Here is a 130970-nt window from a genome sequence, read left to right on the forward strand (position 1 = left end):
CAATATTAAAAACAATATTTAAATATTATCCTCAGTTTTACCAATGACTGAATAAAAACAACAAAAAAATAAATATAAATCCAATATCAAAATAAATATGATTAAAAAATCATGCACCTGGGGATAGGTTGATTGGTAACATTAAATTGGCCCTAGTGTGTGAATGTGAGTGTGAATGTTGTCTGTCTATTTGTGTAGGCCCTGCAATGAGGTGGCGACTTATCCAGGGTGTACACCGCCTTCCGCCCGAATGCAGCTGAGATAGGCTCCAGCAACTCCCGCGACCCCAAAAGGGACAAGCAGTAGAAAATGGATAAATGGAAGATTAAAAACGATTTTAAAAGGGTCAAACCAATCGAAACAATAAATAGAAATCCAAATTATGTCTGCAAGACTCATCCTTTGGCTAAAGTGTATGCAGTACTGCATCATTTCCGATTTTTTTTATTTTTATTAATGCACCAAGCAGATATAACAAATGAAGACTAAAGAGAACTGTAAGCCTACTAACTGAACAAATGAATGAAATTCCCTCCTTGGTGAACAGGCATCCTTTATTTCAACACTAGGCCTACTCAGTGGCCTGGTGGTTAGACTAGAGTGTCCGCCCTGAGATCGCTAGGTTGTGAGTTCAATCCCCGACCGAGTCATACCAAAGACTGTAAAATGCCTCCCTGCTTGGCACTCGGCTTCAAGGGTTGAAATTGGGGGTTAAATTACCAAAAAATATTTTTGGGCACGGCCACCTCTGCTGCCCACTGCAGCTCCCCTCACCTCCCAGGATTTGAAAAAGGGGATGTTAGGGGTGTAACGGTACACAAAAATTTCAGTTCGGTACGTACCTCGGTTTAGAGGTCACGGTTTGGTTCATTTCCGGTACAGTAAGAAAACACCAAAATATAATTTCTTTGGTTATTTATTTACCAAATTTGCAAAATCTTCCACCAAATATATTTTTCTTAGTGGAATATTTGATGTGAAGTAATGGGAACCTTGGACAGGTCAATAATTCATAATAACATTGATTTTGATTCGATATTATGTTTTGAGCAATGATAGTTTGAAAGAAAAAAAACAGCTTTGTTTTATTAGTAGACATTTCAACTTTTTCTGAATTACATTTAACCCTAATTTAGTATTTTTAGAATGTGCCGTGGGCCTTTAAAACATTAGGTGTGGGCCGCAAATGGCCTCCGGGACAAACTTTTGACAACCCTGATATAGATATTAAAAAATTCAATCTGATAAATCAATGGATAAAAAGCAGAGCTTGGAAACGCATGCGCGTTTATCATAACTCTCTCGCGCTCTGCCCCTCCCTCACGAATGCTGCTGCTGCGCGCACAACGTGTTTTGTTTTTAACCCCTTCTTAACCCTGAACGTACATTGTTTATACACGCAACCATAACTCAAAATGCCGCACATTTGAGGCATTTAAGAAACTCTGCCCTGACATGTCCGGTTAAAAGAGGACGTATGGTCAGTCTATCCTAGCCCGGTTGCAGCTAGCATGCTTGCAAAAGAGGACATGTCCGGTCCTCTTTTGCAGGGCTGTCCGGGCAGGGTTTCTTAATTGCCTCAAATGTCTGGCATTTTGAGTATTGTTTACTCTACTTAATATGTACGTCTGGAAACTCGTTCGGTTAACCTTCGCAACAAACCGAAACCCCCGTAACGAAACGGTTCAATACAAATACACGTACCGTTACACTCCTAGTCAAATGCAAATGACAAATTTCACCACACCTAGTGTGTGTGTGACCATCATTAGTACTTTAACTTAACTTTAACTTTTAACTTACTGGTAACTTAATTACTGTGCTTTCTAAAATCACAGAATGTTCAGACACTTTGGCCATAGTATCAATACATTTGTGGCTTAAAGAAGTGTTGTTGTCAATCTGCTTCATCGTAACAGAACATTCCAAGGAATGAAGGCTCAGATAGAGTCCCAGTGTGTCTTTTTTTCACACCAAATGCAGCACATTACTACAGCAAGTTCACGCTCCGACAGGCCTCACTATTATATAGCTCACACAACCTTTATCCCCCCCAACACACTGGGTGTGTTGGGGAAGTTTGCTAGAAGTCGTAGCCAGACCCTTACCAATCCATGGCTGACAGATGTGTTGCAGTAGCTGGTTACTTTCTGCTGCAATGCAGTTAACCTTCTCTTATAGTGTAACAAGCTTTTATTCTTTTGTTTCATACTTCAGATTCAAGCTAGCTTAGCGCCGAGGTTGATATAGCTTGTCCTCTACTTCTTACTCCTTGTGTGTCTGCAGTAACCCAGTTAGCACATAACATTAAAAGAATGTTAGCTAATATTCATCATTTGGTTAGTTAGAACCAAACAAACTATCATTTAGAAAACATTAGTATTATTGCCGCATTTTAGAACCATCTATTGCTTTATTTTACATACGCAAAAAATTGATGTCTCGCCTCGACTACTGTAACGTATTATTTTCGGGTCTCCCCATGTCTAGCATTAAAAGATTACAGTTGGTACAAAATGCGGCTGCTAGACTTTTGACAAGAACAAGAAAGTCTGATCACATTACGCCTGTACTGGCTCACCTGCACTGGCTTCCTGTGCACTTAAGATGTGACTTTAAGGTTTTACTACTTACGTATAAAATACTACACGGTCTAGCTCCATCCTATCTTGCCGATTGTATTGTACCATATGTCCCGGCAAGAAATCTGCGTTCAAAGGACTCCGGCTTGTTAGTGATTCCCAAAGCCCAAAAAAAGTCTGCGGGCTATAGAGCGTTTTCCGTTCGGGCTCCAGTACTCTAGAACGCCCTCCCGGTAACAGTTCGAGATGCCACCTCAGTAGAAGCATTTAAGTCTCACCTTAAAACTCATTTGTATACTCTAGCCTTTAAATAGACTCCCTTTTTAGACCAGTTGATCTGCCGTTTCTTTTCTTTTTCTTCTATGTCCCACTCTCCCTTGTGGAGGGGGTCCGGTCCGATCCGGTGGCCATGTACTGCTTGCCTGTGTATCGGCTGGGGACATCTCTGCGATGCTGATCCGCCTCCGCTTGGGATGGTTTCCTGCTGGCTCCGGTGTGAACGGGACTCTCGCTGCTGTGTTGGATCCGCTTTGGACTGGACTCTCGCGACTGTGTTGGATCCATTGTGGATTGAACTTTCACAGTATCATGTTAGACCCGCTCGACATCCATTGCTTTCCTCCTCTCTAAGGTTCTCATAGTCATCATTGTCACCGACGTCCCACTGGGTCATTATTGTCACCGATGTCCCACTGGGTGTGAGTTTTCCTTGCCCTTATGTGGGCCTACCGAGGATGTCGTGGTGGTTTGTGCAGCCCTTTGAGACACTAGTGATTTAGGGCTATATAAGTAAACATTGATTGATTGATTGATTGATGTTTGGATATTTATCCATAGATTCATGAATCGCCCACATTCGAACTGTGATGCATCTGAGAATCGATTATTATTCGTACCTCTACCTAAAAAACATAATAGCACGTTTGACTATTTTCTGTCGCACTAAATCAGCCATGTACAGAGTTTTTTGGGACGTTCATTTATGGTGATATTACTGTAGTATTAATTAAATTTTTTCATGCAATTTACAGCATATATTCTAAATCGCTTGCGATAGAGTCTGTTTTCTCCTCATCCACCGCGTATGAAGGTTGCAGGTGGAGCGCATATTTTTCTATAAATAGTTTATAAGGCAAAAGCAAGAAAAAGCTTCCGTGGATGTGACAATTTTGACTTCCGACTTCGCAACTGTAACGCTCATAACTCAGCTGTGAAATCGTTCGCAGCGCCGGCTTCCAACTTTCAATATTATTGGATGGCACCATTACACTGTGGGGTGTCGTAATGTTTTCACATCATTGTAAGTAAAGGTGGTTAGTTTCAAAAGAGAGTGTTTGAATACTATTATATCCACCAAAACAACTGCTTACTAATACTTTCATTTTAATTGACAGGACAAGAGCGAAATGCATTTCTCTTAAGGAAATGCTCTCTGCCTAAAATGTCATTTTGTTTTGGGAGCTGAGCGGAGTGTCTTCTTTGACTCCTGAAATTCATCACCTTTGAGTCGACACGTACGACCACAAGTTTTTAGATTAAAGCCAGTTAAGTACATGAGAGAGCAAATACTGAAACTGTACACAGTGGTGGCAGTGAATGGCTTTTGGGATCAACTGCTTAGCCTCCAAGCACCCATTGGCTTTCGTGTTAGAGGTCAACAATGCAACACATGCATGAACGTTCAAACAATGAATTGTTTCTTTGTCAACATTGAGCCACACTCATGGCATTTTATCGTGTGTGTAGTTTCATGTAATCATGTTAGTGTAGAGACGTGGTGTCCAACTCTAGGAGGAAGTGGCACGATCATCCGTAATGTCCTCATGCCTCACAGTATCAGTTCCTCTCTGTCCTTGCACACAAGCATTGCCATCCTGCAGTAAGAACATTACATTCACAGTGCACAGATACCAACAACTCAATGGGGATGAAAACCCTGATTACACAGAGTGGTAAATAAAAACCCCATGCCATGGTTTGGGATTCATCCAACGCTTTTTGGCACTAACCTAATCTATAATCCCAGATTAAAAAGAAACCATCAGATTACATTTTTGCATCTGTGTAAATGTGTTAAAAAGATAAATGCCTGAACTAAAACTATAGCTCAGCAGTGTGATCTCTGAATTGTGTGCTGTTACAGGTCTACCGATTAACAAACATGAGAGAGGTACTCTCCTTAGAAATGAACTGCACTTTTTTTTTTGCAAATTTGCCTATCTTTCACAATCATTATGAGAAACAAGAACACGTCTTTTTTTTTTTTAATACTGTAACGGGTTGAGTTAAGGGGAGATGTTAATGTTAATGTGTCAACTTTCACGTACTTAGTTTCATGTACTGTTCTGTGACACTGAAGTTTACAGAGTGCCAGTGATGGCAACATGTTCAGAGTTGCATGCTGGGGGTTACCTGTGATTGGGTGAGGAATAGGAGGGAGAGTTATGTTATGCTGGGATGCGGAAGTGAAGGAGTCGGAGGTTTAGAGTGGGAGAGACAGACGCACGAGAGATAAGTTTACAGCAATACTAGAGAGATATATAAATGTGCCTTTGGCGGTGGTTACGCCCCACAGTAGCCTGTTACGTGTCTAACAATAAAGACAGCAAGGGTACTACGCCTCTCGACTGGTTTCTGTGGAAACGCTACACTGGTGTCAGAAGAAAAAAAGACAGTGAGAAGAGAAAAGAGACGCTACACACCACCGTTACACACGTGGGGACACAGAAGGACGGAGGATGCAGCGTCCACACTCCGGTGAGAAATGGAGTACGGAAAAAAAGTGAAGCGGGAGGAGGGAGCCGGGGTGCCGGAGCAATACGGCGCTGTCGGAGGCTGGGATGCGGCTGAGAGAGAGAGGGTGAGGAGAACGACTGCTCAGATGGCCGCTGATGCCGGGTTCAGCTCCTTCGCCCGTCTCGGAGCTGGACGTGCCGCAGGTGGAGAGCCAGCCGCTGTCAGGACGGAGAATGTCGCCCCGCCCTCAGTGAAACCCCCAGGTATGATGGCAAGGCTGACTGGGAAGCTTTACACGCCCAGTTCGAACTGTTAGCCCGGGCCGGCAGGTGGTCCACAGAAATGAAAGCTCTTCAGCTAGCTATGTGCCTCACCGGGGATGCTCTGTCAAGCCTGCTGCTGCTGAGCCCAGAAGACAGGAGTGACTATGATGCTTTAGTGGGAGCATTAAAGAGGAGGTTTGGACAATGTTCAGCGGCTAGCTTACTTCACTCCGAGCTGTGCAGCCGACAGAGACGGGCCGGGGAGCAATTAAGAGATCTCGCCAACGACATTGAAGGGCTGGTCCACCGCACCTACGCCCACATGCCCCCCGCCATACAGAGCGAATTAGCTCGTGACCATTTCCTGCAGGCGCCGTCACCGGGCGACCTGCGTATCCAAACGCTGCTGGCTCACCCCAAGTCCCTCCTGGAGGCTTTGGAGCTGGCTTCGGAGAGAGATACTGGCTGCTGGCCCCCCACATCTCCACGCTGGACCATGCACTGAGGGTCAGGGCCGCGAACGTACCTGAAAGGGACGACACAGCGCCTGCCTGGGCGGAGGAACTGACGCAGCTGGTGCGGGCTGCTTCGCTACGGGGAGAACAGCGCCCATGGGGGCGCGCAAGGGTCTGCTGGGCGTGCGGAAAACCTGGCCATCTGGCCCGGCAGTGCCCCAACGCCCCTAAAGACCAGGGAAACGACGCGGGGAACGCATAGCCGGGACAGCGTCCCAACCCCGAACGGGCGGGGATACAACACTGGAGGATACAGGGGGCCAACAGGTGCAGGTCGTGATGCTGAGCCGGACTGGGACGGGGAACTGTTGGTACGCCCCAGTGACAGTCGGGGAGACATGCTGTTTTACACTGGTGGACACAGGTTCGTCAGCCACCCTGGTAAGACCTGATGTGGTGGGAAGAGGAACCACAGTCTGGCCCACCTTAGTGAAGCTCCAGACGGTCACCGGGGACCGGGCCCCCATGGTGGGGGAGGCGGTGGAGACTGTGGGGGTGGGGAGAGAGATGGTTCGCTGCCCAGTGTGGGTCGCGGACCTGGAGGACTGCATACTAGGGTTGGATGTTCTTGAACTGATGGACTGTGTCATTAACACCAGGAGGGGAATGCTTACATTCCCAGACGGACATGTCGTACTGATGTCAAGACAACCATCCCGGCTGAACTACAACACTGCTCACGCGGTCGCGGTGCGGACGACAGAGGTGACATCAAGCATGGCTGCAGGCCCTGTCTTCCTCCGTGAGCCGATCACACCGCCCCCCTCCTCACCCGCCACAAAACCACATCGACTCACCACAATTCCAGCCCTCGACTGCTACCCCCCCTACAGGCCGCCCGAGCTGCCTTCCACCCCGCCCACCGCAGATCCCCACAGTCGCCCAACACCTGCCACACCGCCTGACAGTGGAGAGAGAGTCGCGGCCGTGAGAGAGGTGTGGCAGAAGAACTGTGACGGACTGACTCACATCGAGCAGGGGTTGCTGTGGCAGCTCCTGCTGGAGTATAAAGACTGTTTCTCACTATCGGAGGATGACGTGGGCCAAACTGATCTAATCTGGCACGACATTGACACAGGGGATGCCCCGGCCATTAGAATGAGGCCCCGACGCCTTCCCCTGGCCCGACAGGCGGCAGCAGACAAAGCAGTACAGGACATGCAGCGAGCAGGACTCATCGAACCCTCCACCAGCCCTTGGGCAGCCCCAGTAGTCATGGTGCCTAAAAAGTCCAAAGAGGACTGGCGGTTTTGTGTGGACTTCAGACCACTCAACAACGTAACAAAAAAAGACTCTTACTCCCTCCCACGAATCGACGAGGCCCTGGATGCAGTGGCTGGGTCTTCCTGGTTCACCTCACTAAATCTGCGCAGCGGATACTGGCAGGTCCCCCTCACCCCCGCGGCCAGGCCCAAGACCGCCTTCATCACCAACGGGGGATTGTGGCAGTTCAAGGTCCTTCCATTTGGCCTCTTTAACGCACCCGCTACATTCGAGAGACTAATGGACATGGTGCTGGCTGGGATCCCCCGCCAGGAGTGTGTTGTTTATCTAGACGACATCCTGGTCCACGGGGTATTGTTTGAGTCAGGCCTCAGAGGCCTTAGGCGCGTGCTGGAGAGAGTGGCAGCAGCAGAACTGAGGCTGCACCCCCAGAAGTGCTGCTTTATGAGACGGGAGGTCAGGTTCCTGGGTCACAGGCTGGGGGATGGCGGCGTCAGCACCATGGAAGAGAAAGTGCAGACTGTGCAGACTGTGCAGGACTGGCCCACCCCCAGCTCTATCTCCGAACTGAAGAGCTTCACAGGGCTGACCTCCTACTACAGGAGGTTCGTGAGGGGTTTCTCCAGCATAGCTGCGCCCCTACAGCGGCCGAAAGAAAAGTTTGTCTGGACAGAGGAGTGCCAGACAGCGTTCACCTCACTTAAGAAGGCCCTCCTGGAGGGCCCGATTCTTGTCCCCTCTGACCCCACCCTGCCCTTTGTGCTCGACACGGACGCCAGCAACGTCGGCACGGGGACCGTGCTGTCCCAGGTGACCCCCGAAGGGGAAAGAGTGGTTGCGTACTATAGTGGGACATTCAATAAGCACGAACGTCGTTACTGCGTCACCAGGCGGGAACTCCTTGCCGTGGTCAGTGCTATCAAACATTTCAAATATTACCTCGGGGGCCTCCACTTCACGGTTAGGACCGACCACGCAGCCTTACAGTGGCTCATGTCCTTCAGGGAGCCGGAGGGCCAGCTGGCACGCTGGATCGAACTGCTACAGTCGTACGACTTCACCATGGTCTACAGGCCGGGGAAACAACATGGGAACGCGGACGCACTTTCACGCCGACCCTGCGCCGCCGACGACTGCCGCTACTGTGAGAAAAAGGAGACACGAGAAAGCGAGCAGCAGCAAGACGAGGTGAAATGTGCGGCGGTGGGACTAACAGCTGTGGACACAGCAGAGTGGAGGCTCAAACAGGAAGAGGACAATGACATCAGACCGGTGCTCACATGGACGACAGCTCAACGTCGACCCCCATGGGGTGAGGTTGGGCTTTGCTCCAGGGCCACGAAGGGGCTCTGGAATATGTTCTCAAACCTGCGTGTGTGTGACGGGGTGCTTCAGAGGGAGTGGAGGGAGGCTGCTACAGGAGAGACACTGTGGCAGGTGGTCGTACCCAGGGCCCTACGTGAAACAGTGTTACAGGCAGTGCACGGAGCTCCGGGCTCTGGTCACTTCGGGGTTGGCAAAACACTCCGCCGCCTACGTCAGGGGTTTTACTGGGGGCAGCATGGGCGGGACGTGAAGGACTATTGCCGCCGCTGTGACAGCTGCACGGCGCGTAAAGGCCCCACCGACAGATCGCACGCCCAGCTTCAACAGTTCCCAGCGGGCTGCCCCATGGAGAGAGTGGGGATCGACGTTCTCGGACCGTTTCCCCGCTCGGAGAGTGGTAACCGTTACATCCTCACAGCCATGGATTACTTCACTAAGTGGCCAGAAGCATACTGCCTGCCGGACCAAGAGGCAGGAACCATAGTGGATGCGCTGGTGGAGAGGATGTTTAACAGACTTGGGGTCCCCGAAGTCATCCACACAGACCAGGGCAGGAACTTCGAGTCCCGCGTATTTACGGCCATGTGTGAACAACTGGGGTCCCACAAGACACGCACTACACCCCTCCACCCGCAGAGCGACGGACTGGTCGAAAGATTCAACCGCACGTTGGCGCAGCAGCTGGCCATAGTGACAGCCAAACACCAACATGACTGGGACACTCATGTCCCCCTGGTGTTGATGGCGTATCGGTCCGCCGCCCAAGACTCCACCTCCTGCTCCCCGGCCCTTCTAATGCTCGGCAGGGAGATCAGGACCCCGGCTGAGCTGATGGTGGGCAAGCCGCACGACAGCCCAGCGGACCCCCCGGGGCCCAAATATGCCAGGAAGCTGCAGGACCGCCTAGAATCTGCTCACGAGTTCGCCAGGGAGCAGTTAAGGAGCGCAGGAGTTAGACAAAAGAGGAACTATGACGTGCATGCCAAAGGGCGACATTTTAGTACTGGAGAACTGGTCTGGGTGTTCAGCCCATTGAGACAGAAGGGCAGGTGCCCGAAGCTGGACAGCAAGTGGGTGGGACCCTGCAGGGTCCTGGAGAGACTAGGTGAGGTTGTGTATAGAGTACAGCTGCCACCAAGAGGTAGAAAAGTTGCCATACACCGTGAGAGACTGGCCCCCCTACCGGGGCACGGCCTTGCCCCCGGGACAAGGGGGCGGAACGCGAGAGAGCTTGGACACTACCCACACACCCACCAATGGACTGTAACTGTAACCAATAATGAATGTAACTGTCGCAAGAAACCTGATTGCCCTCTCAACGGAAGGTGCTTACAGACATCAGTCGTTTACCAAGCAAAGGTAATACGCAAGGACATTAACACATCCGACACGTACGTAGGATTAACCGAAGGAGCGTTCAAAACAAGATGGAATAATCACAACGCCTCCTTTAGAAACCAGACTTTGCAGAATTCTACAGAACTCAGCAAACACATTTGGAACCTCAAAGACAATAATGTTGAATATTCAATAACATGGCAAATTCTTGCATCCAGCACACCTTACAACAGTGGTAATAAAAGATGCAACCTATGCTTAAAAGAGAAACTGTTTATTATATATCATCCAGATCTATCATCTCTCAACAAGCGCAGTGAAATCATTTCAACATGCCGCCATAGACGGAAACACCTCCTAGGTAACACATGAGCCAATCACCACACCCTACGCCTGCTTGTACCCACCCACTCTGTGCTCTATATAAACCATTGTATGTGAATGCTTCCATTAAAATCTCCTGATGATTGAGGGAACCCCTCATGAAACAGATCTGTAGAGATGAAGTAGTCTTGTGATTTTTTCCCACGCCTACATATACATATATATATATATATATATATATATATATATATATATATATATATATATATATATATATATATATATAGTAAATGGTAAAATGTGTAGGGGAACTGCACATAAAGCACACTATAAAGCATCCAAAAACCTACATCAACATCTTATATAAGGTTGATTGGCAACACTAAATTGGCCCTAATGTGTGAATGTGAGTGTGAATGTTGTCTGTCTATCTGTGTTGGCCCTGCGATGAGGTGGCGACTTGTCCAGGGTGTACGCCGCCTTCCGCCCGATTGTAGCTGAGATAGGCACCAGCGCACCCCGCGACCCCAAAGGGAATAAGCGGTAGATAATGGATGGATGGAACATCTTATATACACATATCAAGTATATACGGTATGCATTGTACATTCACAATTTACATGATTTGGTCATTTTTAGTATACAATAGTGTATTAATTTCACAGATTCATCACATTTGCTTTTCCCTTCAACAACAATTCTACTACTCAAGGCAGACTTCAAGAGAAAAAACAAAGACTATCACAGGAATGGTAACACTAACTGTGAGAAGTTTTACCACGGTTTATCATCATACAGTATATTGTTACATTCCTAGTTACGCAGTATAAATGATATACAATATACTTTTGCCATACGATAGTGCTTTGAGAAACACTCGCTGTCATCAATATGCATTATGATAATGCATATTGATGACAATATTTGGCAGCAACAAGCGAATGAGCATACATTCAATGGAATGTAGCATCCTCGCTAGCAGCTAACATCCCTCCACAGTGCAAAGCCATTTCTAAGTCAGCACTCAGTGCCTCCGTGGCGGCAAATAAGCTATATTTCTTACACGGGGGAATCACATTGCAGGAATTTTAATGAATTTATTTCTAAATTATGGTGAAAAATAAGTATTTGGTCACTTCAAACAAGGAAGATCTCTGGCTCTCAGACCTGTAACTTCATCTTTAAGAAGCTCTTCTTTCCTCCACTCATTACCTATATTAATGGAACCTGTTTGAACTCGTTATCTGTATAAAAGACACCTGTCCACAGCCTCAAACAGTCAGACTCCAAACTCCACTATGGCCAAGACCAAAGAGCTGTCGAAGGACATCAGGAAAAGAATTGTAGACCTGCCCCAGACTGGGAAGAGTGAATCTACAATAGGCAAAGCAGCTTGGTGTGAAAAAATCAACTGTTGGAGCAATTATCAGAAAATGGAAGACATACAAGACCTCTGATAATCTCCCTCGACCTGGGGCTCCACGCAAGATCTCATCCCGCGGGGTCAAAATGATCATGAGAACGGTGAGCAAAAATCCCAGAACCACACAGGGGCACCTGGTGAATGACCTGCAGAGAGCTGGGACCAAAGTGACAAAGGTTACCATCAGTAACACACTACGCCGACAGGGAATCAAATCCTGCAGTGCCAGACGTGTCCCCCTGCTTAAGCCAGTGCATGTCCAGGCCCGTCTGAAGTTTGCCACACAGCACATGGATGATACAGCAGAGGATTGGAAGAATGTCATGTGGTCAGATGGAACCGAAATAGAACTTTTTGGTATGAACTCAACTCGTCGTGTTTGGAAGAAGAAGAATACTGAGTTGCATCCCAAGAGCACCATACCTACTGTGAAGCATGGGGGTGGAAACATCATGCTTTGGGGCTGTTTTTCTGCTAAGGGGATAGGACGACTGATCTGTGTTAAGGAAAGAATGAATGGGGCCATGTATCGTGAGATTTTGAGCCAAAACCTCCTTCCCTCAGTGAGAGCTTTGAAGATGAAACGTGGCTGGGTCTTCCAGCATGACAATGATCCCAAACACACCGCCCGGGTAACGGAGGAGTGGCTCCGTAAGAAGCATTTGAAAGTCTTGGAGTGGCCTAGCCAGTCTCCAGACCCCAACCCCATAGAAAATCTGTGGAGGGAGTTGAAAGTCTGTGTTGCTCGGCGTCAGCCCCAAAACATCACTGCTCTCGAGAAGATCTGCATTGAGCAATGGGCCAAAATACCAGCTACTGTGTGTGCAAACCTGGTAAAGACCTATAGTAATCGTTTGACCTCTGTTATTGCCAACAAAGGTTATATTACAAAGTATTGAGTTGAATTTGTTATTGACGTAATTTACAAATAAATTCATTAAAATTCCTACAATGTGATTTTTTTTTTTTTTTCACATTCTGTCTCTCACAGTTGAAGTGTACCTATGATGAAAATTACAGACCTCTGTCATCATTTTAAGTGGGAGAACTTACACAATCGGTGGCTGACTAAATACTTTTTTGCCCCACTGTATTTGTGTGTGTGTATATATATATATATATATAAGGAAGCTCACCTCGACTTGGTAATTTGAAAAGTAGCTCGCCTGCTGAAAAACTAATACAGTAAGACATGTTCAACCTGTAACAGGTCTACACTCTTGAATGTAAACAAAAATGGGTGGACAAGCTACATTCACAATCCTATTATATTGTGTTTATTAGTTATGGTGGACAAGTACCACCAAATATATAAGTGCCCTTCCAAATGGAAATATGACAAACCGACATGGTCAATACGACGACAAAGTGACAGTAAAAAAAAAAAAAAAATGTACAGTACCAAGTAAACTGTAATAAATTAAGCTATGCTTGTTCAGTATTCCGGTCCTAACAAAGTACTAAATTAAAAAATGCACTGTACTGTGTAAGAAAAATACTGGTAGTTTTCTTTCCATGCAAACGCTGTCCAGGCGTTGCTGGTAAGCAGAGCCGGTGCACGCTGAGTGAGTCAACACAGAGAAGAGGCAGAGAGAGAAAAAAGAAGACAGAGAATGATAGAAGCGGCAACTTTACTCGTTGATAAAGAGGGTGCAAGAAGCTCAAAATGGAAATATTTTGGCAACAATCAACATCTTGGAACTGAAAGTGTTTGACCATAGAGGTTCCCTGTGTTACTTATCTGTAAAAAGAGTTCTCATTCAAAAGGTATTTCTTTCTGGCTTAGATAGATACTAATTCAATCTGGAGCACATGGAGCTGTAGCAACAATGTTTTTTTCCACTCCATAAGTAGGCCTGTGATTCCTCTGAGAGCCTGCTAGTCCTTGTGGGAGTTTTTGAGGCAGATAGGGAGGATGAAGCCATCTCTGGAGAATCTGCCGGCCAGCTGAGAGAGCAGTTGTAGTGAAGTTGAAGGAGTCCAAACGTTGAGTGCTCCACACTATCATCTTTCATTCCCAACAATGATCATTGGTCTTTGCTTTAAGAGCATAACCATTTACTGGCATAGTCATTTATTGTCGGGATTATTTTAGGTTTCAGGAAGTCTTTATACAGGCACCTTGAATTTGGGCTGCACGATTTTGAGAAAAAAGCTAATCACATTTTTTCTCTCCAAAATTGCAATTGTTAATTGATTTGCGATTTTTATATGTTATACAAACATGTTGATTAAATTGCAAAATAACGATTGAAGGAAGCCATGTTACTTTTAGACTGTCAATCAAAGTCACGGTGCCACACATTTAGTAAATTATTGCATGTTGTTTTAATAATTAAAACAATATGCAAAAATTTACTTTTTCTAAAAAGTTTGCTTTATGCAGGTACTCAGAGCTTTTGTTTACATTATGGCTCTTAAACTGAATAAAAACTACTAAAAACGATAATGTAATCAAAATAATTAGGGCTGTCAAAAATGTTTAATATTTAATCGCGATTAATCACATTTTGTCCATAGTTAACTCGAAATTAATCACAATATCACAGAAAAATATATATTTTTTGTCATTACCAAATGAACCCTAGACAATATTTGTAATTTTTTTAACAACATGACAGGACAATCAAGTTGCTTAAATATGTGTTTTTATGCTTTTTGAAACAGCTCAACACAAAAAGGATACAAACACGTTTTTAAAAGAGAATTTAAAAAAACACTTGCAGCGCTTTGGTGTCTTGCTAGATTTTCTATTTTGTATTCCTATTTTATGAGCACTTGCATTTAAAGTAACTTATCTACACTTCTATGTTTATATAGCAGGTTCCCACATTAATAACACAAAATGTTGGTTGTTACGATCATGCTTTGATTTTCAAAGATGCTATGTCATATTTTCTCTACATGATTAAATGTTTCTGATATTCTGTATTTTACATGTTTTACAGGTTAGTAGTACTAGTAGTTTATTTTGGACAAGTTACAAACCAAGCAAAATAAAAAATATGAAAAAAGAAAATCATCTTGATAACATTAAAGTAAAGTGCAAAAATATAAACAAATATTTCACAATGCAAACACATAAAAGAATAGACCACAGCAATGGTAATATTGTGTAGTGAACTGTAATCACGACTCTCGTCGTTATTTGGGATGTCTGTTGTGGTCCTTCGTGGTTTGATTACCCGCCCTATTTTGCCACTGATTGACCTAATCTCAAACAATCATGACTCATCATAGTAAACAACCAACCAATCATGGATGTTCTTATACGCGCAAACACGTCTTGGAAAGAAGAAGGGGAAGGGTTTAGTAGCCCATGCGAGGGAGTGAGGAGTGGGGAAGAACAAGGAACACAAGAAATAAGCGGCGTTTTGTCATTTTAACGTGAAATAAATTATATCGATATTACGATATTTTTTTATTTCATATCTTGTTTAAAAATATATCGCTATATCTTACAAACTCGATATATCGCCCAGCCCTAGGTCAAAGTGTCCCAACTTGTCGGATTATATTCTCAGCCGTCTACTTTCCAGGTGAGAGGTATGATTTATGATCCACAATAAACTTACAGTAGCAGGGATGCGAGAAAACAGCAGACCACACGATGATGTAAACATAGGGACAAACGGAAATTATTACATTGCCACTGTAAATAGTTTGTCCGCGTTAGCACTTATAATAACAACATTACTAATACTTGGCTAATATTTAAGTCACAAATTGTAAATTGTGTATCGTTGGCGCTTTTTGAATGGTTATTTATCAGATTTTGTGGGCGGAATAGTGGAGCACCCATTTGGTCCGCTTTAAGGAAACTTTTATTTACGTTTATTTAATATTTAGAATGCATTTAAAAAAATCCATCCGTCATCATGATTATGAGCGATTGCCAAAATGAAAAAAAAGTGAAATTCTTCTTTAAGACGTTCAAACAAATCCAACATCTAGCGGTCACTTCCACTTAATCACACATGCAAAAGAGATGATTAAAAAAAGAGTTGGAATAAACAAATGGTTGGGGGAATGCCTTCTGGATTAATCTTTTGTTTTCCTTAGTGATTAAGTTGTACAACATTAGGAAGATAACGTCTTCTCTTAGGTAGTATGACAAGGACTTTTTGGCAATTTTCTTTAAAAGGTCAATCTAAAGACTCCTAATAGATGCAAGCCTCTTCATCTCGTAAGAAAACATTGCAGGAAAGGTTCATATCTTGCATCAAAGACATGCAACAGCTGTTTTTGCTAAATTGCATTTATAGCTGAAATTTTAATAACTATCAGTAACTAAACTCTTTGGCTGTGAAGCTCTGATATAACCTAATATCATCACAATGAAGAGGCCTACATATGAGCAAAATCAAATCCCCCATTTTAATACTGACCAAATCCTCAATTTTGCTTCCTTCAAAAGAAAATAAATACTTGTACTAACTAGGGTTACACAATAAATATCATACCAATAATTATCAGGCCGATAAATATGAAATCACAGATAAATCAGATAATATCAAAAAACAGCTCTGATAACCGATTGAAAAAATAAACCTCCGCTGTACTTTGCTGTAGGTGGGTTAAGGGCAGCAACTCAAATGCCCCTTTTTTTCCTCGAGGTCCCGTTTTGTAAGCCTGGCGTAAACTCCCCTGGAGCTCATTGTAAACAACCATGGCATCGATCATAAGGGACTTTTTCACATTGTCAGAGGAAGACTTCTTGCGTATTTGCGACAAATGTTCTCCAAACTTTCTGCGAGGAGGAAACTTTTACATATCAAATCTTATCAGCCAAGTAAAAAATCAGCATTGCTAAAACAGTCACTACGTTTCCATGCACTAAATTAGTCGGATTTCTTAAATACTTGTTTTCGTTGTATCTTCCAATCTATGTGTGAAGTCCCAGTGTCCATGCAGTCTGTCTAATGTGACTGTTTGTCATATGCTGTGTGCCCTACAATTGGGGGTGCTTTTTTCCTTTTAATGCAGATGAATGTATTTTTTTTATGGTTGACCTATGACGTCACCCGAGGCATCTGCAGCCCTTTTACAAGTTACCAGCCTAGCTGTGTTGTACCTTAATATTGGTACAGATTACAAATATTATGTCGTTAATGGCTTTGCTGATTTTAAAAGCAGACAGCATCAACAAATGATCTTGGATTTCGCTATGAACATGATGCTACTACAGAGAATGTATCGGAGCGGATGCAGCTCCAAGGCAAAGAAAGACCGGCGGGAGAGTTTTTTCTAAGGAATTTTCAAACTGAGAATCATGGAAACAAATCTTTTGAATGTTTCATAGTTCATTCATAAGGCTTTGTGAAATGATTGAAGGACTTTTAAATGCAAAGGAAAATACTGTTCGTTCCCTGAGTGATACTGTTTTCCAGATGAAGTTTGAAGTTTAAGATTGACGGCAGGATGAGGGTTGCAATTGCTCTGCACTATCTTGCCAGTTGTGTGGAATACAGAGGTATTGTTAATCAGTTTGGAGTGCAAAAATGCAGGGTGAAGAGGTTTGTGTCCGTTTTATTATTTGCCTTGTAACATATATACCTGCTATATTCTCTTCCATCTCTCCATCAACATCAGTTGTGTGCCACCGGTTACAGGGATGAGGATGCAAATTAATCAGATCAAGCTGATGTACAAGGTATGAACAACACAACAAACAACACAACAAATGTGTTTAATAAACTGAAGAAATTCTAACCAAGTAATTATACGGAAAGCACAAAAATGCAAGCAGGATCTGCACGGCTTGCTACTGCTGCCAGCACACACAGCGTTAGCAGTTTAGTCTCTACTACCGGTGCGACCACTGGACCGATATAGAAACTAGCTAACCTTCACAGTTGCAAAAGATGATTGATGATTTGCGAGTAAAGGTGATGTAAAAATATGAAAATTTCTTAGCAGTTATTGTGACCATGATGATCATGTTATAATTATACTGGCAGAATTGTTGAATCTTTAAGTGCTCCTTGTAACCTCCATTTGAAAAAGCACAGGATTTCAACAAAAACTGGAAACAATTACCGTGTTGATATTTTACTCGTTTTATATCACACTAAGACTTAAAAGTAGACACTAGCGGCATTAATATCAAATAATTAGAACTCATGATCAAATTTTTAATTAATTACAACTAATAGCCATGAGTAATTATAATTACAAAAAAGAAACACCACCAAAAGTTTTGTTACTGTCCGCTATCTGCTCTAAAATCCAAAAGTTGTAGACACTTGCGTCGAAAATTGTTTATGTTAAAGATCAATTTAAGTTCCAAGAAATCATTGCACGTTAAGAGCGTTTGTGAACAGTTGAGAGCAATCTATAGCGCTAATTTATGTTTGTAAATGGGAGATGATGAGAGATTATCATCACACATCAACATCTCTAACCTATAAATTGTGCCTCTTTGATAAGTCATCATTGCAAATAAAAATATATTGTTAATTGTATTATCCTGGATAAATAATGGTTAAATAAATATATAGATATATGTAACCTACAAAGTAATTTTTACATAGTAAATTACCCAGAAGGCTTATTGCTGTAGACAAGAACAAGAAGTAGGTCTGATCGACGTGGAAAGACGACAATTGTGTCATTTGAGCAATTAAGAGATGACATATTGTTACATGTTGCTGTTCCTGCTTCGTCTACGCAAGAAAAAAAACAAAGTTTTGATTATACAGTTGACGTCCGCGTTTAAGCGGTGCTCTAAGACAAATTTGAATTGCCAATGTAACACAGGTTGGTCAAAATGTGTTAAAAAAAGAAAGTGGAGGTCAAAATTGCAAGGTATTTCATAATTCATGAAGATTGGGGCAATCGTGAGATCATGAATTCCTGGTGGCACTGTATACTTGTACTGTAGATGTGAATATAAACATTACTTCATGTCACTGTGGGGTGACTAATAACATTAATAATGACTTAAATCTGTTTAAGCACTTTATTTTCTTATATCCTGCTATTGTGAACATTTAAAGAAGTCAGCTATTGCCATGAATTACACATTCAGTATTTGCTCTTCCTTTAGTGACAAATTAGGGTCACTAAAGGAATCAATCTCGTTACCCTGCGTAATGACAATAAAACTGATTCTAATTCTGAAATCAAAGTGACTTATACCCATCGTAATATTTTATTAGAGCGTATCCAAACACGAATTGGTATGTCAGACTTAGCCCTGTCTTGGTTTAACTCTTATCTTACTGACAGGGTGGAGTGCGTCTCCCATAACAATGTGACCTCGGACTATGTTAAGGTAACGTGTGGAGTTCCCCAGGGTTCGGTCCTTGGCCCTGCACTCTTCAGCATCTACATGCTGCCGCTGGGTGACGTTATACGCAAATACGGTATTAGCTTTCACTGTTATGCTGATAACACCCAACTCTACATGCCCCTAAAGCTGACCAACACGCCGGACTGTAGTCAGTTGGAAGCGTGTCTTAATGAAATTAAACAATGGATGTCCGCTAATTTTTTGCAACTTATCTCCAAAAAAACGGAAATGCTGATTATCGGTCCTGCTAGACACCGACCTCTATTTAATAATACAACTTTAACATTTGACAACCAAATAATAAAACAAGGTGACACGGTAAAAAATCTGGGTATTATCTTCGACCCAACTCTCTCCTTTGAGTCACACATTAAAAGCGTTACAAAAACGGCCTTCTTTCATCTCCGTAATATCGCTAAAATTCGCTCCATTTTGTCCACTAAAGACGCCGAGATCATTATCCATGCGTTTGTTACGCCTCGTCTCGATTACTGTAACGTATTATTTTCGGGTCTCCCCATGTCTAGCATTAAAAGATTACAGCTGGTACAAAAGGCGGCTGCTAGACTTTTGACAAGAACAAGAAAGTTTGATCATATTACGCCTATACTGGCTCACCTGCACTGGCTTCCTGTGCACTTAAGATGTGACTTTAAGGTTTTACTACTTACGTATAAAATACTACACGGTTTAGTTCCATCCTATCTTGCCGATTGTATTGTACCATATGTCCCGGCAAGAAATCTGCGTTCAAAAGACTCCGGCTTATTAGTGATTCCTAAAGTCCAAAAAAAGTCTGCGGGCTATAGAGCGTTTTCCGTTCGGGCTCCAGTACTCTGGAATGCCCTCCCGGTGACAGTTCGAGATGCTACCTCAGTAGAAGCATTTAAGTCTCACCTTAAAACTCATCTGTATACTCTAGCCTTCAAATAGACCTCTTTTTTTGACTACCAAAACCAGTCCAACTGTAATAGTTATTAACACATGTAAATAAGAGTGAGACACTCCATCCATCCATTTTGTACTGCTGACATAATGTTTTAATTCATGCAGTACAATGTGTACTTTTACTAGCTTGGAAATTTTGACCGCGCCCAATATGTGGGATGTCATAATGTTTGATTGAGCGCTTTTCCGGAGTAGTTGAATTTAAGGGGTCTACAACACAGAGCCAAGATTTTACACAATGTGTTCTGAGAGGCCAAGATGGGAGATAGACATCAGCTTGTTGAGGGGGGTTCCTGAGGACTTTTACCGACTCGGAATTTCTGATAACCTTTTGGCAAAACTCCATAAAACCAGTGTTATCAAAAGTGCTATTGAAATGTGAGGGAATTCTGAGAAGAAGAAAAAAACTCTTGTTGGTTGGCCTTTTGGAAACATTCCTTGTACTTACAATCAGTGGTCACATCATGAACTGTCTATAAATAGAGACCAAATACAAGAAATATAGTCCATGGCCCAATTATTAAACATGTTTATCAGATATTAACTGAAACGCCAGGGCAGATCTAGCTATACCAATTCACTCCAGTCCTGTTGTTGGCTGAAATGTTCATTAAAAAAGGATTGTTGCCACACCCAGCAATTTCTTTTCACCACAGCTACATTTAGATCTAATGGGTCACCATCCTACCAGTCAAGCAGACTGTAACAAAATGAAAATAAATATTTGATGTAGATCGATATCATTTGATCTGCACCAAATGGGTATTTCTTCCATTGCCCGGACACCACTCCCACAGAGTTGTCTATGATTCTGCTAAACAAGTAATAATATAATGGGCCAAATAATGGTGTTATACCAACAAAGTAGTGATGCACTGAAATTTCAGCCACCTAAGATCTTCTTTCAAAAACCGAAAAATGCAACAAAGGGTCAAACATTGCCAAAATACATTTATCACCAAAACGACAATGCCGAAACCGGATGGCGTAAACAGGAAGGACGTGCTTGCCTAGATTGGAGAGAAGCATACCTGTCAACCTTCCCATTTTTGCCAGGAAAATCCTGGTTCCTTTTACCTTCTTCCTAGTCCAGTTTTTTCTCTGGATGTTGCGGTCTATCAATAAAAATGTCCTATCTTGTATTGCCACTACTGCAGCAATCTGGTCGCTCGACTCAAGCCTCGACGACACTCTGGGTTGGGCTTGTGAATGGAGAACGTGAGTTGCATGTTACGTTGCTCAATCAAATCAACAACGCAAGAAAAATGGATCGACATGAAGACAACGGAAAAGACATCCAAAACATTGTGAAAGTATCCTGACAAAAAAGTGACTTATTTTATTTGCCTAAAGAAGAACAGCTGCTCACAAATCCTTATGCCTTCCTGTAACATTGAGTAAGAAATTACATGAGCCAGCTGGAAAAATGTCTCAACTATAAGCTCTGTAAAGGAGCCCAGAATAGTTTTTATCTCCATTTACACATTTAGTTCCTCACTACAAAACCTTATAACAAATAGCATGGATCGTTTAGAAGCTGGCGACATCCTCTTATTATACAAGGGATGTGGGTTCAAGTCCCATCCAGTCCATGAATTATTAATTCATTTATTTTTAATATTCAAAAAGGATTTGTGATGAAAATCCTTCATTTTTCACAATTTTTCTGGGAAATTTCATATATTTTGAAATGCAAATGTTGACAGCTATGGAGTGGAGTGAACATGTCTGTGGTGAGTACATACGTCAATGTTAGGGCTCTATGAGTTTCAAGGTAACAGAATTGCAAAGGGAATCATGGAACTGGCAAATAAAAACCGAATCCACTGTTAAACGTGGAATATTGTTGAAATTGACATAATTGTGACTGGAAGGCTGGCATTGTTTTCACCACTCATTCACCCCTGAAACGCTTTAATGTCCCCTCCAAACTAAACCATGTACAAAACAAACACTTGAAAGACAGACTAAGCCTCCAAACAAACGATAAAGTTCATGCTAGGCAGGAAAACGCATACACACACACAACATATCTCATCTGCTCGTGTTTTCGATGCAAGATCCCTGACAGACTGACGGCACTCTTTTTTTTTTTTTTAACACAACTTCAAATCATTCCATGTCAAAAACAAAGCAGCTGTCCAGAACTCTAAAAAACAGCAGTGTACTTCCAGCCTTCACAACAGAGACTGGCATATACTCTTGCGTCAAGTAAGAGTATATGCTGTCTTGCTCTTTCCCATGCGTACCCTCCCACAGACCTTGACTTGCACCTCCCAAAAATTCTAGCTGCATGTCAACAGCGACGCGGACCACAGATCTGGGATTGGCCAGCTTTTGCCAAGAAGGGCCCCTGAGCTTGGGAGAGTAAACGTTGTGCTTGAAATGCACAAATTATTTTATGAAACTTAATTTCTCGGTGCACTCTAAAAATACAATAATTACTGAATGTGTTGTAATGTCCTATTCTTTTAACATACAAACAACACAATTTCGACTTGTTCCCTTGGCAGATCAATGCGGTGGTATCATAAGAATAAACATACAATCTATTAAATTGCTAACATGTTAAGAATTAATCAATCGTACAATTCTATACATTGATTGCTAAAACTGCCATATTATACCAATGTGCAGCTTTTTCAACATCATACCAAAATGCTTCTTTTCTTTTTGAGGAAGTTAGATTTGGTGTTTTGTTGTTTGTTTTAATTGTTGCTATTTTAACTGTTGTTTTTTTATCTACATAAACAACGTTAATTGCTTTTTTTTTTAAGTACATTGGCTTTCCTTTCTTTTAAATGGACAACATTTCAATAGTAAATGTAAATTTGTAACAGATGAATGAGTAGCAGAGTTACGGTATAAATAAATTATTTTGAATGATTTGGTCATCTTTGTTGTTCATAAGCACATGCCTAAAATAACTTAAACTGCATTTAGAAGTCGATGGAAAATCAGAGCCATTTAATCAGCGTATGCTTTGTAATCCAACTGGTCAAATAATCATTAAGATAGTCAATGACAAACAAGTTGTTAATTGCAGCCCTATTGTGTGTGATTAAAAAAAGAAAACATTTTTACATATTTACAATTAATTTGACATCGTTATTTGCAAAATAAATAAAAAACACATTTAAAAAAAGCTGTCTATTGATTTTAGTACTACGTCTAAAAGTTTTTTGAGGCCTGTTCGGCCCAACTAATGGATAAAAACCGGGCCGCTGCTTAGTGGTTTAAGACCGCTACTGTAAGGTCATTAAATGGAATCATATGGCAAACATTCAGCAAATGTGCGCTGAATATAATATGTGGTGACAGAGATATTTCTGAAAGAATGACACTTTAACAATTAGCAAACCTTTTGCCACTTTCTTAACAGGTCTGTTAGTGGGCTGCCTGCCTTGAGGAGGGCAGTTTACATGAGGATGCGGTATTTAACACACAAGCCATTGGCATAACAGTGACCCACATGTCGCAGTCAAACAGCCTGTTGGTCGTGGAAGGGCTCCCCCCTGGCTCCTGTCTAATTGCCAGCTACATTAGTCTCTGTGGAAAAGAAGTACACACTATGAGGACTGACTCCTTGGAATGTTTAAAGAGTGGCCTCCACCGCAATAATGGTGGCACTTTTGTGTCAAAGAGTTGCTTGTTTTCTCCTCCTCTGGCATAAAAGCGAATTTGTCTTGCCAGCCAGATCTATTTATATTCACAAGAACATTCCTCGGCATTAGCACACTCGCATGATTGATATAGTCAAATGATAGATTGGTTAAACTGTGCTGGGGCTCCTATATCAGACGAAACAAAATCACCCATGAGTTCAAGCATAAAATCACAAGAGAAATTAGCCAATGTCTGATGTGTCACAGTCTGGCTCGATGACTAAATGTCTCCTAATCACAAAAGAGCTGAGTGAGGGGTTTGCGTTTTAACGTCAGAGGGATGCTTCACTGTAACCTTCAACCTAGATGAGAATGTGAGCTAGTCAGGTGGTGAATAACGAGGTAGGTGTTGTGAAAGCAGAAAGGGTCGCCTACTATGAAAATGGTCTTATCATTGTTCCCTGGAGTTGAGTCATGGCCTGGCATGTCTTGCATAAGACCCACCACCTTGATATACAGCCTCATTAGAGAGGATCCTAAAACAGGTTCTCTTGCTACGTAGATGTTCCCTACAGTAGAAGACACACCTAAGAGCAGTGAGTCATAGGTGCAACAAAAGTCATTAATAGGCTGTAAATATGACTTTAACACAGTGTTAGCTGGACCTATGACACTTATCTTATGACTATTGATGCGCCAAATTTTTGGCCACCGATTTTGGTTTACAGCGTTGATTTCCTTGTCGGTTTTTGTCGAGAATTTTTATTCCGGTGCATCCCTAGTTAAAGTGGTTCCCATTGCAAATGTTTTAAAATGTGGATTGACTGCAGAGAAAATAATGCAAGACAACTTTATGTTGTAGGCATCGCAGACAAGTATCGTCTATTGTCAAGTATTTATCATGGCTGGTTTGGCTTTTTTGTCTTGTTGACCATATCTTTGTTGCTTCCCCCTCCGGAAATGTGTACATTTATCACACCTTATTAGATGAAGCCATGTTTTTTTTTTCTCTAAAAGACCTGGAGCACTATGACAAGCCATGTGTATACCAACTCTCTGGTATTTAATTAGGGCATGTGAATTATTGAGTCTAAAGTAGGTCTAGAGGACTGTAAGGCAGTGTAGCCATCATTAACTATTCACCACAACAACATTATGTTACTTCCAAACATTTGCATGTGTGACCATACTGTACACACACAATAACCGACTTGCCAAAAGTATCCAGCCATCTGCTTGCACCTCAGGCCTTGGCTCACAAACAAATGCCAGTAAGATTGATGGGTTTTGGATTCTGACCGTTATAAACAAAAAACAGAAACTAAATATAGCTATAGAAAACAAAATGTTTTTTAAATGTTCTTTAGTGGAATGTTTTTGAGATGTTACTGAGACTCAAGTGTACATGTTTATTACAGAGATGGGAGAATCATCCATCCTACTGTTTACCATCTCTCATTTTGGGTTTTGTGGTTCTTGGTTGGTACAACCAAAAACATACATTTATGAAAAACATACATTTATGAAAAACATAGTACTACACAAGTCTGTTTAATAAATGACTGTCGTCGAACGCATTCAGAATACTCAGTGCCAAAAACTAAAGGAAAGACAGTACAAATGGTAAATGGGTTAAATGGGTTGTACTTGTATAGCGCTTTTCTACCCCTTTTTTAAGGAGCCCAAAGCGCTTTGATAGTAATAATAATGGATTAGATTTATATCGCGCTTTTCTATTGTTATATACTCAAAGCGCTCACAGAGAAGTGGGAACCCATCATTCATTCACACCTGGTGGTGGTAAGCTACATCAGTAGCCACAGCTGCCCTGGGGTAGACTGACGGAAGCGTGGCTGCCAGTTTGCGCCTACAGCCCCTCCGACCACCACCATTCATTCACCGGTGTGAGCGGCACCGGGGGCAAAGGGTGAAGTGTCCTGCCCAAGGACACAACGGCAGCGACTTTGATGTCCATAGGTGGGAAGCGAACCTGCAACCCTCAGGTTTCTGGCACGGCCGCTCTACCCACTACTCCATATTTCCACATTCGCCCATTTACACACACATTCACACACTTACGGTGAGAGCTGCCATGCAAGGCGCTCACCAGGACCCATCAGGAGCACGGGTGAAGTGTCTTGTCCAAGGACACAACGGACATGACTAGGATGGTAGAAGGTGGGGATTGAACCAGTAACCCTCAGATTGCTGGCACAGCCACTCTACCAACTTCGCCACGCCGTCCCCAAGCCATAGTTTTTAATGATGGTCCTCCTGGTTTGACTAAACAGTTTATGGGAAAAAGATAGGTCGTCTTATATTTGAGATCTAAAGATGTACAATACATAACAGTTAATTTTAAGACAGCAGAATTAAACGTCTGTAAAGGACAAGAGACCGCATTGGTCCGTGTTCTTTTGTGGTTTATATGCCTAAATATAACTACAAAGACCTGGTTGTGCGAATAAAATAACATTTTAAGTCTGTAATAAATATTGTTATTGTTGGTCAAATCCACTGTTGTTGATTTTCATAATAGAAACTATTAGTTTAGTTGTTGTTGTGCAAGAAAGCCATTTGCTTTATTCGACACAGATAACCTTATTATAGCGTCTTTGGTGATATTTGTTAGCATCAAGAAAATATCCTTAATAGTATTAATAAACTAGATGAATATGAGTATGAATCTTGATGTTGCTAGCAAAAATTGTTGAAAAACAGAGACATATATAGTTGAATAAGGAGACAAAATATTAACTTCACACCCAAAAAAACAACTGCAGACATCAATTGTAGACTAACATTTGTTACAGGAAATCAACTGCAAACAAATGTACCCCTTTTCTCATTAGCGTCACGATCACAGTAGCATGGCACTCGTTAAAGGGGGACATTATCATAATTTCAGAAGGGTTAAAACCAATAAAAATCAGTTGCCAGTGGCTTATTTTATTTTTCGAAGTTTTTTTCAAAATTTTACCCATCATGGAATATACCGAAAAAAGGCTTTAAAGTGCCTGATTTTTGCTATCTGTAAATCCACCCGTCCATTTTCCTGGGACGTCACATAGTGACGCCAATACAAACAAACATGGCGGATAGAACAGCAAGATATAGCGACATTAGCTCGGATTCAGACTCGGATTTCAGCGGCTTAAGCGATTCAACAGATTACGCATGTATTGAAACGGATGGTTGGAGTGTGGAGGCAGATAGCGAAAACGAAATTTAAGAAGAAACTGAAGCTATTGAGCGAATAGCTATTGAAGCTATTCGGCGATCACCTTCTGACCAACGATTGCATCTTTTGACCACTGGAGCAACCTAACTCCGTCGATTGGTAAGTGTTTGTTTGGCATTAAATGTAGGTGGAGGGAAAGGCTGTATACAAATATAGCTACAACTGTACATACAGCTAGCCTAAATAGCATGTTAGCATCGATTAGCTGGCAGTCATGCTGTGACCAAATATGTCTGATTAGCACATAAGTCAATAACATCAACAAAACTCACCTTTGTGATTTTGTTGACTTTATCGTTGCAAATGCATCTGCTTTGAGTGTCGCAGGATATCCACACATCTCTGCGCCATCTCTGTCGATAGCATCGCTATCATCGGTAAAATGTGCAGAACAAACGAGGGACTTTCGCATCTTTTGACCACTGGTGTACTTGAATCCGTCGATTGGTATGTGTTTGTTTGGCATTAAATGTGGGTGAAGGGAAAGGCTGGATGCAAATATAGCTACAAATGAGGCATAACAATGCAATATGTACATACAGCTAGCCTAAATAGTATGTTAGCATCGATTAGCATGCCGTGACCATTGATATGTCTGATTAGCACACTCCACGTAAGTCAACTTGAATCTGTCCCTGATCGTGTTGTTACACCCTCCGTTAACACACCGACGAGGCATGATGTCTCCAAGGTACGGAAAACAGTCAAAAAAAATGAAAATAACAGATCTGATTTGATTGTGTGTGTAGTGTGTTTGAGAAAATGGCGGATTGCTTCCCATTGTTACGTCATGGGTGAAAGGTCTTCGCTCCGACAGCGAACAATTGAAAGGCGTTCAAATCACCAAATTCACCCTTTTAGAGTTCGAAAATCGGTTAAAAAAACATATGGTCTTTTTTCTGCAACATCAAGGTATATATTTACGCTTACATAGTTCTGGTGATAATGTTCCCCTTTAAGTCAATCAAATACGTTACTTAGCGATGCACAAATAAGTCCAACTTTGTCTTTCACGGCTTAATGTTTGATTTGTGAACACCTCAAATGTGTCTCCAATCTTTTCTTCTCTAAATACCATAATTTTCAAATGAAGTTAGGTTGTAGCAAGCAATATCATTGGCCTTTAAACCTTTCAAAATACGCCCTAAGCTGCACTGATTCAGGTAAACAAACAGTAGCCTACTGGGACTGTAGACCACGCTTGAAACCCAGAAGTTGCCCGGATGTGCCTTTACGCAACCCATCCATAGTTTATATCGTAAGTTTAATGTCTGAGCTGTGGCCAAGGGTGTAACAAATACATCCATGTTCTCCGGGTGTGGCTGCCATATGGAAGTAAATGTTTTTGGCAACTTGTATTTCAATCTGTGCGTGTGTAATTCAAATTCGAGTGCATGCGTACTAATTTGTGCGTCTTTATATCAATCCAGTGTGTGTATTCATATCCACGTACATGTGTTTTAAATCCATGTACGTGGGTTTTACATCTGCGTATGTGTGTTTTGAGTTGACTGTCTGTCCCTAATCAGAAAGAACCTTCTTTAGGCGGTCTACTTACATGTGACTTTTGCGACATTTCCGCCATGTAAAATTTGGGCGAGCGCATGCAGATTTGTGAGCGTGTATTGCAACTAGGGCTGGGCGATATGGCCTTTTTTTTTTTTAATACCGCGATATTTTTAGGCCATATCGCGATATACGATATATTTCCCTGTATTTTGCCTTAGCCTTGAATAAACACTGGATACATATAATCACAGCAGTATGGTGGTTCTATGTGTCTACATTAAAACATTCTTGTTCATACTGCACTAATATATGCTACTTTTAAACTTTCATGCAGAGAAGGAAATCACAACTAAGTCAATTTACCAAAATTATATTTATTAAAGTTATTAGCAGGTGACTTTTCAAATGATGCTACATATTAACAGTAATGCTACTTTTGGTAGCAATGCTTGTGTCCCACACATGACATATTAAAGTTGTCTATTCGACATATTCCCGCTTGAAGCCGAACCACCGCCAGACAATGGACCCCGTGCTGTTTTTCTTGGGAATTAATTCTTCCTTCATTTGTTACGAGATTCGCACCTTCTTTCTCTCCCAACAACCCGCTAGCATCACAGCTAATGTTAGCCACGCCGCTACCTCTCTGCTGGGCGAGGGTGTATATGTATGTGACGTATGACGTGACCGTATGTGACGTATGTAAGAATGTGCGCCTGCTTGTCTGTGAGAAGGAGACACAGGAAAGAGCGAGGACTGCCTGTAGTGTAATGCCTGGAGCTAAAAACACCTGCGTGAGAACGTCTACTCAAATATTACTATATAGTCATTTTCTATATCGCACAAACACAAACCCGCGATATATTGCGAATATCGATACATCGCCCAGCCCTAACTGCAAAGTGTGCGCGTGCACCCAGAAGTGCGTGTGTGTAATACAATTTGCGTGTGCGTATCTGAGGTGTGCCTACATTTAACTAACCACAGAAGACACCATGCAATTTAAACCAAATGGAAACAACTTATAGCTAAGGTGTGCGAAAGAGAGGTTTGAATTGCGTAATGTCTTCTGTGGTTGGTAAAATGTAGTCACAGCGGATTGATGGCTTGGTCTGGAATTGGTTATTTCGATCAATCAATCACAGTTACTCAAAATACGGAAAGCTGCAAAAAACAAAGTTTATTATTATGAAAAAAAAATTTGAGTAACGCATGAGGAATATATGCGAGAGAAATGTCATGTGAGAAAGGGTTAAATTGATTGACTGTCGCGCTCAAAGCGTGAAGCTTGGCAGCTCTGAGCAAGTGTTCGAGCGTGGTCCTTCATAGTTGACTTCAACGCAGAATAACATGATCAATGGCTGCAAGGCGCCGACTAACAGTAAGTATAAGGAAAGGCAAATTGGAATTATAGACGGACCACCGAAAACACTACGCAATTTAAACCAATCAGGGACAACGCAAGGCGTCTCTCTTTCACACACCTCAGCTGTACTCCGTTTCTCCATCCATCTATGCATTTCCTACCGCTTGTTGTTTTAAATTGAGTGGTGTCTTCCCTGGTTGGCTAAACGTTGGCACACCTCAGATACGCACACGCTGCTGAATGCGCGCTCACACGTATTACACGCTCACAAATCTGGATGCGCTCCCTCAAAATCGTACTTAGCAGAAGTGTCACAAAAGTCACGCAAAAAAAGGACAGCCAAAAGAGGGTTCCTGCTTTTCCCAGATCACAGATACGCACTCGCAGATTGTGCCGCACACCTTGTATTACACGTTAACGAATGTGGATGCGCTCGCTAAAATTTTACAGGGCAGAAGTGGCGCAAAATTCACATGTAGGTAGACAGCCTATCAAGTGTTCGTTCTGATTAGGGAGAGATAGACAACTTAAAACACATATACAAGGATCTAAAACACACATACGCAGATTACAATAAATACACTCGGATTGATATAGAGACACAAATTATTACACACGCAGTCAAATTGGATTTCACATGCACAGAATGAAATATACGTTTCCACATAGTTTTGCTACAATAATACTTCCATATTGCCACAACGCTAAATAAGGAGTCACAGAGAAGACTTGATATTGATCTCGCAACAATAAACAGAAGATGTACTGTACATTCTTTAGCCCCGACACAAGGCTTAGTTTTCAATATAACACAAAATTAATCCCACATAATAAATATCCCCCCCCCCTCCCCCCACCAGTCCACGTAAACCAACAATGACAACGCCTGCACAAAACACTCAAAGCCACAACCTGACACACAGTTAGCCACCCACAATTTACATAATTGTTACATATTACATATTTCCCCAAGTTCCCAAAGTTATATACAAGACATGCACAAACGGGCACACGATTGATGGTTAGAACTACTGAAGAAGCCGCAGCGTACTCACTATACCACGCATCTAACTCGAGTTATTGTCTGTTTGTCCCAGTTCTCCTCAGGCCAATGGTAGTCAATCCACAAAAGGTCATAAATAAAGACACAATCCACATGGTGGCTTCGTAACAAAACAATCTGGCTAACAGGTGGTTCAGGTGGCGTCTAACATCAGTCTCCGCTTCTGCCACATTCAATGTTTATAAAATACATACTTCCATTTTCATTTGTCCACAACATTTCATACTAAAATGTTTTGTCAGGCTGGGTCATTAGGAAATTAGATTAGCCGCTAAAGTCGGCTGTGAAAAGTCGGCGCCATTGCAGCCTTACCACTTGGTTTGAGGGACCACAAGATGAGTTAGGGTAAAGTGTTGTTTTCTTATGCTTTCCACGGTCTGAATCAAGGAATTATAGGGCAAATAGACATGACCTATTAACCCTGGCTAAGGGTGAGAAGAGTGTACCACTGCAGTCGAACTGCAACAGAACACGTCATCTTCTCAAGTATGGCCCGTCACCAACCCCTCCTTTCACCACCTATGGAGGCAACTCATTCCAAGTTGCACAAAGGCTGAATTGAGCTGAAAGGACTAAATAGCAGCACAGCTCCTGGCCATGGCGGCTCAAACCAGCTGAATGGTCCTCATTGTGTCCTAGTGGTCACAGGGGGCTCGTAGAACTGGGTTGTTTCCTAAGAGGCCATTTGGCAGGGCTATGTTCTTATCCAAGCAACACAGGAACAGGCATTTCCACTTGGTTCAGAGGAGGTCTCGTTATGAACTTAAGAAAGCCGGCCCATAAAGCTAGTGACAAACTCCATGCATTCAGGCAAAAGGGCCTCACTTCTTCACATTCACATTGACCTACATAAGTGAAAACATTCTATGTTCAGCCAAAGATGTTAGCAACACAATGCTGCTGGTGACAATTAAATCAAATGCAACAGCCAGGGTCTAAAAACATCCATTCTGAAACACTGTTCAATGTCAAATGTTAAGATTCTTAACTGTATTAGCCACCCGGGCTGGGCGATATATCAATATAAACGATATATCGCAGGTTTGTCTCTGTGCGATATAGAAAATTACTATATCATAATATTCGATTATATGTTCTCCCACAGTTGCTTTTAGCTGCGTGCATTACATTACTGGCGTTTCTCACTCCTTCTCGTCTCCTCACAGAGACGGAAAACAAGCCCGTCTTCTTACATACGTCACGTCTCGTGAGTTTAGCGTCATACGCTCTCGCCGATCAGAGAGGTAGCAGCATGGCTAACGTTAGCTGGGGCAGGTTGAGCGGAGCGGAGCTTGTGACATTACAAGAGAGAGATGGTGTGAAACTGATTACAAATGAAGGAAGAACAATAAATTCCCAAAATAAAAAGCAGGGGGTCCATCATCTGGCGGTGGTTTGGCTTCATGTGGGAAGATATTCAGCAGACAACAGCAATATGCAAAGTATGCAGCAGAAGTGTTACTACAAAAAGGTAGCAACACTATTAATTTGTTCTTTCATTTAAAAAGTCACCCACAAGAGAATGAAGAGTATTTAATAAATACACTTTTGCTAAATTGACTTGGTTGTGATTTCCCTCTCTGTATGAAAGTTTAAAAGTAGCATATATTAATGCAGTATGAAGAACAATGTTTTAATGTAGACACATAGAATCATCATACTGCTGTGATAATATACATTAAGTATTCATTCAAAGCCAAGGCAAAATATTGTAATATATATCGTAATATGGCATAAAAATATCGCAATATTAATAAAAGGCAATATATCGCCCAGCTCTATTAGCCACTGTGCAATACAAAAACAATAAAATTGTTTAGTTAATAACAAATGACAACATAGAGACTAGCCAGGCAACCTGCAGTGAGAACTAACTACTGAAATACTTGGTCTCAAATTGAAATTCTAACTCTATTGCAGTGTTTCTTACATCTCTGTCATCCAAAATTTTGGGACACACTAGAGCAGCGCTTCTCAATTATTTTCTGTCATAAACCCCAAGGAGGACAGCATTTTTTCTAAGATCCCCCCTGAATTGATTTTTTATTTATCTGTATAATGCTCTGTGTGAGTTACATTTTTATATAATTCTCTTATTATCAAAAGAGAAACATAAAATAGCAGCAATACCATCTGCAGCAACTTGTAACAATTTGTAACATTAAACAATACTGCTTAGTCTGTGTGATTTTCTATACATAGAAAAAGGTCCAAAATATTCACTGGGCTGTGCATTTTTATAAAACTAACATAAGAAATAACATTGTTTTAAAAATGTAAACATTGGTAACTTGCAGTTTTCTCAGCATATTTATTTTCAAAAAGAGTGATGATTTTTTGTGTGCAAAATTTGCATCAATATTGCTTGTATTATACTTAATCAGAAGGGATTAAAAGTGCACATTTGAATTTTACTTTTTACATGAAAGGATGGACAATTCGAAAAGCCTTGAATGAAAAAAGGCCTACTGCAATGAGATTTTCTTATTTAAACAGGGATAGCAGGTCCATTGTATGTGTCATACTTGATCATTTCGCGATATTGCCATATTTTTGCAGAAAGTATTTAGTAGAGAACATCGACGATAAAGTTTGCAACTTTTGGTCGCTAATAAAAAAGCCTTGCCTTTACCGGAAGTATGTGCGCGTGACGTCACTGGTGTGAAGGCTCCTCACATCCTCACATTGTTTATAATGTGAGCCACCAGCAGTAAGAGCAAATCGAACCGAGAAAGCAACAATTTCCCCATTAATTTGAGCGAGGATGAAAGATTTGTGGATGAGGATATTGATAGTGAAGGACTAGAAAAAATCCCCACAAAAATAAAATGAAATAAAAAGCGGCGGCTCCGGGCGGCGGCAGTGTGAGCGTTTCAGATGTAATTAGACACATTTACTAGGATAAATCTGGAAGATCCCTTATCTGCTTATTGTTTTAATAGTGTTTTAGTGAGATTGTAATGACATACCTCAAAGTTGGATGGCTGCTGTGAACACGCCAGTGTCTCAGTGAGAAGCCGAGGAGCCAAGCTCGCAGCTGCCTTTTTTGACAGCTACTGCAGGAGGACGCATAATCCACTGATGTCTCCGGTAAGATATATATCACAGTTTTCCCATCCAAAAACATGCTGGTTGACGTAGAGAAACATGTTCGCTTGACCGCTGTGTTAAAGCTTCACAACAAACAAAGAAACACTGGCTGTGTCTCTGTGCTAAAGACAGCTGCAATACACCGCTTTCCACCAACAGCATTGTTATTTATAGTCTCCATTATTAATTGAACAAATTGCAAAAGATTCAGCAACACAGATGTCCAAATTGCTGTGTAATTATGCGATAAAAAGAGACGACTTTTAGCCATAAGTGGTGCTGAGCTAAAATGTCCCCTCCAACCAATAACGTCACAAACACACGTCATCATTCACGTCATCATTCCGCGACGTTTTATACAAGAAACTCCGCGGGATATTTAAAATTGTAATTTAGTAAACTAAACCGGCCGTATTGGCATGTGTTGCAATGTTAAGATTTCGTCATTGATATATAAACTATCAGACTGCGTGGTCGGTAGTAGTGGGTTTCAGTAGGCCTTTAAACTAGGGCTGGGCAGATAAACAGATATCAATATATATTGTGATAAACACGCAATTGATCTCAATGCGTTTGATAAAACATACGTCACTATCCATTCTCAACCGCTAGTCCTTCTCAAGGTCGCAGGTGTGGCTGGAGCCTATCCTAGCTGCATTCGGGCGGAAGTTGGAGTGCACACTAGGCAAGTCGCCACCTCATCGCAAGGCCAACACAGATGGAAAGAAAACTTTCCCAGCCCAACATTAACCTTTTAAATTGTCAACTACTGTACTTCAGTCTGAACATTTTTAATCAAACAAATATAGCCTTTACTAATTATTTCAAACTTATTTGACAGCGTTTGTCTGTTTTATTACACAATCAACTGCAATGCACTTTACCGTTTTGATTGATTGAAACTTATTAGTACAAACCCCGTTTCCATATGAGTTGGGAAATTGTGTTGGATGTAAATATAAACCAAATACAATGATTTGCAAATAATTTTCAACCCATATACAATTAAGTGCACTACAAAGACAACATATTTGATGTTCAAACTGATAAACATTTTTTTTTTTTTGCAAATAATCATTAACTTTAGAATTTGATGCCAGCAAGACGTGACAAAGAAGTTGGGAAAGGTGGCAATAAATACTGATAAAGTTGAGGAATGCTCATCAAACACTTATATGGAACATCCCACAGGTGTGCAGGCTAATTAAGAACAGTTGGGTGCCATGATTGGGTGTAAAACCAGCTTCCATGAAATGCTAAGTAATTCACAAACAAGGATGGGGTGAGGGTCACCTCTTTGTAAGCAAATTGTCGAACAGTTTTAGAACATTTCTCAACAAGCTATTGCAAGGAATTTAGGGCTTTTACCATCTACGGTCCGTAAAATCCTCAAAAGGTTCAGAGAATCTGGAGAAATCACTGCACGTAAGCCATGATATTACGGAATTTTGATCCCTCAAGCGGTACTGCATCAAAAACCGACATCAGTGTGTAAAGGATATCATCACATGGGCTCAGGAATACTTTGGAAAACCACTGTCAGTAACTACAATTGGTCGCTACATCTGTAAGTGCATGTTAAAACTCTACTATGCAAAGCCAAACCCATTTATCAACAAAATCCTGAAACACCGCCGGCTTGCCTGGGCCTGAGCTCACCTAAGATGGACTGATGCAAACTGGAAAAGTGTTCTGTGGTCTGACAAGTCCACATTTCAAATTGTTTTTGGTAATATTCGACATTGTGTCATTCGGACTAAAGGAGAAGTGAACCATCCAGACTGTTATCGACGCAAAATTTCAAAAGCGAGCATCTGCGATGGTATGGGTGTGCATTAGTGCCCAAGGCATGGGTAACTTACACATCTGTGAAGGCACCATTAATACTGAAAGGTCCATACAAGTTTTGGAGCAACATATGTTGTCATCCAAGCAACGTTATCATGGACGCCCCTGCTTATTTCAGCAAGACAAGTGTTACAACAGCGTGGCTTCGTAAAAAGAGAGTGCGGGTACTTTCCTGGCCCGCCTGCAATCCAGACCTGTCTCCCATCGAAAATGTGTTGCGCATTATCAAGCGTAAAATACGACAGCAGGGACACCGGAATGTTGAACGACTGAAGGTCTACATAAAACAAAAATGGGAAAGAATTCCAATTTTAAAGCTTCAACAATTAGTTTCCTAAGTTCCCAAACATTTATTGAGTTTTGTTAAAAGAAAAGGTGATGTAACACAGTGGTGAACATGTCCTTTGCCAACTACTTTGGCACGTGTTGCAGCAATGAAATTATAAGTTAATTATTGTTTGCAAAAAAGAAATAAAGTTTATGAGTTTGAACATCAAATATCTTGTCTTTGTAGTGCATTCAATTGAATATGAGTTGAAAAGTATTTGCAAATCATTGTATTCCAAAGACATGCACCTGGGGATAGGTTGATTGGCAACACTAAAATTGGCCCTAGTGTGTGAATGTGAGTGTGAATGTTGTCTGTCTATCTGTGTTGGCCCTGCGATGAGGTGGCGACTTGTCCAGGGTGTACCCCGCCTTCCGCCCGATTGTAGCTGAGATAGGCGCCAGCGCCCCCCGCGACCCCGAACGGGAATAAGCGGCAGAAAATGGGTGGATGGGGTGTATTCCGTTTATATTTACATCTAACACAATTTCCCAACTCATATGTAAACAGGGTTTGTAGATTGCACAGTACAGTACAGATTCCGTACAATTGACCACTAAATGGTAACACCCAAATAAGTTTTTTAACTTGTTTAAGTCGGGTTCCACGTTAATCATTTCATTCAATTCCATTTGCCAAATGCAAAAAAAATCTTCAACAATGACAACAAGAAAAGTAGATGATTCTGCGTGTATTTAATGGCTGCAGGTAGAGGGCTGGGCGATATGGCCTTTTTTTAAATTTTGCAATATTTTTAGGCCATATCGCGATATAGGATATACATTACGATATTTTGCCATGGCCTTGAATGAACACTTGATGCATATAATCACAGCAGTAGGATTATTATATGTGTATACATTATGGGTGTAACGGTACACAAAAATTTTGGTTCGCTACGTACCTCGGTTCAGAGGCCACGGTTCGGTTCATTTTCGGTACAGAAAGAAAACAACAAAATATATATTTTTTGATTATTCATTTAACAAATTTGCTAAATCTTCCACCAAAAATATTTTTCTTAGTGAAATATTTGATGTGAAGTAATCGGAAACTTGGATAGGTCAATAATTCATAATAACATTGATTTTGATTCAATATTATGTTTTGAGCAATGACAGTTTGAAAGAAAAAAAAACAGCTTTGTTTTATTAGTCAACGTTGCAACTTTTTCTAAATTACATTTAGCCTTTAAGCTTTTTTATTTCACATTTGTTTATGTTTTTTTTTATTTTAATAGTATTTTTAGAATGTGCCTTGGGCCTTTAAAACATTGGCTGTGGGCCGCAAATGGCCTCCGGGGCACATTTTGACACTCCTGCTATAGATAATAAAAAATAAAATCTGATAAATCTATGGATAAAAAGCAGAGCCTGGCGATGCATGCGCATTTATCATAACTCTCTCGCTCTCTCTGTCTCCACCCCTTCCTCACAAATGTTGCTGCGTGCAGCACTTTTTTTGTTTGTTTTTAACCTCCTCTTAACCCTAAACATACATTGAAAATACACGCAACCCGAATTTAAAATGCCGGATATTCGAGGCATTTAAGAAATTCCACCTGGACAGCTCCGCGAAGAGGACATCTCTGGTGAAAAGAGGAGGTGTGGTCAGTCTATCATAGCCCGATGCTAGCATGCCGTGTGTTGTTGTTTTTTTGATTGACTGAAACTTTTCTTAGTAGATTGCACACAGTATAGTACATATTCCGTACAATTGACCACTAAATGGTAACACCCGAATAAGTTTTTCAACTTGTTTAAGTCGGGGTCCACGTAAATCAATTCATGGTGCCCCGGTGTGCATTGTTTACAAAACGTGCGGTGTGCTACTTAATATGTCCGTGTCGTTCGGTACACCTCCGAACAGAACCGAAACCCCCGTACCGAAACTGTTCAATACAAATACACGTACCGTTACACCCCTAGTATACATTAAAACATTCTTCTTCATACTGCATTCATACATACTACTTTTAAACTTTCATGCAGAGAGGGAAATCACAACTAAGTCAATTGACCAAAAGTGTATTTATTAAAGTTATTAAGCAATGGCACAAACATTCAAGTCATTTCCAAAACATAAAGTGCAAGATCGTCAGAGACATTTTAAATGTCAAATAAAAATGAGCTGCATAATAGGAAATCAAATAGTATTCGTCCTTCACTATGTGGTACGTTACAACGATCGTTATGAAATTCTCTTCATTCTCTAGCGAGTGACTTTTCAAATGATGCTACATATTAGCAGTAATGCTACTTTTTATAGCAACGCATTTGCCCCACACTTGACAAATTACGGTTGTCTGTTCGACATTTCCACTTGAAGCCAAACCACCACCAGACGATGGACTCCTGCTGTTTTTATTAGGAATTATTAAGTCTTCCTTCATTTGTTACCAGATCCGCACCTTCTTTCTCTCCTATTACCACTCGTACGGCTACGTTAACAACTAACGTAGCCCAGTCTGCTACCTCTCTGCTGGGCGAGGGCGGACACGTATGTGACGTATGACGTGACGTATGTAAGAATATGCGCCTGCTTGTCTTTGAGAATGAGAGACAGGAAAGAGTGAGGAGAGCCTGAAGTGTATAGCCCGCAATTAAAAGCAACTGCGTGAGAACGTATACTCGAATTTTACGATATAGTCATTTTCTATATCGCACAGAGACAAACCCGCGATATATCGTATATATCGCCCAGCCCAGCTACAGGGAGCCCTTTTTGCACTGCACATTCCTTCAAATCTGGGCTTCAAAGTTGATATCAGTACTCTTAACTCTTGCTCAATGTTAAGATGAAATCTGTACTTTGTTTTTATTACAGCAACCGCAAAAAAAAACATCTCACAGAGATAGGATGTTGCAAAGGATAGTAGAATGACATAAAACACAAGAATGTTGCAAAAGATAGTAGAATGACATAAAACACACATTGGTCTTTTTTCATTTCCTACTGTAGTGACAGTGGATCTAAAACTATGTATGCTTCCTCGTACTTCCAGGTCTTTTTATTCTGGTTATCGTTTTTTGTTTTCCGTTCTACTGACGATAACCCCTATTTTTTTCCATTCCTGTGACAAACTTCTCCTTCTCTTCAACCCATTAGAAAACATGTTAATAGTAATTCATAATAAACCAGATTTGTTTTTAAAAGGACGTAAAACACTGTTATACCCTTTTTAAAGAAACTTTTTAAGCAAAATTACAGAGTAACAATATAAACATTACAACATAAACAGATTAAAAGGTCATATAGAAAAAAAATTACATCTGGCAGATTTCGAGCAAGGAAACACTAACATGACATGACCAAATGACAAATGTCTGTCAAACGTTTGCAGCATTTTCAGAAATGCTAGTTTTACCAGTATTAAATGGAAGTTTAGGTCTTTGATGATGTAGTGATTTGAAGCACATTTTCTGTGAGCGCACACTACGTTGTTTTGTTTTAACTTACTTTGTACACCAAACACCCAGTGAGTGTGGACTGTTGGGTGGTTGTGTTTAAAGTGGGTGTGCAAGTTTGTCGTATTCAAGCACTTCCTGCAAACCGGCTCCTCGGTTAAGGCTCATCTTGTTCCAAAGTTTTATTTAAATAATTTTAATATTCCCACACTGGTGCAGTAGCATTTGGTTTTGTGATCATTTTGTCCATGTTCACTACTACATGTGTTGGTCACAGGCTAACTTGATGCACTGTGTGATGCTAGCAGGCCGACGGCCCCGCATCCCGCACAAAGAGTCAAAGACACCTAATGAAGAACAAGAGCATTCACCCCCTTTTTACCCCATTCAGCTATGGTACAAACGCACGCAGAAGCTGAAACCAATGAAAAACGTGAATGCTCTTGAAGCAATACAAACGCATATACATGGCAATTTAGCAACGCTGGAAAACTTACCGACTTAATTTTCATTTATTGTTCGGTTAATTGACTTATCGAATATCGGCCCAGGCCTAGTGTCTGATTCCAAATTGCATTTGTTTGCAAATTTGACAGTGTTTATTGAATACCTAAAACAACCTGCACAACGCCAAAAACAAACAAATTACTACAGAAATACCTACATAGGGAAGTTAAAACACAGGCCTGACTATACCATTATTTGGGTAGACATAAGTGCTTATACAGCCCAGACTGTTCTATTTGACTCTGAATGACATCAGGCATGTGTCAGACAGGGTTTACACTGCAGTTGCTTCAGCATGTATATCAAACGTTCATCCACATTTAGAAAAAGCCTGACAACAACAGAAATGGAATAGGGAAGAAGACAAAACAACGAATATGTGCCTCTTGCAATAGCCAGCTACAGTACATGCCAAGAAGAAAGAGCAGAATTGTCCTCCATTGTTGTCCTTTGTACTCTCTAATGAGTTAATTAGTGGGTCTACAGTTATACAGTGTCACATTGTAATGATGTCACGCAATAAATTGCAAACAGAGCTGACAACAGATAGCCATGGTTAAAAATCACAATATCAACCCACTAACAGAAGTGGACAGAGCATAATAACTGGAAATGTCTCAAGATAGCTTAAAAAAAAACATGAAACGCAGCGCTTAAGCGCCTGACTGTTACAGGCAGGACTGTAAAGCCTATTTGTGTTAAGAGGCAATGCAATGATGCGGATCAATACTGGCGGCCTCCAGTTTAAAATAAGCAAATTGAAACAATTGGACTCACTCTCAGCTGGAAGAATGTGGCTCAGGTGCCTGAAGCAGTGTGTGTGTGTGCGTGTGTGTGTGTGTGTGTGTGTGTGTGTGTGTGTGTGTGTGTGTGTGTGTGTGTGTGTGTGCGTGTGTGTGCAACACTAACAGCTGCTTGGGGGAGGGGTTGACATGTACTATGCTTCAGATGTATAACATAGTTTATTACAATGCATGCACTCATAAAAAAAATGGAATGACCTGTGGAAAATGTAATTTTATGTTATTACATTGTCATGTGGTGGATGTTTGTAGGTTTAACCAAATGACTTCCGTTTTGTCCCATAAACCTCAGGACCTTTTGAGAAATGCGTAAATCGCCAAAACCCAGTTCCATAATGGCACTGGTGCCAACTTAAGCAGTAGTACCCAGACTGAAAAAAGAAGAAACTATCAGCGCTTCATTTCAGTGCTATATAAATGCAGAGTGCTTGGCGGTGATGTTGCACACGTAACGGCTTGAAAGTAATGTAGCATCCTGAAAAAATCAGACAAGAGTTTTACGCTCTTTTTTGATTTATCATTGAACTTAATGCCCTCATAACAGCTAGTAAGTCTGCAGCGCTAGGTTAGCCACTAGCCACAACAAAGCATTTCCTCATTATGCAAGGTTGCAAGCAAGGTTGCATTCACAAACTCCTGAAATTATGACCATCAAAATCACAAGTCACTTTGTTCACATTCTCTACGTTCTATATTGCTACAATGCTTATAACAATTTGTTGTGGATTTTATTATCTAATTTTGAATGCATCATTTAATGTACATAATAATTGTTTGTTCAACCTGAATGTCACAAAATACAATAAGAATAAAAAAAATTTAGAGCGATTTTATTTTATTTTTTTACAAAATTATTCATTTATAAGTATCAGTTTAGAGACCATTTTTAAAGTACAGATTTGGTACACGTATCATTAAATTATACAAGGATAACCATCCCTAACCCAAACTGGGATTGTGACGTAAACTATCATGATATTTAACTGTGGGATATCATGACCAATGTCTTCTTACCACATAATTCATTACTGCTATAATGTTCTTAAATGTTCTTCTTTAATGAGTCAATCACTGTTTTACATGTCATCATAGGATCTCTCCTCGTGCAAGTGCCTGAAAATTGGGCCAGGTTGCAGTCACAAAAGAAGAAAAACACGGACATAGGCCGGCTAGTGCGGTGAAGTTAAACAATAAAATGTACAATCAAGTGTGGATTCACTTAGGCTTTGAAACCAGCAGGGCTATTCTAGTGGCCAAGTTCAGTTCAAAGCTTGGGGGACAAACATTTGTGCAGCAAATTCCTAGAACTACTGAGTGCTCCTGTTGTATAGAGTAACTTTGACATTTTAACCTTGCTAGGAGACATAACGCATTGGGGTCCAAACTTGTGATTTACATAACTTAGGCGTTCCTCAAGGCACCCCGTTAAGTGTTCTTCGTTTTGGCAGTTACAATTGTTTTTCGTAATGTGATTTATATAACTAAGGTGTTGCTGTAGTTTGATGCAGTCAGTAGTCATTTCTTCAACTTCTTTAGTTATACTACTGGTATTCCTCAAGATCCTATTTTAGGTCCTCTCTTTTTCATCATTTGGCCAATTTCACTGGTGGCCTGCGTGTTCAGTTTAAGAACGTTTCTTTTGCAGCTTATTCTTAAAAACCCTACAGTGCTGTCAGAGAGATGATCTTTGACTAGCTTTTTCACAGAAAGTCACTCCTTTACCTCTGAGAAAATAATGTGACCAAAATCAAGTATCTACTGTAGAGGACGCTGGCTCTCCGAGATATGCAAAATAATTTTACCTTTACATTTATTCTCGTCGGCCAACTTTTTTGGCTGTCTTTGACACTTACATGTCCCATATAATGTACCACACTATTATTTATTTTAGGAGATCATTTACTAACATTATTATCATTGAAATTTATGTTGCGACATCTGATTATATCCGTCTTTTCTCGCTGGGTACTGATAAATACTAACAGTGTTTGTAATCATCCAAATATGATTAGCAGCAAAGTGGACAGCTGTCAACGTTAGGGCTCGGAGTGCGAACGTAGGCAACAACAAGTAAGCTAGCTAGATGGTTAACTAACTGGCAAGCTTGTTATGATTCCCGTGTTCGTCCTCCCGTCCTGTTACTCAGTGTGGCATTTCGCAAGAGTAACAGCGAGTACCTGCAGCTGAGGAGAGTTCAACAAATTTTGTGTGGTTTGTATTTTTTTAGATATTTAATTGTAAAAAATGCATAAGATATATTTTGAAGAAAAAAATTATGTTTAAAAGCGCAGAATTCACATGCCTGCATTTGTCATTGTTTTTGCACTATTGCTGTTTGTACTACCGTAAAGATTTGCTGCCAAATAAACTATGAGATTGGTTGAATGGCAACACTATATTGGCCCTAGTGCGTGAATGTTGTCTGTCTATCAGTGTTGGCCCTGCAATGAGGTGGCGACTTGTCCAGGGTGTACGCCGCCTTCCGCCCGAATGCAGCTGATATAGGCTCCAGCACGCCCCGCGACCATAAAAGGGACAAGCGGTAGAAAATGGATGGATGGATGGATGGATTGATTTCTTTTTTATTAGTTTCTGTTTAACCTTTAGCACAGCATCGCCATATCGAGATATTATCGTTATCGTGAAGCATTTGTGACATATTGTATTGTGAAGGCACCCAGCCAATCCATGCTGTAGCCATAAATCTGCACATCATGCATATGCAAGCTATCATTGCAGCAATAAAAGGTTTACACTGCTCTGTTCCTAAGATCCCACCACTCATAAAGACTTTATATGTACAAGGGTGCCCAATGTGGGGCCCGGGGTCCAAATTTGGCCTGCCGGCCTTTTTCGTTTGGCTTCCCAAATTCAATAGGTTGTATTCACCGCACGTCACGCCCGGCTAATTAACAATGTGGTGGGCCAGCGAGGGTCTGTTGTCAAAGCGTTTTGAGTGGCATTTTGCCTGTCTCAAAGAAAAATACCCAAAGCTTGAGGTATTTTAGGCTGTTGGAACCGTTCAAATCGCGAAAAGGATAAACGTTTTTTTCCAGAGATGTCAAGATTTTACGAAAACCGATGAGAAAAGTGCCACGCACAAGTTTGCTGTGATCACTTTGTTTGATATACTTTTAACATTTAGTATTTCCCAATTAAGTAGTATCTTGATATTATTTGTATTTTATCTTGTTTGAGAGTTCTTGAAACGCATTTTTGCTACAAGTGTTTCTTAAAGCACCAACTCTGCGAGCCTAAAAAAAAGAAAGTAAATGTAAGCAAAACCTAAAAGAGTTCAGCTTTTACCAAAGTCAGCAGTCATAAATGAAGCTTTTAAGCACATACACAACATGGACATCTATAATTATATTTTGATAAAGACGAGGAAAAACATGCGTACTTGTAACAAGGCAACAAACATGGCTGTAAACGCAAAGTTATAATATCGAAATGCAACATTACCCGTCGTGTAGAATGATGTTTGGAGCACCAGATAGTTCAACATGTCTGGGAACTCCAACAGATAAACCTTGACATCACTCGACAAATCTTTTTTAACCCTAAAGTATATGGATCTATTTGATTTTTTGCAAGTATCTGCTTTTAGTAGTAAGATCTAGGCCCCTTGCGTACTCAGATAGTTCGCACTATTTTCGCTGCACAGTAGCGGTGTTAGTTCGGTGGCCCACCACTTCATTTACTTCTGTTCAAAGGTCACGTGACTGAATACAACCAATACATATTCACACTGACCTCTTTCAAACTCACACAACCATTGATAGCATGTTCGCAAGGTTAGCCTAGTTGCTGTTTATCCATAAGAACTTTATTATTTACATTTGATCGCTGCTTATGGCACAGGGGTGAGCCCAGACAAGCTGTGCTTCTTCCAACTCCTTTTGGACGCTTAATCATTTGAGCAAAACTGTGGACTTGTGAAGTTTTAACATCCATCCATCTTCTTCCGCTTATCCGAGGTCGGGTCGCGGGGGCAACAGCCTAAACAGGGAAACCCAGACTTCCCTCTCCCCAGCCACTTCGTCTAGCTCTTCCCGGGGGATCCCGAGGCGTTCCCATGCCAGTCGGGAGACATAGTCTTCCCAACGTGTCCTGGGTCTTCCCCGTGGCCTCCTACCGGTTGGACGTGCCCTAAACACCTCCCTAGGGAGGCGTTCGGGTGGCATCCTGACCTTTAACATGTTACAAAATAAATCAATTGATTGGCTAATTGATTTTTTTATATTTAGGGTATTTGTGTTTTACACTTAAAATTGCTGTGTTGGCTCGTGGCCCTGAGACACATGTTTACTTTGGCCTAGGGTTGTACCGTATACCGGTATTAGTATAGTACCGCGATAATCATATTTGGTGCTATACCGCCTCTGAAAAGTACCGGTCCGCCACCATATTTCCCCGCGCTCCTGTCGTCCCCAGGTCATGACATTTCTGGTTTACAAGCAGAGAAGCGTGTTCTGCAGTACTTACAAGCAGACAGTGTGTAAACAGAAAAAGGAGAACGGATGTATTTTGGCTTAAAAACTAACGATAAAGGTGAAGTTATAACACTGAAACACTGGAAGAGATGCTTTAAGACATGGCTAGCTGGCTTGCGGCTAAAGTCCAGCCCCAGTCGGCAGTGTTTCAGCTACTTCATTAATCCTCGCCTCCATGGTGACAAATAAAGTAAGTTTCTTACAAGTATCATCCTTGCAGGACAAGGAATAGATAAACATGTTTCACTACACACCGCAGCTCACCGGCATCAAAATGTAAACAAATGCCATTGGAGAATCTACACCTAACATCCACTGTAATGATACCAAGTACAGTAGCGTATCTAGTCGATACTACTATGATTACATCAATATTTTTTGGCATCAAAACATCTTCTTTCATTTTTTTTAAATGTACATTATGTTTATAAACTCAGGAAATAAGTCCCTGGACACATGAGGACTTTGAATATGACCAATGTATGATCCTGTAACAACTTGGTATTGGATTGACACCCAAATTTGTAGTATCATCCAAAACTAATGTAAAGTATCAAACAACAGAAGAATAAGTGATTATTACATTTTAACAGAAGTGTAGACAGAACATGTTAAAACATAAAGTAAACAGATATTAACAGTAAATGAACAAGCAGATTAATATTTCAATTTCCACCACTTGTCCTTAATCATTTTGACAAAATAATAGAATGGAAAATGACAATGTGTTACAATATGTCAGCAGACAAAAATTAGGAGTCTTTGTTTTCTTACTTTCTACTAAAAGACAAATTGTTGTGTACGTTCACTATTTCATTTAAGGACAAACTTGCTATAAGAAACATATGTTTAATGTACCGGAAGATTCTTTGTTAAAATAAAGCCAATAATGCAATTTTTTGTGGTCCCCTTTATTTAGAAAAATACCTAAAAGTATCGAAATAATTTTGGTACCAATCAAAAATATTGTTATCAGGACAACTAGGGCTGGGCGATATATTGATACACTCGATATATCGCGGGTTTGTCTCTGTGCAACAGAGAAAATGACTATATCGTGATATTCGAGTATACGTTCTCACGCAGTTGCTTTTAGCTACGGGCATTACATTACAGTCTCTTCTCACTCTTTGTTGTCTCTCCTTTTCACAGAGACATAAAACAAGCGCACCTTCTTACATACATCACATACGTATACGCCCTTGCGGTGCAGAGAGGTGGCGGCATGGGTAACGTTAGCTGTGGTGCGAGTGGTAATACGAAAGAAAGAAGGTGCGAATCTGGTTACAAATGAAGGAAGAATTAATTCCAGTGCATCGTCTAGCGGTGGTTTGGCTTCAAGTGGGAATATGTCGAACAGACAACTGTAATTTGCCAACAGTGGGGAAAAAGCGTTGCTACAAAAAAGTAATATGTAGCATCATTTGAAAAGTCACCTGCTAGAGAATGAAGAGTGCTTACTCCGCATGTCAACATCTCTGTTCAATGTCACACCGACAAAATGCCGAGGCAGAAATTTCCACATCGACACCGTATGAAAAAATTAGTCGACAACAGAAGGCGATAACGTCCGCAGGAACCTACCACATAGCAAAGGACATACACTATTTGATTTCCTATTATGCAACCCATTTTTATTTGACAGTTATTGAAATATATTTTGTGACATCATGCACAAAAGTGCACATAATTTGCTTTAAACTATTGTAGCGGCGTTCTGTACAAAAAGCGCACTTTAATTAAGTGTTGTTTTGATATGTCATCTTTGTAACATCATGCACAAAAGTGCACTCATGATTTGTTTTAAAATGTCTCTGACAATCTTGCAATTTCTGTTTTGAAATGACATGAATGTTTGTGCCACTGCTTAATAACTGTTTAATAAATACAGTTTTGATCAATTGACTTAATTGTGGTTTCCCTCTGCATGAAAGTTTAAAATGAGCATATATCAGGGGTCGGCAACCCGCGGCTCTGGGGCTGCTTGCAGCTCTTTGATCACTGTGATGTGGCTCATCTGCATACTTGCCGACCCTCCCATTTTTCCCGGGAGGTTTCCAGATTTCAGTGCCTCCCCCAAAAATCTCCCCAGGATAACATTCTCAGATTTTCACTCGGACAACAATATTGAGGGCGTGCCGTGATAGCAATGCCTCAAACGTCCTCTCGGCCATGCTGTCGCGTCTGCTTTTATACTATGCCATCTGAGTACCAGCCGGTCATATCCAGTGTGCGGCTGCTGACACAACGCGTCAGCGACTGCAAGGCATAATTGTTCAACAGCCATACAGGTTACACTGAGGGTTATGATATAAACAAATTTAACACTCTTACTAATATGCGCCACACTGTGAACCCACACCAAACAAGAATGACAAACACATTTCGGGAGAACAGCCGCACTGTAAGACAACATAAGCACAACAGAAAAAATACCCAAAATCCCATTCATCCCTAACTATTCCGGGCTACATTATACACCCCCACTACCACCCCCCTCTGCCCCCTCTCCGTGCGTCAGTTGAGGAGGGCGGGGTGAGGGGGCGGGGTTTGGTGCTAGCGGGGGTGGATAATGTAGCCCGGAAGAGTTAGGGATGCATGGGATTCTGGGTATCAGTTCTGTTGTGTTTAAATTTTGTTACAGTGCGGATGTTCTACCAAAATGGGTTTGTCATTCTTGTTTGGTGTGGGTTCACAGTGTGGTGCATATCCGTAAGAGTGTTAAAGTTGTTTGTATCACAACTTTCAGTGTAACCTGTATGGCTGTTGAATAATTATGCCTTGCAGTCACTTATGTGTGTCTGTAAAAGCCTCGTATGACATGTGAATGGGCTGGGAAGCTGTTAGTTACGGTAGTAGAGGGCGCCATACGCATTGCCATCATACTACGCCATTATTTTTGTTGTTAGGGTGCAAATCAGCAGACCTGTGAGTGAACAGTTGCTCTGGAATACGGGAGTCTCTTGGTAAAATTGGGACGGATGGCAAATGTGGTGTTGTCAAGCGGCATTCAAATAAAACTCGCGGGCTGCACTAGGATATCATATTTACATATTAAGGCTCGGGCCGCGTGTCTGAGACCCCTGGTTAATATATAGCACAGCAAAAAAAACTTTGCACGCTGGGTTATTTCATTTTAAATTTCAAAAGAGTCTTGTGGCTCCCATTGTTTTCTTTATTTTGTGAAACGGGTCAAAATGGCTCTTTAAGTGGTAAAGGTTGCCGACCCCTGGCATATATTAATGCAAGATGAACAAGAATGTTTTAATGTAGACTAGAGATGTCCAATAATGGCTTTTTTACCGATATCTGATATTCCGATATAGACCAACTCTTAATTACTGATTCTGATATCAACCAATACCGATATATACAGTTTGTGGAATTAACACATTAATATGCCTAATTTTGTTGTGATACCCCGCTGGATGCATTAAACAATGTAACTTTACCATGAATTGATTAACGTGGACCCCAACTTAAACAAGTTGATAAACTTATTCGGGTGTTACCACTTAGTGGTCAACTGTACGGAATGTCTCCTGTACTGTGCAATCTTCTAATACAAGTTTCATTCAATCAATCAAAAACAATGTTTTTCAAAATAAGAGAACAACTTCAATTCCAGTTATGGAAAAAAGTGCCAACATGGCACTGCCATATTTATTATTGAAGTCACCCTCCATCCATCCATCTTCTTCCGCTTATCCGAGGTCGGGTCGCGGGGGCAGCAGCCTAAGCAGGGAAGCCCAGACTTCCCTCTCCCCAGCCACTTCGTCTAGCTCTTCCCGGGGGATCCCGAGGCGTTCCCAGGCCAGCCGGGAGACATAGTCTTCCCAACGTGTCATCGGATTTGCGGCCTCATGTTTTGGACACTCGGGTAAAGAGAGGGGTGGAGCTTTCTACCGATCACCACCTGGTGGTGAGTTGGCTGCGATGGTGGGGGAGGATGCCGGACAGACCTGGCAGGCCCAAACGCATTGTGAGGGTTTGCTGGGAACGTCTGGCAGAGTCTCCTGTCAGAGAAAGTTTCAATTCCCACCTCCGGAGGAACTTTGAACATGTCACGAGGGAGGTGCTGGACATTGAGTCCGAGTGGACCATGTTCCGCACCTCTATTGTCGAGGCGGCTGATCGGAGCTGTGGCCGCAAGGTAGTTGGTGCTTGTCGTGGCGGTAATCCTAGAACCCGCTGGTGGACACCAGCGGTGAGGGATGCCGTCAAGCTGAAGAAGGAGTCCTATAGGGTTCTTTTGGTTCATAGAACTCCAGAGGCAGTGGACAGGTACCGACAGGCCAAGCGGTGTGCAGCTTCAGCGGTCACAGAGGCAAAAACTCGGACATGGGAAGAGTTTGGGGAAGCCATGGAAAATGACTTCCGGATGGCTTCGAAGCGATTCTGGACCACAATCCGCCGCCTCAGGAAGGGGAAGCAGTGCACTGTCAACACCGTGTATGGTGCGGATGGTGTTCTGCTGACCTCGACTGCGGATGTTGTGGATAGGTGGAAGGAATACTTTGAAGACCTCCTCAATCCCACCAACACGTCTTCCTGTGAGGAAGCAGTGCCTGGGGAATCTGTGGTGGACTCTCCTATTTCTGGTTGCAGAGGTAGTTAAAAAAACTCCTCGGTGGCAAGGCCCCAGGGGTGGATGAGATCCGCCCAGAGTTCCTTAAGGCTCTGGATGCTGTGGGGCTGTCTTGGTTGACAAGACTCTATAGCATCGCGTGGACATCAGGGGCGGTACCTCTGGATTGGCAGACCGGGGTGGTGGTCCCTCTCATTAAGAAGGGGGACCGGAGGGTGTGTTCCAACTATCGTGGGATCACACTCCTCAGCCTTCCCGGTAAGGTTTATTCAGGTGTACTGGAGAGGAGGCTATGCCGGATAGTCGAACCTCGGATTCAGGAGGAACAGTGTGGTTTTCGTCCTGGTCGTGGAACTGTGGACCAGCTCTATACTCTCGGCAGGGTTCTTGAGGGTGCATGGGAGTTTGCCCAACCAGTCTACATGTGCTTTGTGGACTTGGAGAAGGCATTCGACCGTGTCCCTCGGGAAGTCCTGTGGGGAGTGCTCAGAGAGTATCGGGTATCGGACTGTCTTATTATGGCAGTCCGATCCCTGTACGATCAGTGTCAGAGCTTGGTCCGCATTGCTGGCAGTAAGTCGGACACGTTTCCAGTGAGGGTTGGACTCCGCCAAGGTTGCCCTTTGTCACCGATTCCGTTCATAACTTTTATGGACAGAATTTCTAGGCGCAGTCAAGGCATTGAGGGGTTCCGGTTTGGTGGCCGCGGGATTAGGTCTCTGCTTTTTGCAGACGATGTGGTCCTGTTGGCTTCATCTGGCCGGGATCTTCAGCTCTCACTGGATCGGTTCGCAGCCGAGTGTGAAGCGGCCGGAATGAGAATCAGCACCTCCAAATCCGAGTCCATGGTTCTCTCCCGGAAAAGGGTGGAGTGCCATCTCCGGGTTGGGGAGGAGACGCTGCCCCAAGTGGAGAAGTTCAAGTACCTAGGAGTCTTGTTCACGAGTGGGCGAAGAGTGGATCGTGAGATCGACATGCGGATCGGTGCGGCGTCTTCAGTAATGCGGACCTTATACCGATCTGTTGTGGTGAAGAAGGAGCTGAGCCGGAAGGCAAAGCTCTCAATTTACCGGTCGATCTACATTCCCATCCTCACCTATGGTCATGAGCTTTGGGTCATGACCGAAAGGATAAGATCACGGGTACAAGCGGCCGAAATGAGTTTCCTCCGCCGTGTGGCGGGGCTCTCCCTTAGAGATAGGGTGAGAAGCTCTGTCATCCGGGAGGAACTCAAAGTAAAGCCGCTGCTCCTCCACATCGAGAGGAGCCAGATGAGGTGGTTCGGGCATCTGGTCAGGATGCCACCCGAACGCCTCCCGAGGGAGGTGTTTAGGGGACGTCCAACCGGTAGGAGGCCACGGGTATTGAAGTCACAAAGTGCATTATTTTTTTTAACATGCCTCAAAACAGCAGCTTGGAATTTGGGACTTGGTCTTCCTGAGATAATCCTAATACCAACTACAACTATGGGAAATACTATATTTTGACTTTCACGAAGTGCATTATTTTTTTATTTTTTTTAAACATGCCTCAAAACAACAGCTACAAAAACAATGAAGGCAGGTAGCGGGGGGTGTATATTGTGGGGTCCCGGAAGAGTTAGTGCTGCGAGTGGTTCTGGGTATTTGTTGTGTTTAGTTCATGTTGTGTTGCGGTGCTGATGTTCTCACAAAATGTGTTTGTCATTCTTGTTTGGTGTGGGTTAGCATTTGTGGCGAATATTTGTAACAGTGTTATAGTTGTTTATACGGCCACCCTCAGTGTGACCTGTATGGCTGTTGATCAAGTATGCCTTGCATTCACTTATGTGCGTGTAAAAGCCGCATAAATTATGTGACTTGACCGGCAAGCCGTTTGTTAGGAGGAAAAGCGGACGTGTCGACAGGTTGTAGAGAACGCTAAAGGCAGTGCTTATAGGGCAGGGGTCTCAAACTCAATTTACCTGGGGGCCACTGGATGCAGAAACTGGGTGAGGCTGGGCCGCAAGAAAATATTTCTTAAAAAAAATCTAACATGCACTTTTTAGTGAAGTCACCTTCTTTGAATGGCTTTCCTGTTCTAGCAACCATCTCACTCACCATGTAGCTAGCTTTGACTGCTACATCGTTCTTTTCGGTTGCTTTCTTGAAGAAATCTTGTTGCCTCAGTAGACTTGTTTTGAAATTTGCAACCCACGGGGGCCTGCCGTGGAGTTTACAGTTACGGTAGCACAATTAGCCCCGAACGTGCTAACATCACAACCAACGTGTTACACGTCCGATTCGCCCAGCGACTCTCTGTCGGAGAATCAGCGCTGGGGTCCAGTGCACCACAGTCTTGTATTGTCGCTCGGTCCTTCGGCGGGGTGTTTCGGAAGCTACCAGACCGCTCGTCTTCCCCACCCGGACTGTTTACAGCGGCGCCGGAGGCGGGAACGAGCAGGCGGGCGAGCGAGGGAGGGAGGGAGGAAGAGCACGTGCGGGTTAAGTGTAAAAGCGGCAAAACGTTTCTCCGCATGCATCACGCAAGTGACGTCAATGCATACTTGCCAACCTTGAGACCTCCAAATTTGGGAGATGGGTAGTGTGTGTGTGTGGGGGGGTGGGGGGGGGGGGGTTGGGGGGTGGCGGGGTGTATATTGTAGCCCGGAAAAGTTAGGGCTGCAAAGGATTATGGATATTTGTTCTGTTGTGTTTATGTTTTGTTAAGGTGCAGATGTTCTCCCGAAATATGTTTGTCATTCTTGTTTGGTGTGGGTTCACAGTGTGGCGCATATTTGTAACAGTGTTAAATGTGTTTATACGGCCACCCTCAGTGTGACCTGTATGGCTGTTGACAAAGTATGTCTTGCAATCACTCACGTGTGTCTGTAGAAGCCACATACACCATGTGACTGGGCCGGCACGATGTTTGTATGGAGAAAAAGCGGGTGCGACGACAGGTTGTAGAGGATGCTGAAACGGCACGCTCTCAATATTGTCGAGAGCCATATACCACACCGTGATTGGTAGATTCCTTCAGCTCCGCACACAACACTGTCAAGCGCCATTCATTTAAAACATGCGGGCTGCACTAACATTAAACTTTCATATTAAAGTGGGGGCCGCGTGTCTGAGACCCCTGTTATAGGGCAAGCTCCCAATAATGTTGTCCGGGTGGAAATACCAATAATTTCCGATATTACATTTTTAAAGCATTTATCGGCCGATAATATCGGACATCTCTAATGTAGACACATAGAATTATCACACCGCTGTGATTATATGCATCAAGTGTTCATTTAAAGGCCTACTGAAATAAGATGTTCTTATTCAAACAGGGATAGCAGGTCCATTCTATGTGTCATACTTGATCATTTGGCGATATTGCCATATTTTTGCTGAAAGGATTTAGTAGAGAACATAGACGATAAAGTTCGCAACTTTTGGTGCTGATAAAAAAGCCTTGCCTTTACCGGAAGTCGCAGACGATGACATCCCAAGGGTGAGGGCTCCTCAAGTCCTCACATTGTTTGTAATGGGAGCCTCCAGCCGCAAGAGTTATTTGGACCGAGAAAACGACAATTCCCCTATTAATTTGAGCGAGGATGAAAGATTTGTGGATGATGATATTGATAGCGAAGGACTAGAAAGAAAAATAAAATAAAAAATAAAGTTACAAAAAAAAAGGCGATTGCATTGGGACGGATTAAGATGTTTTTACAGACATTTACTAGGATAATTCTGGGAAATCCCTTATCTTTCTATTGTGTTGCTAGTGTTTTAGTGAGATTAAATAGTACCTGATAGTCGGAGGGGTGTGTCCACGGGTGTCTTGAGGCCAGTCTCTGAGGGAAGTCGACGGCAGCTGCATGGACGGCGCAAGCTCAGCTGATCTCCGGTAAGAAGCGAGATTTTACCACAATTTTCTCACCGAAACCTGCCGGTTGACAAATGGTCCGGAACCATGTTTGCTTGACCGCTCTGATCCATAGTAAAGCTTCACCTCCGGGAATTTTAAACAAGGAATCACCGTGAATTTTAAACAAGGAATCACCGTGTGTTTGTGTGGTAAAGGCTAAAGCTTCCCAACTCCATCTTTCTACTTTGACTCCTCCATTATTAATTGAACAAATTGCAAAAGATTCAGCAACACAGATGTTTAATTGCGCGATGAAAAGAGACGACATTTAGCCGCAAATGGTGCTGCGCTAATATGTCCTGACACTCCGTGACGTCACGTGCATGCGTCATCATTCCGCGATGTTTTCAACAAGAAACTCTGCGGGAAATTTAAAATTGCAATTTAGTAAACTAAACTGCCCGTATTGGCATGTGTTGCAATGTTGCAATGTTAATATTTCGTCATTAATATATAAACTATCAGACTGCATGGTTTGGTAGTAGTGGGTTTCAGTAGGCCTTTAAGGCTAAGGCAAAATATCGAGATATATATTGTGTATCATGACATGGCCTAAAAATAACGAGATATTAAAAAAAGGCCATATCGCCCAGCCCTAGAGGCAACACTACTTTGGCCCATGGAGGCAAAAGGTTTAAGCACCTCTGCTTTATAACATGACATCCCAACCCATGGTTGCCCTACACAAGTCCCCATCAGTCCCTCGTCTGACGTACAGTTTTAGTGCAATAAAAACAGCAGTGACCTGAAACCAGGTATGACAACGCGTCACTTCCTACAAGAAGCCTGGCTTGTTATTAAGTACACCATAAGTTATTATTCTTATTAAGTACACCATAAGTTATTATTGTTATTAAGTACACCGTAAGAAAGCTCCGCAAGATGACAAGGGAGTCAAGCCCCGACAAGAGGGCCCTTGCTTATGACCATTTCTGTCACACACACAGCAAGATCCATAAGTACATATAATTTAGTTTTTAGACACAAAGGTTTACAGTGAGAATATAAAATAATAATAAGATTGTCAAAGCAGCCTGCTAGCTTGTTTGCCTCCTACATCCTGTTGTGGCTGACAATAAGCTAGGTGCTGCCGCGTGCTGCCATTGACTGAACTGCCAACTACAGCAGGAAACAATGAGCGTCATATTGAATTAAATACACATATATATGTATATATCCATCCATTTTCTACCACTTGTCCCTGTAATGCCCATACTCCCCTCCATTCGCGGTGTTTACCTTCAGACAGCTCCAGGTCCAACTCAGCCAGTTGGTCTCGAACCTCCTTCGGCAGGGCTGACAAATCCACGCCGCGCTCCGCCATGACTTGGCCGGGGGAAAAACAAAAAAGACACCCACGGGCAGGCGTGTTAAAGAAGACGCGGCGCTGACGTGAGGGGGAAGCTACAAAAGAGGGGGGAAAGGTGCCCTCCCTCAAGACACGAAGCGAGCATGGGAGCGAGAGACACAGTCCGTCTGCACCGCCGGCCGCTCCGCCATAATGGGAGAGACCCAGCCGCGGCAACGGCCGGTCACGTGACTGCCTTTACCTCGCCTGAACGCTGTGTGAGAGCGGCCGAGGAGCAATAAACTGTGGCGCCCCCTAGAGGCGAAGATGCGGATGTACATTCAAAACAACTCTGAAAAGACAATTTCTGTAGAACTTGTGTGTTGATGCCTCAATTCTGCAGCTAACTTAACTTTTTTAACTGTATTTATAACAAATGTGGAATTTTTATGAGAATAAGCCAGCATTTGTGGGTGTTTTTAGTCAGATGCAAAAATATTGTTTTATTGCTTGATATTGAAGCTGCAGTATAGGTTGATTGGCAACTCTAAATTCGTGTGTGAACGTTGTCTGTCTATCTGTGTTGGCCCTGTGATGAGGTGGCAACTTGTCCAGGGTGTACACTGCCTTCCGTCCGAATGCAGCTGAGATAGGCTCCAGCACCCCCTGTGACCCCGAAAGGGACAAGCGGTAGAAAATGGATGGATGGAGTGAGAATGTGAGTGTGAATGTTGTCTGTCTATCTGTGCTGGCCCTGTGATGAGGTGGCAATTGGTCCAGGGTGTACGATGCCTTCCGTCCGAATGCAGCTGAGATAGACTCCAGCGCCCCCCGTGACCCCGAAAGGGACAAGCGGTAGGAAATGGATGGATGGATGGATGGATGGATGGGGTGTGAATGTGAGTGTGAATGTTGTCTGTCTATCTGTGTTGGCCCTGTGATGAGGTGGCAACTTGTCCAGGGTGTACGCTGCCTTCCGTCCGAATGCAGCTGAGATAGACTCCAGCACCCCCCGTGACCCCGAAAGGGACAAGCGGTAGGAAACGGATGGATGAATGGATGGATGGGGTGAGAATGTGAGTGTGAATGTTGTCTGTCTATCTGTGTTGGCCCTGTGATGCGGTGGAAACTTGTCCAGGGTGTACGACGCCTTCCGTCCAAATGCAGCTGAGATAGGCTCCAGCACCCCCCATGACCCCGAAAGGGACAAGCGGTAGAAAATGGATGGATGGGGTGTGAATGTGATTGTGAATGTTGTCTATCTGTGTTGGCCCTGTGACGAGGTAGCAACTTGTCCAACTTGTTTACCCCGCCTTCCGTCCGAATGCAGCTGAGATAGGCTCCAGCACCATCCACCCCAACCCCCCCCCCCCTCCCCCGCAATCCCGAAAGGGACAAGCGGTAGAAAAAATTAATGGATGGATGGAATGAAATTGAGTTAAATGAATGTGTCTGCCAATATGGAGTAAAAAAAAAGAATCTGTATAGAACTTGTGTGTGTAAATGCCAGCTAACTTAAAAACAAAAATTACACTCTATTTATAACAAAAATAAGATTTTTATTAGAGTAAGCCAGCGTTGGTGGGTGTTATTAGTCAGATGCAAAAATGTTGTTTTATTGCTTGAAATGAAATTGAATTAAATGAACGTGTCTACCAATATGGAGGATTATATAATGTATCCAAGATGAAATACTCCTCTAAACTGGACTTTAAGACAAAATGAATGTGATTATACAAACTATGTTTTCATGGGCAATAGCTATTGCTGCTTCAGCTACAAATACGGAATTGATTGATTGATTGATTGATTCTTTTATTAGTAGATTGCACAGTACAGTACATATTCCGTACAATTGACCACTAAATGGTAACACCCGAATAAGTTTTTCAACTTGTTTAAGTCGAGGTCCACTTTAATCAATTCATGGTAAAGAAAGAAAGAAAGAACGGTAAGATGCACTCACAATACTTTATTTATTTTGTTAAAAGCAAATGGGACCAAAAAGTATTTAATAACCATCCATCCATCCATCTTCTTCCGCTTATCCGAGGTGGGGTCGCGGGGGCAGCAGCCTAAGTAAGGAAGCCCAGACTTCCCTCTCCCCAGCCACTTCGTCCAGCTCTTCCCGGGGATCCCGAGGCATTCCCAGGCCAGCCGGGAGACATAGTCTTGCCAACGTGTCCTGGGTCTTCCCCGTGGCCTCCTTCCGGTCGGACATGGCCTAAAAACCTCCCTACATCCTAAAATTTGAAGTGCTCCCCCTCCGGTCAACATATGAAATAACAAGGGTGTGTAAAGATTTAAAGTGCTCCCCTTCTGGCCAACATATGTAATAACAAGTGTGTGTGAGAAATTGAAATGCGCACCATCCATTTTGTACCGCTTATTCCCTTTGGGATCGGGGGGATGGGGGGGGCGGGGGTGGGGGATGCTCGTGCCTATCTCAGCTACAATCGGGCGGAAGGCGGAGTACACCCTGGACAAGTCACCATTTCATCGCAGGGCCAACACAGATAGACAGACAACATTCACACTCACATTCAAACACTAGGGCCAATTTAGTGTTGCCAATCAACCTATCCCCAGGTGCATGTCTTCCCTTTGGCCAAAATGAATAGAAAAAATAATAAATATGCATATAGAAATATACTGTAATAACTTGAAGTAAATAAAGTGTGAATAAAACAATTCCAAAAGACATAAATTAACTAAAAACAGCAATTTTCTCACAATGTGTAAACTTTTTTCTTGTAAAATTGGGAACAATTTCTCATATTATTTCTGTTTCTGTAAAATTGCAATATTTTATCGTAAAATTATTAATTTTTAATGCAAAATGGTGAAATTTGTTATATAAAATTTTGACTTTAATCACAATATTGCCATTTTGTTTTTGTTGTTCTTAAAAAACGGTGACATTTTTTGAGAAAAATTATGACTTTTGTCATAATTTTGCCAAGTAAAATTCCGATAATTATTACAATATTGCCAACATTTTAAAGTTCTCTTATAGAATTCTGACTTTTGTCGAGTAAATTGTACGACTCTTCTAATAAAATTACCAAAATTTTAAGCTTTTCTTGAAAAATAGCGACTTTTATTGAGTAAAATTCCAACATTTATCATACTGCACAAATGTTCAGTTTTTCTTGTAAAATTTTGACTTTGCTTTGAGTAAAATTACGACTTTTATTATGATGCAGCCAAAATTCTAAATTTTTATTGAAAAATTGTGACCTTTTTGTTGTGAAATTCCTACTCATTTTTCACAACAAGCTTTTTGTATTTGTATATTATGTATATGTTATTAATGTTGTACATACAAATTTTTATATATCTAGAAAGGGTGTCTTAAAGAGGTATTTTTCGGAGGTCTCAAGAATGTAACCAATACAAAAATGTGTGTGTGTGTGTAATACGTTTCAATATTTTAATATACTTTAGAATTATTTATTTTCTTGTATGTATGATGTAGTTCTGCTTGTAAAAAGGCTTTGATAAATATATGAATATTTAAAGACTAAAGCTTTGTGTTAATAGTGTTGTCAAATGATTATTTTTCTCAAATCAGATTAACTGCCCTGCGATGAGGTGGCGACTTGTCCAGGGTGTACCCCGCCTCCTGCCCGATTGTAGCTGAGATAGGCACCAGCGCCCCCCGCGACCCTAAAGGGAATAAACGGTAGAAAATGGATGGATGGAAATCAGATTAACTGCACTTTTGAATTTGGATTAATTGCGACGAATCACAATGAATACTTGTGGTTTATGGTTTGAGTTTATTTGGAACCTGCATAGAGTTACAACATGATGCATCACAAGTTCCAGAGCATATTTATTCGTACCCCGTTTCCATTTCATGGCAATTACTAACACATTTACTCACTTCCTGTTCTCAATTTGTACACCAATCACTCCATAAATAATACAAGTCTAAAAAAAAAATTGTAAAGGAAAGTTAAAGTTAAAGTACCACTGATTGTCACACACACACTAGGTGTGGTGAAATTTGTCCTCTGCATTTGACCCATCCCCTTGTACACCTCCTGGGAGGTAAGGGGAGCAGTGAGCAGCAGCGGTGGCCGCGCTCGGGAATCATTTGGTGATTTATCTACCAATTCCAACCCTTGATGCTGTGTGCCGAGCAGGGAGGTAATGGGTCCCATTTTTTGTAGTCTTTGGTATGACTCGGCTGGGGTTTGAACTCACGACCTCCCATCTCAAGGCGGACACTAACCACAAGGTCGTGACTCACTTAATGAATAAGCCGATTTTTGATAAATTCAAAATGTTTATCATGTTTCGTCTTGGATCATATTAGTACTTTGTTTGACTTATTTGCTTTATCCATTCCATCATGAAATTCCTCATACTGATATGCTAAAAGAACTATTTCTTACTTCAAATTCCCCCCCCAAAAAGGACCACAATATTTTAACACATTGTCATTTTCTTGCCTGGAATGTAAGTCATTTATTTGGTCAAAACTTGGAAACAATTTTAACATAGTTATAGTATTTATTTTAAAGGAGCATGTGGGCTAAAAATTAATTTTGTGAATAATCTGCGTTTATACATGATTCTATATTGATCTTTTTGTGTGACTAGTCATGAGTTAATGCAGTTGGCAGCTCGAGTTATCATTAGTAGTAACATTTCAACTTGTTCTCTTCACATTGTGCCTTTTTACTGTATTTTCCTCAATTTTTTTGCAGGTTTTTGTTTTGATTGTATTCATTTAACTTTATCCCGATATATATGTACATATATAAATTCATATATATACATACATATATATGTGTGTATATCTATATATATATATGTGTGTATATATATATATATATATATATACATTATATACATTATATATATATATATATATATATATACATATATATATATATATATATATATATATATATATAAAATCACCAAGGGGTGCAAGTGACCCCTGAACTGCAATTTAAACAAGACTGGCTTGAGCAGAAATATTAGTTTAAAAAAAGTATTAGTAGAAAAAGTGTTTAAAGTTAGAAGTAACACAAGCTATCAAATAGGTAGAAAATACTCTTGCATTGATAAAGGAAAACAACAGAAGGATATATGTATTTTATTAAAGATGAAAAAAAATGTTGATGGAAACGTGTAAATAACTTAAAAATGAAAATGGTTAAAATAGGGAGATATGAGTGATAAGCAAATACTGGAGTAAAAATCTGACAAACTTATTTCATAAGTGCTAAATGTATGAAACCAATCAGAACTCAACAATAAATAAAATACATCATATTGCCAAAAGTATTTGGCCAGTCATGTTAAAAGAGGAAGGGGCCCGCTCCAAAATGCTCCCACAAGGTTGGGAGAATGGAATTGTCCAAAATGTTTTGGTATCCTGGAGCATTCAGAGTTAATTTCACTGGAACTAAGGGGCCAAGCCCAACCCTTTAAACAACCCCAAACCATAATTCCTCCTCCACCAAATTTCGCACTCAGCACAATGCAGTCCAAAATTTAGCGTTCTCCTGGCAACCTCAAAACCCAGACTGGTCCATCAGATTGCCAGATGATAAAGCGTGATTCATCACTCCAGAGAAGGCGTCTCCACTGCTCTAGAGGCCAGTGGCGACGTGTTTTACACCACTGCATCTGACGCTTTGCATTGGACTTGATGTATGGCTTAGATGCAGCTGGTCAGCCATGGAAACCCATTCCATGAAGCTCTCTGCGTACTGTACGTGGGCTAATTGGAAGGTCCCATGAAGTTTGGAGCTCTGTAGCAACTGACTGTGCAGAATGTCTTTGCACTATGCGCTTCAGCATCCACTGACCCCTCTGTCAGTTTACGTAGCCTACCACTTCGTGGCTGAGTTGCTATTGTTCCCAAACTCTTCCATTTTCTTATAATAAAGCAGACAGTTGACTTTGGCATATTTAGAAGCGAGGACATTTCACGACTGGATTTGTTGCACAGGTGGCATCCTATGACAGTTCCACACTGGAAATCACTGATAGCAGACCATTCTTTCACAAATGTTAGTAGAAACAGTCTCCATGTCTAAGTGCTTGATTTTATACACCTGATTAGGACACCTGATTCTCATCTTTTGGATGGGTGGCCAAATACTTTTGGCAATATAGTGTACGTTGCTTATTATTGTTGAAATTGGCAGTTTCCAATGGTGTTTACTTTGTGTTCATGTAAGTGTAAAAAAGGAATGAAAATATTGTAGAGTTCCAAACTGTTTTACATAGTTAACATTTTTTGCCGTTATCTATGTACCTCAAAATTCACAAACATCTGTCTTACTTTATTCAAATTCTACTACAATATATGCATTTGAGAACTTTGTTGACAATGTTAAAGATCAATGACAAAAAATAAGTGTATTGCGCATACAGACAGTTCATTTTATTAAAACTGCAGCACTTGTATGTGTTCATATTATTCCACTTACACATGCATGAAAAAGTAAATATATTCATATGATACAGATATTTACAGTACAAATACATTTTCTAAGATCATCAGTCCACAATGGGAGTGTAAAAAAAGAACATGCGCAACCGTAACATTGTTGCAGTCTTCAAACAAATTGCTCCTTTCACTACAACGACAGGTCAAATTAGTATGCTGGAGACTGTAAAGATAAAGGTTATTGGTAATAAGTTGGACCAAAAGACCAAATTAATATCGATCATTTGGAACAACACTAAGAAATTGATCAAGTGTTGTGTAGCAAGTTGTCAAGACAAAAAGGTAATGAAGATGAGAACATTAATACAAGCTCATTTGGTATCAGCGAAAGAGTAAAGGCTAAAAGCAGGTCCGTGAAAGGGACTATAGGCGAAGCGGTTCAGTCAAAGGTGAAAAAGAGTTGAACGTATTCCCTTGTTTACAGTAGACAAAAGGAAATTGAAACAGACTTTCAGAACAAAATGAAAGGCATAACAGTGAACAAACACAACCAAATTCTCGCAATGTTTTAGTGCATAAATACATGCTTTTAAATTACTGGACAGATATTGTTTTGAATACACCAGCCAAAAGAGATTAAAAAATATACACAAGACATTTATATCGTAGAAAAAAGTCCTCTAAGATGTTGTCGCCCTGTTTCTCAACCAGCAGAAAGACCAGCGTTTTTTATTTTTTAACATGTTCTCCAATAAACCTCATTTTTTGTCTTTACTTCATTGTCTCAGCAATGCAATGTTGTTTTCTTCGGATATCGATGTTTATGCGGGGAAATAGGAGGCACTGATGTGGTTTTAAGGCAAGAAACTGCTGACAAGTGCAATTTCAAGCAGTGATAGTGTTGTAGATTGTTCACCAAAAACATTTACTATCTTCCCCACAACAAACAGTGAGCAATCTTTGTATATCTGGAAAGATGCGGTTTCATATTCATCTTGTCAATATGGCTTGGTATTGGTTTGGTTAAAGATGTAGCATTTATCATATTTCCAAGCAGCAGCAAATGTGCGACTGTCCTGAGAAGACAGAGGCACGAGTAATGTCAATAGTAAAGTCAGAAACGCCCTTAACCGTCAGGAAAAACTTTTTTCAAGATGGTATTTTGGTTCTTTGTACTAATTAAGTGTTGCCATTTTGAAGGAAAACCATAGCTGCACGAGGACATGAAATCTACCAGATTAAAAAAAAATGACACGCTAACAGTCAGAAGTACATCAATTGGGCAATCAGTGCGCAAGTTGCGATCAGCACTTTCTAAATCTGCATTACTGCATATTTGGAGCCAAGTATGCTTATAAAATATTGAGTGCATGTTGAGGCACTATTTCTGGGTGACAACGCTTGAAGAAGTGTTTGATATCAGATTTTGTAGAAGAAAACAATCGTTAGGAAAGTGCGGCAGTCCGGTATACAGTCTAATTGACAGGGGGTGTGGAGACACAAGTAAGGATAGGGACATGGGGGAAAACCACCAAGACAAAGAGGGAAGGGTTGGAGTCCAGCCCCTGTAGTCTATGGCAACATGAACAGGAAGCTCTCTCAAAAGTCTCAGTCCATTTCCAGAAGGCTGCTACTCTGAGATCCAGGCCAAAACGTGATGGCTCCTATAGGTAAGGAGGGATGGGAAGACGCTGCTTTCTTTTCTTTTTTAACCCCCTGGGTGACGTGTCCAGCAAGTCCGTTTGCTCGCATTGCCTATCATCTGGCAGCTGAGTGCGAATGTGCAGCCATGATGATGTGGGAGGCTCCGCTCTCCACCCTTTGCTGCTGACCCAGTCCGGCCAGCACGGACATGGCCATGGCTTCAGCCGCCGCTCTGGAGCTTAAGCCATTGTAGCCCGCGGAGGGGCTGGGCGCCAACGAGCTGTGCTGGATCACCGGCGCAGGGGATCCTGTCGTCTCTGAGGTATCTTTCATGCTCTCTTCAACAGCTACTAAAAGGAAAAGATGCACAAATGTACATAAAGTGGCTACCAATAAAACCATCCCTAAAAAAAAAAAAACGTCCCTCTAGGAATTCGATCGCACAAATTCTACCAATTCCCGCAAATTATGCACAGCCTCGCAATTTTGTACAATGCACGCAACTTCCCCACACATTTATGCCAATCAATGTTGTCTTTGAGCGGTACTCAAACCTGTAAATACATTTTCCTATCAGAAGTTGTGTTTCTTATGTAGGCGAAGCAGGGACACCAAGGTGTAATATAACAACTCCTCAAACAGCACAGTTGTCATCCTCATGTGTATCTCAGACCTACTTCTAGTTCCTTGTCAAAAGCGCTAAGTAGGGCTGGGCAACGATTAAAAAGTTTAATCGAAGTTAATCGCACTATTACACTGATTAATCGCGATAAAATGCATTGTATACGCAAAGCCCAATAATGAATTCAAAAGTAGTGTGTAGTGCACCTTTATTGGAATATTCCCCCACATGAACAAAAGCGCCAAAACATTTGTTGTGCAAACACAATTTAAATCAGTCCTTGTTAAACAGTAGCCGTTAAATAGCATATTTTATGAAAATCAACTCAAAAAATGTAAATACAAACATTTAAGCTTATTACTACCACTGCCAGGGTATTTAAGTTATCCTGTTTGTTATGGAAAATAAATATAATCTACATACAAATCTCTGAGCCACAATCATAACATCTGAACAGGCAATTTCTGAGGTAACAGCAGAAACATTTTTTTTACGTTTAAAAAACCTATATAATAGGTAGTGGGCTGTTTTAGGGAATTTTTGATCAAATTATCTGTAGTAGCAATATTAATAATGTTGTGTTTATTATGCGTAGTGCACTTAAGATAATTATGACCATTTCTAGGAATTGATATGATGGGAATTTTCCGATTGTTTGCGTGGTGCTTTGATAAACTGAACGCATCATATACATGGTACTATATTGTGACGTTATGAGCCAGGGAATAAAAGAACTACCCTACCCAGCGTGCAACAGGAGTGAGGAGCATGCGCGGTAGCCCGGTATAGGTTGTGTCGCCATGACGGCATCTTGTATGTTGTGATATGCACGCTCTGAAAGCAAACGTTAAGAACTCAGCCAACACTCCTCGTCTGCATTATTGATAAATAGACAGACAACACATTTACTCCGCTGCTTCACAGGCCGCTGGATGTAGCCGGCAAAGTATTCCCATGCTAGCTAGCCGATCTAGCAAGCACGCGTCATTCAGTCCAAAACGGCCCGATCTATCCACATTCAGAATTGTCTGGCGGTCGTAAGTGATCCCGGAGTGACCACGCTGTAAGCCAGCCATGAAATTTGCAGAATGGTCCGGTATTTTTGCCAAATGTTCCATCTTTACCAAGAGCCCCTCGACGCCGGGCGACGCCATCTTGTTAAGAAAAGGCGTTAACAAAATAAAAGCATGTAAACAACATACGCAAATGTGCGATAAAATAATTGTCGGCGTTAATAGATTGATGAGTTAACTCATAATTAACGCACTAATTTGCCCACCCCTAGCGCTAAGCTTTCTGGGTAACGTAGTATACACTTATTTTAAATAGTTGTTCGTATTGCATTCGCAATTTTTCCACGTATTACAATGTTTTTAAATATACATTAACACTTATTCAACAGTGTAGCTATGAAATAAATTGCAGTGGCATGGACACCCTACTCACTACACCTTGCACTTTCTGTAATAAAAACATTAATATTTATATTATTTGTATAGTATTTATGTTAGCATGTAAGACAGCTTTCAACTAGCACGCTAAATGCTAATTAGCCATTAGCGTGTCAGTTGTCAGCTAGCAATTAACGTGTCAGTTGCTAGCATGCTAATTGTTAGCAGTTGTCAGCCAGCGATTAGCATGCTAAGTCAACAAGCAATTAGCATGCTAGTAGCTAACTAGCTATTGGCGGTGCTAAACCATATTTTAGTATTACACAATAACAAGTTACCTTTAGGACCAGTTTAATTTCAGGGTTTCTTCAGGTATCAGCAAATATAATTTAGTGATTTGTATTCCTTTTTTTAATACCACTTAAAACTAATTTAATGCTAATGGCCTTCCAACTGTCTGTATAGACAAAATTGTGAGAATTTGACAATGACAATCTTGAGTGGTTGATAAGTTTACATTAGCTGTTACTGCTTACTATTTGAATTCGCTCACGAGACTGTTTAATCTGAGAATGTATCGGAACTTATTAATTTTTCTGTAGTGGTAGCAGCAGTTGCCAGATTTGGTGGCGACAGCAGAAGTTGCTTTGTTGGTCATGTCAAAGAAATGTGTTAACTGCTGCCTTTAATTGCCAACTTGTGATTAGTTATTTTGTCCACGCTGCACAGAAGGCCTCTCTGGGTTTACAATCGACAGGTTTTAATCAGGTTTGGAAAACTTAGCCAGCCACTTTGGCATTTCCCAGACATGTATTCCTTTTTGCGCTGTCGCCATAGCATGAGCACTACGGGTGTGGGAAAAAATCGATTCGAATACAAATCGAATCGAATACGTTGTGCGATTCAGAATCGATTCTCAATTTTTTTTTAAATCGATTTTTATTTATTTATTTTTTTTATCAAATCTACAAACCTCTAAAAGCGACCATTCAAAATGATTAGTTCCAGCTCCAACATTAAAGGGAGTGTTGCTTCAGATGCCATTGGATGCTCATTAGGTGGATTGCGAGCTACCATTCCATCGTGGAGGGGAAGTCGGTGTATTACTAGGCATTCAAAAATAGACCTAACATCAATTACCTATCATCAATATTCAATACGACGTAAAATTCATCACTTGATTGACAAACATGGCAAGCGAAGGTCTAGTGAGATAACGCTGGCAAGAACGCACGAAACAGTTCTTATGTCAACACAGACTCTCCCTCCAAACATCTATCGTCAAAGTGTTAAGATCAACCGCATCGTTCCTGTCTTCACAATAAAAGTGCTGCTCCATCCTGCCTGCATTAACAAAATAAGGACTGTGGAAACTGGCACACATAAGCTAGCAAGCTAAGGCGTTAACATCCAATGTAGTTCTTGTAAAAGGTATAAAAACAACTATGGAAGCTGGACGAACTGGAAAGAGAGGACTCTTTTTCCCTCCACAATGTAAGTTCAAAGTTTTGAAACTCATCAGCAATACTGTGAATCCTGTCTGATTCCAATCAATGCAAGTTATCCCAATAAGGTAGTACACCAACTCATATTCTTGTCTTTGAGAAAGAAGGGAATCTTTATGCATTTCAACAAGTTTGTAGATCTCTTTTGCAGATGAAGTAGATCGCCTCGACTTGGTCATTTGATAAGTAGCTCGCCTGCTAAAAAAAATGTGGGCACCCCTGGTTTACTACAACCACTACTACACACGAAAACATGTGGAAGAGAATTGCAAGTAGGCCCCACCTGCGCCTACCAAAACAAAGATAGTAGGTGACTGAGAAGAGGCTCACTCTGTTCTTGTAATTCCACTGTGCTTAGAGCGTTGCACATAGTGAGTACTCTTGTATTCAGTTTGAAAGCACGAAACAAAGAAATTATAAACACATGTAGCAATTTATCGATGATGGCCTAGGTATAATGGTCATTTTCATTTATCGTTCACTTAATTGACTTCTCAACTACCAACAATTGGAATTTTTTTTTCTTGCTTGATGGCAATGTATTCAAAGCTTTTTAGTGCCATTTAGGGCCTTACTCTTTGCAAAATCCATTTAATGACTCTTAATGCTTTTTAATGACCCGCGTAAACCGTGCACTTTACACACAATTTTATACAAGATACAAATAGAGGGTCCCAGTTTTATTTCTCCATAAATTTGGGGGTACTTTGTGTTAAAATGTTGAAGACTCCTGCTCTAAAGAGTTCTTGACGTACGAGGGTAAATGAGTTGGAACATAAATTAATGTTTAAAATGGACAACCATTTCACAGTTTAAAATAAACATGGAAAATGTCTGCAACTTGTGGACAACAGAGCAGACAGCAGACAATAAAGAAACCATCTGTGGTGTTTCTATATTTATAATTATTACGATAATTAATTATAAAAAATTAAACAATACAGTAATGTGACAATGAGACCGAGGTATGTGCATTTACTGCAATGTAGGGTCTACTTTTAAGTCTGTGTGGTATAAGACGAGTAAAACAACAATACAGTATTGGTTTTCAAATGTTTGTTAAAATCCTGGTGTTTTTTTAAGTTACAAGGAACACTTAGAACATTGATAAAACCTTAATAGAATCCCAAGTTGATTCAATGTTATTGGAAAAAAATAAATTGCAACTTTTGCCTCAACTTTCAGGCATTGTAGGCAGCACCAATCACTAAAAAAGCCTGTGATATCTTGGAGGGGACTGAATAATTGAGTGGAGAAAAAGATGATCATTACAAGAGTACTCAGTAAACTGAAGTCTTTGGATCATAATAAACTTAATTCCTCCTCTGCATTCTTCAACGTTGTGGATAACGTAATTTCAGTTATACTTAAGAAATAAATACTACAGATGAAGACGCAGTAAAGAAGTCTCACCTAAGTAGGCCGTCTTCTTCTGTAGGGTGGTGACAGGACAGTCCTTGTGAGCCAGCAGCAACTGCTTCAAATGAGCCACCTCGTTCCTCAACAGTGATACCTCATTCTGAACAATCACAACATATCAGGAAAGCGTTAGAAAACCAGTCTGCTCCTCAAAGGTAAAAAAGACCAACATTATCTATGGCTTATTCAATTAAAATAATTGTCTACAATGGTTTACAGTCTGGTTTTACAGTTCCTGAGGGAACTCACCGGAAGGAATCAATAAAGTATTATCTATCTAGCCATCATAATTCAAACAACGTGCATAAAGTGTAAAAACTAACTCCTCAACTATAACGCAACAAAAAATTTGGAGACCAATCTTGTCATATAGATTGTTTTATAACTTCCCCTGATTTATAAATTAATTGTAACTAATTCACTGGGGAGTACTGTTTGAAAGATAATTCTCAAACTTCTCTAACTTGACAGGGGTCTTGTCAGCTGATAAGTATAATGATGATGTAGACAGCGCCACCCCTCTGAGTGAGTTTTCAACCAGTCCGCCCACTCCAATACCGCTTACGTACCGACAGCGAGACGTTCATAGAGTTGAGCTCCTCTGCCTTCTTCTCTAAGGAGTTGACCCACAGTTTGCGTTTCTGTCTGCAACGAGATGCCGCGGCCCGATTTCTCTCCAAGAAGCGCTGCCTTCGTTCATCTGGGTCATCGCCTGTCGTTCGTCGCCGACGCCCACCTGTGGGTTGTGCTGGAGATACCTAGAGGGGACCAGGGGTGAGAGAGAAATAGACAGGGGATGGCGGCGACAGAAAAGGGAAGCTTGAGTCATAGTTTGGGGTTTTGAATGGATCATAGTCATTTCAGTTGGTCTATGTTTTGCATTAAAAGTCCTCTGGGTGGCTGACGAACAGACAGCACAACGCACCTGAGGCTGCGCAGGAGATGGAGCGTCTGGTTGCTGGACAAGCAGTTGGCTCTGTTCTGCCCTCTGTGGAACCATCGGACTGCCTCCCATGGACATCATACCCAAGCTATGTCCTGAAGGGCTCTGCTGGGACAGCGCAGCCTTCAGTCGCTAAATAAAAATAAATCAAAGACGACAACTGAGTGAGCAAAATTAATACAGAGTTCAAACAGAGCAGCATTAACAGTGAATCAAGTGAATAAATCAGTGTGGAGAAAAAGGAATTCGTTTTTTGGTTTTTTTTTAAACCAAACCTGCACTAACAAGCTGGTCAAATCAGTTTCTTTCACATTAATACCTAATGATTCAGGAGGTATTAAAAATATTCAGTTAATAATCGGTTACTGGAGTTTCAAAAAGGCCCGCACCAAACATGTTATGTGTTATGAAAGACTCCAGTGATTATTTAATACCAAACTTTATTTTTGTAAAGATTAAGGCATTCATCAGGCTTGTTAGAATTACACAATTCTAGTTTGTAATCTGCATTCTCAGAACCCAATAATAGTAAACCTCAGTCAGTTGAATAACAACAAGTCATAAGATGGCTGCGGGTTAAGATGGAGACAAAAAGGCAACATTGATAGAATTAGAAACAGCGTGCTAATCTAGCACTAACCATCTTTGCCTCAGAGTGGATGCTGTAGCCAGAAGGGGAGTTCGAACCGCTGCTGCTGCTTCCCAGTGGAGGACCGGGGATCCCAGGAATGTTTGGTACCATGCACATGGGTCGGGCCAGCTGGAGAACAGAACCACATATTGTAAATTTAATTATTATCCACTAGAATATGATTTTTAATGTTTTCTCCGGGCTTACATTGATGACAGAAGGTATCTGAACAGGCCCAGGTAGGACAGTCATTGCCTGGCCTGAGTGGAGCATCATCATGGGGTAGTGGCTTGTTGGTGAACTACAGTGTAGAAATGAAACATTCAGTCTTGCTGACAAATAGCAAAGCTTCCCTTATAAACCACATATACTATTTTACCACGTGAACCCTGACATCAAAGTAATTTGTGTTTGTCTATATGTGCCCTATGTGTAGCAGTCCAGGGTATACCCCACTTCTTGACCCAAGCTGGCTGCGATAGGCTCCAGCTAACTCGTGACCCTGAACAGGATAAGCGGTAGAAAATGGACGACACTGAATTTCAAGGAATGCTTGAATAAAATGATAGTGTTTCCGAATAATATGTATGAGGTTTTTAATGCTTCTGTAAGGGCAACAAGGGAAGCCAGCAAGGTGAAAGAGGTGCACAGGGAAATAGAATAAATAACTCACCCTAAAGTACGATTAGAAGGTGGTGCCTGTGTAATAACGGAGGTGGGCGATGGCATGGTCGGCTGAACGGCGTCAAAGCCCAAGTGCAGTGGAAGAGAACCAGGACGCACTATTGTTGGTGTTGGTGCCGAGCTCCTAGGAGGCGTGTCCTATGACAATAGCAGTGTAGTGGTATTTAGCAGGAAACACAAAATACTGTGTGTTCCTACCTTAACCTTGATCAAAGGCTCGTTTTTGCTCTCAGGTGTTGTAGAGATGGAGTCTGGGCTGCCTGGTGGTGACGAGTCAACTTCCACAGCCTCCTCTTCTTTCACCTTCACATCTGATGGCGTCTGTAAGCTCATGTCCAAAGCCGCTGATGTGGGAGCAGGGTGCTAAGCACAACACCAAATAGATATACCGGTAAATATACTGTATGCATTTGCTTGTACTAAGGTATGAAGTGTGTTTTTAACTTATGCACCCCTAAAATTAATACAAGGACACACAAATACTATCAATCAATGATTATTTATATAGCCCTAAATCACTAGTGTCTCAAAGGGTTGCACAAACCACTACGTCATTCTCGGTAGTGGATTACATAAGGGCAAAGAAAACGTCGGTGACAATGATGACTATGAGAAACCTTGGAGAGGACCGCATGTGTGGGCACCCCCCGACCCCCCTCCACCCCCCCTCTAGGGGACCGAAAGCAATGGATGTCGAGCGGGTCTGACATGATACTGTTAAAGTTCAATCCATAGTGGATCCAACAAATACTACATTTCTTCAAGCAGTAAAGTGGATAGACACATTTTGGGCCTGATCTACTAAGAGCATGTGTGTACTAAAACACTGATTGATTTAGGCTTCTCAACTAAGCTTGTTAATTGAGGATTGCAACACTTAAATGAGCAAAGTAGGTAGCGCAATCTGTGTATACACAGAATAGGGCTGGGCGATATAGACGAGAAATTAAATGTCGATATATTTTTACTTAAACTACATATTCGATATATATCTCGATATATTTTTGGGTGACAGTACACATATAAAGATATTAATTTTGGAGCGATATTCAGTGAAATTGAAGTGAATGACAACTGTACAGTCAGTGACACTTTTAGTAACTCAGCTGGTCAAGATGGGTATTAACGGATCAGAAATGAAACTGTTTCAAACCCTTCTGTTTTCCTCAGGTCAAAATGACACGCCACTGTGTTAAAAACCACCAAAAATCCGTAAACTATATTTTTCGAACTTGAAATTTTATGACATTTCCTAGATTGGCACCAACAGTAGAAAAAGTGAAATGTTGCTTTTATTCACATTTCCATGTAAGCTGTACAAAACAAATGTACAAAGGTGGTTTTCGGGTCAAAATGACCCGTGAGGCAAAAAACTGTTGAAATCAAGGTCACAGAGTTATTTACACACCACATAATGTTACAATGTTTTAGTTGTTTTATTCAATCAGTAGCAGAGCTCTTTTTCTGTGTGGATTTCCAGAGATTAAAAAGGTTCGGCAGATGACAGGGCCCCGAATTCTGTCTTTGCTGAAGCCATGAGTGTGCGTTATACTGCTGAAGAGGCTCTAGAGCTGATTTTTTATAATGTCCAGCAAGACAACTCTGATTCAGAAGAGGAAGTGGAGGATGTATCAGAACAAGATGGGGAGGAATACAACCCAGAGCATGATGAATCATCTTCAGAAGAAGAAGAAAACCCTGAAGCTGAAAGAGACTTGCCTTTCAAAAAATGGCAAAAAAAAAATGTCCTGTTGCTCATGCCCATGACATTGTCTTTACATTCTACCTGTTTATCACCCCAGCAATAGAGAAAAAAATCCTGGAGATGACAAATCCGGAGGGTTTTCACAAATATGGAGACAGCTAGAAAAAAAAGGATGAGACTGACCTGCAGGCCTACTTAGAGCTGATAATCTTAGCCGGTGTATACAGGTCCCGAGGTGAGGCTGCAGCTAGTCTATAGGATGCAGCGAGTGGAAGGCCAATTTTCAGAGCCACAATGCCACTCAAACTCTTTCACACCTACACAAGACTGCTATGATTTGATGACCGTGAGTCAAGACCAGAAAGACGTGTGACAGACAAACTTGCAGCCAAGCTATGCTTGGAAAATGCAAGTCTATACCGGGAAGCTGACCAGTGGATGCCCAGAGAAGAACCAGGGGATGCGAGTTGTGCTTGATGTGACAGAGGGACTGAGGGGTCACAATCTGACATGTGACAATTTCTTCACATCTTATAAACTCGGAAAGCATCTCCTGAAGAGGAAAACCTGGATAAGGTGATTGGAGCATACAGCTAGAGAAGGATGACTGCCCGCTGGCCCCTGGTCATCTTCCACAACATCATTGATGTTTCCTCCTACAATGCTTTGGGATTTGGAGAGGGATCAACCGGACCTGGATGTCTCGTAAGCAGAACAAGAGGAGGGTTTTCCAGGAGCAACTGGGAAAGGCACTTGTAATTACACTCATTGATAGAAGGGAAGCATGCCCCCCGCACAGAAGGCTCAGCAGCAGTTGTGAAAGCTATTCACAAAGTGCAGGAGCTCCTGAACAACCTGAAGATCCAGCTACCACAGCCACTTCCCCAGATAGGGCAAGGAAGAGAAATAGATGTCAGTTCGGCCCTCAAAAGAAGGACTGTAAAACACATACTGTGTGCTGCAGGTGTAAGAAATATATCTGCAAAGGCTGTGCACTTGCATACTGCCCTACATGTGTTACTTAGTTGACTGGGTTATGTTATTTTTCATATTTTTGTATTGTACATTTTCTTAAATTTTTCACTGGAGAAGGAAAAGAAAGAAACCGAGTCATTGGGATGAATAAAAATGCCTTCAAAACGCAAATTTGTTTCCTTTTCTTAAGCTATAGAAATGAAGTGAAGAGTTTTACTCAGTTATTCACACATTTTGTGGTGAATGACAAGTTGTTTCTTCAAGCAAGATAAAATAGATAAATGGGTTGTACTTGTATAGTGCTTTTCTACTTTCAAGGTACTCAAAGCGCTTTGACACGACTTCCAGATTGACCTATTCACACACACATTCACACACTGATGGAGGGAGCTGCCATGCAAGGCGCTAACCAGCACTAATCAGGAGCAAAGGTGAAGTGTCTTGCTCAGGACACAACGTGACAAGGTTGGTACTAGGTGAGGATTGAACCAGGGACCCGCGGGTTGCGCACGGCCACTCGCCCACTGTGCCACGCCGTCCCATGAAATGTGTTTGAATTCACTTAAGCTGCTTATATTAGAGGTTTAGTGAAGACACAGGGTGTATACAGAAAATGAGGACAACAGAAGTAGAACAGAATTACATAACTTAAATAAAATAGAAAAATATTATTTCTACGTAAAATAAATAACATAGTTGAGCAAATACAAAATGTATCAAACTCACATTCAGAAATACATTTCCCTTCCTGGTTCGATGACCCGCTCTATCTTTCCTCTGATTGGCCTGTCCCTAACCAGTCGTGACTCATCATAGTAAAGGAAAAAGGAAGGGGAGGGGTTTAGTAGCCCATGGCGGGAACGGGAGAGAACAAGGAACACAACAAATAAGCGGCGTTTGGTAATTTTAACGTGAAATAAATTATATCAATGTTATGATACTTTAATTCATATCTTGTTTAAAAATATATCGATATATCTTACAAATTAAACAAATCACCCAGCCCTAATACAGAATATGTGCTGATTATCCGAACGCCCATGATACTCAGAGGAGATAAAAATTAAAAATATAATCATTTAGCAGCTGTAATGTAATTCCATCCATTTTCTACCGCCTATTCAATTTTGGGGTGTAATGTAATTCATTAATGCTAAAAGTGTTTTGTGACCGCTGTTTTGCGTCTAAGTTTAGCACGTTTGTAATGAACATACAAACGAGCGCAGTTACGCACAAAAGGCTGAGCTGCGGTCAGTGTGAGGAGGCGATCACTGCCATGATGGATGGACAGAGAATCCTCTGTCAATGTGCGTGTCAACATATTCAGACAGTCAGAAAAACTATATTACCTGTAGATAGATTGCAATCTATCATTTGATAGCTGCTGGATGATGTAAGGCAGTGGTTCTCAAACTTTTTTCAATGATGTACACCCCGTGAACATTTTTTTAATTCAAGTACCCCCTAATCAGAAAGCATTTTTGGTTGAAAAAAAGAGATAAATAAGTGAAATACAGCACTATGTCATCAGTTTCTGATTTATTAAATTGTATAACAGTGCAAAATATTGCTCATTTATATTGGTCTTTCTTGAACTTTTCTGAAAAAAAGATATAAAAATAACTAAAAACTTGTTGAAAAATAAAAAAGTGATTCAATTATAAAGATTTCTACAAATAGAAGTAATCATCAACTTAACGTGCCCTCTTTGGGGATTGTAACAGAGATCCATCTGGATTCATGAACTTAATTCTAAACATTTCTTCACAAAAAACAAAATCTTTAACATCACTTTTTATGGAACATGTCCACAAAAAATCTAGCTGTCAACACTGAATATTGCATTGTTGCATTTCTTTTCGCAGTTTATGAACTTCCATTCAGATTTTATTGAAGCATTATTCAATAAATATATTTTTAAAGGATTTTTGAAATGTTGCTATTTTTAGAATATTAAAAAAAAATCTCACGTACCCATTGGCATACCTTCACAAGCCTCCAGGGGTATGCGTACCCCCATTTGAAAACCACTGATATTAATTTTCCATTACATTGGTCTTGGTGTCTGCTGTATTTTTGGCCTTTGATTTTTTTCATAGTAGATATTAGGGTCGCATGATTGGAAAAAAAAAACGTGATTGCGATTTTTTTTCTCCAAAATTGTGATTACGTTTCGATTTCCGATTTTTAAATTTTTTATACATAAAAATGCATATAACTGCAAAAATACAGAGTGAAAGTTACTTTTAGACTGTCAATCAACATCCATCCATCCATCCATCCATCCATTTTCTACCGCTTGTCCTTTTCGGGGTCGTGGGGGGTCTCAGCTGCATTTGGGCGGAAGGCGGGGTATGTCAATCAACATAAAATGCAATCATTTATTTTCAAAAATATTTGGCTGTAAGCAGACAGAGTCAGAACTTTTGTCTACATCAAGCGCTTTCACTGAAAATATCTTTGACAAAAAAACAATACAGTGTTCATAATGTAATGTATCCATCCATCCATCCATCCATCCATCCATTTTCTGCTGCTTCTTCCCTTTCAGGTTGCGGGGGGCGCTGGTGCCTATCTCAGCTACAATCGGGCGGAAGGCGGAGTACACCCTGGACAAGTCGTCACCTCATTGCAGGGCCAACACAGATAGACAGACAACATTCACACTCACATTCACACACTAGGGCCAGTTGTAGTATTGCCAATCAACCTATCCCCAGGTGCATGTCTTTGGAAGTGGGAGGAAGCCGAAGTACCCAGAGGGAACCCACGCAGTCACGGGGAGAACATGCAAACTCCACACAGAAAGATCCCGAGCCCAGGATTGAACCCAGGACTACTCAGGACCTTTGTATTGTGAGGCAGACGCACTAACCCCTCTGCCACCGTGAAGCCTAATGTAATGTAATCATAATGTATAATAATAATAATTATTACCATTTAAAGGATATACACTTGTTTTTACTGTAGAATTTGTCACCATTGTACTGTAGTTGGAAGGTAAATAACTTTGTTAACCTAAATGGATAACCAAAAATAAAATGGACTGGTATACATTTTTACCAGTTTGAGCAGTGTCTTTTTGTTATTGCTATGATGTGATCACGATGGCAGTTTCCTCCGCCGGGTGGTGGGTCTCTCCCTTAGAGATAGGGTGAGAAGCTCTGCCATCCGGGAGGAGCTCAACGTAAAGCCGCTGCTCCTCCACATCGAGAGGAGCCAGATGAAGTGGTTCGGGCATCTGGTCAGGATGCCACCCGAACGCCTCCCTAGGGATGTGTTTAGGGCACGTCCAGCTGGTAGGAAGCCACGGGGAAGACCCAGGACACGTTGGGAAGACTATGTCTCCCGGCTGGCCTGGGAACGCCTCGGGATCCCCCGGGAAGAGCTAGACGAAGTGGCTGGAGATAGGGAAGTCTGGGCTTCCCTGCTTAGGCTGCTGCCCCCGCGACCCGACCTCGGATAAGCGGAAGATGATGGATGGATGGATGGATGGCATCTGTGGAGATGGGCTTATGTCGCCCATCTGATTTAAAGAGTAATCATAATTTTTTCCTCCCAATTTGTGTTACTTTACGCACTTCCAAGAGCGGGTTGCAAGGCTCTCTGTACTGTAAAGGGTTTCTACAGATAACTTAATGCTTTTTAATTCCATTTTCTATGGCACTTTAAAAATGGTTATTAAATATAGTCAAAAGCTTAAAATTGTCTGTAAACACACAATTGTAAGCATTTGACAATAATAATGTTGAATAGTTTAACTGTTATCTAGTGAATTATACTTCCCATAAGTTGATCAATATAATATACCCAAAATATATATTTTTTAAATTGTATCTCTTTAAAACACAGTAAAAATGCATATCCTCTGAAAATAAGCCATATAATGGCCACAAACTGGAGAATACGTTTTTAAATCAGGGTACAATAAAAAAAATAATTAAGGCTTTATGGAATAATAAATGAACATCATACTAGGAATGTGTATGTTTGGAAATGGATGATTGATTTAAACAATTTAGAAAAGTACATGTCATGGAATGATATTTGGAAAAATGCCTTAGATGCATTATAAATTAAACTGAATCAATTTGATTTAATTGTATTTTACACCCAACATTTGTTTAAAATGGTTACAGTAGATAGCAAGTTATGTAGAATGTGTCAGGCAGCTGAAGGAACTATCATTAGTTTACTGTGGGAATGTCAGAAAATAAGAGTTGAGGTCTGTTGCTACGATTGCCTTGGTTGTCTATTGCACGTGAGGTGCCTACGTCATGAGTGTTGCTAATGCTAGCCAAGTGTGTTAAAATGGAGAACACTGAAATACATGAGTAGTGTATGAAACAGGCTAAGTGTCCATTATGGAGGCAACGTTTTTTTCGCCTCATTTTGTATCCAGTTTTAAAGCCAGAGCCAAAGCAAAGAAACACACAGACAGATGTAGCAATTTATCGATGACCGCAACGTTAGTAAGTTAATTTTCATTAATTTTTTGATCGATATTGGCCAAGTACTACGATTATATCACATTTTTTTTATGCCTCTGGACATTGCATTTAATGCTTTTTAATACCATTTTTTTAAAATCCATTTAAGGACTTTTAATGCTTTTTTATGCCTTGCGGAAACCTTGGTGAGTGTATTGGCGGCAAAACCCAGCTTTTGTCTCCGCCGAGACAAAGATTGTTACTGACTGAAAAGAGGGGTCACTCTGTTTAGTTAATTCCACTATTAAATAAACATGCTCAGGTGCTAAGACTGATGCACAAAATAGGACCTCTTTCTTTTTATGTTTTAAGCGAGACACGAAAAAACAAAAGGCTCAACAATTCTGTATAGCGAATATGGCCGTCACTCAAATGCCTGTGACGACAGGAAAAAAAATACCTCAGCCTCTTGCGGTTATTCATCACACTAATTAAAAAAACTTGACGTCGATTTGATTTCGATTAAATGTGCAGCCCAAGTACATATAAATAATCTCTTATGGTATATCCCTACGAAAAAAATTCCTGAATGCTGGTGATGCTGCAACATTCCAGAAAACCTTCATCATCAAAGGTTATGTTTTTTGGATCGCGATTCTATAATGCCTAAAAAAGGTGGTACAAATTATACTTGTGTGCTGGATTTTCCACAACAACATATAACACCACAGGTTGTACCATATGATGCAATGCGTGTGCAGTAATTATTTAAATAGATGGAGTCAGGATCACCTTAGCACGTATTATCAATTGTACATGCAGTCTTAGTAGGTCACACGGAACACGGCCACTAATAGTTTGCGCAATATTACGGATTGCACATGCTATTTAGCACTTCTTATTTGGAAAATCAAGCCCTTTATGTTTGAAGAGAAACTCCACAGATCATTCCCTTCAGTTCTATACAGTAGAATTGAATGACATGCAAACAAAAATCATAAAAAACAGCTACAATCTTACAGAGTTCTTTGCTCGCTTCTCATCGTCGTCTTGATTAAAGGAGTTAGCCAGCTCATTGAATATACCGACCTCTTCGCAGTTTTTTAGAAAGCGGGTGGGAGTAGGTGTCTGGTCTGGAAAGATGGAATGGACACCAAATAAAGTATTTCTTAATCTCCAAAAGAAATTCACATACTTTAATTTTACTCTTAAGGTGGATATCAGCCTTTCATAGTCTTTTATACCTGCAATAATGACAGAGTCAGTCCTAGGTGGTCCAAACTTTAGTGTCATCTCATGCTTGTGTTTGTGTACAGCCAAGTGGTCCTCATTGGTAAACCTCTGGAACAAGACAAAGAAAAAAAAAAGATAAGTAGATTAAATGAACATTGCTTAGGGCTACAGTAGCGCTACAAGCAGTTATCACATTGCACTCATCAAAGAATTGCTTGGTGATGCCTACAGCATGCCCCCTACAACGCATCAATCATTATGTGGTGAACTGTGTCAGTGAGGTTAACGTCCTTGTGTTGTAAATGGCTCCATCATCATAAAGTCATGTGCAGTGCATCCGAAAAGTATTCACTTTTTCCAAATTTTGTTATGTCACAGCCTTATTCCAAAATGGACATTTTTGTCTCTAACATTCGACACACAATGCCACATAATGACAATGTGAAAAACTTTTCTTTAGAATTTTTTTGCAAATGTATTAACAATAAAACAACTAAGAAATCACTCGTACATAAGTAATTACAGCCTTTGCCATGAAGCCGAAAAGTGAGCTCAGGGACATCCTGTTTACACTAAACATCCTTGAGATGTTTCAACAGCTTAATTGGAGTCCACCTGGGGTAAATTCAGTTTTTTTTGGTAATGATTTGGAAAGGCACACACTTGTAAGGTCCCAAACCTGACAGTGCATGTCAGAGCACAAACCAAGAATGAAGTCAAAGGAACTGTCTACAAACCTCCAAGAAAAGATTGAGGCAAAAATCATTGTTGCCTTGAGGGTATCAATGAGCAGTGGCCTCCATCATTTGTAAATGGAAGATGTTTGGGACCACCGGGACTTTTACTAGAGCTGGCCGGCCATCTAAACTGAGCAATGGGGGGACAAGAGTTATAGTCAGGGAGGTGACCAAAAACCTGATGGTCACTCTGTTAGAGCTACAACATTTTTCTGTGGAGAAAAGACAACCTTACAGGAGGACAACCATTTCTGCAGCAATCCACCAGTCATGCCTGTATGGTAGAGTGGTTCGATTGAAGTCATTCCTTCTGTGACTCTCTGACCATGAGAAACAAAATTCTCTGGTATGACAAGACAAAAAAGCAATAACGTAATATAAAATTATGTCATTGAACTATTTGGTGGGAAAGCCAGGTGCCATGATCGGAGGAGACAAGGCACCGCTCATCACCAGGCCGATACCATCCCTACAGTGAAGTACGGTGGTGGCAGCATCATGCTGTGGGGATGTTTTTCATATGCAGGAACCGGGAGACTAGTCAAGATAGAGTTAAAGGCAAATGCAGCAATGTACAGAGGCATCCTGGACGAAAACATAATCCAGGGCACTCTTGAACTCAAGAGCCCAGACTTAAATCCGATTGAACATCTCTGGAGAGATCTGAAAATGGCTGTGCACACACGTTCCCTCTAAGTTACGCGCCTGTGCAATTGCACACTGCTCACGCGTCTTCTGCGCACGCAGATCCAGGCCGCGCACAAAAGTGAATAAAAAGATAAGCGCATAACAGTGTGCACGTCTGCCGTCGCTCACATGAGCGCCACTGAATGCTCAAGGAGTTTTGGCGTTTGCTCACATATGAAAAATTGGAGGGAAAATTGCAGTGCACCAACGCTTCCCATTCAACCTGATGAAGCTCGAGAAGTGCTGCAAAGAGGAATGGGAGAAACTGCCCTTAGATAGGTGTGCCAAACTTGAGGCATCATATTCAAAAATATAATTGTAATTGCTCTTAAAGTTGAGTTTGAGTTTGAGTTTGAGTTTATTTCGAACATGCAAGCATACAACATGATACATCACAATTTCCAGTTTCTCTTTCCAACATGTTCGAAAAGGAGGAGGAAGAAGCAGAGCTTATTTAATCCTACCCCTTTTCTTTACATAACAGTTGCTAAAACTTTTGTTCACTTCCTGTTCTCAATGTATTCACAATGTATACTCCATAAGTAATAAGTAATCACAATACAAATAAATAAATAAATAAATAATTGCTTAAATTTTAATCCATACGATGAGATAAATCAGATTATTTTGAGAATGAATGAGTGAGTAAAATCAGAATGTTTATCATGGTTCTTCATTTTTGTACTTTGTTAACACTTCCAGTTTGAAGAGTTTCTTGAAGTGGATCATATTAGTACATTGTTTGATTGCTTTGCTTAACCCATTCCATAATTTAATTCCACATACTGATATACTGAAGGTTTTAATTGTTGTACGTGCATACAAATGTTTTAAATTACATTTTTCTCTAAGATTATATTTCTCTTCTTTTGTTGAGAAGAATTGTTGTATATTCTTGGGAAGCAGGTTATAGTTTGCTTTGTGTATAATCTTAGCTGTTTGCAATTCCACTATGTCGTGGAATTTCAGTATCTTTGATTCAATAAATAAAGGGTTTGTATGTTCTCTATATCAAACATTATGTATTATTCTAACTGATCTTTTTTGTAATACTGTTAGTGAATGAAGTGTACTTTTGTAATTATTTCCCCATATTTCTACACAGTAACTCAGATATGGTAACACTAGTGAGCAGTAGAGAATATAAAGTGATTTTTGGTCTAGAACATATTGGGCTTTATTCATTATTGGTGTATTTCTTGCAACTTTATGTTGTATATTTTTTACATGAGATTTCCAGTTCAATTTATCATCAATCATTATACCTAGAAATTTGGTTTCATTTACTCTTTCAATTTCTATTCCGTCTATTTGTATTTGTGTTTGACTTTCTTTTCTACTGTTACCAAATAGCGTTATTTTAGTTTTACTGAGATTCAATGATAGTCTGTTTTTGTCAAACCATTTTTTTAATTTGTTCATTTCTTCTGTTATTATTTGTATTATCCACTGAGTGTTCTCTCCTGAACAAAAGGCTGTTGTATCATCCGCAAATAATACTAACTTTAAATCTCTTGTAACTTTACAAATGTCATTTATATAGAGATTGAATAATTTAGGTCCTAGTATTGATCCCTGAGGTACACCACAGGAAATATTTAGCATTGTAGAAGTGTGTTCGCCTAGCTTCAATTTAAGACTAACCCTCTGATGCCATATCGTTCCAGTTTTTTTATTAAAATATTGTGATTAATTGTGTCAAATGCTTTAGTTAGATCCATAAACACTGCTGCCGCACATTTTTTACTATCTATTGCATTGGTAATTTCTTCTGTGATTTCAATTAAAGCCATTGAAGTTGAAACATTAGCTCTGTATCCATATTGGTTGTCTTCGAGTATTCTATATTTATTTATGAAACTCTCTAATCTGTTATTGAACAGTTTTTCAATGATTTTAGAAAATTGTGGAAGTAAAGAAACAGGGCTATAATTTGTAAATAGATGTTTATCACCAGTCTTATAAATTGGTGCAACTTTAGCTATTTTCATTTTGTTTGGAAATGTACCTGTTTGAAATGATAGGTTACTAATATACATTAATGGTCCTGAGATCTCATCAATCACCTTTTTTATCGTATCCATATCAATTCCATTACAATCAGTTGAAGTCTTTGATTTACATTTTTTCACAATTTTAACTATTTCCTCCTGTGTCACATTACTGAGGAACATGGAGTTGGGATTTCGCTCTATGGTATCATAATAGTCCTCAATTGAAACTGGGTCTGGAATCCTTTCTTCCAATTTTGGTCCAATATTTACAAAGTAGTTATTAAAGCTATCAACTACTTCCTTTATGTTGTCATTATGTTTATTTCTATCTAAGAAGTAATGGGGGTAATCCCTCTTAGTGCCATTTTTAATAATGCTATTGAGAATGCCCCATGTTGCTCTCATATTATTTTTGTTCCTGTCCAATAATTCACTGTAATATTCTTTTCTACATGATCGTAGTATGTTTGTTAACTTGTTTTTATACTTTTTGTACTTAACTTCTGCCTCTGTAGTTGTTTGTACTCTAAATTTTCTATATACAAGCATTTTTTAATCCTTTTGTCATCCATGGTTGATTATTTTTTCTCTGTTTACTACTGAGTTGTCTCCATGGACAATTTTTGTTATAAAGTATTATGAACTTGTTTAAGAAATATTCGTATGCTTCATCAACCTCTTCTTCATTGTACACATTGTCCCAATCTTTCTTTTGTAGCTCCATTTTGAAAGCAATCATCCTCTTCTCTGTGCACAGTCTTTGAAATGTCCTTTTGTCTTCCGTGTTCTTTTTACAGTTTCCATCATATATTGTAAAAACTGGCAGATGATCACTAACGTCGGTTATAAGTAAACCACTTGTAGTGTTATTATCAAAATCATTAGTAAAAATATTATCAATAAGCGTGGCACAGTGTCCTGTGATTCTGCTTGGCTTTGTGATTTTAGGATATAAACTGATGCTGTACATTGTATCAATGAAGTAATCAATAAACTTTTGCTTGTTAGGGTTCAATAAGTCAATATTAAAGTCACCGCATAAGAAAATTATTTTTTTACCATTGTCCATGTAAGTTGCCTTGATCCATTCTTCAAATGTTTCTATACTTGACTTAGGTGATCGGTATATACAACTAATTACTATGTTTTTGCTATTTTCCTGACATATTTCAATGGTAATACATTCTAAGATATTATCTATAGCAAATGACATGTTTTTTACCACTTCGTAGTTCAGGTTCTTCATCACATACACAGGTACTCCTCCTCCATTTTTGTTGGTTCTGTTTATATAGTTTAGTTCATATCCTTCCAGATCAAAATCTATTCCTTTTTTATCATCAATCCATGTTTCTGTGATGGCGATCACTTTGAAGGGTTCGTTGATGTGTTCCAAAAAGTTCTTAATGTTGTTGTAGTTTGCATACAAGCTTCTGCTATTAAAATGAATAATTGACAATTTGTTGTCACTTTTAATGTTGCTATTATATTGCTCATCTGTGTAATAAAAACAATTATTACTAATGTGGGAAAAAAAAATTGTATCTGGATCTATATCGTTTTCCAAATCCTGGTTTTTGTGCTCTTTGTTGCAAAAGTTTTGTAGTTCCATATTTCCTTGCTCAACAATCTTTGATGTCGTTTCAATAATCTCTATAAGTGTAGATGGATGCAGTCCTGAATCTAAGTCTTCTTTTTTAGTCGTCCCTTGCAGTGTAGTAGTGTTGATGTTGAATTTAGGTGCTTGTTTTCTGTCAGAGTCCATTATCATCGTTGTTGTGGAAGCTGTGTAAACTTAAAATTTGTCCAGGTCTTTGATGTCATTGACAACAATGACTCTTGCTTCTGGACCTCCATTCAGCTTGATGTAAATTTTACAGTTGGCGCTCCAAGTTCCCTGGATTTTTCCCTGCTTTCTCAAGTCGCGTGCTTTCTTGGCGATTCCAGCATTACGTTTAGTGAGATGCTCATTCATGTACACATTTGTTCCCTTCAGCTTCTTTCCCTGTCTCAGAAATGCCATTTTAGATTTTCTGTTTACAAATTTCACAAGCAGGACTGGAGTGGCGTTGTTGTCTCTTCTGTTCAGTGGGATGCATGTTTCGATGGTATTAATGTCGATTTCAATTTCCTTTGATTGCAGGAAGTTGACCACTTGCTGTTCTGCCGAGACAAGATCCATCTCATCTGGTTCACCTTCATTATTCACAGCTTTCGCATAGGATCTTGGTTTAATTCGGTGCCCTGTCACAATGATATCATTCATTCGTTTATCCTGCTCCATTTCATCTATGATATTCCACAGCATGTAGTTTTCTTCTTGAAGGGTCTTCATTTGTTGGCGCATTTCTTCTTGAAAGGTCTTCATTTGTTGGCGCATTTCTTCTTGAAAGGTCTTCAAATGTTGGCACACATCAGAGACTTTATTTTTTCTGGTGATGATTTGAGTTTGCAGACTTTCAATATTTTGCTGCAGACTTTTCACATCTTGTTTGTGTTCTTCCATTGCTTTTTTCTGATCTTTTTTTATTTCTTTAATTTCTTCTTTCATTTCAAGGAGTATTTTTGTAGTACTCCTTGTTCCCCATCATGTCCTGTGTCCAGTCTCAAATCTTGGTCCCAGTTGTGTCCTGTGTCGGCTGACACCGAAGGTTTCGGGCTTTCAGTCTTCCCTTTAGCTTTTGGCATAGCGGCAGATCGATGACGTCAGTGCCTCTTGTGTCTTAAACGGCAGTTACTTTAGCAACTTGCAGCAGGTTTAACTTGGTTGTTCCAACAATGCGTACCTTGTGTTGTTCACAGATCAATTTGAGGTGTTAGTCTGTCAACTTATAACACTGCGACGTTGGAAGCACTTTAAAACAGCTGTAAACTCGCCGTAGTTTTTGGTTGCCAGGCAACCGCTTTGAGCTGCGGTAAGGCGCCGATGGCTTGAGGCAAACGACTCATCCAACTTGCCTTATTTCAGCGTATCAGTGCCTCACAACTGACCAAAATGAGGTCAAGGATGCCAGGTTACTCTCCTGTGGCTGTGATCGCAAATAAGTGGTCAAAATCTTCAGAATAAACAAAAACTCCGGTAGCAAAAGCGGAGCCTTTTTCTTTTGCGTCCTTTCTCATGAACAGGAAGTGACCCCAATAGTTGCATCAACAAAGTATTGGGGAAAGGCTGTGAATAACAAAAGCTCTTAAAAACATTCTGACATTGTCATTACGGGGTATTATTGTCCATCCATCCATCCATTTACTACCGCTTATTCCCTGTGGGGTCGTGGGGGGCGCTGGTGCCTATCTCAGTCGCCACCTCATCACAGGGCCAACACAGATAGACAGAAAACATTCACACACTCAGTGGAAGTGGGAGGAAGCCGGAGTACCCGGAGGGAACCCACGCAGTCACGGGGAGGACATGCAAACTCCACACAGAAAGATCCCGAGCCCAGGATTGAACCCAGGACTACTCAGGACCTTTGTATTGTGAGGCAGACACATTAACCCCTCTGGCACCGTGCTGCCCGGGTATTATTGTGTAAAGCATTTTAAGGACAAAAATCATTTTTATTTATTTTGGAATAATAAGGCTGTAACATAAAATAATGTAGAAAAAGTGAAGTGCTGTGAATACTTTCCAGATGCACTGTATTTGGTTATTAGGGAAAGGAAAAAATGGCTGATACAACAAATAGTTGGTATTAACAGTATAGAAATGCAAATTTAAAAAGGAAAAGCAGTGTTTTCTTGTGGATTTGTTGCATCAGCTCTTTGTGTTATTTTGCAATCACAACAGTAATAAGATTACCACTGTTTAAGGAAGAAGTGCTCCAGTTTAAATTGTTACTCTATATTTATCGTCACGGTTGTATGTATCAGTTGTTTCCAGTCACTTTGGCTGTGAGTCACTTGATCCTCTGCAGCTATTGACTGGTGAGTATACAGCTGTTCTCTAAACACGTGTACAACAAAGTCTGATAACATGAGTAAGCGTACACAAACACTGTGTGCAACTTAAAACATTCTTTTATATTGGAAGTCAAAATCAAATATTACTGATTTTATTGACTGAAATATATTGTTGTTACAATTTTAACACTACAGGTACAGTACAGCATCAAACAGAATGCATTATTTTGTTTTAACGTATTTTCCAGACTATAACTGCTAATTTTTACCAAACTTTGAACACTGCGGTTAATTTATAGATTGTTTTTCTTGCTAATGGCTAAATTATGGAAAATAAAAAAAGAAATTAAACATTGTTCTAAAATGTTAGGATTTAAGAAAATGTTCAAACTCAAAGTGTTTACAAAGTAAAGAAAGAAAAATCCTGATAATAATTTTGAACCTAATAAAAATGCAGAAAACCTCATTCATCTCATAGACTATGCCTGAAAATATATATCACCTTTCTGTTTTGTAATCAGACGTTTTACTGCCGAATTACAGACAATTTTTGGAAACAATTAAGGTATGTTCATAAAAATTTACAAAATCTTTCTCTACGTAAATATCTAATTTCACAACGCACCCATATAATAACAGTGCGGCTTATAGTCTGGAAAATATGTAATTACCGGTAACTGAAGTCCTTTTGGTGCAAATTGACACAATTTGAGGATGGAGAAGGGCAACTCCTTGTAAAATGTATGTATGTACTGTAAATTTTATTTCACCATTGACCGATGTTCTTTTACTTCTAGTCAAACTAGTCAAGAGGTCAGAAGCTTCTGGCATTATCCAGGACGCGACACTTCTTTGGAGAAGTGGTGAGGTGAATCAGTCAGAGGCGTAGGAGGAATAATCTTACTCTGGCACCAGCCTAGTTGCCATTGGCTGCAGCCTATTTTAAGGATGCCGTGTTGCATTTATGAACGCTGCTGTGAGAGAGTGAAGTGGAAACACAGTCAAGTGTCAGGGAGATTATTTTTAGCCTTACATGGACGCATCGCCAATACAACTACATGTACGTACTAATCACCGTGCTGGAGATACCGGTAGCTAGGATTACGCCTGCTGAGGTACAAAATACTGGGCGGCATATAGTGGGGGTCAGTTGTTGCTGTTGTTGCCGTCGTTAGCCTGGTGAAAGGAAAACCTAGAGAAGAGCCAGGAGTCAAACATCCTCTACAAATTACAGCCATGATTCAGACTTTCCTGGTCGACAACTGTTGCTTATGCTGGGCAGCTGTAAAACTGCACTTGGACACAAAATGTCTTATCATATACTCTATGTCTCTCTCATTAGGCACACCTGCACAACCAAGAGAGAGGTTATAAATTTTTGCTTAGACATAGACAATGGCAACAGTACAGTGTAGACATCTGATGGGTCTCTGGTCCTAAGCCTTTTGTAACTGCAAAAATAAATTCCTTGATCAATAGGTTCATTCCTATATCCATGCAAAAAAAAAATGTAAAGAGTTTATCGCTTGCTACGTCTGTAAAGTTTTGCAAAATCATAATAGTAGTAGGGCTAACTTCTACAATAATAATGTACTGGACTAAAAACACGTTAGCACAGAACTTACACAGTAGCTACAATTTACAAGTTGCATGTTTACTATTGGTACATAGACAAATCCTCCTCAGGAGCTTTAAAGAGTGAATATTTTATTAATTAATTACACCGCCCTTCATTATTATTGTATAAGTTTTGGGCTGACATATCAGGTTGTCAAAAAACACTGTTTTTAAAAGAGACCTGTACTTTTATTGGAATTTTGCCTATCGCTTACAATCATTATGAAAGACAAGACGACGGATGCATTTTTAAAGCAATCTAACTCGTAAATAAACATAAATAAAAGTCAATTTACAGCAGAGTTAATGGGAGGTCCTCTATTCCGCCTAAAAAAAACAATAAATAATCATCCAAAAACTGCCAACAATACTCCATTTATATGTTGTGATTTGAATATTAACCAAGTATTAGTGATATTGTTATTATAAGCGGTAACGCAAACAAACCGTCGCGATCACAAGCTTGCGTGCCAATGCTGACATGATCGACTGATGAGGTGTTTCCTCGTTTCCTTGCTCATCAAACCTTAAGCAAGAACATAAATCATGCCTCTCACCTGGATAGTAGAAGAACAAGGACAAAAAAAAAAAAGGACAAGGATGTATTTTGAAAAGTTGGTACACTTTGACCACAAATTCAGACCCAGAAATGGCAACGACACGAAAAGACGCTTGGTTCTAGGCCTGGGCGATATGGCCTTTTTTTAATATCTCAATATTTTTAGGCCACATCGCGATACACGATATATATCTCTATTTTGCCTTGGCCTTGAATTAACACTTGATACATATAATCACAGCAGTATGATGATTCTATGTGTCTACATTAAAACATTCTTGTTCATACTGCATTAATATATGCTCATTTTAAACTTTCATGCAGAGAAGGAAATCACAACTAAGTCAATTGACCAAAACTGCATTTATTAAACAGTTATCAAGCGATGGCATAAACGTTCCATGTAATTTCCAAAACAGAAAGTGCAAGATTGTCAGAGACATTTTAAGTGTAAAATAAAAATGAGCTGCATAATAGGAAATCAAATAGTGTTAGTCTTTCGCTATGTGGTAGGTTACTACGGACGTTGCTAAATCCGATTGTTGACTATTTTTTTCATATGGTGTTGATCTGGAAATGTTTGCCTCGGTATTTTGATGGTGTGGGCGTGTGGCACCGAACGGAGATGTTGACCTGCAGAGTAAACACTCTTCATTCTCTAGCAGGTGACTTTTCAAATGATGCTACATATTAGTAGTTAAGCTACTTTTGGTAGCAACGCTTTTGGCCCACACTTGACAAATTACGGTTGTCTCTTCGACATATTCCCACTTGAACCCGAACCCCCGCCAGACGATGGATCCCGTGCTGTTTTTCTAGGGAATTAATTCTTCCTTCATTCGCACCTTCTTTCTCTCGTATTACCACTCGCACGGCTCTGCTAGCATCACAGCTAACGTTACCAATGCTGCAACCTCTCTGCTCCGCGAGGGCGTATACGTATGTGACGTATGCGAGATTTCATGTGACATATGTAATAAGGTGCGCTTGCCTGGCTGTGAGACGGAGAGACAGGAGAGAGCGAAAAGAGCCTGTAATGTAATGCCCACAGCTAAAAGCAACTGAGTGAGAACGTATACTTGAATATCACGATACAGTAATTTTCTATATCGCACAGAGACAAACCCGCGATATATTGTGTATATCGATATATCGCCCAGCCCTACTTGGTTCCATCCCCCTTTCTTTGCAAGGATTATGAGTCATTCTTCATCTAAAAGGTAATACATGAACATCCTAGCAGTCGGCATCTGAATGACCACAGACATTGTACAGTAAGTGGTTTGTTGGGTCTCATCGTTATGTCTTTCATAGTGATTGTGAACAAGAGGCAAAGTTCTAAAAAAAAGGTACAGTTTCCTTTTAAAGTACAAAGGCCATCTGGTTAAATCATAGTTATGTGCAAATGTTCTACTCCCAAATCACCATGAAAGATAGATAAATAGATAGATAGATAGATAGATAGATAGATAGATAGATAGATAGATAGATAGATAGATAGATAGATAGATAGATAGATAGATAGATAGATAGATAGATAGATAGATAGATAGATAGATAGATAGATAGATAGATGGATAGATAGATAGATAGTACTTTATTGATTCCTTCAGGAGAGTTCCTTCAGGAAAATTAAAACTCCAGCAGCAGTGAACAGAGTTGAGATCAATTTAAAAAAAAAAAAAAAATGGGGGTTTAAATGGAAACAAAATAGAGAAATATTACAATAAGAATACAAAAATAAATAAAAAGCAACAATGGGATTAAAAATATAACAGTAAAATAAGAATATAACAAGAGAAAGTAGGCAGTAGCGACCATGTTATGAAAACGTATTGCACAGTTATTGTTTTGCATCCCCTGTTATCCTAGTACCCCCCCCGCCCCAGAGAGGAGTTGTACAGTCTAATGGCGTGCGGGACAAAGGAGTTTTTGAGTCTATTAGTCCTGCACTTTTATATAACCACTCTTTTAATTATACAAACTATTTATTGCTTTTTGACAACTAAGTTTTCCCGGTTCCCAAAAAATTGAAAAGTGCTAAAAACAATATAGACCTTACCCAGACCGTTGCTATTGTCAACCTAGTGAAGCTTGGATTCCTATGGTGGATGTTCAATAATTCAGTTTACTGCATTAATCAAAATATGGAAACAAAAGAAAATTCCTGCAAATAAAAGCTTGAAATTAACGCCGTTCTAATGTTTAAAAACTAAATGACCTGGTTTTGAGCTGAAGATGATGTTATTCTAGCTGGTAGTGAGAAGATGTTAGTAAGACTAAAATGGGGAGTGACTCAGTGATCTATTTCTTTGTCCTCCAGTGGGGATATTCAACTAAATTGTTTTGGGATCCACATTTCCAAAAGGTTTAGGACCTCGGAGCCCGACTTCTCTTTTCACTAGTATTCTTATTTTGTATATTCCAGAGAACTATCGTCATCTACTGAAAACATTTAAATTTGGTCTATTTATTTAGTTACTGTTACAGGAGCGTGCTGCTGTTTTTAAGGCTCTGCAAAGATGCGAATCTCACAAGTTTTTTGTAACTTAACTTGCAGGCCACCAGATGAATAGTCCAACGTATGAAAAAGAGAGGTTGAAAAAAAAAGTTGGTACCATGAGTAACACTATTAGTCCAGCCAAAGAAGTTGAACAATTGACCACTGACTGCATCTGAAATGAACTATAGCAACACTTTAGTTACATAAATCAAATGAAAAAAGAACTGTTACTGCCAAAAAGTAGAGGGCTTAAATGAGAGCCATGAGGAAAGACTCAGTTACGTAAAGTACAATTTTGGACTGGAGCCCAGTGGTCTATGTTTTCTGGTGGTGTTTTTAGGAATTTGCTGCAGAAATGTTGGTCTCCCAAGTTTTGAACTAAACTCGGGCGCTGGTCTACAGTATATGACCACAACAAAGTAGCCCAACTTCATACAACTTAAGAGTTTTATCAAGTCATGAATAACTTTAGACTGTCATGCGATTTGTGGGTGCAGTTTATCATATGGAATGGTATAGTCTAGATGTACTCCCCGGGTAATGCTTGTACCAAATTAACATAACATATCACTGCTTTCCTTTGGACAGTTACCATAAAATGCCATAACACCAGCTGGTATACAATCATTGTAAATGTTGGTTGGTCAATAGCACTGTGATCAATCACTATTGTTTTGGGCTGCTTCCTAAGTAAATAAAAACGTTGATGAAAATATAATACCGAGAGTCAATATTCATTACCAAACCTCGGTCCACAAACATATATATCGCTATCCACAACAATTGGGAGTTGAAACTTTTCATTCAGTCTATAAGCCATATAAAAGCAAAATGTTTTTGAGATAACTTTCAAGTCACTTTAGCCACCTAGAGGTTTGAAAAAAGTAATTTCTGGAAAAGGGAGTTAAAACATAAACACGTGTGTTGAATACAGGACAAAACAAAAAAGAAGACATAAAATATAACATGTTCATGTAGATCTTACATAAAGCTTTGACATACTTGAATTGTTATAAAGCATTAAGGGAAATCCAACCAATTGCCAAAGTTAGCTAAACTGCAGAATGAGGACAGCCAGCCGTATCTGTTTATGCAAGAGTTCACAATCAAACAAAGCTCGTCCGAATGCCACAGCTGCACACCAAATGCTGACATTCAGCGTCACTTTGGCTTCCTAGCACCACATGTGACTTTGTTGCTTTAACTAAATTAATCTTGATGTTTACATTACAGAAGAATGCTAAAGGACAATTGAAATGTTTTGAAGTAATCCCTGGGTATTTACAATGTTTGTAAAAAAAATACATGATTTATTGTTTTATGAATAAAAAATACATTATTTTGCCTGTATACCAAATTGCCTCAGATCTTTTTGCAAGTGTGGCCAAGGGCTTATTATGAATCTCAAATGTTTCTTAAACACTTATGCACTTTTATCCTCCAGAGCCCAGGAGAGGTAATCCATTACAAAGCATAAAACACCCTGCTAAACACAACATTAGAATCAATTCTAGCCTGTTGGGAATAGCCTGCCTTTCTACCAGACATACAGTCTGTAACGGAAGTGAAATCAGGCGGCATCCCAACAAGACATTAGCATATGAGCGTTTGTTTGCCGCTCGGTTAAATCATGGCTGCGGCTCAAACCTGTGTCTGCACGCGCACTGTTTTGAAAGTGACAGGTTAAGACAGTAGCTGTGCTCTGATTACTCAGACGAGCTTTTAGTGAGTCACTGCTCAGGGAGACAGCAGTGTCTCACAAGACTGCGTGCTACCTTCCAAATATCTTTATATAAGTACAGTTTCAACACAATAAACATACACACAGAAGTAAAAAGGCAGATTTACCTGTCCACAGCCAGGAGCGCTGCACACAAAAGGTCGATCATCGCCCATTTTTGCAAAGAGCTTGCAATGTAACTGTGGGAGTGGAGAAGAGGAGAACATTATCTTTTCTTGATTTGCCAATTGTGAACCCAGAGGGGTAAAAAAAAAACTCCTGTATGGTGCGGGATGGTGTCTCTTGTAGTTTTTAGTCCGAGAAGGAAGCGCAATGTTAATTTAAAAATAACCCTGGCATGGGGAAAAAAAACATGCACAGAGGCAGTGGGACAAAGTTTCCCTGGTGATACTTCCTTGACACAAGGGTGGTTCAGCTGGGCCAATGACAAGCCACGTCCAGGGAGGACAAGAGCTACCGTTTCACGCAAAGACATCTCACTCCTTCTGGTCTTCTGTTCCATTTTGTCTGTGATCCCTCCTTCTCATATTACCACTCCCTCTCGTCACCTCTGTAGCCACACCCCTCCGCGTCTCCTGTTTTTTTATTCAACTCTTAACTGTGCACAGCTCATATATGCACTGCTGGAGAATTCACTGTCTAGCATATGAAGCACTATAAATCCACTATGTCTGGGACCAATTACCCATAACTATACAACTATTATCATGTACTGCTGTTAGTTGGCTGTGTGCAAAAGGACATCTACTACATACTCTCTTTTATTACACACAAAATTGCACAGTCTCTGCCATCCGTAAGTTTTTTCAGTTTATGTATGCTTTGACACACGGTTTTAGTTTAAAACTGAAATGTATTTCTACTAATTGGTTTAGACATAATACACCCAATCCCACACAGGTTTGAAAAGTTAAGCAAAGCACCTTCAGAACTACATTCCACTTTTCCTCAATACTATGACTTATTTTCCAAGAGCTCGCTTTACACACACTTCAATTGGCTTCTCAACTTGTAGTGCGTGAAGCTACAGAGACATAACCTAAAGCTGCTCTTGGCTTGGATTCCATGAGGTGTCTCCACAGAGTAGAACAACTCCCCTTCAAACTCATCCCCAACTTACCCCAAAAGACCCCACCCTGCATCCGAAATACTCAGCCAAACATTCCATGTGAAGACAAGACTAGAAAAGTCAGAAATGGTAGCAGCATTAAATTTAAATGACATAACTATGTTAATGGGAGAGGCACATTAATGTTTAAGCCTTCCTAAAAGTGAAGTCTGGCTGCTATTATGCAATGTTGTCCCACTGTCAGCATGGCAATTATCAACATGTATCAAGGGTCTTGCTGTGACTACAAGTAGAAACCGAAAAAAAATGTTTTCCTGCATCTTTCATTGTTTCTAAAAGCATTGCAACAACTTCGTATGAAAGACTCCATCCAGAGTTTCTGACCATGTGAACCTCTGGTGCACCTACAAAATGCATTAAGCGTGTAGCGTAGCATTACAGAGTGGGACAGATTGTTCATTAGGTTGGCAAGGTATAAATGGCTGAAAATCTTCCCAGTGCTGAAGTCAGTATATTTCCCTCCATGTCCGTCTGCAAATACAGCTGCCACTGAGCCAAAAGCATTACAGAAAGGCTGAATAGAACGCTACACCCTTGGATGACACTGGGCTAGGGTTGCACAATTGAACAAATTTTAATCATGGTCACGATTTTGGCTGCCATGATTAAATTAGGGTAAACATCATATTTTAAAAAGCAGGCTACGCTACATTATCAAATCAGGCACTTTCAACGCCTACAGCAGCACGATAGCAACATCGGCTCATAGTGTGGCCCCATGAAGCTGCTTCCCCCAAACCAGAAGCCATTGTGTATGAGCACAGAGTTCTAAGACTGCACTCCTGTGTTTGGACAGCGAAGGTGTGGACGCCTGCACACCAGACTGCTGCTAGTTTATTTGCAATCGCACTGGAAAACTAACATCCAGCCATCGTGCTAAATACAGTCCCGTGACTCTTTTGTTGAGTGCCAACATTTTCGTCAGTTTTCTGTCACACTGTACTCCCCATTGGAATTAATGCACCCCATGCACATGCGTATGAATCCAGGTAATGCAGGAATGTTACTTGAAGGACACGTTCACGTTTGACTTTATGAAATTTCGATTTCTCATGATCATAAAAATATTACAATCTAAAACAACATTAATGGTCCAAGCAATGTGCATGCAAATTCCTGAGCCTGTAATAGTGAATGATGATGATGACTAAGCATTTTAATGAAAGCAAGACCAAATCTACTAAAAGTTTGGGATCTTACCATGGTCCCTACATATTATTTGACAGGGCGCAGGTAGGCCTAATCAATAATCACTAAAATCAAGAAAAACAGTAATGCATTTCCGCGTTGACCTCAAAGACTTCTATGGAAAGTCAAAACCAAGGACCCAGATTTCCCTCACCCGGACATGAATCACCAGGGCCCCCTCTAGGGAGCCAGGCTCGGAGGTGGGGCTCAATGGCGAGGTAACATGGGTCCCTCCTTCAATGCACTCACCACTCATAGGAGGGGGCATAGAGGTCGGATGCAGAGTGAGCTGGGCAGCAGTCGAAGGAAAGACCCTTGGCGGTCTGATCCTCGGCTACAGAAGGTAGCTCTAGGAACGTCACCTCGCTGGGAGGGAAGGAGCCTGAGCTGGTGCTTGAGGTGGAGAAATTCCAGCTAGATCTAGTCGGACTCATTTTTCGAAGTACAGCAAGGGCTCTGAAAACAGTCCTCTCGGGAGGGGCTGTACTATCTTACACTCTAGCGTTGCAAGCAGTGAAAGTCGAGGGGTCGGGGTGGCCTGTACGTTGGCAGTTTAACCTACTGGACAAGAGAAAAGCTTCCCTCCTCCTTTGGGTGGGATTCAGAATACCTGCACTTTTTGGATTCCCTCGAGGTAGTACGAGAGAGTGCTCCCCCTGGTGATTTCCTTGGTCTACTGGGTGACTTCAATGCTCACATTGGCAACAGCAGTGAAACCTAGAGAGGCGTGACTGGGGGGAACGGCCGCCCGGAACTAAACTCGAGTGGAGTATTGTTATTGGACTTTTGTGCTCGTCACAGATTGTCCATAATGAACACCATGTTCGAACATAAAGATGTCCACATGTGCACTTGGCATTAGGACGCAGTTCAATGATTGACTTCATGGTTGTGTCATCTCATGTTTTGGACACACAGGTGAAGAGAGGGGCGGAGCTTTCTACCGATCACCAACTGGTGGTGAGTTGGGTTCGATGGTGGGGGGAATGCCGATCAAGCCTGGCAGGCCCAAACGCATTGTGAGGGTCTGCTGGGAACGTCGAGAAGAATTTCCTGTCAGAGAGTTTTAATTCCCTCCTCCGGAAGAACTTTGAACATGTCATGAGCGAGGCGGCGCAAAACTTAATTAAGTCTGAGTGGACCATGTTTTATACCTCTATTGTCGAGACATCCGGAGCAGACTGGAGCAGTGGCCGCAAGGTGGTTGGTGCCTGTCGTGGCGGTAATCCTAGAACCCGCTGGTGGACACAATCAGTGAGGGATGCCGTCAAACTGAAGGAGTCCTATCTGGTCCTTTTGGCTCATGAGGGTGGGAGTGTTAAGAGCACGTCCGACCGGTAGGAGGCCCCGGGGAAATCCCAGGACGTTGGGTTGACTGTGTCTTCCAGCTGGCCTGGGAACGCCTTGGGAGGAGGTGGAAAAAGTGCCTGGGGATAGGGGAGTCTGGGCTTTTCTACTAGGCTGCTGCCCTCGTCACGCGGCGTCAGATTAGCAGAAAAAGATGGCTCGATGGATGGATTTCCACGTTGACCTGATCGCGGATGGAGTAACAGTAGGGCCAATAAAGCTGAATCCCCTGTAAATGCTGAATATCATGCAAACTGACATAAATATGATTTAAATGCTGTCATTGTGAGGAGAAGGAACCTTTATTTGGGAAAATAGTGTGTCCAGTACCGCTCATTCATACCCGAAACACTTTTTAATATAAACAATTTTGAGATAGCCACTTAAAACAGCAACTAAACTACGAAGCCAAAGCCAGCAAAAACAATCCATACACCCAGAGCTAGGGATGCTACTGTAAACTGTATAATGATAAACTGCAGTTAAATTTCTTGACAGTTAGTAATACTGTTGAATTTTTTAATTACCCAAAAACCGTCATTCATTAATGTATTTTAGGCAACAACGCTTGCTCAATAGAAACGCAGTAACAACTGTGCTGGTGCAAGCACACTAGTGTCGTTTGGCTGGACTTTGCCATGGCGATTTCCCTTCGGGGTAAACAGAGCCAACCGACCGCCTGGTTCAACTTCATTTTCCCTTGTTTAATTTCTGTCGCGTCTCGCCGTACGTTTAAGAGTGCACTGCTGTTTTTAGATGGCGACGGGTGTGGACAATATTGGAAACCAGACTCATTTGTCTCACACTAAAATTATACAGCGAAGGAGAACACTATTTAATGTTGCTTTCATTTTCTCAATACCGCTTCAATCAGCTGTGACTTACAGTTAATGACGTGAGAAAACATGCAGCAGGTGATCTGCTGGGAACGTTGCCGTCGACTCCGCATGTCAAGCTCACAACAGCAGTACCACCCTTCACAGTAACAGCACTCTGTGCAACATCCGGTTTAAATGTGCTAACAAAGTAAAAGTTGAAAAAAGTCACTTACACAAGGATAATGTACTTAAAGCACTTATTAATGTAATTACAAAAATATTATGCTTTGACCTAAATAATGGTTTAAAATCGTCCAAAGATGTAACTGCACCAATAAATGTGAGCATTTTTTAAATTTAATTAAATGTTATTTATGAAACAAAATGGCCACACTGTATGGTGGTAAAATAAGTGTAACAGGTAAAAAACGGAATAAAAATTGTATAAACTGGAAAAAAAATTATGTTATTGTTTTATCATATTTCTATTGTTATTTTAAATTGACCATTTACCATTTTACTTGTTGTTGTATATGTGATAGTAATTAATATCTGTTGTCTGTTCAATAATATTTGAGTTTACTTACAGGTTTGGTGGTAAAATAAATACTCATGTTTTCAAATTGATCAACTATTGTGATATCAATCCCCATTTCAAAATCAGTAAAAATAATCCTGATTACTATTTTTGTCGTAATTGTCCAGCCTTTCTTTCACGTGAATACAATTATTACATTAAATCATGCTATATTTTTGTAATTTGTCATTCAAAGTACCAGTGGAATGGAAAAACAAGTTGCCTCTATATTGAAGCTATTATCGTAAAAATAAGATTTCATCATTCTGAAAGACTTCTAAAGTTTGCGATAAATAGATATGATCAAAATAGTGATATGATCAAAATAGTATCAAATCTCAGAGATTCCCAAAGCATTTTGAGAGATAAGGAAAACAGTCATTTGATCGTGTGACGTCGCGCTAGGAACCTAAGTTTCCTTCCCCATCAACAACAATGCTAATAAGGCAGACTTTGTGAGAGGCAACTACGATAACTTTAGAAAAAAATATATGTTTATATTTTTGTGCCTGAACACAAAGAGGATGAGCAATGAGTTTTAGCAAGCCGACTGCTGGCCGGATGCAGCTTTATTGTTACACGAACATCCATGTTATTGCTAGATGCCGAACATACAAACCAACAATATTAAACCATAATTTAAAAAAAAATTACTGTAATATCTCCACTCTCTCTGCGATGTCGACCGACGGGACGCTCACATAATTCCGTTAGACGAAGATTCAATCACAACCCTCATGCAGGCAGAGTTAAAAAAAAAATTCCTGCAACAAGCGTATTTTTCGCCACCTCTGGGACGTAAAAGTCGACCAGTCTGTCAGACCATTGCCACATTTGTCTACTACCAGGTAAGAGATGCATAAATTATAATATAGAATGTACTTTTAGCAGATTTGAGACAAAGCAAAAGCAGTTGCCATCTTCTAGTATGTCAATAACAGCAGCGTAAGCTAGCAATAGCTCACTGCTATCAATGGGCCGCTAAACTAGTCAGTCTGTGTTGGCGCTTATAACAATATCACTCATATTTTGTTATTTTTTTAGGTCACAACATGTAAATGGAGTATTGTCGGCGGTTTCTGGATTTTTTTAGAGAGGGTACAATGACCGCAATAGAGGACCCTTGATTGGTTGACTCAATTGTTAGCTATTTATTTACGATTTAGAATGCACAAAAAAGCCAAGCATATGTGTTCTTGACTTCGATAAGGATTGTGAATGATAAACAGCACATATCTTTCAAATATTTGCATAGTTCCAGTATGACTGATCTAAAAAGATGATGCCGAAGGTGTATATTCAAAATGGCTGACTGAATTTGCGGTAGTTGGTGACATTTTTGATGGTATTTTCACATACTTTGCGAATTGTACATACAATAATTAATACAATGAAACACACATACGTATATTAAGTCATCCTGTTTTTTCACTCTACTTCTACTACAATAAACATGTTTTACACTGAAGACGATCAATTGTATGATGATGGTGTGTTCTATTTACCTTGGAAGTAGAAAGGTGGCGCTGGTGTTGACGTCACAGCCGAGCTATGAGCGTTCCAGTTACAAAGTCGGAAATTAAAATGACCACATTCGCGAAAGCTATTTATACGCCTTCTTTATCTGATTATAGGCAAATTATGGACAATTATGTGCTCCTTCTAACACGCTGAATGAAGAGGAAACACAAAGGCGTCATTGCTAGCGATGTAGTACACATATACCACATGAGGAAAATGTACTTCACGCGCAACAGTGGTGTTACCATATATATATATATATACATACATATACATATAGATATATACATATACATATATATATACATACATATACATATATATATACATATACATATATATATATATATATATATATATATATATATATATATATATATATATATATATATATATATATATATATATATATATATATTAGGGCTGGGCAACGATTAAAAATTTTAATCGAAGTTAATCGCACTATTTCTCTGATTAATCGCGATTAACTGCATTGTATACGCAAAGCCCAATAATGAATTCAAAAGTAGTGTGTAATGCACCTTTATTGGAATATTCCCCCACATGAACAAAAGCGCCAAAACATTTGTTGTGCAAACACAATTTAAATCAGTCCTTGTTAAACAGTAGCCGTTAAATAGCATATTTTATGAAAATCAACTCAAAAAATGTAAATACAAACATTTAAGCTTATTACTACCACTGCCAGGGTATTTAAGTTATCCTGTTTGTTATGGAAAATAAATATAATCTACATACAAATCTCTGAGCCACAATCATAACATCTGAACAGGCAATTTCTGAGGTAACAGCAGAAACATTTTTTTTATCAGGGATCTTATGTTTAAAAAACCTATATTATAGGTAGTGGGCTGTTTTAGGGAATTTTTGATCAAATTATCCGTAGTAGCAATATTAATAATGTTGTGTTTATTCTGCTTCGTGCACTTAAAATAATTATGACCATATCTAGGAATTGATATGATGGGAATTTTCCGATTGTTTGCTTGGTGCTTTGATAAACTGAACGCATCATATACATGGTACTATATTGTGATGTCATGAACCAGGGAAAAAAAGAACTACCCTACCCAGCATGCAACAGGAGTGACGAGCATGCGGGTTAGCCCGGTATAGGTTGTGTCGCCATGACGGCATCTTGTATGTTGTGATATGCACGCTCTGAAAGCAAACGTTAAGAACTCAGCAAACACTCCTCGTCTGCATTATTCATAAATAGACAGACAACACATTTACTCCGCTGCTTCACAGGCCGCTGGATGTAGCCGGCAAAGTATTCCCATGCTAGCTAGCCGGTCTAGAAAGCACGCCTCATTCAGTCCAAAACGGCCCGATCTATCCACATTCAGAATTGTCTGGCGGTCGTAAGTGATCCCGGAGTGACCACGCTGTAAGCCAGCCATGAAATGTGCAGAATTGTCCGGTATTTTTGCCAAATGTTCCATCTTTACCAAGAGCCCCTCGACGCAGGGCGACGCCATCTTGTTAAGAAAAGGCGTTAACAAAATAAAAGCATGTAAACAACATACGCAAATGTGCGATAAAATAATTGTCGGCGTTAATAGATTGATGAGTTAACTCATAATTAACGCATTCATTTGCCCACCCCTAATATATATATATATATATATATATATATATATATATATATATATATATATATATATATATATATATGTGGCTGATTTAGTCTGACAAAACTAGTCAGAAGTGCTAATAGCGCCTATCACAGAAGTTTCTTCTATTGTTATGATCAAAATAGCAATCTTTGAAAGCCAACTCTGGGTTGGTGAGGACTTTCAGACTCTCCAAGTAGGAAAACCGACCTCGGGAGCGTTCCAGTTGAAACTTCCAACTAGGACCTTGAAAATTCTGACTTCCCGATACAATGGAATGAACCATCAAACGGAAAAAGACAGAGTTAAAGACATTGTGTAACGAGAAGAGGCTGAAATGTGAACACTAATAATGAACAAAAACACAAAGATTCATCTTTAGATGACTGGATAACGTTTATTTAGTCTATGAAGCGTTCAAATTATTACGTCATGTTAAAGCTACCGTCCAACACTGTTTTACCTATCAAAGTGAATACTCGTGATTAGTAATTTTGATTTCAATATTGATAAATAATAATCATGATTAATATTTTGGCCAAAATCGTGCGACCTTACTTTGGACCTTAAACACTCAAATTACTCTGCAATGGCTCCTGGTTTAATGAAGAAAAGGTCTTGGGTCCTCGTCTGTCTGCACTGATCAAAACAGTTGTTTCTTCACACTCTGGAGAGAGGAAACATGTCAGCGTCAGGGCCCTCGCATAGTGCTTCCAATCCACTGAGCCTATTTGGGCAGAGACCCATCAGTAAACGGGACTTCGTCTGGTTCGTTATAGAGGGGGTGTGGACAATGAGTGGTAAATTGACACACTTCAAGTATTCAAATCTTACGAAAGTGATGCAAGCTGCGAATTGTCACATTTGGTTTTGTGGGAAGTCCACCATAAACATCAAAATGACGAACCAAAATGACAAGCGTAAGTAGCTGTAAGACCTGATATTTCAACAAAGGCACTTTATTTTCCATAATGGAGGTGCTTATTATTAGTTTAGGATCGGTACATCCCTAGTACTTATGATGCTAGATGTCAATACAAACTCTGCTATGGTACACAATTAGGAAAGCAACCAAAATGTAGGAAAACATACTTGATGTCTCTTTATTCGTTAAACAGAAATTTGTTTTAATAACAATCCTCATGACTTCACACAGAACTTCAGTAAATCCTCCAAGGTTTACTTTCACTCTAAAGGTGTGTTTCGTTATCCATCTCACTTTCTAACTTTTAGTATGAGTGATGGTGAAGGAGAAAAATGTGAGTATGACCATATAACCGTAAATTAAACCAACTGCTAAGTATCTGTATTATAGCAACAAAAGTCCAGGCTCCTCAGTATAATACAATGGTACCTCAACTTACGAGTAATTTCAAGCGGTCAGACCTCAGCGCTGTCAGTCTCTCAAAAGCATAATTTTGTTTCCCCAAAACAACATCTATACAGCAGACGTTAATCCATGAAAATAAAGAGAAGCTGCCAAAAAGTCTGCCTTACGTGTTTCAATTTGTTCTGTTCTCCAGACTCTACAAACTTGACGAGCAAGCAATGACTAGGTCTTAGCAGACATACATGTCAGTTGCTGTCAACTCTGACCTTGTCAGTCTGTCACTCAAAGAGGTCAGTGTGCAACATAAACAATGATTTCATATTTTGTTATTGTCACAATATGTTTATTTCTCACTTAAAAAAACAATACCATAGACCAAACTGACAGTTGACTATGGGCAAAATCTAACAAATCAGATTGGACTATGAAAATTCTTAGTTGAAGTAAAATCTGACTTTTTGTAAGTTTCACTATACCAATTTCTCACTGTCACCAGCCATCAAAGGGTATTTTCATTTATTTATTCTAATCTTACAAATCATTATTACAGCACTTTTTCTAAGTTTTACTTTACAAGTTTCTCACTGTGACTAGCCATTAAAGGGTATTTTCATTTATTTTAATCTTACAAAGCATTATTACAGCAGTTAGCATTTTTCACATAAGAATGTGAAGAAAAGTTCATTAAAAGTTTGCCTGTACAGTTTATAGAGGTTTTATGATGACAGTCACAATGTTAATAAAGGTTTTATGATGACAACAGTAAGCTTCCACTGCAGTTCAACAAGGTGTGAGACACATCCTTTATATTCATTCAAACATTGACTATCAAATCCACCTATTTTCAGAAATTTGATCCCAGGTGACAAGGAAGCCTTTAAACTGCCCAGTTTTTTTGTTACCATTGAGCTGCAGCCAAGGTCCCTCAATTCAACTTGGGTTTCTCCGACTCAGCAGGTGTAAGGGAACAGGCCCCCGCTATAACAAGCCACACACAGCCAACAAGTGTTTGATGCAGCTTGCTAGGAAACTGACCAAACAAACTGTATTAATAGCTCGCACTGAAACCATGACGCCGGAATCTGATGCTTGATTTGAAAGAGGGTAGGGGAGAACCCTGCAATAAGAAAATAGTAAGGGTGGAGGGTGGAGAATTAAAGCTGGCTAATGGTCAACAGAGGGATCTGAAGGTCCTGTTAATGTGGGTTATGAACTTAAAAGCTCTAGGCGGCAACTGGGTGAGTACAAGTATTGATGTAAGCAAGTGAGCCTGAGATTTGGACAATGGAACAAATGAAATCCTACACTCACAACTGCATAACTTGTGGGGTGTAAAAGCTAAATTCATGCCATTCTACCACTATGTGCAGGATAATGAAGAAAGGTCACTAGGTACTTTTCTAAAAATATACATATATAAAGTTAAAACACCAATGATTGTCACACACAAAGTGTAGTGAAATTAACCTCTGCATTTGACCCATCCCCTTCCTTGTTCCTCTTGAAGTCAGGACTTACCGATCTTAGGGCGGACACTCTAACCACAAGGCCACTGAACAGGTGTATAACATAACATAACAGTAGGGATGGGTGATAAAGCCTCAAATCTATGTGACGATATAAATGCAGCCTCTTGCAATGACGATATATTATTTGGCATGAAATGATGATAGAGCCATTTCAAAATTGGGTGCTAATTTAGTTGTACACAAATATGGTAACAAGTTGCGTCATTTTCAGTTGTATTATTTTCTCAAAACTATTATTAACCTACTAGATAATCTATTGTTAGTATCAATTTACTTTCTATTGTAATATGGTTCGAGCTACACTTCTGTTAAAATGTATTAAGCACTTATTATTCGTTGTTTTCACATTTTACATTAGTTTTGGGCGATAAAACAAATTTGGGTATCAACACAATACCAAGTAGTTACTTACAGGGGCTGAATTGATCATGCCAATGTTCATACTTAAAATGTTCAGGACCATTAATTAATTCCATTTATTTTATGTACTGTAATCCAACAAAAAAATAGATATGATAGGTTATCTTTTATTTAACCCACAATGGGAAAATGACAGTGCAGGTTTTTTTTTACATACAGTAAAATAAGTAAAACGTAATGACAAACAGAACATTTGCAATAAAAACTACATATTGCGCAATGAATGTATAGATAAGAGATAAAATAAAATAAAAAACACTAACAAGAAAAAAGATCACAGTAATCACATAAGTGCGTTGTAAAAAGTATTCTGGCTGTGGGTAAAAGGACTTGCAATAGCGCTCCTTGCACTATGGTTATAACAGTCTTATTCCCTATTATATACAACATTTATAACAAAGTCAACAGTAGGGCTGGGCGATCTGGGAAAAGAAATGATGACAATTATTTTTTTCATATCATCTCCGATCTCGATTAATATCACAATGTTTTTATCCAATTTTTTTATTAAAGTCGGATTGTCCTGTGCAGAAATATATTGAGTACCTTTGCATCCCTACTGTTAAATACTGCAGTATCTTGTAACAGACATTTCAACCATGTATGATCGAGGTAATATATACTAATAGCAGACAACCGGCATTTTGTTTATATATTTCATTGTGTTTACGAGAGGTGCAACAGTACAGGTAACCCACGCTACGGTCCATACCTGGGTTTTAGAGCCAAGGTTTTGCTTCTTTTTTGGTTCATTTTGTGTGAGTAAAGGCCACTTTTTTTCCTCTCAAAGTTGTTCTGTTATTTTGCTTGTCATCACCAACTTCATTCTGCAGTAAACAAAGTATCAGTAGTGTACTGAATACTAACTATAACACTTTTATTTCAAATTAACATTTACTAAACATCACTTTCAAATGGTAAATTGTTATTTGTACTCTTTAATTACTTGTATAAATCAGTGCTTTGGCAAAAGTGGTGACCTAGATTATGTTTTTTAACAACTCAAATACTGTAACATACATTGAATAAAATTACACTAAAGTGCGGTTTGAATTTCAGGGAATGTACTATAATGCATACCAACACATAAAACAAGTTTAATGATTATTTCAGGAACAAAATGTCTGCAGAATTTTTCAGTACATGTTTTATCAGAGGAGTTGAATCTTTGCAGATACATAAACACAAAGTCTAAAATAGAAATATGTAGATACAAAAATGTAATTTTCTGATTAAATTAGTGGGTGACTAATAAAGACTCATGTGAGTGCCTGCAAGCCCGCATTCAGAAGAGGACTACTCGTAAACTGCAGCAGATAATGAAACTAAAGCCGCTGCTGTTGTTTCAACTTCTACGGGGAATCTACGCTAGTGTTGGTCACAGTTCTTTATTCTACTTTTATAGGCTTAACTTCCAGTTGTTTAAGGGGAACAGGCACAATGCTGATTGAACATAAATTACGTCGGGACAAGACTGACTTTTGCGCAGTGGAATGGGAGGTCACGGACATAAACACTTTCACACAAACTGCCGCAAACGTACAAAAACAAACACACGGTCAATAAAGGCAGATTGTTCCGTGTAGGATTATACCCATCATCATTGCTTCCCTACTGTATACTACTGCGGTAACTCCTTACAGACATTTACGCCATGTTTGATCAAAGAAATATGCTAACAACTGATCGCCGTGATCGAACTCAAATTAATTGCGATCAACAATCACAATCATATAATCGCCCATCCCTAGTCAGTACTGCAAAATAACTAAACAAAACAAAAACTACTATTACTATTTTTTTTGAGTTTGTAAACACTAACAAAAACCACAAAAAACGTTTTTCTTATAATCAAAAATTATCGGTCGAGTCATTGTAGTCATTGGCACTGACCATATAAATCAACAATACTTGATATCGTTGTCCACCCCTGTTTACATTCAAGAGCTCTAGATTAGCAGTTAGCTATGCTTTTCCTTACTCTGGGTCCGCCAGCAATAATGATACTATAATTCGTGATTTAGAAGATATACTCCTTGCTGGACTACATTGCGTTGAGGATGACTTTGTTCGCTTGTCAGGAGGGTTGTACGATATTGACGATATACCACATATTTGATATAAATTTGGCCAACGATTGAGCTTTTAATAGTATCTATATATCGTGATAATGGGTTGGGTTGGGTTATACTTATATAGCGCTTTTCTGTCTTCAAGGTACTCAAAAGCGCTTTGACATAGGGCTTGGCGATATTGCCTTTTTTTAATACCGCAATATTTTTAGGCCACATCGCGATATACGATATATTTCTCGGTATTTTGCCTTAGCCTTGAATGAACACTTGATGCATATAATCACAGCAGTATGGTGATTCTATGCGTATACATTAAAACATTCTTGTTCATACTGCATTAATATATGCTTATTTTAAACGTTCATGCAGAGAAGGAAATCACAACTAAGTCAATTTACCAAAACTGTATTTATTAAAGTTATTAGCAGGTGACTTTTCAAATGATGCTACATATTAGCAGTAATGCTACTTTTGGTAGCAACGCTTGTGCCCCACACATGACAAATTAAAGTTGTCTTTTCGACGTATTCCCACTTGAAGCCGAACCACCGCCAGACGATGGGCCCCGTGCTGTTTTTCTTGGGAATTAAGTCTTCCTTCATTTGTTACCAGATTCGCACCTTCTTTCTCTCGCAACAACCCGCTAGCATCACAGCTAAAGTTAGCCACGCCACTACTTCTCTGGTGGGCGAGGGCGTGTACGTATGTGACGTATAACGTGACAGTGTGTGACATATGTAAGTTTGTGCGCCTGCTTGTCTGTGAGAAGGAGACACGGGAAAGAGTGAGGAGAGCCTGTTGATTAATGCCCGCAGCTAAAAACAACTGTGTGAGAACGTCTACTCAAATATTACGATATAGTCATTTCCTATATCGCGCAGAGACAAACTCGTGATTTATATCGTATATCGATATATCGCCCAGCCCTACTTTGACACTATTTCCACATTCACCCATTCACACACAAATGGCAGGTGCTACCATGCAAGGCCCTAAACATGACCCATCAGGAGCAAGGGTGAAGTGTCTTGTTCAAAGACACAACACACGTGAAGCTGGGGATCGAACCAGGAACCCTCAAATTGCTGGCACGGCCACTCTCCCAACCATGCCACGCCGTCCCCGATAATGCCTCTTGATGACACATTCTAGCTGACAGCGATAAGCAAACAAACAACGCAATGAAGCATTTTTGCTCGCGCCTACCGTCCTTCCACAGTACAAAGCCACTTCTAAGTCAGGAAACAAAGTGACCGTATCGATACAGAAATTGTCAGTAATGATAACAATAAGTATAGTATTATGTCAATACCACAGTGATTACATTGGTGCTATTGGTTATCAAAAAATATTTTGTTGTTTTTGTTATCGTTTACAAAATCAGGAAATAAGTCCCTACACACAGGGGTTGCCATTACAGGAAAAAAAACTATTACTTGATAAAGATATCAAGTATTAGAACGGGGTTAACTAAACAACACCAAATGAGAGCAAGCAGGAGCAGGCCTGTTTGCTAAGATAGCTAGCTTCAAACAACTGAAGTAATAAGTGCATAGTAAAGTTTAAGAAGTGTAGATGGCAGTGCGTTACAGCGGAAAGTGCGCAGATATCAACAGGAAATTAACAAGTAAATTAATAAGAGTCCAGTCAGAGAATAATGTAACAGCTGGTAACTGTTGAAGTGTCAGCATTGTCACAGCCAGAAGTAGTGCATGTCACACCAAGAGGGCGGACCGATTCATAAATTGGTGGCGTCAACATCAACGGTAATATTAGAATGTGGTGATATAAGGCCAAATATTATTTTGCGATACTAGAGTGATAAGGTCAATATTTTATAAATTTCTTGAAATATGTTTTTGTTATTGTTCATGTTTACCAATTCAGGAAATAATTCAGTGGACACAGGACGACTTTGAGTGCAAAAAGAATTTTAGTGCTTGACAGATATAATTTTTGGGATTTTGTTTGGGTATTCTGTACCACTGACCTTATTTTGACCAAACAATTGTATTTAATTAAAGGAAAAAAGTAACTACCAATAGTTTAAATAATGTATCGATATGGTTAAACTTCCAATAGCACTCACAATAAATACATTAAAAATATACAATTACTACATGTGATTGGTTTCGTCATTGGCCGATCTTAAACATCTATGATCGGCAGGGGCGCCGAAAGGGGGTGGGGGTGGGTGGGGTGGGGTGGGGGGGTAAAGGAGACGGATTCTAGGGGCCCATGATGGAGGGGGGCCCAGAGAGGCCCCTAATGATGATGAAATTATATGAAATCATGTGTTGGGGGCCCTGTAAAGATTATTTTCATGGGGCCCAAAATCCCTTGCGGCGCCCCTGATGATCGGTATCGGCAGCATAAATCCCTGGTCAGATTATCCTTAATTTACATGTTTAAAATATCATTGTTACACCGCCATCCTGTGTTTTTGTCTGATTATAATTGTGATCGAAAAGTTTATCACTTAGGATTTTGACATTTTTAAGTATCAATATCAGCATTGGTATGACCCTTATCCAAACAACAGAAGAATAAGTGCTTATTGCAATTTAACAGAAGTGTAGATAGATCCATATTACAACAGAAAGTAACCAGCTATAAACAGTAAATTAGCAGGTAGATTAGTAATAGTTCTGAGAAAATAATACAACTGAAAATGATGCAATATAATACTGCATATGACATTAAATTCATGTGTATCCTTTGTAATCAGTTTTGAAATTATTTTATTATCATTTAAATACAAAATTATATATTGTGATGTGTATTGTTATGACAAGAGGCTGCAATACATACATATCGAGATTTTGCCTGTAGGCCATATTGAGCATCCCTCTTCATGTCGCTGACACATTTGCAAATTTGCAGGACACAGCTGGAATGTCATCAACATGCATTATTACAATATGACGATAGTATTAAAATCTCTTATCATTGCTCAAAGTAAAAGAATATAAATGAAAGCATATGTTTTAAAATGTTGTATGCATGAATAAGAATACCAATTGATCACATATTTTACATCCTTCCATCCATTTTCTGCCGCTAATTCCCTTTGGGGTTGCGGTGGGCGCTGGAGCCTATCTCAGCTACAATCGGGCAGAAGCCAGCGTACACCATGGACAAGTCGCCACCTCATTGCCGGGCCAACGCAGATGGACAGACAACATTCCCACTCACATTCACACAAGTTAATGTTGCCAATCAACCTATCCCCAGGTTCATGTCTTTGGATGTGGGAGGAAGCTGGAGTACCCGGAGGGAACCCATGCGGTCACGGGCAGAACATGCAAACTCCACACAGAAAGATCCCGAGCACAGAATCGAACCCAGGACCTTCGTATTGTGCGGCAAATGCACTAACCACCGTGCTGCCCACATATTTTGCAAATGTTGTCAAATATCTGTAAAAAAAATTAAAATTCAAGTGTCTGTCAGCTAACAATACGGTGATGTCTCAGCATGTAACAACTATGATGTAATTGATCAAATCACAGCAAATACTACATAGTATTCCCTGCTTTCAATAATGATTTTTAAGTTAGTCAAACTGTGCCAAAAACATGACCTACATTCTTAATGGAAGTGTTGACATGCCTATGGATACATATTGGCGTATTTAGCATCTGAAGTATTACTTCCATAACGTAAATGACCGCCATAACCACAACACCAGGGGGAGCTCCACAAACAAAGATCTTAACTTATTCTCCTTCTATGCCACATTAATATGGAATGCACTCCCAACAGGTTTAGTGCATCTCTATCCTCCTTCAAAACCGCACTAAAAGAACACCTCCAGGCAACTTCAACCCTAAACTAACACCCTCCCGCCTCCACATCCCACCATTCCCGGATTGTAAATAATCAAATGTATATACTTGTTCTTATTCTTTCTGAGCTCACTATGTTCTCTGCTCCATGTACATATCCTACCAAGTCAGACCTACACTGTTTTAATGTCCATTTCTCAGATGATATAATTGTTGACGACTGAAATGCTGATATCAACCAAACCTAACCCCCTTCACATTCCACCCTCCGGATTGTAAATAACATAAAGCAGGGGTCACCAACCTTTTTGAAACCAAGAGCTACTTCTTGGGTACTGATTAATGCGAAGGGCTATCAGTTTGATACACACTTAAATAAATTGGCAGAAATAGCCAATTTGCTCAATTTACCTTTAATAAATAAATCTATATATATACAAAAAAAAGGTTATTTCTGTCTGTCATTCCGTCGTACATTTTTTTTTCTTATACGGAAGGTTTTTTGTAGAAAATAAATGATGAAAAAAACACTTAATTGAACGGTTTAAAAGAAGATAAAACACGAAAAAAATTAGAATTAAATTTTGAAATATAGTTTATCTTCAATTTCGACTCTTTAAAACTCAACCGAAAAAAATGAAGAGAAAATTAAAAAAATAATTTATGGAACATCATTAGTAATTTTTCCTGATTAATATTAATTTTAGATTTTTGATGACATGTTAAATAGGTTAAAATCCAATCTGTATAATATAAAACAAATTGGACCAAGCTATATTTCTAACAAAGACAAATCATTATTTCTTCTAGATTTTCCAGAACAAAAATTTTAAAAGAAATTCAAAAGACTTTGAAATAAAATTAAAATTTGATTCTACAGATTTTCTAGATTTGCCAGAATATTTTTTGGGAATTTTAATCATAATAAGTTTGAAGCAATATTTGACAAATATTATTCGTCGAAAAAACAGAAGCTAAAATGAAGAATTAAATTGATAAATAAATAAATAAATGGGTTGTACTTGTATAGCGCTTTTCTACCTTCAAGGTACTCAAAGCGCTTTGACACTACTTCCACATTTACCCATATTAAAATGTATTTATTATTCTTTACAATAAATAAATGAATAAATACTTGAACATTGATTTAAATTGTCAGGAAAGAAGAGGAAGAAATTTAAAAAGTAAAAAGGTATATGTGTTTAAAAATCCTAAAATCATTTTTAAGGCTGTATTTTTTCTCTAAAATTGTCTTCCTGAAAGTTACAAGAAGCAAAGTAAAAAAAAAAGAATTTATTTAAACAAATGAAGACCAAGTCTTTAAAATATTTTCTGTGATTTTCAAATTCTATTTGAGTTTTGTCTCTCTTAAAATTAAAAATGTCGAAAAAAGCGAGACCAGTTTGCTAGTAAATAAATACAATTTATAAAATAGAGGCAGCTCACTGGTAAGTGCTGCTATTTGAACTATTTTTAGAACAGGCCAGCGGGCTACTCATCTGGTCCTTACGGGCTACCTGGTGCCCGTGGGCACCACGTTGGTGACACCTGATGTAAAGGATTCAATGTATATTCCGTGATGATTAACTTGTGTGATGACTGTATTATGCTGATAGTATATATTAATACCGTGTATTGATTAACGTCAACCCCGACTTAAAAAAGTTCCATCTAGGGCTGGGCGATATGGCCTTTTTTTAATATTGCGATATTTTTAGGCCATATAGCCATGTACGATATATATCTCGGCATTTTGCCTTAGCCTTAAATGAACACTTGATATATAATCACAGCAGTATGATGATTTTATGTGTCTACATTAAAACATTCTTGTTCATACTGCATTAATATATGCTCATTTTAAACTTTCATGCAGAGAAGGAAATCCCAATTGAGTCAATTTACCAAAACTGTATTTATTAAAGTTATTAGAAGGTGACTTTTCAAATGATGCTACATATTAGCAGTAATGCTACTTTTGGTAGCAACGCTTGTGCCCCACACGTGACAAATTAAAGTTGTCTATTCGACATATTCCCACTTGAAGCCGAACCACCGACAGACGATGGGCCCCGTGCTGTTTTTCTTGGGAATTAATTCTTCCTTCATTTGTTACCATATTCGCACCTTCTTTCTCTCGTATTACCGCTTGACTGGGATGAGAATCAGCACCTCCGAGTCCGCTAACATCACAGCTAATGTTAGCCACGCTGCTACCTCTCTGCTGGGCGAGGGCGTATACGTATGTGACGTATGACGTGACATTATGTGACGTATGCAAGTTTGTGCGCTTGCTGTCTGTGAGAAGGAGACACAAAGAGTGGGAAGAGCCTGTTGTGTAATGCCCGCAGCTAAAAACAACTGCGTGAGAACGTATACTCGAATATTATAACAGTCATTTTCTATATCGCACAGAGACAAACCCGCGATACATCGCGTATATCAATATATCGCCCAGCCTGAGTCCCATACATCCATTTCCTACCGCTTATTCCCTTAGGTTGCTGGGGGCGCTGGAGCCTATCTCAGCTACTATCTGGTGGAAGGCAGTGTACACCCTGGACAGGTCGCCACCTCATCACAGGGCCAACACAGAGAGAAAGAAAACATTCACACTCATATTCACCCACTAGGGCCAATTTAGAGTTGCCAATCAACTTATCCCCAGGTGCATGTCTTTGGAGGTGGGAGGAAGCCAGAGTACCCAGAGGGAACCCACGCAGTCACGGAGAGGACATGCAAACGCCACACAGAAAGATCCCGAGCACAGGATCTAACCTAGGACCTTCGTATTGTGCGCCAGATTCACCAATCCCTCTTCCACCGTGCTGCCCACATATTTTGCAAGTGTAGTCAAATATCTGTAAAAAAAATTCAAATTCAAAGTGTCTGTCTGCTAACAATAAGAAAACATGGTGATGTCTCAGCATGCAACAATTATGATGTAATTGATAAAAATACAGCAAATGCTACGCAGTATTCCCTGCGTTCAATAATGATTTTTAGGTCAGTCAAACTGTGCCAAAAACATGACCTACATTCTTAATGGAAGTGTTGACATGCTTATGGTTACATATTGGCGGGGTCAGCATCTGAAGTATTACTTCCATAATGTAAATGACGGCCACAAACCACGTTAAACCCAGATTCCGATTTAACAAAGGTCTTAACTCATTCTCCTATGCCACATCAACATGGAATGCACTCCCAACAGGTGTAAAAGAAAGTGTATCTCTACCCTCCTTCAAAACCGCACTAAAAGACCACCTCCAGGCAACTACAACACTAGACTAACCCCCTCCCCCCACCACATCCCACCTCCCAGGATTGTAATTAATCAAATGTAAATAATGAAATATATATACTTGTTCTTATGCTTTCTGAGCTAACTATATTCACTGCTCGCTGTACATATCCTACAAAGTCAGACCTCCACTGTTTCAATGTCCATTTCTCAGATGATATAATTGTTGACGACTGAAGTGCTGATATCAACCAAACCTAACCCCCTCCATACCCCACCTCCCGGATTGTAAATAATGAAAATGATTCAATATACAAACCCTGTTTCCATATGACTTGGGAAATTGTGTTAGATGTAAACATAAACGGAATACAATGATTTGCAAATCATTTTCAACCTATATTCAGTTGAAAATGCTACAAAGACAACATATTTGATATTCAAACTGATAAACTTTTTTTTTTGCAAATAATCATTAACTTTAGAATTTGATGCCAGCAACACGTGACAAAGAAGTTGGGAAAGGTGGCATTAAATACTGATAAAGTTGAGGAATGCTCATCAAACACTTACTTGGAACATCCCACAGGTGTGCAGGTTAATTGGGAAGAGGTGGGTGCCATGATTGGGTATAAAAACAGCTTACCAAAAATTGCTCAGTCTTTCACAAGAAAGGATGGGGCGACATACTGTACACCCCTTTGTCCACAACTGCGTGAGCAAATAGTCACAGTTTAAGAACAACGTTTCTCAAAGTGCAATTGCAAGAAATTTTGGGATTTCAACATCTATGGTCCATAGTATCATCAAAAGGTTCAGAGAATTTGGAGAAATCACTCCACGTAAGCGGCATGGCCGGAAACCAACATTGAATGACCGTGACCTTCGATCCCTCAGATGGCACTGTATCAAAAACTGACATCAATCTCGAAAGGATATCACCACATGGGCTCAGGAACACTTCAGAAAACCACTGTCACTAAATACAGTTGGTCGCTACATCTGTAAGTGCAAGTCAAAGCTCTACTATGCAAAGCGAAAGCCATTTATCAACAATATCCATAAACGCCTCTGGCTTCTCTGGGCCCGAGATAATCTAAGATGGACTGATGCAAAGTGGAAAAGTGTTCTGTGGTCTGACGAGTCCACATTTCAAATTGTTTTTGGAAATATTCGACATCGTGTCATCGGGACCAAAGGGGAAGCGAACCATTCAGACTGTTATTAACGCAAAGTTCAAAAGCCAGCATCTGTGATGGTATGGGGGTGCATTAGTGCCCAAGACATGGGTAACTTACACATCTGTGAAGGCACCATTAACGCTGAAAGGTACATAGAACTTTTGGAACAACATATTCTGCCATCTAAGCGCCGTCTTTTTCATGGATGCCCCTGCTTATTTCAGCAAGACAATGCTAAGCTACATTCAGCACGTGTTACAACAGCGTGGTTTCGTAAAAAGAGAGTGCGGGTATTTTCCTGGCCCGCCTGCATTCCAGACCTGTCTCCCATCGAAAATGTGTGGCATATTATGAAACTTAAAATACAACAGCGGAGACCCCCAACTGTTGAACGACTGAAGCTCTACATAAAACAAAAATGGGAAAGAATTCCACTTTCAAAGCTTCAATAATTAGTTTCCTCAGTTCCCAATCATTTATTGCACGTTGTTAAAAGAAAAGGTGATGTAACACAGTGGTGAACATGCCCTTTCCCAACTACTTTGGCACGTGTTGCAGCAATGAAATTCTAAGTTAATTATTTGCAAAAAATAAAAATAAAGTTTATGAGTTTGAACATCAAATATCTTGTCTTTGTAGTGCATTCAATTGAATATGGGTAGAAAATAATTTGCAAATCATTGTATTCTGTTTATATTTACATCTAACACAATTTCCCAACTCATATGGAAACTGGGTTTGTATATAATAATAATAATGGATTAGATTTATATCGCGCTTCTCTATTGTTATATACTCAAAGCGCTCACAGAGAAGTGGGAACCCATCATTCATTCACACCTGGTGGTGGTAAGCTACATCTGTAACCACAGCTGCCCTGGGGTAGACTGACGGAAGCGTGGCTGCCAGTTTGCGCCTACGGCCCCTCCGACCACCACCAATCATTCATTCATCATTCATTCACCAGTGTGAGCGGCACCGGGGGCAAAGGGTGAAGTGTCCTGCCCAAGGACACAACGGCAGCGACTTTGATGTCCATAGGTGGGACGCGAACCTGCAACCCTCAGGTTTCTGGCACGGCCACTCTACCCACTACGCCATACTCTGATGATTAACTTGAGTGATTACTGTATTATGCTGATAGTATATATTAATACCATGAATTGATTAGCGTGGACCCCGACTTAAACAAGTTCCATCCATCCATTTTCTACCGCTTATTCCCTTAGGTCGGCTGGGGCGTTGGAGCTTATCTGAGCTACAATCGGGCGGAAGGCGGCGTATAATCTGGACAGGTCGGCACCTCGTCACAGGGCCAACACAGAAAGAAAGACAACATTCACACTCACATTCAGAAACTAGGGGCAATTTATTGTAGCCAATCAACCTATCCCCTGGTGCATGTCTTTGGAGGTGGGAGGAAACCGGAGTACCCGGAGGGAACCAACACAGTCACAGGGAGGACAGGCAAACTCCACACAGAAAGGAGGCACGTGCACTAACCCCTGTGCCATCGTGCTACTTAAACAAGTTGAAAAACTTATTCAGGTGTTGCCATTTAGTGGTCAATTGTACGGAATATGTACTGTACTGTGCAATCTACTAATAAAAGTCTCAATCAATCAAAGTATCAATACCAAACATATCTGTGTTCAAGCTATATATTCTAAATTTAAAGGCCTACTGAAACCCACTACTACCGACCACGCAGTCTGATAGCAACACATGCCTATACGGCCGGTTTAGTTTACTAAATTGCAATTTAAAATTTCCCGCGGAGTTTTTTTGATGAAAACGTCGCAGAATGATGACGCGTTGGCGTGACGTCCCGGACTGTAAGGACATATTAGCGTAGCACCATTTGTGGCTAAAAGTCGTCTTTTTTCATCGCGCAATTAAACAGTATTCTGGACATCTTTGTTGCTGAATCTTTTGCAATTTGTTCAATTAATAATGGAGAAGTCAAAGTAGAAAGATGGAGTTGGGAAGCTCTAGCCTTTAGCCACACAAACACATAGTGATTCCTTGTTTAAAAATTCCCGGAGTTGAAGCTTTACTATGGATCAGGGCGGTCAAGCGAACATGGATAACGACTACTTGTCAACCGGCAGGATTCGGTGAGAAAATTGTGGTAAAAAGTCGCCTCTTACCGGATATCAGCTGAGCTTGCGCCATCCATGCAGCTTCCGTCGACTTACCTCAGAGACTGGCGTCAAAACACCGGTGGACAAACCTCTCCGACTATCAGGTACCATTTAATCTCACTAAAACACTAGCAACACAATATAAATATAAGGGATTTCCCAGAATTATCCTAGTAAATGTGTAAAAACATCTGAATCTGTCCCAATGCAATCGGCTTTTTTTTTTTAAACTTTATTATTTTAATTTTTTTTTCTAGTCCTTCGCTATCAATATCATCATCCACGAATCTTTCATTCATCCTCGCTCAAATTAATGGGGAAATTGTCGTTTTCTCGGTCCGAATAGCTCTTGCTACTGGAGGCTCCAATTAAAAACAATGTGAGGACGTGAAGAGCCCTCACCCTTGAGACGTCATAGTCTGCGAATTCCGGTACAGGCAAGGCTTTTTTATCAGCACCAAAAGTTGCGAACTTTATCGTCGATGTTCTCTACTAAAGCCTTTCAGCAAAAATATGGCAATATCGCGAAATTATCAAGTATGACACATAGAATGGACCTGCTATCCCTGTTTAAATAAGAAAATCTCATTTCAGTAGGCCTTTAAACTTGCAGGGACAAAAAAATGAACACTAAAAGATGGATTTCTGTTAATAAGTTGCTGGTTGAGTTTTGTCTTTTTTTTAGCCTCCCATCAATTTTAGGCACTCTTAGCCCCGCCTTTTACCGTAACACGGGCCGCAGGTCGCTCCCTCCATTGGCTTATCAGCACGTCAATCAAGCGCTTCTAAAGCAATCAAAGCTTCCGAAGCTGTCACTCGGCTCTCCTAGCAGAAGCTGATTGGCTAAAAACCCCGAAATCAACTTTTTGTATCCACGAAAAAAAAATAATAATGGCTAACTGCTGTGGCTAACAACAGGCCAAAAGCACACTCGGCGTGGCTCATAACACCGTTTTTGACACTTTCTGACACCAAGACAGCGTTGAACAAACGCTGAATCGCACGTACCCGAGGAAATGTGGAGTGTTTTAGAGACTTAACGCGGCGTCAAAGTGAGCAAAGTTGTGGCAAAGACGATAGTTTGCTTGCACACTGACACTTGGTTGAGAGCGACTCGAAATGAAAGGTTGTAGCAGGCACAACAGTTGGAATACTCCCGCCGAAGAGCACTTTTTAGACACCAACACAGCACGAAAACCACAGACTTTAGCATAGTATAACTTCAAGGGCAAGGTCAGGTTGAAATGAAATGTTAATAAAGTGTTTACAAACTCACTCTTGCGCCCCTCTTTTTGTCTCTCTCTCCTCTCCTGGAATTTGACACTCCCCTCGACGTCGAGTTATCGCGAGATCTCGTGTCATTCTCGCGGTTGAGTTTTGACTGACCCACGCATCGGTGTTGTAAATGTACATTCGTTTTCGGAATCTACTTGTAAATTGTAAAATAATGCATACTTTATAAAAGAACCACATAGTACATTGATAAAAATATAACATTTAAATGTTAAATAACCCCGTCTACACTTATATAGATACATACTAGATAGAATGCATTGGCTTTTGATTGATTGATTGAAACTTTTATTAGTAGATTGCACAGTTCAGTACATATTCCGTACATGACCACTAAATGGCAGCACCCGAATAAGTTTTTCAACTTTTTTAAGTCGGGGTCCACGTTAATCAATTCAGTGATGTCCACCTTCAATGATTACCTCTCAAAATACCATCATTGACGTCACCACATGATCATTACTGGAGAAATACTATACAGGAACACATTTACATCCTACTGTGCAATGAAACCCATCAACAGTATACAAAGCGGGTTATTTTCTGGCGCATTTAAAAATAAATTATAACGCATCAGCAATTAAAAAATATACCGTCAAGTCTACCATGAATTGATTAACGTGCACCCCGACTTAAAGAAGTTCAAAAACTTATTCGGGTGTTACCATTTAGTGATCAATTGTACGGAATATGTACAGGTGCTGTTCATATCATTAGAATATCATGAAAAAGTTGATTTATTTCAGTAATTATATTCAGAACATGAAACTTACATATTATATCAATTCATTACACACATAGTGATATATTTGAAATGTTTATTTCTTTAAATTTTGATGATTAGTACTGACAATTACTGAAAATCCCAAATTCAGTATCACAGAAAATTAGAATATTAGTTACGACTAGTATCAACAAATATTTTTTAGAAATGTGGGCCAACTGAAAAGTATGAACATGGAAAGTTTCAGCATGTACGGCAATCAATACTTAGTTGCAGCTCCTTTTGCCTGAATTGCTGCAGCAATACGGAGTGGCATGGAGTCGACCAGTCTGTTGCACTCCTCAGGTGTTATGAGAGCCCAGATTGCTTTAATAGTGGCCTTCAGCTCTTCAGCATCTCGCATCTTCCGCTTCACAATACCCTATAGGTTTTCTATGGGGTTAAGGTCAGGTGAGTTTGCAGGCCAATCAAGAACAGGGATACCATGCTCCTTAAACCAGGTACTGGTAGATTTGGCACTGTGTGCAGGTGCCAAATCATGTTGGAAAATGAAATCTTCACCTCCATAAAATTGGTCCGCGGCAGGCAGCATAAAGTGTTCTAAAACTTCCTGGCAGACTGCTGCATTGACCCTAGACCTCAGGAAACACAGTGGACCAACACCAGCAGATGACATGGCACCCCAGACCATTACCGATTGTGGAAATTTGACAATCGGACTTCAGGCAACGTGGATTCTGTGCCTCTCATGTCTTCCTCCAGACTCTGGGACCTTGATTTCCAAAGGAGATACAAAATTTACTTTCATCTGAAAACATAACTTTGGACCACTCAGCAGCAGTCCAGTCCTTTTTGTCTTGAGCCCAGGCGAGACGCTTTTGACGTTGTCTCTTATTCAAGAGTGGCTTTACACAAGGAATGCGACAGCTGAAGCCCATATCTTGCATACGTCGGTGCGTGGTGGTTCTTGAAGCACTGACTCCAGCTGCAGTCCACTCTTTGTGGATCTCCCCCACATTTTTGATTCGGTTTTGTTTGACAATCCTCTCCAGGGCGCGGTTATCCCTCTTGCTTGTACACTTTTGTCTACCACATCTTTGTCTTCTCTTCGCCTCTCTATTAATGTGCTTGGACACAGAGCTCTGGGAACATTTAACCTCTTTGGCAATGACCTTTTGTGTCTTGCCCTCCTTCTTTAAAGTATCAAAGGTCATCTTTTGGACAGTTGTCAAGTCAGCAGTCTTCCCCATGATTGTGTGTCATACAGAATCAAAACGAGAGACCATTTAAAGGTTTTTCCAGGGGTTTTGAGTTAGTTAGCTAATTAGAGTGTGGCACCAGGTGTCTTCAATATCTGACCTTTTCATCATATTCTAATTTTCTGAGATGTTAAATTAAGGTTTTTCATTGGTTGTCAGCTATAATCATCTCCTTTTTGGCAAAAAACACTTGAAATGTATCAGTCTGTTTGGAATGAATGTATACATTCTACAAGTTTGACTTTCTAAATGGAATTAATGAACTTTTTCATGATATTCTAATAATATGACCAGCACCTGTACTGTACTGTGCAATCTACTAATACAAGTTTCAATCAATCAATTATCCGCTTAGCTTATGGAACTTCCGGTCAATAAAATGTGTTTCAAAGAATCAAAGTAGACAATTCTCAATTCAAGCGCATTTAAAAATAAATTATAACGCATCAGCAATTAAAACATATACCGTAAATATATCTGCTTGGCTTATGGAACTTCCGGTCAATAAAGTTTGATTCAAAGTAGACACTTCTCAAAGATATATTAACTGCCCTGACCACATGATGGCGACACATACACATGTAACAATGTGAATTAAAAAGCACAACACACTTTAACAACAAGAGTTTACAACTTTTAGTTGTAACAGAACAGATGCTGTCAGCCACTTGTGAACTGATTGGCTATCGCAACTGTCTATCAACTGTATGTGTTCTCAAATTCAGCCGGGGGGACCACGGGGCTCAAGTTGTCGACCTCCACGCGGTGAGCCCTGGAAACTAGGCCAACGACAACACCATGGAGCCGGGGGCCACGGGGCCTTTTTTCTGACTTTTTCCCACTTTTCCTCAATTTCCCTCCCACTTTCGCTGGTTCACTCCTGGGTGCCTTTTGGTCATTCCCGGGACCCAGCGGCTCGTGCAGCTCGAGCAGCCGAGTCCCGGGAATGACCAAGAGGCACCCAGGAGTGAACCAGCGAAAGTGGAAGACAAATTGAGGAAAAGTCTGAAAAAGTCCAAAATTGGTTAAAAATCATACCCAGAATGGAGTTCCACAAGTCCCCCAGCGAGCTGCACGAGCCGCCGGGTCCCGGGAATGACCAAAAGGCACCCAGGAGTGAACCAGCGAATGCCCCTGAGTGCGTGGCCGCCTAGGGGGCGCTATCCCGGACACATTTTCTGACATTTACAGCCTGGATAAAAATAAAAAAATTGAAATGAAAAATCATACCCAGAATGGAGTTCCACAAGCCCCGCCATGTGCCCTGGAAGCCGAACGGTCTCGTTGAGTATCCAATCACAGGACGCGTACAAGTCCATGTCACGTTCAATGAGAGGCCATCTAGAAGGCCTTACTGACAGCAACTCGTGATCTGATTGGCTATCGCAACTGTCTATCAACTGTATGTGTCAGTTCACTTAGAGTGCACGGACGCCAGCAATGTTGATTCTGAAGGCATCTGGCAGATTTGGTACAGCATGGCAACGTAGGCTAGCTGAATTCTGATTGGATACAAACTAAACCAAAAACAAAACAGCACTGAAAGGTGCATAATATGACATGAAGAGAATATGAATAATTATATATTTAGGGACAGCAAATAAAAAATATACTTTAATCTTTAATTATGATGATTTCTGTTTATGTTAGACCCGCAGAGAAGGCCTAGTAGAATGTTTAATTTCCATAAAAGTATTAAGTGCACTTTCATGGCTTGGGATAAAAAGTGATGCTTCTTTTCTTTTCTGACAAAATCCTTCTATCACGTCTGCACCAAAAAAAAAAGCTAAAGACCATAGAGACCCCCGATGGATCACTTGAGTAATGACCTTTTTTTCTCCCCCTGTCAATTTGCATCAGTGTGAATCAACTAAACCCTACAGCCAATTTCATAACACGGTCACATGGGCTACGCAAGGGCGGGTGTGATAGGATAGAGGACTTGTAATTGAAAAAAAAAAAAATCCTTGACTGAAAAGACGTGGACTTACCCGTGCCAGTGCGCCTGATAAGTGAATTATACCAGGTAAGTGTCGCAGATTGTTAGGCATGGATGGTTTGTTGTACCCTTCAAAGTTGTGTTGTCTTTTCAGTCCAATAAAAAAAAAAAAAAAACACCTTTGTCTCTGTGACGCTGCTGCTGCTGACTGTGACGTTTGCAGGAACTTTCCTCTTTTGATCTCATCCGCAAAGGCTGAAATGCACTAATAAAATTCACAAAACAGATGCAAAGAAAGGCAAAAAGAGAAGACAAAGATTAGGTCAACTGGCTTGCACGGTGAGTAAAACGCTGCCTTCGATTTACTGCACTTTAGAAAACATAATGTCCAATTAAGACTGCAAAGGCTTTTGGAGGATAAAAGCTAAAAGGCTCTAAGAGATTAAAGGATGCTTGATTGATTAAGTAATTCATTACTCATAAAAAAAATACCTCATGTAAAAACCTTCATGCAGACTGTCTATGAGATCACAACTCTTTTAGAGCTTATATCATGCTGTCGACAGTACAATATATTGTTTATACATATTGGTATGTCATCGTGTTGAGTATAGGTAAATGTTAAGTCAACCTATATTTTCAGCTATAATAAAGGCCAATCAATATTTAAGATGATGTCCATCAAAATAGCTTATTTACATATTGCTTGCAGTATTTCATCGACTTTAAAGAGATGCTGCAATTGCAGTTAACATGCATGAGTAATGTTGCATCAACTTTATGTACAAAATGTGTCAACAAGTTGGCATATTAGATATGTGTTTGTATTATGCAACACACAGGATCCAGATCACAAAAAGACAGGAATGGCTTTGGTATTTCATATCTTACAAAGATCCATCCATTTTCTACCGCTTGTCCCTTTCGGGGTCACGGGGGGTGCTGGAGCCTACTTCAGCAGCATTCGAGCCGAAGGCGGAGTTCACCCTGGAAAAGTTTCCACCTCATCGCATCTTACAGAGATGTGGCATTTATATGTATAATGCATACTTAAAATATGCTCAAAAAAGCTAAATACTATAATAAGTGTCAAAGTAACACAAAACAACATAATCTTGCAGGTACTGTTTCATTAACAAAGAAAAAATGTGCCACATTACATACATAATCTTGCAGGTACTGTTTCATTAGCAAAGAAAAAATGGGCCGCATTACATAGTATAACTATAATCCAAATTCATAACAATAATGCATTATTTCCAGCCTTTGAAAGTGGTGCGTATACGATCCGACTGACATGTTTACTTCCTTATGCCCAAGAATTGGCGAGGACAGTATTTGGCAGCACATCCACCCTTACAGGGCGTGTTTTTATTTCAAAAGGAACACTCTGTAAATGACCAAGGACTTGAGCATTTGCTAAAGGAAAAGGCTCTTAGCTTGCAAGAACACCGCACATTCACCGACACAAAGAATATCAGTGACTTGCAGGTGAGACTGTTCAGGAACACATACTTGAAGTACACACAGTGCACAAAGTTGTTTTGGCAACTCTAGTTCTGGTAAAAACAAGTCCTGCAAGTAAAAAGTTTATAGGGGGGAAAAGATGGATATTCCCTATTGATGTGTTCGTTACTGTCCTTTTACACTTATTCACATCATACAAGTTATTATAGGACTTAAGGAAAACTGTTAGCACCTGTCCAGAAGCAAAAAGGTTATTTAATTCCCCAATATAAATACCCCAAAATGTAAAAGGCAAGTGTATACAGTATTTTTTTTTCCCCAGTGAAAACCAATCTAAATGGGCTTTCAACATACACACCTCATTATTTATGATTCGTAGCTTCCTGGGGGAGAATGGAGTGGAGAAAAGCATAGATTACCAAGGCCTTTACTTTCATTGAAGCGACAACAAACAAAAAAAAATATTTTGAAAACATAAACAGGATTGATTAGTTTGTACATTTGCAGCACAACAACACAATGTTTAACACAAACACACTTATATACATAGTACAAAGCTTAGAGATATAAAATGTTACTTAACCAATGTTTGTATTTAGATTAATTCATTTGGAAGTAATGAATAGAGTGACTGATGGGGAATAAACCCAATAATTCGTCTGTGACAACAGCACCCTTGCTTAAAGTAATGTCCAGGGTAACAAATGCAGAACAGCAGGCAAGTTATCATGTCATCAGACATCAAACACAACAATTGATGCTTGAAAATAACAAGCTGTTCCCTATTTCATGGTTTTATTTAACCTCATAGTGCAAAAGACAGTTGATCGCTGGATTCTTTCTTTCAGACATCCACAAGCACTCAGTTAAAAGCGTATTTCAATATGGCACAATCAAGACTTGTGCACAGTAACAAATATACATGCTCTTAATGCATGTGTTCGCTGAGTGCATTGAGAGCGACTATGACAGGTGTTTCAAGTGTTTAGCGTTTGATAAGTGCATGGAATTTAAGCAATAATATCATGTATGTGTCCTGGTGCGTGAGTTCTCATGTGATTCTACCTGAGCAAACGCACCAGTCCAAATTTGGGACATTTTGAATTGAAAGATATCCTGGACAGTGTCATCCAATACCATGATGCGATGAAGGAGTAGTGTTAGAATTGTAAATGTAAAAAGATTAATTAGCCAGGGCTCAGTCTCTCAGAAGAAGATATTCCTTGATGGTCTCTGGTAAAGGAAGCTCCTTCACAGCATTGGGAAGGAACTGCACCCCCAGACTCTGTCGCACAGCACAGCGCGCCAGAGAGCGAAGCGTGGGCGCCTGAGCTACCATTTTGGTGAGCCTCGCCAGCAGCTGGGGATCCTTACTCAACTCCCTCGGAAGTGTACCGTCGGCTCGTCGGATCTCGAAGCGGCCTGCCGCCCTGCACAGCAATTCCAGACACTCCTCTTCTTGTTCAGTGCCCAGGCCCCGGGCCAAGAGGGCCACCAGTCGGGAAATGGGCGTCTGACCCTTAAGGTTGGTCACATGTACCTGGGCGCCGTAGTCCAATAGCACTTTGACACTTTCCAGGTTGCCTTTCATGGCGGCCCAGCTCAATGGCGTGTCGTTGTTGTAGTCCCTGGCATTGGGGCAAGCCCCGCTGTCGAGCAGCGCTCTTACACACTCCGGGTTATCTTTGAAGGCGGCCCAGTGAAGTGGAGTGTCCTTGTTGCCGTCCAGTGCGTCGGGTTGAGCCCCGTACTCTAACAGCAGCTCCACACAGCTCTCATCTTTTTCTGCTGCGTAGTGGAGTGCCGTGCGGTTATAGCCGTCCAACGCATTTACCTGGTGTGGACATTTCAGTGTTAGTACACGCGCAGTGACCCTCAGGAGTCAGACTTAAACTTGCTGGCTTACTTTAGTCAAATGACTACACTGTATCGTATCTTTAAAAAAAAAGTGAGTACACCCATCCCAAGTTTCCCCTCAATGAACCGCAGCTGTCAATTGTCCGCAGTACTCATAATGCCCCAGATCATGGCGCTACCACAAGGTTGCCTTAAGGCAAGACACTATTATCTTGTTATTCACTTGTGTTACCAGATATACAAGGTATGGACTGTGGGGATGCAATGATTATAGATTTGGACTGTACTATTATTGTCTGAGTAATAATCACAGTTTTACAATCAGCCCAAATACTATGGGTTAAACAAATTTCACGACAAAACATTTATAAAATCACAGACACATTCCCTAGAGATTTTGATGTGTTATTTATCACTGTCGAAAACAACAGTGATCAAATAACATTACAATAACAGTGCAAAATAATTTTCAGAATATTAATAATATTATACTACCAATTAAAAATTGTAATATTAATGTAAGACGAAGGCTAACGTTATTGATCTCCCAAAGTAAAATGTTACTCCTTTGGGTAATAAACTCAAGTGTTATAGACATCAACTGCCATCTGTCTATTTTAAATTCTATTTTATGTTGTGTTGATAAAACTTGGAATGCACATAATTAAATCCCCTTGTAGAGTGTTGTTAGTGTTTTACACTTCCTATAACTTACAATGCCTATAGTTTATTCAAAACACACAGGACGAAACAAATGTCTATTGTTAAAATGGTCACTGAATGAAGCCATTGAGAAGAGTACCTGTTGCTGTTTCTTTACACTGAATTGACTCAACATTAAGCTAGTGATTGTAAGGTAATCCTTTATATTTAACTCAATTCTTCATGAAGTAACTTGCCACTAACCCAATTTAACTCAGTTATTGTGTCTTATCTTTACAGTGGCGAGAAGAGCTAGGTGGCAATCCTGCAAACGCTGCCCCATATTGGATTTATCAGAGCCTATAGCCACAACGTTCTTTTAGCAAGTTTTGCAAATGGATGAGCCATTGTCTTCAATGATTCCGTAATAATTTTTAAGTACCTGAAATGTTAATACACTGCAGTAAAATTTGCTGCTCTGTCCTGCTGCCATTTTTAAGCTAATGCAACATACTACCGTGTCTCTCAATAAGTGCGTGTGACAGTGTTCACCTGGTGTAACTTTGTTTTCGTTCCGTGCAGGTTGTGCTGAAAATACTGTACTAGCATAATGTAAGTTTATAGAGTGAGGAGGACTGAAACACAGTGTAGTAGAGCCCTTGTTATTAAATCACTGATGTTTTTAATCACGGTTAATAGTAAAACCGGTTAATCGTTGCATCCCTAATGGACTAACTACTGTAAAGAATATACACAAGTCATATTTTTTTAGAATTATCCCTTCAGATGATACATCAAATATATGAGTGTACTCACATTTGTGAGATATTGTACATGTACACAATTGAAAGGTCCCGGGGCCCATGGAATGTGTCAGTCATAGCATGACTGCTATTTTGGTTCATGTGTGTGCAGCACTTAAATGTCAGGGCAGGTGGACTATAGTGGGGCGGGGTTCCAAATTTGGATGCTATAGGTGGAAACAGAATACCCAGAAGTAACTTGACATCCATCCATCCATTTTCTACCGCTTATTCCCCAAAGGGGTCGCTGATGCCTATCTCAGCTACAATTGGGCGGAAGGCGGAGTTCACCCTGGATATGTCGCCACCTCATCGCAGGGCCATAACTTGACAGTGCAGGGAAATTATCTAAAGCATTAGTGTCCAAAGTGCGGTCCAGGAACAATTTTCGGCCCACTGTTTTTATTGACATGTTCTCAAAATTAAATGATTTCATTATTGAAATGCTGCATCCTGAAAGTATTCACAGCGCTTCACTTTTTCCGCATTTTGTTATGTAACAACCTTATTCTATCATGGAATAGATACATTTTTGTCCTAAGAATTCTACCCACAATACCCAATAATGAAAATGTGAAAAGGTTTTTTAGAGCTTTTTGCAAATGGATTGCTGTTTAATTTGAACATTTTAGAAAAACTGTGATTGATAACTGTACTTCAATAAGTTCATGGACTGGCTGCCGTCAGCTCGCAAGCTTAAATGCTAACATGAAAACAAGAGACATTGATGTACATTAAGAAATGATGCACCCAAATCTAAACTTTTATAAATACATTGCTGTCTGAGCAACTATAATGTTCAATTGTTCACATTAAACCTACAAGCTGTGTTCACTCTTTGCAGAGTGATCGTTCTATATGCAGAGAAATACGAGACGAAGGTGTGTTTACGGTGCATTCAAGGACGGCTGAACAGAGTCGATCGCTATAACGCCCGCCAAAAATAATAATAATAATATATTTCATTTGTCATTTCCTCATAAAAAAAAATACACCCCAATCTAAACTTTTATAAATACATTGCTGTCCGAGCAACTATGATGTTCAACTGTGCACATTAAACCTACAAGCTGTGTTCTCTTAGTGCAGAGTGACCGTTCTATATTCAGTGGAAAACGAGACAAAAGTGTGTTTACGGTGCATTCAAGGACCGCTGAACAGAGTCGATCTTCATAACGGCCAACAGAAATAATAAATAATAATATATTTTCTTTGTTATGTACTTTTCATTTTAAAAAATCTTAAAAGTGCTACACTGTTCACCAATTTTTAAAACAATGAAAGCTTAGCCATTAAAACAGATAAAAGACTAAGACTAAAACCCAATCAATGAAGCATAAGAATGCAAAATAGTAGGTTTTAGAACTGTGAATCTATTTACTTTAGAGCTGCAGCTCTAAAGTAAATACCAATATTTTAGTAATCAGGTATTCTATCAAATATCCCGATCGATTAATCGAAAAACCGAATAAATCATATTTTTGCTTAATTTTCTTTATTGTTTTTTTTGTCCTGTCCAGCTTCTCAGGCAAATCATATTGTTGATGTAGATGCCCATATCGGCTGTACAAATTTACTTTACAAAAGAGAAGTGTGGGATACTTCTCTTGTTGCCTTATTTGTATTTTGACTTTATTATATGGATTTATATTATTATTGGGTTCAGCCGGGCCTGTGCAATATTTTTGCTTAATGAAGGTTTAATTATAAATGTTAAGATGTGCCCTCAATTATTGCGTGTGGCCTAATTGTCTTTATTTCATAAAAGCTTGTTTTCATTATTGAAGGCTGACACGCACAGCTGAAATGCGTCCGTGGGTGATTGTGCCAATTTGTGTGTGCTGATAAAAACAGGTGCGCTCACAGCCCTATGTGGTGTGTGGTGTGACCGCATAAACCACATTCCTGTCTCTTGTGCGTTTTTTGATTATTATACGGTGCCGTTTAAATGGTGGTTTCTCCACGCAAATCCGCTGAGCTGTTTTCATCCTGCCAACAATACATAAACAATAAAAAAAGACAAACCACTTAAAAGTGACGACAGCAGTTTTAAATTTTAATAATGCAATACAGTTCATTGCATTTTTTGCATGCAAAATAGTAATCAATGTTCATTTTGCTATCAAACATGTTTGAGATGAAAACACATATGCTGTATATATATAAAATTTGTTCAAAATTAATATTCCCGGAAAAAGTTAAAATAAAACTATATTCAAAGTATCAAAAATAACAATAAGAACATCCATCCATCCATTCATTTCCTACCGCTTGTCCCTTTCATGGTCGCAGGAGAGGCACTGGAGCCTATCTCTTGATTGGCAACACTAAATTGGCTTTAGTGTGTGAATGTGAGTGTGAATGTTGTCTGTCTATCTGTGTTGGCCCTGTGATAAGGTTGCAACTTGTCCAGGGTGTACCCTGCCTTCCGCCCGAATGCGGCTGCATAGGCTCCAGCGACCCCCGCGACCCCAAATGGGAAAAGCGGTCGAAAATGGATGGCTGGATGGATGGATGGATGGATGGACACCTCGAGGTAGCGAAAAATCCTCAAATATATGTTGTAATCGAATTACTCGAGTAATCGTTTCAGCTCTACTTGAGTTCTTTAAAAAAAATTACTTGGTCAAAAGATGTGCGTACAAGTACTTTTTAAGCACATTCAACAATATAGCGATATTAATGATAACAGTGCTATTTTTGTCACAATAACCGTGATATAAGATTTTAATATCATTATAGCTATATTTTCCTTTGTCACCTATAACACAGCAGCTTAGATAAACATGTATTTTTGTGAAATTGTTCAGCATACATTGAAGTGGTTTTAAAATCTTCAATGTACAAAACGTATCCAAGTGGCCCCACTCACATTCTTTTATTTGTATCGAATCCACTACACCAGGCCTGGGCAACTATTTTGAATTGGGGGCCACATTTACAGAAAAAAATGTTTTTGGGCGCCGGTATATATATTTTTAGGAACACTAATACAAAAAAATCCGAATAATTTCTGACTGAATGGTAAAAACTTTATGACAGACCGCCTTAAAAAACGTAATGTAATTTTACATTTTTATATGAACGATAAAACACTGAATACTGACAAAATATGAATGTCAAACCCAGTGTTGATCGACATATTTTACAATTAAGTGAAATGCAACAAAAATGCAACAAACAGTGAAATATGAACGCGAAGGGTACAAAACAAACCCACCTACAATCTGATATACTGTATCTGATATATCACTAAGCTTTAGAACTTTGTTGTGAAAATCTCCTTCCGCGACTGTGGAAACGCGTCCCACCCACACTGATTGGTGCTTCGTCTGAGCTGCTGTGACGTCTATTACCATAGTAACTAATTAGATGACCATAGTAACTAATTAGCTTACCATTGTGGCTGGTATATCATCCAAAAGCGCAGATTCCAACCATTGAAATACTTTGTATAGTTCAAGACTTACGGTCATTACAAAACATCACTGCACATCATAATGGCAACTACATTTTCCATCTTAAAGATCTAAAAAACATTATTTGGGAATGTCCAGCGGGCCAGATTGAAAAGCTTTATGGGCCGCAGTTTATTATGCACTACACCATAATAAAACTTTGAAATTTGCCTGTAGTTAGAAGGTTTTATGTTGGTGACAGTTTGACTTTGGGACTGATTTATTTAATTTGTATTATTTTCTATGGGACAATTGAAATTAACGAATAAAAGGGTGGTTTATTTTGAGGTTTTACTAGATGAGTGGTGAAATACTGTATGACTGTCGACATGTGGTGTCATGCATAGGTCATTAAGGGGATCAATTATCTAAACTCACCTCTGCTCCTTTCTCCAACAACAGTTCCACACAGTCAGCATCAGCAACCATGCAGGCACAGTGTAAGGGCTTAAGTGTGCCATGCATCCGGTTTACATCAGCACCCTAAGTAGCGCAATACATAAGTTATAGATCATATACACAGTTACAAATATGGAACAAAAATCATTTTTAAGACAGGAGCAGGAAGATTACCTTACGGATGAGATCCTCCACGTTGTCGTGCGGAAACGAGCGGATGGCTGCGATGGTGCGGATGAGCCGTTCAGACAAGGAGTATTTACTTTGAATGCTTTGCATGATGTACCACATAGTAGAGCTCATGTGTAACTGAGGACCATGGCACCCATGCAGGGGTGACACTGTGACAGTTTGCAAGAAACATTAGTTAGGAAAAACACAATCATTTCAACTACAGCAGTATCTCAACATAAGAGTGTTTTGTGAGAAGAGCTGTTTCTTGTCTAGTTATGCCCTTAAAATGCAAACAAAAATGTGTTACAAGCATCCCCCTCGTTAGTTGGAGTAACAAATGTCACATTAAACCCAGTAAGATCAGACCAAAACATATGTTTTTACTCACTAGCATTAGTGAGTAAAACTTTGTTTAACTTTGTTTTCCAACCACGTAAGGAAGAAAGTGAGTGTGGAGGACAGTGCTTATAAGAAGTGTATTATATTCATTGAATTAAAGAAAGGAATCATCAAAAATATGACTCGAGCATGTAGTCAACTTGGCGAAGCAATTCGAGCGTGTCAAAGCTAGTTTGCGCGATACTGCAACCATCCATCCATCCATCTTCTTCTGCTTATTTGAGGTCGGGTCGCCGGGGCAGCAGTCCTAGCAGGGAAGCCCAGACTTCCCTCTCCCCAGCCACTTCAACTAGCTCAAGGGT

The 130970-nt window shown here is 40.2% G+C and overlaps 3 protein-coding genes across 6 annotated transcripts in view; all 3 read right to left on the reverse strand.

The window, feature by feature from the left end:
- Window positions 1-55232, reverse strand: part of dip2ba (disco-interacting protein 2 homolog Ba) — a 99259-nt gene extending 44027 nt beyond the window's left edge. Inside the window, exon 1 of the mRNA XM_061903483.1 lies at window positions 54940-55232. Coding sequence (XP_061759467.1) covers window positions 54940-55024 — 85 coding nt within the window. The 5' untranslated portion in view covers window positions 55025-55232. The remainder of the gene's footprint in view (window positions 1-54939) is intronic.
- A 6142-nt stretch (window positions 55233-61374) lies between these two features.
- On the reverse strand, window positions 61375-117618 carry atf7a (activating transcription factor 7a). 4 transcript variants are annotated; one of them, XM_061903487.1, is made up of 12 exons: window positions 117531-117618; window positions 92434-92505; window positions 78600-78696; window positions 78376-78488; window positions 70450-70608; window positions 70235-70383; window positions 69769-69862; window positions 69571-69690; window positions 68913-69062; window positions 68557-68745; window positions 67982-68087; window positions 61375-63397 (listed from the first exon to the last, which is right to left on the reverse strand). In XM_061903487.1, exons 2-12 carry the CDS (start codon window positions 92479-92481, stop codon window positions 63165-63167), a joined length of 1458 nt encoding a protein of 485 aa, XP_061759471.1. In that variant the 5' UTR covers window positions 92482-92505; window positions 117531-117618; the 3' UTR covers window positions 61375-63164. The 4 variants fall into 4 exon arrangements, with proteins under 4 accessions (XP_061759471.1, XP_061759470.1, XP_061759469.1 ...); XM_061903486.1 differs by having other exon boundaries at window positions 61375-63400; XM_061903485.1 differs by lacking the exon at window positions 117531-117618 and having other exon boundaries at window positions 70444-70608; window positions 92434-92833.
- A 5729-nt stretch (window positions 117619-123347) lies between these two features.
- asb8 (ankyrin repeat and SOCS box containing 8) overlaps window positions 123348-130970 on the reverse strand; it is a 9818-nt gene continuing 2195 nt past the window's right edge. Inside the window, exons 2-4 of the mRNA XM_061903490.1 lie at window positions 130270-130436; window positions 130075-130179; window positions 123348-124770 (exon numbers count right to left, since the gene is read on the reverse strand). Coding sequence (XP_061759474.1) covers window positions 124135-124770; window positions 130075-130179; window positions 130270-130398 — 870 coding nt within the window. The 5' untranslated portion in view covers window positions 130399-130436 and the 3' untranslated portion in view covers window positions 123348-124134. The remainder of the gene's footprint in view (window positions 124771-130074; window positions 130180-130269; window positions 130437-130970) is intronic.

The sequence above is a fragment of the Nerophis ophidion genome, linkage group LG06 (assembly GCF_033978795.1).
Source record: "Nerophis ophidion isolate RoL-2023_Sa linkage group LG06, RoL_Noph_v1.0, whole genome shotgun sequence".
NCBI classification, from domain to species: Eukaryota; Metazoa; Chordata; class Actinopteri; order Syngnathiformes; family Syngnathidae; genus Nerophis; species Nerophis ophidion.

Bases quoted from the DNA above. Each gene is read 5' to 3' on its own strand.
- atf7a (XM_061903485.1), bottom strand. From the start codon at position 92,532: ATGTTCTCCTCTTCTCCACTCCCACAGTTACATTGCAAGCTCTTTGCA. The intron at 70,609-78,375 runs GTAAGATTGTAG...TGTTGTGCTTAG, and splicing joins AGAAGCGAGCAAAGAACTCT to CACCCTGCTCCCACATCAGC. The intron at 63,398-67,981 runs GTGAGACTTCTT...TCCTTTTAGTAG, and splicing joins GAAGAAGACGGCCTACTTAG to CTGTTGAAGAGAGCATGAAA.